General features: G+C 46.1%; 1 protein-coding gene across 5 annotated transcripts; it reads left to right on the top strand.

Annotated features, from left to right (window-relative positions):
* The first annotated feature begins 11,992 nt into the window (after window positions 1–11,992).
* MAP4K3 (mitogen-activated protein kinase kinase kinase kinase 3) lies at window positions 11,993–106,593 on the top strand. Of its 5 annotated transcripts, none has more exons than XM_064146222.1 (34): window positions 11,993–12,220; window positions 23,110–23,167; window positions 29,694–29,784; window positions 38,885–38,949; window positions 41,554–41,609; window positions 45,269–45,316; window positions 46,763–46,805; window positions 47,962–48,034; window positions 50,180–50,311; window positions 51,219–51,281; window positions 51,366–51,447; window positions 51,547–51,657; window positions 55,499–55,574; window positions 56,606–56,664; window positions 59,164–59,226; window positions 69,670–69,728; window positions 70,685–70,723; window positions 71,009–71,062; window positions 77,713–77,755; window positions 79,386–79,548; window positions 81,054–81,166; window positions 82,285–82,326; window positions 84,734–84,818; window positions 86,538–86,617; window positions 91,896–91,956; window positions 92,043–92,160; window positions 94,781–94,839; window positions 96,470–96,573; window positions 97,895–98,066; window positions 99,497–99,565; window positions 99,663–99,755; window positions 101,853–101,923; window positions 103,439–103,494; window positions 105,138–106,593. In XM_064146222.1, the coding sequence occupies exons 1-34, from the start codon at window positions 12,104–12,106 to the stop codon at window positions 105,223–105,225; spliced, it is 2,706 nt and encodes a 901-aa protein (XP_064002292.1). In that variant the 5' UTR covers window positions 11,993–12,103; the 3' UTR covers window positions 105,226–106,593. The 5 variants fall into 5 exon arrangements, with proteins under 5 accessions (XP_064002292.1, XP_064002293.1, XP_064002294.1 ...); XM_064146223.1 differs by having other exon boundaries at window positions 92,049–92,160; XM_064146224.1 differs by lacking the exon at window positions 59,164–59,226.
* The last annotated feature ends 2,020 nt before the right edge of the window (window positions 106,594–108,613 follow it).

A 108,613-nucleotide genomic window follows, 5' to 3' on the forward strand; every position in this document is an offset into this window, starting at 1 on the left:
GCTTGCTTACAACTATCAGACTTGAAAGTGATGCATTTTGATTCTATGAGGAGCTGGGACAGGCCTTTTCTTCAGAAACTCTACCTTCTTGGTGGGAATATCCCTGTTTTTGCAGGGAGCTGGATCCAAGAGGAGCACCCTCTGTACATGTGCTGAGCTTTCATTTGCCCATAACAGGTGGCAAGCTTTTTGTAGCGGTTTGGGTGTTCCCCACACACACCCCCCTTTTGGAAATCACCCAGACTAGACTCAGCCAGCTCTGGAAATTGAATGAAGCTTATTATTTACAGCTTAGCTCAATATACATGAAAGCAGATATTTACAGTACATACAGTTACATACAGAAATATGCAAGCTAAAAGGTAATACAGAAACACAACTCCCCTCCCAGAAACCTGAGTCCCCAGGAGGGGCTCCCAACCGCCCTTCCATCTCCTCCCACCTCTCTACCTTACCCCAGACATTGCCTTGTGCCCCAAGGAAGAATGGAGGGTTGGCCAGGGGGGTTAGGAAGCAGGTGGATTAATCAGAGAGATGGAGGGTGAGGTTAGAGAGAAAAATGCAGCCCAGAGCTCAGGCTGTGCCTGAACTGCCTTATCTATGCTTATACTCTTGTTCTTATACATCTCAGCAAGCCTATGAGCGAAGTAGATATCACCATTGTTTCTCTTTCACAGCCTGTGATCTAATTCTTCTCACCAAAACATTCTAGCTAGCTTCAAACTAGCACACTGTTATCCAGAGCTTTCAGCACATCAGTCTGTAACTTCTGTCTGCCTTAAATGGCCTCACACTACAAACCAAACAGTTAACACTCAGAGATGAAACCTGACGCTGGATGTACACCATATGCACTTACAGAGCATCTTCACTGTCTTCTGCATCAAATATCAGTCTCTTACAATGCAAACGTTTGGGATGTCAGTAAATGCAGAGCTTGGATCTGACCTATTTGTTCCCAGTACTGCAGAAATGAGAAAAACTACTTGCAATCACCTTGCCAGCAGCATGGCAGCATGTGGAGGACTGCTTGTCTGCATTTGGAATGTGACAGCACTTGTGATGCTGTGCCTCAGACAGAGAGAGATTTACTATGACATGCAACCTGTTAGTACACCTCCCTGTCTTCCAGTGTTAAGCTGTCATCAAAGTGGGAAGGAGCTGTCACAAACCTTCTTTGCCTCTTTTGGCCACATCTCAGTGTGATTGACATTGCCCCTGTCCTGTGTTAAAGTTGCTCAGGCACTGATTTAGAAGAATAACCTGACAGTCACTCTACTCCTGGCTCCTTAAGGACAGGCTGGCTGCCAAATTCTCTCACCTGTGCTTTGGCGCAGCAGCCATCTCCCTGCAAGTTCTGTGCTTGCTCTGTGCTCACTCTCTCTAACCCCTCTCTGAAGGGTGACCATGAGAGGCTTTTTCCTCTTTTCCTGAGGCTAACAACCCTGCTCCCCACAAGTCAGCATTTCCACAGCTTATTCATAGATTCATAGAATGGTTTGGGCTGGAAGGGACCTTAAGGATCATCTAGTTCCAACCCCCTGCCATGGGCAGAGACACCTTCCACTAGCCCAGGTTGCTCAAGGCTTCATCTAACCTGGCCTTGGACGCCTCCAGGGAGGAAGCAGCAATAACCTTCCTGTTCCAGTGTCTCACCACCCTCACTCTAAAGAATTTCTTCCTAATCTCTACTCTAAATCTGCCCTCCTGCAGCTTCGGCCCATCCCCTCTCATCCTGTCACTACAAGTCCTTGTAAAAAGTCCCTCCTCAGCTCTTCTGTAGTCCCTTCAGGTACTGGAAAGCTGCTTAAACGTCTCCTCAGAGCCTTTTCCTCTCCATGCTGAACAGCCCCAACTCTCCCATCCTGTCCTTATAGGGGAAGTCCTCAGCCCTCTGATCATCTCGGTGGCCTACTCTGGACCTGCTCCAACAGTTCCATGTCCCTCTTATGCCGTGGGTACCAGAACTGGATACAGTACTCCAGGTGGGGTCTCAGGAGAGCAGAATAGAAGGGAAGAATCATCTCCCTCGTCCTGCTGGTCATAGAATCCTTATCTTTGTTCTCTAGATTGTCTCTCTCTTAGGGCCACATTTCTTTGAAGTTCAACACTAAATCTGGTCCAAAACTCCAGTGGGGGCTTAGGTATGCTTAGGTAAAGCTGGTGAAGGTAGTGCAGGCTGTGTTTTTGTTTGCACACCCTGGTACAGTATTTGGTTTTTACACAGGGTGTTTGACTCATGCTTCTGACTGTTTGCAACTTCCTGATCCAGCTCCTTACTCTATGCTTTCCTAGCAATATTAGTACTCTTAATTACTCTCCTCTAGATTAACTTTTGTAACTTTTGTTGCCCAGAGTCCCTCTCAGTTTTCCTGGCATTGCTATGAATTCCAAGCCTGTATTGTAACATGTCCCCAGACCTTCTCCTCCAGTCAGGACCTGATGATTTAATCTGTTCCAGCGTTTGTGCTAATAATTCATAGAATGGCTTAAGTTGGAAGGGACCTCAAAGATTGTCTACTCCAGCCCTTCCCTACCACAAGCAGTGACACCTCTCAACTAGACCAGGTGGCCTGGCCTTGAACACCCCCAGCAAGGAGGCAGCCACAACCTCCCTGGGCAACCTATTCCAGAGTTTCACCACCCTCATACTGAAGAATGTCTGAATCTCAGGAAGTCTAACCCTGCTCTTCCTCAGCTTCAATCCATTCCCCCTTGTCCTGTCTCTGGACACTTTCCTCTGCAGCCTTCCTGTAGGATCTCTTCAGGTATTGGAAGGCAGCTCTAAGGTCCCTCCAGAGTCTTCACTTCTCCAGGATGAACACCCCTATCTCCCTCAGCCTATCCTCATTGCAGAGGCGCTCCAGCTCTTGGATCATCCTTGTGGCCCTCTTCTGGACTCACTCCAGCAGTTCTGTATCCTTTTTCTGCTGGGGACAGCAGAACTGGGCACAGTACTTGAGGTGGGGTCTCACAAGAGCAGAGTAACTACTTATGGTCCCAAACTGATGGCAGACTGCCAGTCATTCAGCTGGAAAGGTGCTCTAGTGATTTCTAAAGATCCAGGTTCAAACTCAGCCATGTTACTTTAGCTTCTCTATGAAGTCACAAGAAGAATCATTGAAAGCCTCTCTTGTCCCTAGGTAGAAAAGTCAGAGGGAGAGGAAATGGTCTCAAGTTGCACCAGGGAAGGTTTATGTTGGATATTAGAAGAAAATTCTTGCCTGGAAGGGTTGTCAAACTCTGGAACAGGCTCCCCAGGGAGGTAGTTGAATTCCCATCTCTGAAGGTATTTAAAATGGGACAGAGATGTGGTGCTGAGGGACATGGTTGATAGAGTTAGAGAATGGTTGAACTTGATGTTCTGAAATGTCTTTTCCAACCCCAAACAAGGCAATTCTATGATTCTGAACTTTCCCTCACTCTTCTAGACTCTTCCAGCTGCTCCTGGACTAGCACTAAATAGTTCCCAGAAAAGCTAGCTGCTGATTTCTCTTGCTCATTTTGGAGGAGCACCTGAAGGTCTGGCTTAAGCACACCCAAGACTGCTGGCAAACGAAGCATGCAAGGCAGGGGTTAATGAAGAACTCTGGACAGTCCTCAGTGTCAACACTGAAGGGCAGAGCAATGAACCCCCATGCTGCTGGCTGGATGGACCTTTTCTGTTCTGCACCACTTGGTTGCTCAGCTCAGAAGTCCAACTGCACTTCTCCTTGGCGGCCACACGATGTACTCATCACACCACTGGCAGCTGGGCAGGCTGCGGCAACGGCACGCCCAGAGGTAGTGGTTCTGGGAGTTACCTGCCCCCGCACACAATGAATTCACCCAGACTAAACCCAGCCAGCTGGAAGTTAAGGAAGAAGTTTTGTATTCACAACTTAGCACAATATACAAGTAGAAATATCCACAATATATTGCAAACCTACGTACAGAAATCATAGAATCATAGAACCATAGAATCAACCAGGTTGGAAGAGACCTCCAAGCTCATCCAGTCCAACCTAGCACCCAGCCCTATCCAATCAACCAGACCATGGCACTAAGTGCCTCATCCAGGCTTTTCTTGAACACCTCCAGGGATGGTGACTCCACCACCTCCCTGGGCAGCCCATTCCAATGCCAATCACTCTCTCTGGGAAGAACTTCCTCTTAACATCCAGCCTATACTTTCCCCAGCACAGCTTGAGACTTGATCAGCTCTGCACAAGAATGCATCCTCTGGGACATCAGAGCACTCTCAAGATCAGTGTCTTTACAAGGTAAAAGTGTCTGTACAAGGTAAAAGTAATACAGAAACACAATACCACTCCCAGCAATCAGAGTGCCCAGGAGGGGCTCCCAACCACCCTTCCACCTTCTTTCCACCCCTCTCCCTTATCCCAGAGTCTGCCTTACATGTGAAATGAGTTGGAAAAATCAGCAGGGGGGGTTAGAAGCAAAATGATTAGTTGGGTTATGTGCAGGGTTGTAAAGGGTTAACCTTCCTGGATCTTGAACCTGACCCCAGGTGGTCCTGACCCCTCCCTGGGGGTGGGCCTGAACACTACCAGGTGTGGTGGTTATCCCACTCCCACTTCCTGTCTAAGATCCATCTAAAAGCAGGGGAACTGCCTGTTTCCTGCTCTCTCACCCTGCTTCCTGCCTGACAGCATTACTATCCTGTTTCCTGGTACTCTGTTTTGCCACGTGGCCATGACCCACGAGGTGGACAAAACCATTGCCATCAAATCAGGTTGTATTCACATATTTTGTATCTTGTTTTCCCTTTTGTAACTTCCCTACCTCATATGCCTTTTATTTATTGTTAAACTTTTCTCCTTTTGACTTCCAAATCAAAGTGAGACTGTTTATTTGGGTCTGTTTACCTTTTCCTCTCTACATATAATTCTCTGTCTTTGGAAAAATGGGGAGGGGAGAGAGAAAGGCATCCCATAAATTGTTATTTGTTAACTATATTTGAGTCTCTGGGAAATTTAAATTAGAACTGTGACAAGGGTCAAGTATCACAGTATCACCAAGGTTGGAAGAGACCTCACAGATCATCAAGTCCAACCCTTTACCACATTGCTCAAGGCCAGACCATGGCACCAAGTGCCACATCCAATCCTGCCTTGAACAGCCCCAGGGACGGCGACTCCACCACCTCCCCAGGCAGCCCATTCCAGTAGCCAATGACTATCTCAGTGAAGTACTTTCTCCTCACCTCAAGCCTAAAGTAGAAGCAGTTAACACTGCAGAAGCCAGGGAGGGACATCCACTGCCTCATCTATGTTTGTGTCCTTGTTTCATACATTTCATCAAGCCTATTAGTGAAGTAGACATCACCATTGTTTTCTTTTCACAGCCTATAACCTATTTTTTCTCATTAAAATATTGCAGTTTAGCCTCAAACCAGCACAAAAGGCAAGTGTTTCCAGTTGCTCCCAAAGCGTCATCTCCTTACCCCTACCCAGGCCCTCTGAAACACCCACACAGCTGCAGATCAGGGCTGGCTGATGTGGAGAGATGAATGGGATGGAGTCAGAGTGGTCAGATGGCTTCACCTTTCCCCTTGGATGAAGGTAACACTTTGCTGTGAGATAATTAACATTCATAGGTTGGGTTGAAAGGCACCTTAAAGATCACCTACTTCTCTATGATAATCTTCCTTCATATTTTCATCCTCTTCTTATGCCCCAATCTTGAGTCTTTCCTTCAAAAAAGGCCTTCCTACACCTTCTGCAAATGCATAGCTTCACAGAATGGTTTGGGTTGGAAGAGACTTTGAAGATCATCTAGTTCCAACTCCCCTACCATGGGCAAGGAAACCTTCCACTATACCAGATTGCTCAAGGCCTTATCCACCCTGGCCTTGAACACCTCCAGGAAGGAAGCATCCACAACCTCCCTGGGCAACTTGTTCCAGTGTCTCATCACCCTGCCTGTAAAGAATATCTTCCTAATCTCCAGTTTAAATCTGCCATCCTCAAGCTTAAAGCCATCACCCTAAATTGCACCAACACAGGATATGCAGTGTAGCTTTGGTTACTAGATACATGCTTGCAAAAGAAGGGTATCACTTTTTCAGTGTTATCAGAAGGAGCAAGTGAAAGCTATCCTGAGGAACATCTAACACCAAATTTCTTGGTCTCCGTGGCTGAAAACTACAGTTAATTTGCATTACATCAGGTAATCAATTTCCTCACACTGGTTCCTGTTGGTACACCTGCTTGTCTTGCAAACAGCATCTGTGGCCTTGGGAAAGGCAAGTGTAAATGTTCCTTGAGCTGTCCCATGGGACAACAATGTGCCCTTGTGGCCAAGAAGGCAAGTGGTATCCTGGGGTGCATCAATAAGAGAGTGGCCAGCAGGTCAGGGGAGGTTCTCCTTCTCTCCTCTGCCATGGTGAGACCACGTCTGGAATATTGTGTCCAGTTCTGGGCTCTCCAGTTCAAGATGCACAGAGAGGTACTGGAGAGTGCCTAATGGAAGGCTAAGAGGATACTGAAGGGAGTGGAACATCTGTCTTATGAGGAAAGGCTGAGAGACCTGGGGCTGTTAAGTTGGAGAAAGAGAAAACTGAGAGGATTTCATAATAATGTTTATAAAAATCTGAGGGGTGGGTGTCAAGAAGGGGCCAGGCTCATTTTGTGGTGTCCTGTGAAAGGACAAGATGCAAGGGATACAAACTGGAACACCAGGAAGTTCCACCTCAAAATGTGGAAAAACTTCTTTACTATGAGTGTGCTGGACCCTTGGGGCAGGCTGCCCAGAGAGGTTGCGGAGTCTCCTCTGGAGACTTTTGAGACCCATCTGAACTCATTCCTGTGTGCCAACAGTGTGCCCAGGTGGCCAAGAGAGCCAGTGGCATCCTGGCCTGCATCAGGAATGGTGTGGTCAGCAGGAGCAGGGAGGTCATTCTGCCCCTGTACTCTGCACTGGTTAGACCACACCTTGAGTACTGCGTTCAGTTCTGGGCCCCCCAGTTTAGGAGGGACATTGAGATGCTTGAGCGTGTCCAGAGAAGGGCGACGAGGCTGGGGAGAGGCCTTGAGCACAGCCCTACGAGGAGAGGCTGAGGGAGCTGGGATTGGTTAGCCTGGAGAAGAGGAGGCTCAGGGGTGACCTTATTGCTGTCTACAACTACCTGAGGGGTGGTTGTGGCCAGGAGGAGGTTGCTCTCTTCTCTCAGGTGGCCAGCACCAGAACGAGAGGACACAGCCTCAGGCTGTGCCAGGGGAGATTTAGGCTTGAGGTGAGGAGAAAGTTCTTCACTGAGAGAGTCATTGGACACTGGAATGGGCTGCCCGGGGAGGTGGTGGAGTCGCCGTCCCTGGGGCTGTTCAAGGCAGGATTGGACGTGGCACTTGGTGCCATGGTCTGGCCTTGAGCTCTGTGGTAAAGGGATGGACTTGATGATCTGTGAGGTCTCTTCCAACCTTGGTGATACTGTGATACTGTGTGACCTGCCCTAGGCAATCCTGCATTGGCAGGGGCATTGACTTGATCTTCAGAGGTCCCTTCCAACCCCTACCATTCTGTGATTCCAATGCTTCAAGAACCTGCTGAAATGTCCACAGTTCTCACCTTCTGCTGACACAGAGATCAGTGGTTAAATCTGCTGAGGATGATAAATCTGCTGATGCTGAGACAGAATTTAAGCAACCATATAATGAACTCCTGAATGAAATAAGTTTTATTTTTCCTTTTCTATTAAAAAAACCCAAAACATTCTAGAGGGAAGATAATTCTCCTTTGTTTACACTTCTTCAAGAAGAGAAGTGACCACCTTGCACCAACATGCTGCTACTCCTCTGGTAGCAATACTCAAAAGCATTTAAATACTCCCAGACATTAATTTGCTTAGGGAGGTGGTAGTAGGTAGCTAACAAGAATCTTGGCTTCAGGATTTGAGGTATGCTGTCAGCCTCCTTGGTGCCCCTTTCTGTGACTCAAGTAAGTGTTCTTTCACCTTTTCTTTATCTGCATGCAGCTGTAGAATGATGCCTGTTGGTCACAAAGGTCTGTAAAGGTCCCATGTGGAGAATGAACACTGTGTCAACATTAACTTCCTAAGGCAGTGCTCAGATGTGAAGACAGTGAGCTATAGGAGCCAAGTAAGGCTCTTGATGACTTCTTGTCAGATTTAAAATACTCAGTGGCAACTGTCTCAATGTGTTGCCCAATGGCTGCAAAGTTTCAGATCATTTGTCACAGCCTTTTTTCCTCCTCCTTGAAAGTGAGGCAGCAAGCAAACGTGACTTTCATCAATGCACTCACAGATAACAAAGATCTTCTTTGTCCTTGGAGAATAATGGTTACCATGAATGTATCCAAGGAGCATTTGTCCTAGCTACCCTGCGAGGAGGAATGCGGGTCAAGCCCTGGTGCCGAGCTGCACTGTGGTCATGGCTAGCAGCCAGGAGCAGCTTATCACAGCCCCACACTGGCACACTGCGTTATTCGTTGTTGCTCAGCCAGAAGCTGCACTTTAGAAGCATCAGCTCTCTGCGTCTGCCTCTCCCTGCAAATCTGGCCAGGCAGCAGGCAGGCAGATGGACCATCTCTGCCTCATGCTGCACAAACGCCTGCAGTCTTTGGGATGGTATCTGTAACAGAATGCCAAGGAAACAATGTTTCCTTCAGCTCTTAGCTTCTCTCTGCACTTGCTTACTCTGTCACAGAATCATAGAGTCATCGAATCATAGAATTAGTTGGGGTTGGAAGAGATCACAAGGATCATTCAGTTCCAACTCCTCTGCCATGGGCAGGGACACCTCACACTAGATCAGGCTGTTGAGAGCCTCATGCAGCCTGGCTTTAAACATCTCCAGGGATGGGGCTTTGATACTGCCCTGGGCAACCTGTTCCAGAGTCTCACCACCCTCATGGTGAAGAACTTCTTTCTAACATCCAGTCTGAATCTACCCATTGCCAGCTTTGTTCTGTTCCCCCCAGCCCTATCACTACCTGACAGCCTAAAAAGTCCCTCCCCAGCTTTCTTGTCAGCCTCTTTAAGAGACCATAAGGTCACAATATGGTCACCTCGGAGCCTTCTCTCCAAACTGAACAGCCCCAACTCCCTCAGCCTCTCCTCCTAGGAGAGGTTCCAGTTCTCAGTGCTCTCCCTGCCACCATCCAGCTCTTCCTTTTCCTCCACATTTTTCACTAGGACTGCCAACAGGACAACTTGTTCCTTTAATTCAAAAGCTCTTTTTTTCTATTGAAAGTAGACAAACTAAGCTCTCAGAGCTCCTAATGTAGCTGTTGAACTCATGGTGAAGTCTCTTCACTTACCTGATCTAGTTAAGGATACCCCCATTTACTCCAGAGAGGGTTGGACTAGACCTTTGGAGGTCCTTTCCAACCCAGATCATTCTATGATTCTATGACCTGAGCTCCTGAATGAGTGCAAAATTCTGGCAAACAGGTAAAAATACTTGGGGAAAAAAAAAAGGAAGTCTCTGGACCTACAGGCTGAAGTTATACAAATGACTCCAGAATTCTGCCATTAGATGTCAGTGTCAGCCTGCCTAACAAACCTGCTAAGGAAACTATTTCTCCTTTAAAAACCTTTGGGCTCTTTCCCTTTCCAATTATTCAATAAATATAGGCACTGACTGGAGCTTGGTGGTGATTTCTTCAGCATGTCTGAGGAGTGAAGTAGAGCTGCCAACTCACATGATTTAAGAAAGAACTGCAGCTCATCCTCCTTTCCCCTGCTGAGATATTCTGACATTGTAGTCACTTGGAGAGACCTTGGAGGAGCTTTCCAGTACCTGAAGGGAGCTCCAGGAGAGCTGAGAAGGGATTTCTGACATGGGCTTGGAGTGACAGGGTGAGGGACAGTGGCTTTGAGCTGGAAGAGGACAGATTTAGAATGGAAATTAGGAAGACATTCTTTAGAGTGAGGGTAGTGAGACACTGGAACAGGTTGCCCAGGGACTTTGTGACTGTCCCCTTCTTGGAGGTGTTCAAGGCCAGGTTGGATGAGGCTTTGAGCAGTCTGGGGTAGTGGGGGGTGTCCCTGCCCAAAGCAGCGGGGGTTGGAACAGGATGACCTTTAAGGTCCTTTCTATCAATTCTGTTCTGTGGGATCAAATCCTTGGGAATCCACCTGAGGACTCTGAGTGAGCTGGCAGAGGCACACACTAAGCCACTTTCCCTCACCTTTCAGCAGCTGTGGATGACTGGGGAGGTGCCAGAAGACTGAAAGTTAGCCAACATGATACCCATCTGTAAGAAGGGAAGGAAGGAGGGTCTGGGAAACTACAGACCTGTCAGTTTGGTGCGGGGGAAGCTGATGGAGCAGATCATCCAGAGTACATGCAACACATATAGGACAACCAGACAATCAGGCCCAGACAGCATGGGTGCATGAAGGGCAGGTCCTGCTCTATGAACCAGATCTCCTTCTACAACATGGCCACCTGCTTAGTGGATGAGGGAAAGGTTGTACATGTTGTTCGCCTGGACTTTGGGAGAATGCTTTCCACAGCATTCTCCTGGAGAAACTGGCTGCTTATAGCTTCCGGGGCGGACACTTGGCTAAGAACTATCTGGCTGGCCAGGCCCAAAGACTAGTGGTGGATGGAGTTAAATCCAGCTGGCAGTATCATTGATGAAGACTGACATCAAGCTATTGACCATCCAATTCCTCACCCATTGAACAGTTGTGGCCATTCGAGCTGACTTTCTAGCTCAGACATAGGGGAGAGGTGAACATTCCAGGGAAAGGCCACATAATGGCAAGAATGGATAAGTTAATATCATTTTGTTGGAACATCAAGAACTTTATGTCTAGAAGCACAGCTCATTCTTTCCCCTTGCTATCTTGCCCTGCCTGCTGTCTTGCCCTGCCTGCTGTCTTGCCCTGCTGCTGCTTTTGCTGCTTTGCTGTCGCTTGACCCCTTCCCCATCTTCCTTAAGGCTATTATATTTTTTTCCTCTATTAGTTTATTTCTCTTTATAAAACTGTTGCACTTAAACTGTAAGAAATACAATTTCATCTTTCCCTGACTTAAAAAAAAACACCTGTATTGTGGTGAGTTTATTCTACCGGGGGAGGGATCCACCCTAAGCTGGGACGTTAATTTTGGTGTCCAAGGTGGGGGCCCACGACTCTGAGACTCATGTTCTACCGGCTGAGCTATCCACCCTAACCCGGGACAGCAGTCCACCCATCAAATCCACATCTCTCCAGCCTAGACTACAAAGGATGTTATAGGACACTGTGCCAAAGGCCTTACAGAAGTCCAGGGAGATGACATTTGTTGGTCCTCCCTTGTCTACTGAGATAGTTACACCATCTTAGAAAGCCACTAGGAGAGAGGACAATCTAAGGCAAAGCAGTGAGAATGAGAATCCAAATTTTCCTTGGCAAAAATGCATGGAAATAGACCCACAAGGCCCAAAGTGAGGAATTCGATGGCAAGAAAAAAACACAAATTAACAAAATCGGGTAACCACAGACCTACAAAGGCAGGCACCGGTGAAAAGTGTGGGTGTGGAGCGAGGCGCTGCGCCGGGTGAGGGAGAGCTGGGGCGACCTGGCACCCTCATGCCACTTGTCCCAGAGCGGGAAGGAAGGGATCGGGACAGAGGGGGCTGGAGCCGGAGAGGAGGACGGGGCGGGGGAAAGGAGGAGAGAGCGGAGAAAGCAGGACGGGCCGGGAGGGAGCGGACCGCAGGCGGAGAGCGCAGGAGCGGGCGGGGCCGGGCGGGGCAGGGCAGCGCCGTGGCTGGGCGGGGCGGGGCAGGGCAGCGCCGTGGCTGGGCGGGGCGGGGCAGCGCCGTGGCTGGGCGGGGCAGGGCAGGGCAGCGCCGTGGCTGGGCGGGGCGGGGCAGGGCAGCGCCGTGGCTGGGCGGGGCGGGGCAGCGCCGTGGCTGGGCGCGCACAGGCAGGGCGGAGCCGCCGCTGGCCCCGCCCCGCGCAGGCACAAGGAGCGCGGGGGGGCGGTGTGGGCTCGGTGTCCCTTGCGCCTGCGCGCTGCGGCGAGGCGGCGCCATGTTGCCGGAGCGGGCCGGGGGGCGGTGGTGAGCCTTCCGGTGGCGAGTTCCGCACCCTCTCTTCCTCCGGTCCAGGGGGTCGCAGCCGAGCGGGGTCTTCCCCCCCGGCACCATGAGCGGCGGCGGAGGTGGCGGTGGGCGGGTATGCGACCTGTCTCGGCGCAACCCTCAGGAGGACTTCGAGCTCATCCAGCGCATCGGCAGCGGCACCTACGGCGACGTTTACAAGGTAGATGCGGCACCGCGGGCCGCCGGGGGGCTTCTTGTCTCTCCGCGCCTCCCGTGGAGATGGGTTCCGTTGCCAAGCAACTGGGTCGGCCCTTCCCCAAAAATAATACGGGGGGCTGCCGTGGCCGAGCGACGTTCGCCTTCCCTTCCCGGCCCTGAGGGGGGCTTCCCGCTATTGGGGGCAGTGAGATCGTCGTTTCCTCGCTCCCCGCTTCAGGAGGGGTCTGCCTCATCGCACCGGCCGCAAGCTTCGTGGGAACGGGGGTGCGCCCGGCCTGAACGCCCCCAGCTGCCCTCTGCAGAGGCCCAGCCTTGTTGCGCTGTCCCTGCTGCTGGCCTGGTCGACCCGTTCTAGGAGACGACCCCCGGAGCCCAGCGAGGCGCTTGTAGGGGCCGGTCCCTGCGCTGCCCGGGCTGGTGGTGCGGGGCTGCGGCACACTCCCGTCTTCCTGCGGCCCGGGCACCAGTTCCTACCGCTGCTGTGTGCCGGCTTCGGGTGTGCGCTTCACGGGCGGAGCCTGAGGGTCAGCTCCCCTCCAGAGCGGGCGCAGGAAGCACACGCTTGCTCGTTCTTAGCCAGCACAAATGTCACTTCAAATTGTGTGCCTGAAGGCGAGCAGGCTGTCGCTCCCGGCGTTGTCTCGGATGGGGGTGTCTGATTTGGGCTTCTGCCGCTGCGAAACGTGAGGCAGACTCGACGGAGAGCAAACCAGGAAGTCAGGGAGGGTGTCATTAGTATCAGAGGCTTTCATGATCTTGTCCTAACTTCAGAAGGGTAGAATAAGCAGAGCTAACGCAACAGCAGTCAAACAATGTTGGCTTTTATGGCTTCATAGCGTGCCTTGACTTTTTTGTCTGCTCTGCAGCATATGCTGTTACTTCTGTGTCCCCTTGGACTCTCACCTGGTGGGCTGTCGCTCAGGCGGGATGACACCGGTTGTTAGCAGCTCCTGTTTGGTGGTAGAGCAGAGGAAAGAATTGAGGTCTGTTGGAAGCAGGGCGGCGAAGCTGGTGAGAGGCCTGGAACGCAGCCCTGTGAGAAGAGGTTAAGGGAGATGGGGTTGTTTAGCATGGAAGAGAGGAGGCTCGGGGCTGATCTCATTGCTGTCCACAACTACCTGAAGGGAGGCTGTAGCCAGCTGGGGTTGGTCTCTTCTCCTGGCAACCAGCAAGACAACAAGGGGGGACAGTCTCAAGTTGTGCTGAGGGAGGTCTAGGCTGGATGTTAGGAGGAAGTTCTTCCCAGAGAGAGTGATTGGCATTGGAATGGGCTGCCCAGGGAGGTGGTGGAGTCGCCGTCCCTGGAAGTGTTAAAAAAAAGCCTGGATGAGGCACTTAGTGCCATGGTCTAGTTGATTGTCCAGGACTGGGTACTAGGTTGGACTGGATGATCTTGGAGGTCTCTTCCAACCTGGTTGATCCTATGATTCTTCTGGTCTGGTTTTGTCATCCCAGGCTGAGCCTGTGAGTTTTAAGAGAATGCATATTGTTAGGAAGGACTGTAGGGAAGCAGTTAGAGCTATTCCAGTTTGAGATATACAAAACTGGGGCTGATGCTGCTTTTGATGCCAAGTGAATGAGTGCAGAATGAAGTCTTATTTGAGTTGGGGTGGCTTTGGTTTAATCCCAGCTCACCAAAATGTTATGAAAATTTCAGGACCTAAATCCTCTTGTTATTGAGCTCTTAGTGGGCTAACTCCTGCTTTATTAATTGTTTAATTGGAGAGGGCTTTGTGTTCTTTTCCCCACCTCACTAGCTTTCTTTAAGTGTTTGTGTGCTATGCTGATGATTTAACTGTCTAGGTCTACTTGGCTTGTATTCTGCTTTCTGTTTTTTTCTGCAGAAGGTTACCTTGATGTGCTCAGCTCTATTACTGTTGAAGTTTTCTAACTGGTGTACTGACCCTATGCTATCCTATCAATCAGATTTATTCAGTGCTGTGTATGTGATTTGGTGGATGTCAATTAGCCAACTCATCTGCGTTTCTGGTTTAATTTGAAGGACATTATCTCCAGCTACAGAGTGAATATTTAAATTTGTAATACCTGTTAAGTTTCACTGGATTTGTCAAGGCTTTCTTGATGATTATTTTACTTGGAGGAGCTTTCAGTTTGGTGCTGAGTAGCTAGCTGCTTGGCATTGCCTGTGACATTTTTGTTGTTGTTGATTGAGGCAGAGAAATTCTCTCCGAGTGTATATTTGTTTAAAATCTGCTTGTGACAGCTGAGTAAGAAGATGATATATCAGGAGAGGGATACATTAGGCTTGTATAAAATCATTCCCTCTAAATAAGAGAGGTAAGTGCTTTCTGGTTAGATTGTGGACAGTGTAGGGAAGATGAGAAGTGATTTTCTTCTGAATTTATTATTGCCTTGTGCATTTTGAGGCAAAGTCTAAGTGGAGGATGAAAGTAGCCTAAAAATAATAATGTGAGTTGGTTACTCCTGGTGTGACAAAGACGAAGTAATAAAGTCCTAAGTGTTATCCCCACATAAACTTACTGTGGCTTTATCTTAAATTTGTGAGGGGGTTCATGAAGCTTTTTTAATTTACTCTGCCCTGTTACCTGCAGGTGAATTTTGTGCTTGATGAAATAGCTGTGAGTTTGAAATGAGCTGTGTGAGAAAGGCGCTCATCAGTGGTAGAACTTCAGCAGAGTGCATTGCATCTTTGAACTCTTTATAAATTATGTTTTACCCCCTTAGCAGGGAAAACCATGTAGGGAGGTGTTTCTTCTGTCACTAGGTAGGGATTATTGGCTTAATAAAATGGCAATCTTGTTATGCTGGCATTCTTGCTAAGTGCTGACCTTTCTGTAACCTGCTTTTCTGGCAGAGTGTGGTGAGTTGAAAGTAGAGCAGACTGGCATCTACTTCCTTGCTCCTTGAACTGAGATACAGCAGGACACACAGATTAAATGTTTGGGTTTTTTTTAAGATCAATTATGTATATATTAAAAAGAGGCAGAGATTCTACTCTGAAGATTTTTGTGTTTGAAATTAAGAGCCTGTGGTGTGGATTAACTATGAAAACATGAAGAGAAAGAGAACATGAATCAGACTGAAATGCTCTTGCTGCTGTGAGTCTTGCAGTTTAGCTGGTACCTGCAAGTGGGCTGTTGTGCTGTAAATAGGGATTTTTGTCTTCAAACAGTATTTTATAATCTGCTTTTTCACCCAAGTTCAGCTTTCAGATAGGCCTTGGAGAAGATGATAATGAATGCATCACAGCAAAGGTAATAGGTAACTTGTTCATTCCATTAGACCTCTATCAGATATGCACAGTCAACAATAACCAGCACCAGTGCAAGTTTCTTGTAGGAGATGAAATGTTACTTGGATTGTTTAGTTCTTAATATATCCTGAGGACATGAACACTTAAAGGAGATAATGTTTGGGTTCTTAACTTTTTTTTTTTCAGTGGTGTTGCCATGTTAGGTAACTTTAATATTACAAAGCTTTTATTAGAAGCTTAACTAAAACATAGGACTTAATCTGTTCCCTTGTCCTGAGATGTCCTCTCTGAAGTCTGCTGTAGGTAATGGTGAAACTGAGTTACTGCTTTGTTGGGTGGTTGATCTGTAACAAAACTAGCAGGTGATCTGCTGGTACTAGTTTTGTTTTTTTTTGAAGCTGAGTATCCTTGAGAGTCACGTTTTCATTTGCATGGTTTTATTTTCTATGTCTTGGTAAGCTGTTGCGTTATGTAAAGTCTAGTTTAAAGGCTGAAGGCAACATTGCTTTTCTGATTGCAGTTGTGTGGCAGGAAAATTCTTAATTGTCATCTCTGTTTCTATTCAGTTTTCTCACTCAAAGAGAGTGAGAAACAGGTTCCATATAGAGAACAGACTCCATACACTCTGAATCAAGCTCATATACAAGGAATTTTTGTATTTTGTGTTTCACTGTTGCAAAGAATTTGTGTAGGGTGTTAAGCAAATTGTAAAAGAGGAGTGAAGAAATAGTTGCTGTCCTGTCCTCAGCAGCTTCAGGAAACATTCCTAGAGTTAAAGGAGGTGGTTCCTTAATTTAGTTTGCTCTCCATCTCTCATTTAGAAAGACTTTTCTGTCTTTTGATATGAAATTGCTATTCTAATCATCTCCAGTCCCAGGCTCTCTGGAATTTATGCCCTTCTTCTGGAGTTTGGGTTAAAAGTGCTGCACACATAATTCTGACAGGCCACGTTAATAATGCTGCTGTCATTTTCTTGTGTGTCTTCATCCTAATATGTTTGGGTTTAGTGGTAACTGCACAAAGATCAGAAGAATATTCTAAGGCTGTTGGAGGCACCTTTCTTTTGTTCATACAATTGATTTATATCACAGCATACCTTGGAGGTGTGTGTGTGAAAATTCATTATTTAATGAAGGGCAAAATTTATTTGTCATCTCACACCTAGTGTGAGTTGACCCTTCCAAAGACTTTCAGCATCTTATTAAAACTTGACAGGCCCTCTGTTTGCTTTAATCTTCATTGAAATATAAGTAGTTGTAGTAATTAGCAAGATGACTGTTCCTGCAAAGCTCTCCACTATACCACATCTGCCTTACTTCAGTTATTTTTGTCATTTATGGCTTCAGCCAGTTAACAAATGAAGGCACAGAACTTCACAGAGTGAGTTTTGCTTGAGGTCTCACTTTTAAAAAAGACATATGTTGTGCTTCCCAGCCCTTTGGTGTGGGAGCAGGTATTAGAATCATAGGATCAGACAGGGTTGGAAGGGATAACAAGGATCACCTAGTTCCAGCTCCCCTGACATTGGCAGGGACACCCTACCCTAGGTAAGGCTGCCCACAGCCTCATCCAGCCTGGCCTCAACCACCTCCTTGGGCAACACATTGCAGGGTCTCACCACTCTCACGGTGAAGAACTTCCTCCTCACATCCAGTCTAAATCTCCCCAGCTCCAGCTTTGCTCCATTCCCCATGTTTTGTGACTACCTGATGTCCTTAAAAGTCCCTCCCCAGCTTTTTTGTAGGCCTCCCTTCATATACTGAAGGACCACAATAAGGTCACCTTGGAGCCTCCTCTTCTCCATACTGTTGGTGTGGGGACTCCAGACTGTGTGGTGTTGGTGAGGGGAGTCATTTATCTACTAGCTCCACTGCTTCATGCTGAATCTCTCATGTTCTTTTGATATCTCTGGAGGATGCCTGGTGATTTCCTACATTCTGTTGTCAGCTCTGTTTCAGAGTGCCTGATGTCCAGTAGCATTCCTATGAAGAGAATCTGTCCAGGACAGGTGAACTTGAGCTTCTATGAACTCCCATTTCGCAGAGTGATATATGCAAGTCTCTTTTCTCTACATCTGTGCTCTTGCTTTTCTTTCCCAGGGTGGTCCATTAAGTCATCAATTTATCTACAGTTGTGCTGCATCTGGAATATTGAAACTTGTCTTTCAGCAGGGTGCGTTTTCCTAGGCATTTTAGTCTTCCTTTTGTCTTGATTGAAGCTAAGGCTGTTGGTGCTCCTTTTTACTTTGCTGGGAATAAATTACTGTCTATGCTTTGAACGCTCTCTATTTCAGCTTTTACTCTGTTTTGAAGTTTATCAAGCAGGCAGAGAGGTGTGGCTATTTTGCCATCCTATTTTTACTATGCTAAGTACCACTGAACTTGGTTTGTGTGATTCTGGTTTCTTTAACCAACAATCCTCAACTTGCTTAAAAAAAAAATTAGTCTTAGTTTCACATCTTTTTTTTTGTTTAACATCACCTTTATCAAAACTATGCCTTCTAAAATTGCAGCTATTGGGTTCTGATATCATGTTTCCTACCAGAATATGGGACCTAGTTGTTTTTAGCATATTTCTTAGTCATTCAATTTCTGTTAATTGAAGGGTGGGCTGAACTAATGGCTGAGATGGGGTATTCCCTGTCCTGCCCCTGCCTCTCTTGCTGCTTGCTTCCCATTAGTTCTGATGCTCAGTGTGATGCCAGTGTGGTTAGCTAATCCAGCAGAAAACTAACCTGGAAAGAGAGGTAAATGGGTTTCTACTGGCTGGGAGAATGGAGCTAGTTCTTGGGGAAGTTGTATAGATTTGAGAGAAGCAGAAAGGGAGGCCTGTAGGGCTGGAAGCAAGGGGGATACATTTTCCTGAAGAGTGAAGCTAATGCAGGTCAGGAAGCCTGTCTGTGCCCTGGAACCTGTTATTCCATGAACTGTCAACTTGGTTAGAAATTGCTTGTCTACATCTTTATCAGCATGTCAAAATCAGAATCTGTCTTAGACTGTGGATTTTTTCCTAGTATTTCTTTACGATGAGAGTGCTGGAGCCCTGGAACAGATTGTTTGGAGAGGTTGTGGAGTCTCCTTCTGTGGAGACTTTCAAAACCTGCCTGGATGCATTCCTGTGTGAACTACCCTAGGGGATCCTGCTTTGGCAGGGGAGTTGAACTCGGTGACTTCTGGAAGACCTTTCCTACCTCTAACATTCTGTGATTCTGTGATATGCTTTGTATTACCAGTGTCCTTTTGAAGGACAAGTATAAACTTGGCAAGAGACTTCTTTTTCCTCCTTAGACCTTGCATTTTATGTCTTTACTAGTTCTGCTGCACAAAGCTCTCCTCTTTGTGAATCTGCTGTTGTGACATATATAAGGAGCAGTGCTCAATAGTAGCCTTCTTCCTACTTTCTTGCTTTTCTTTCCATACACACACTATGCACATCTTTTGCTGGACTAATGTTTCCCAAGTAGGGGTTCTCTGAACGTTGCCTCACCCTATTGCTCTTTTCGTCTCTATTTCACGGTATCAAGGGCTTTGCAATTGTGAGGCATTTTGGTTAGTGATTTTTTTTTTTTTGTCTCATACAGTAAGAACAAAACCTGTATTTTTCTAGCTTTTACATCTAGTGGGCGGCAGTTTTTTATGTGACATTTTGATCTGTTGTCACAGAGACACTTATAATTATTTCCTCTTTAATTAGGTAGTGCCTCTCCATCCTGACTTAGCAGCTGGATTGTTTTTGAACTCCTCCTCAGACAGGGCAGTCTAGATACATGGAAAAGCATCAATCTTTTTGCTGCTGGTACACTGAGGATTGTGATTTCTTCAAGGGAGCAGTCTTGCTCAGTCTCTCATTCACATCAACTTAAGGAAGGAATTGCTTCAAAACTGATGATTTCAAAGGTATTTAATGAGATCTTCTAGTCCAACCTGTCAGAGGTGCCTAGCATTCATCCTTGGCAAGGAACCTTTGTATCACTACAGTCAGGATTATATTTTTAATGTTTATCAATACCCAGATTAACAAATTTGTGTTTTCACTTGTATTGACACTTTCAGTGCTAGTAGCCCAAGTGAAATAGGATGCAAAGTGATGACTTATTCAGGTTGTTGACTTCAAGTCATGTTTTTTTAAGCCACAATTTATGCCCTAAAGCAGTTGGTAGCCTGCTGTACATGAAGACATTGGTCACCTGCATGAAATCAAGGTCTGTTTCTCCTTTCTGGATGTTATGAGCCAAGACATACTGCTCCAGATAATGCCCAACTGGCCAAAGAGTCCCAGTACTAATGGTGTTGAGGATAGGAAGCAGTGCCTAAGCTGAAGGTGAAAAGACAGGACATTGTGCTTTGCTGCCCACTTCTCCAACACCCTGTTCTTGAAAGAAGAAATCCTATTGCGCTGGGAGGGAGCCAAATCATCCATAAGGTGTGGAGAGTGCAGATTTGGCAAAGCTGCCTGCTTCTTGGACTCTCATCCTTTGGCTGAGATTTTGCATGTCCTTCTCCAGATGCATCTGTAGATGCTTCTAGAGATTTTTGTGATACTTTTTTGGCACCACCATCACATAAGACTTTGCAATGAGTATCCTCCTATGTTTTAATCTGTTCTGAAATTGTCACTGTCTTCTACCCACCTTCTTTCTTGCCTTTAGTTGCCCAGGCACTCTGCAGACCATAGTAACCTATGGAGTCATAGAGGAAAAAAAAAATCCCGACAGCTGGACATGGTATTGTTAAATAAAAATGTAAAGTATTGCCAAACATTTTCTGCTGGGCTCAGCTTGTCCATCCCAGGTGCACTCAGGATACATGATTGCAGGATTTCCTGACTTGTATCCACTGCAGCTGTCTCGTTGATTGCCTTACGTATACGAGTTGCCCCAAACCAGGACTGTAAGCCTTAACAAGACTCTCAGATCATCTCTGGTCTTTGTTAAAGCTTCTGTAATTTTTCCTGTTGATTTTGGAGATTAAAAAGTGCTGACACTTGATTTCACAAACATCTTGCATCTGTGTTTGGTGGGGTTTTTCTGCTGTGAAGAGAATTCATTGGGAAAAGAAATATGGAACAAAAATCCTGGCTCATGCTTCAGTGGTGCCACTTTCTTGTGATGTCTTCATTCCCTGGTAGAGATAAAAGGAACTCCTATTTCAGCTGTTCTTAATGTCTTTAGCATAACATATGCCTCCATATACAGTGATGAGTGGAGAGACCCTGCTGCCGTCTCTGGGGTGGGCAAATAATGACTTGCTGGGAAGGCTGTCAGAAAAAGAGTGAACTTTTTTTTGAGTCTGTCAAGTTTGGATGACTCTTTGACTTTTATAGGGTCTCCACTGGTTCCAAGATCTAACCATGATCATCTGCCTGCAAATTATCTGCAAATGCCAGTACTGCCAGCATTGCAAAAGAGCACTGCCACACCATGGAACATAGGAGGTTTGAAATCAGCTGTGCTAGTAATGACCTGGCTAGATCTCCAGATGCAGGAATGACCTGGGTAGACCTCCAGACATGGGAATATGCACTGCATTTGTTTCCAGGCTGTGTTGCCAGCTGTTTTTTGTAGTCTTGGGGTTGTTGTTTTTTTTTTTGCTTTCTTGTGGTTCCACAACCATCTCTCAAGCTGCTATGTTAAGAATCATACTTTTACAGTATTTGGTGAGCCTCACAGCCAATGAATAAAAAGTATGAGCCCTTGAGCTCCTAAAGTGACTTAAATGAGACCATTAGTGGCTTAGAAGGTGGGCAATTATCTACATCTTTCAGTTCTGTAATTCTGTGGGATTTTTCTTTATGTGAAAGTGGATGAAGGAAAAAGCCAAAGCCGAACTGGTTTCTCTGTAGAGGGTAGAGTGGGCACAGCATCCAGTGCCGCAGTGGTCCAGCACAGTGCAGCTCCAGGTGCCAAGGAGAGACTCCAGCTGAGCATCCTTCAAAATCTGGGAAGCAGCTTTGCTGCCTTCTTTCTAAACCTGGGTTCAGAGGCAAGCATGCAAGCATCGTGAAAACACAGGGCAGATGACTTTGCAGTTTCAGTTAGTTGTCAAATGCAGCAGTTCTGGAGGAGAACTCATTATTACCATAGTTTATATTGCTGCTTAATGGTTTTAAAAGAGTTCAGCTTTCTTGGCTGTCCAGTAGGACATAGGCTTTAGCATGGCAGAGCCCCATACAAAATGCAGTTACGTTGCTGGGGAATTTCTGCTAAGTTAGCCGCAGAGCTGCTGTGGGTAGGAACAGAATGCTTGCAAAATCCTTTGTTCTTGGCTTGTTTTTTTCACACCTTTGCAGCAAGGTGAGGGGATGCTGATGCTGGTGGACAGTAAGGCCCAAGGGGTGCATAGTGACGAGCAGGAAACCTTCTGTAGTGCTGATGGGAGTCTTGGAAGCTGCCAGGTGTTCTGCAGGGTACAACATGCTCTTGGAGCCCTGCTTGTCTGCTGCTAGATCCCTGCCTGTTGGAACTGCTTTGCAGGCAGGACCTCTGTAGGAGATTTGTTTATGGGTTTCTAATATGCAAGTGCAGCCTAGTCGAGGACTTGTGTAATTTCAGACAGTTATGTGGCAGCCTGAAGTTTCCTAAGCATCATTAAAGCTTTAGATCTCAGTACAGATTAGCTGCCTGTTGGGTTTTGTTGTTTTTTCATTTGTTTGTTTTCTGAGAAAGCTTGCTTTGTTGTTAGAGAATAAATTCAGAACAAGCTATTTGGTTGGAAGGGTGCACGTATGTGTAGCAGAGGAGAGCGTGCTGACTCCAGAGGTCTTGGTATTTGGCTCGCTGGCATTAAGTGCAGACATGGATTCGTAGGTTTGTGGAATGGTTCAGTTTGGAAGGGACCTTCAAGATCATACAGTTTCAACCCCCTGCTGTGAGCAGGGACGCCTTCTACTAGCCCAGGTTGCTCAAGGCCTCATCCAACCTGGCCTTGAATATCTCCAGGGTGGGGGCATCCAGAACCTTCCTGTTCCAAAGTCTCAACACCCTCCCTGGAAAAGATTTCTTCCTAATCATCAGTATAAATCTGCCCTCCTCAGCGTTCAGTCCATTCCCTCTCATCCTATCACGACAAACCCTTGTAAAAGGGCCCTCCCTAGCTTTCTTGTAGGTCTCCTTCAGGTACTGGAAGGCTACTTTGAGGTCTCCTGAAGCCTTCTCCAAACTGAACAGCCCCAACTCTTCCAGCCTGTCTCCATAAGGGGAGCTTTTCCAGCCCTCTGGTCGTGTGTGCAGCCTCCTGGACCCGCTCCAACAGTTCCATGTCCCTGTTATGCTGGGGGCACCAGACCTGGACTGTTATCCTTAATAAGTGGTTTGGCTATAACAGAACTCTATTAATGATGCTTATGTCATGAAAATGTATGCTGTAAACCCAATTAAAAAACAAATTCATGGTGTACTTGGAAAAAAAAAAAGAGAATCCTAACCTTATATGGGACTTAAATTTACAAGATGATTTGATTTTAGTGGTTCTTCCTGAGATTGTTTTTGTTTCAAAAAGCCACAAACCCACAAGTGGTTTCAGTTTTAGACCACTGTGCATCTCGGTTGCTCTTTGACTCTGTGTTTGTGTCTCTGTGTTGTCAGAGTGTAGAGCTGAGGTTGCAGAGCTGCTCGCTGTGTTCTGCTCTCTAAATTTTTTATTTTCTATTTTTTGTAGGCTCGAAATGTCAACACAAGTGAGCTAGCAGCAATAAAAGTAATAAAACTAGAACCAGGTAAGTGTTCCTTGATTGCAACGGGCCACTGAAACAAAGCTGCTTTTTAGATGTAAGATACAATTGTACAGAATGAGCTGAGTCTTCTTACTGAAAGAAGGGATAATGGTTGCCTCTTAGTGTAAGGACAAAATACACAGTTGTGAAAAATGAGCATGACAAGTGAGAAGAAAGAGGTAAAAACGTAACTGGGGAACAGTTAAAGGAAAGCTGATTCAAATTTGAATGAGAGTTGTGGGGGATTTGTGTTGAAAACACAGTATTTAACTCATTCACAAACCTGCACAGAACAGTCCTTCCCCAGCCTTCCTGTAGGTCCCCTTCAGATACTGAAATGTAGCTCTAAGGTTTCTCCAGCCTGAACAGACCCAGGTCTCCCAGCCTGTTGTCATAGGAGAGGCTCTCCAGGCTTTTGAACATCCCTGTGGTCCTTCTTTGGACCCATTCTAGTAGATCTGTGTCTTTCTTGTGTTGTGGGTCCCAGAGCTGGACATAGGTGAGGTCTCAGCAGAGCAGAGGGGCAGGATCCCCTCTTTCCATCTCTGGCCATGCTGCTTTGGATGCAGCCCAGGCTGCCCTTGGCCTTCTGGGCTGCCAGTGCCCATTGCTGGCTCCTGCCCAGCTTCTCACGCACCAGCACCCCCAAGCCCTTCCCTGCAGGGCTGCTTTCTGTCACTTCATCCCCAAACCTCTATTTACAATGAGCTCATTCCAGTCCAGGTGCGGGACCTTATTCTTGGCCTTCTTGAATGTCTTATGTTCACCTGGGCACACTTCTTCAGCTTGTCCAGATCCCTTTGCATGACATTGTGTCCCCCTGGTCTGTTGACTGCACCACCCAGCTTGGTGTCATCTGCAGACTTGCTGAGGGTGCCTCAGACGAAGATACTGAACAGCGCTGGTGGCAGCGGACCCCTGAGGTGCACTGCTTGTCACTCATCTCCACATGGACCTAAAGCCATTGATTCTACTCACTTCATGTGATCATCCAGCCAATTGCTCATCCACCAAGCTGTCCACTCATTAAATCCATATCCCTCCAGCTTAGAGAGAAGGATGTTGTGGGGATCTGTCAGAGACCTTGCACAAGTCCAGATAGATGACTTCTGTTGCCCCTCCTTTGTCCACTGAGGTAGTCACTACTTTGTAGAAAGCCACTAGGTTGGTGAGGTGGGACTTGCCCTTGCTGAATCCATGCTGGCTGTCTTAAATTACCTGCCTGTCCTCCATAGGCCTTAGCAGAGCTTCTAGGCAGAGTTGTTTCATCATCTTCTCAGACACAGAGGTGAGGCTGACAAGGGGTCTACCCTTTCTGATAATCAGTAGCTCCTGGGGTCTACCCTTTCTAATAATGGATGGAAACCATTCTTCCAGGCATCAGGGGCTTGAGCTGACTGCCAGGACTTGTCAAATATCATTATAAAGCATGCACTTAACATACAGTCCTGCCTTCAGTTTTTGGCATGTAGTTCCAAAAGCGTGTGCTGACCGCACTTACTTTGATTCGTGCTGAAAGATGTGGTCTCAGATTGCATTGTTTAGTTCTGCTGTGTTGGCTTTTTATGACACTTCCTATTGCTGGAGTATTTGGCCTTGCATGATAGGGGTTCCCATTGCAGCTAAGACCAGCAGCTGTGCCTTGTCTCTCTGTGGAACTGTAAAGATATACCAGTGAAGGACACTGCTGTAATGTGGAAAGAAACACAGGATTCAGCATGCTTGGATGCTGTCAGCCCCTAAAATAATGCAACTTTTTACTTAGCTGACTGTCACAGATTGCATCAGGTTGGAAGGGACCCTCCTAGGGTATCTTGTCCAACCCATCTGCACTCAGCAGGGACAGCTCCAGCTAGACCAGGCTGCATAGGGACACAGCAAGGCTGAGCTTGAATGTGTCCAGGAATGGGACCTCAAACACAGCCATCTGTGACCTGTTCCAGTGTGTCACCACTCTCCTTATGCAGAACTTCTTCCTGATGTTCAACCTAACTCTGCCTACTCCACTTTCAAACCACTACCCTCATCCTATCATTCCAAGCCCTTCTGAACAGTCCTTCCCCAGCCTTCCTGTAGGCCCCTTTCACATATTGAAATGCTGTTCCTAAGGTCACCCCAGAGCCTCTTCTCCGAGCTGAAAAGCCCCAGCTCTCCCAGTCTGTCCTGGTAGGAGAGTTCTCCAGCCCTCTGATCATCTTTGTGGCCACCTCTGGACCTGCTCCATCAAGTCCATGTCTTGTTTTGATGGCCCCAAAGCTGGACACATCACTGCAGCTGGGGTCTCATGAGAGCAGAAGGGTAGAATCATCTCTTCAAAAATATGATGTGACTTGATTAAAAAATATCATGTATGGGTTGTGCTGAGTAGGACTTGGAGAGCCATGCTGTATAGGAACTGTGGACAGAGTTTAGGGGTGTGCTGCAGCTTTTTATACTTGTCCTCATGGTGTGCTGGTGTTATGCAGCTAAATATTTTTGGCAGTCCTTGGATACCTGAGTGGTGCACAGCAAATGTGCCCTAGTTACCATCTGCTCAGTGAGCCAGTTTCTCTCTGTGGCTGTCATTTCCAGTTGTGGTGATGACTTGGTTCAGAGGTTCAGGTGGGCACTGTCTATATTCAACACCACAGCTGCAGACTTGCTTTGCAGATTTGGCAGTTTGGGGGAGAGTGTGAGGACTAAGGGTTGATGATGTTTAGGCACTTGTTCTAAAACTTAAGCTGCTGTAGCATTTTGGAAGCAATGAAAACACTGATCAAATCATAGAATGCCTCAGGCTGGAAGAAATCTCTGAGATCATCCACTCCAAACCTCTTGCCAAGAGCGGAGATGCCGCTCAACTAGACTTGATTGCCCAAGGCCTCATCCAATCTGCTCCTTCAGGGAGCAGGCATCCACAGCCTTCTTGGTCAACCCACTCCGGGGGCTCACCACCCTCACAGTGAAGAACTTCTTCCTTAGATCCAGTGTAACACTTGTGTCCCTTGTCCTATCTCTAGACACCTTTAGGAACTGTACCCTTCAGGTACAGTACTAGAAGCTCTAATGTTCCCACAGAGTCTTCTCCAGGCTGAACACCTCCAGCTCCTTCAGCCTGTCCTCGTGGCAGAGTTGCTCCAGCCCTTGGATCATCTTTGTGGCCTCCTCTGGATTCACTCCAGGAGGTCTGTGCCCTCCTCCTGCTGGGGGCACCAGGACTGGAGGCAGGATTGGAGGTGGGGTCTGAGCAGACCAGAGCCTAGGGGCAGAATCCCCTCTCTTGCCCTGCTGCCCACACTCCTTTGGCTATAGCCCAGGGCATGACTTGCCTTCTGGGCTGCATGAACACTGCCAGCTCATGTTGAGCTTCTCATCAGTCAACACCTCCAAGTCTTTTTCTTCAGAGCTGCTCTCAACCCACTCAGCACTCAGCCTGGATTTGTGTCTGGGGCTGGAATTGTCCTTTCATGGAGATACCTGTCCATTATCTGATCATCATTTCTTTATTGCTCTTCAGCATTTGCACGTTTAAAGCTCTAGCCAGGATACAGCAAGCCATCAGCAGCACACCATGGATAGCAGGCAGTCTGTTGTGATGTTAATTTGTAGCTTGTGGTTTGAAATGTGCTATCAGTTAAAACACACATGAATATCAGGTTTCTGGTTAAAAACAATCATATATATATAGGTCACCACTATGCTGATGAATGAGGAGAAACTTCAAATACATTTCCTTGGATAGTAGCCAATTCTGTTGGAATTTGTTGTGTTACCTTTTAAGTTTGTTAATAGGCCTGTTTAAGAAATGATTTTGCATTGCAACAGTTGCTTACTATGAGCTTAGTTTCTGTATTTTTAACTTCTTACACAACAGGCTTCTGTTTTTAAAGCTTTTTTCAATTACAGGTTCATAGAATGGTTTAGGTTGGAAGGGACCTCAAAGCTCATCCAGTTCCAACCCCCTGTCATGGGCAGGGACACCTCCCACCAGGCCAGGTTGCCCAAGACCCCATCCAACCTGGCCTTGAACACCTCCAGGGAGGGGGTAGCCACAAGGTCCCTAGGCAACCTGTTGCAGTGTCTCACCACCCTCATGGTCAAGAATTTCTTCCTGATTTTCAGTCTCAATCTGCCCTCCTCAAGCTTCAATCCATTCCCCCTTATCCTATCGCTACAAGCCCTTGTAAAAAGTCCCTCCCCTCTTGCGCTGAAATGTGCTACACAGTGCCCTAAAAGGAGTTTTATGTACTTTGAATGTTCAACTTGCCTATAGCTTCTCTTAAATGGTTTGTTAGGTTAAATGGTTGTTTTAAACCTTCAGGCCTGTTTGCCTATAAAGGCCTAGAGGTTAGTAAGAATGGCAGTCTAGTAACAAATCAAGCTTCAGAGGAACTGCTTTGGAAATAACATACCAGGCTAGCTATAATTTGCCCTTACAGTTTAGGACATTTTAGAGGAGCCTCAATGTAAGGTAATGAACTGCAAAAGAGCACCTGCCATGTGTTTCTTTGAAAATCTAAAGGTTGTCAATCTGCTTGATTCTTTGATTCTATCAGCTCCCTCTTGTCATCATTCTCTTCCCTTTGATATCTTTCTCACCTTCCCTCTTAAGCACAGAAGCTCTGCAGAACACTCCCAAACCAAAAATGTCTCTCTTGAGTTTTCAGTTTCTTCTATGATTCTCTTCATATACACAGCTGATAGGAATCTTTTACAGCATGTCCAGTTTTGGGTGCTCCAATTCAAGGGAGAAGGGGATCTGCTGGAGAGACTCCAACAGAGGGCCATGGGGATGATGAAGGGACTGGAGCATATCTGCTGTGAAGAAAGACTGAGAGACTTGCAGTCTGAGGTTCAGACAGTTCAGTCCTGAGAATAAAAGGCTGAGAGGGGTTCTGATCAATGTCTATACATATCTGAGGGGTAGGTGTCAGGATGAAGGTGCCAGGCTCTTTCTGGTGGTGTCCAGTGATAGGGCAAGGAACAGGTACAAGCTGGGACATAGGAGGTTCCACCTCAGTGCTGTCTAGAAAGGCCAGTGCCATCCTAGGGTGCATTAGAAGGACTGTGGTTAGTAGGTCCAGAGAGGTTTTCAGCCCCTTCTACTCTGCCCTGCTGAGGCTGCATCTGGAATATTTTGTCGAGCTGTGGGCCCCTTGGTTCAAGAAGGGCCTCAGGAATCTGCTTGAAAGTGTCTAGCACAGAGCCACAAAAGTGATGAAAGGAGTAGAACATCTCTTACGAGGAGAGCCTGAGGGAGCTGGGGCTCTTGAGCTTGGAGAAGAGGAGCCTGAGAGGTGACCTCATCAATGTTTATAAATATGTGAAGGCTGAGTGTCCAGAGGCTGGAGCCAGGCTCTGCTGGGTGATGCCCAGTGCCAGGACAAGGGGCAGTGGATGGAAGCTGAGGCATAGGAAGTTCCATGGAAACACAAAGAGGCTTTTTTTCCTTGTGAGGGTGACAGAGCACTGGAGCAGGCTGCCCAGGGGGGCTATGGAGTCTTCCTCTCTGGAGATATTCAAAACCTGCCTGGATGCATTCCTGTGTGACCTGCCCTGGATAATCCTCCTCTGGCAGGGGGCTTGAACTGGATAATTTCTAGAGGTTCTTTCAGACCCCTAACATTCTGTAATTCTGTAACACAAGGAGACACTTCTTTCCTGTGAGGGAGCTGGAGCTCTGAAGCAGGTTGCCCAGGGAGGTTGTGAAGTCTCCTTCTCTGGAGACTTTGAAAGCTCATTTGGATGCATTTCTTTGTGGCCTATCTTAGGTGATCCTGCTTTGACAGAGAGGTTGGACTTGGTCTCTGGAGGTCCCTTCCATCCTCTAACATTCTGTGATTCTGTGAAAGATGGGGACAGCCAAGATAGGCAGTAGTCTTGGAGAACTGCCACAGGAGCATGTATTAGGCAGAGTCCATAAATATTTATGGTTTCTGAGCTCAGTGAAAACTTGAAGCAGCAAACTATTGACTGCTTTGTTTTTTTTTCCTCAGGATGGTGATCTAATGGATTTTGGGCATATGGCCAAAACCAGCAAGGTTTTATCATGGTTTTGAGAACCTGGGCTATTGAGAAGGCAGGTGTAAACAGTAGGATTTTGGGGAAAAGAAAGATTTCAGAAAGAGCTGTGGTCAGTACTGTAAGAGATATCAGATAGCAGATGGGAGGTCCATCTGACTGGGAGTGAGACATTCTTCATCATGAAGATGGTGAGACACTGGAACAGGTTGCCTGGGGAAGTGGTGGAAGCCTTGTCCCTGGAAGTTTTTAAGGCCAGGGTGGATGTGTCTCTGGGCAATCTGATCTAGTGGAAAGTGTCCCTCCCTGTGAGGGGGAGGGGGAGGTAGATGTCAGGTGCCTTCCAACCCTGACAATTCTGTGATTTTGAAGAATAAAGTTACTTACTGCTGAGGCCTTGCTAATAAATATTGATTCACAGCTGTGAAACTGGCAAATGAGTAGGTTTAATTACTCTAAACATCAATTTAATAAATGAGATGTGAGTGTGAACCAGGCCAATGAAAACATTCATTCTTCTGCTTTTCAGGAGAAGATTTTGCTGTTGTGCAGCAGGAAATCATTATGATGAAAGACTGTAAACATCCGAACATTGTTGCTTATTTTGGCAGCTATCTCAGGTACAGTTTGTTTCTTTTACTCACTTAAAAATGGCTCTCTCTCCCTTTGTCAAGGACAAATCTATAAGATGACTTAGACAAAACATTATTTACCAAGTAAGTATAATGTGTTTTTTCACTTGTCTGTTACTATTTTCACCACTTGTGTGTGATGTTATCCATTTGTTTTAAACTCTGTCCTGTTTACTACATTGTCACTCTAGAGATAAAGTGTCTCAAAGCAAAATCTTTCAGTGGCTGTGTAGTCATGTGCCCTTGGAAATGAGCTGTTGATTAAAAGCTTGGAAGTGCATACATAAATGGGGAATTAATCAGCATGTATGGAGAAAGAATCTGTGTATATGGTTTCTTTGAAATCTCTTCCAGTAAAATGTCTCTTGAAACCTTTGGGAAGTGTAAATATTGCATAATGCAGGCAGAGCTTTCAGAAGTGTTCTGACTTTGATGGTGTTGGCATGTAAAACTATCTGATAGGTTGGAATTTAATGTTGTGTGGAAATAAGGAGTGGAAAAAAAAAGAAGTGGTAGTGCTGTATGAAACCTTAGAGATCATTCCATAGAGAAGTACCTAACAGCATAAATTGTGCAGTGTTTCAGAAGCCTGCTGGTGATCTGTGGCTTGGGTTTGTTTTGGAGTCTAAAAATTATTTGATATTTTAGCTTTGTTTTTTTTCATCTTTGCTTTTTGTCGAGTTGCAGAATTGTTTGGGCCACATAAAGTAGAATTTGTAAATCATTCTGTCTCTGGAGGGGACCTTAGAGCTGCCTTCCAGTACCAGGGAACCTACAGGAAGGCTGCAGAGGCACTTTGCCTAAGGGTGTCTAGAGACAGGCCAAGGAGAAATGGTTTGAAGCTGAGGCAGAGCAGGGTTAAACTAGAGCTGAGGAAGAAATTATTCAGTACAAAGATGGTGAGACTCTGGAACAGGCTGCCCAGGGAGGTTGTGGATGCCTCCTCCCTGAAGGTGTTCAAGGCTAAGTTGGATGAGGCCTTGGGCAACCAAGTGTTGTTGAAAGGCATCCTTGCCCATGGCAGAGGGATTGGAGTAGATGAACTCTGAAATCCCTTCCAAGAAGACACGTTCTATGACATAATCAATGAATTACTCTTCAGTGTAAGTCATTTTGTGAGGTGTCAGTTGTACTTGTTACAAGTAGGTAGGTGTTAAACGCAGTAAACTCAGACTTAAGGCAAACTGAGAAAATCAATGGCTGTTTGTAGATTCATAGATTTATAGAATGGTTTGGAAGAGACCTGCAAGATCATTCAGTTCCAACCCCCCTGCCATGGGCAGGGGCACCTCCCATCAGCCCAGGTTACTCAAGGCCTCATCCAGCCTGGCCTTGAATACCTGCAAGGAGGGAGCACCAGGTCCCTGGGCAACTTGTTCCAGTGCCTCAGCACCCTCACTGTCGAGAATTTTTTCCTAATCTCCAGTCTGAATCTGCCCTCCTGAAGCTTCAATACATTGCCCCTCCTCCTGTCACTGGAAGCCCTTGTCAAATGTCCCTTCCTGGCTTTCTCATAAGCCCCCTTCAGGTACTGGCAGACTGCTCGAAGGTCTCCTCAGTGCCTTCTCTTCTCCAGGCTGAACAGCTTCAACTATCTCTGCCTGTCTCTGCATAAAAAATTCTCCAGTTGTCTGATCACTTTTGTGGCCTCCTCTGGACCTGATCCAGCTACTCTTATGTTAAATTTTTAATATATCCTGACGACTTTTTTATGAGACAGCAATTGCTTTATTTTGAAGGATTATACCTTTAACTGGTGAATTTTCTGAACCTAGTGTTGTCATAAGTTATGCCATGCCATGCAAAGCTTTTAAAGGACTCTGAACAAAGTCATGATGGCAGAGGCTTCTTGTTTCCTTCACTTGCTGGTGTATTTTCTGTCTGCATGGGCACAGCAAAAATGAGATATGGTGTTGTAGAGGTTTCTAGACCCTATTTGTGATGGGAAGATGTTGAGTTATTCATGTGTAGTAGACTTCAGCAACTCCCTCTGAAATTGTGCATATCCAGTGCTCTATATTTTTACTGTGAGCTGCAGCTATGCTTTCAGTAATGAGGCCAAGTGCTGTTGGCTTTGGAGTGGGAAGATGTAGGTGAGTATTGTCATGTGAAAAAGTGTCAGTTCATTAAAACCTTTCAGAAAAAAAAAGACCATCTTCAAAAGAGAAGTAAATGACAGAATTTGGCTCTTGCTTTTGTTGTGCATTTTCCTTTTCCAAATCTTTTTAATTTGACCAGGTTATCTTCTGAAGTAATACTGCATTCCTTTTACTTCCATTCTAGATCAGCCAGAGCTTAGGAAATCCCAGTTTTTTTTTTGGCCAGCAGAGTCTGTTTTGGTGTATGTTTGACATACGTGTGTTTTCAGATGGTGTTAGGTGATAGGTTGGACTTGATGATCTCAAAGGTCTTTTCCAGCCTGCTTGATTCTGTGAATCTGTGTTTGCAGCTCTACAGAAGACCTAACACATGCTCCCCTGCTTGCTTAGCTGTCCTCGAGCATTCCTTGTTTTTTCTGGGGCGAGCTGGGACAGGATGTTGAAATGGCAACTGTGAAGCACTCAGTGACTTTGCTAGAGCAAGCTGATTGGACAAGTTGGGTGTGCCAGACTTTGGAGATAGTGTTGAGGAAGAGAGAAAGTGCTGGCACTAAGTGTTAGAGGAGCAGGAAAGCTCTTGTGCAGAAGCTCAGCTGAATGTTGTCCTGAGGTGTTTCTTCTCCTTACCTCTTGTATTTAGTGCTCTGGATGCTCACTGAAACCGTGTTTTATCGCTCATGAGATTCATTGTGTCTTCCTCTGTGTGAGTTAGCTTTCATCTAATGAGTCAAAATGTTCTATCATGACAGATGTGATTCTGCCTTTTGAATTAGGTTCTTTTTCTGGTGGTTTCAAAGGTCTGTGGTAGAAAAAAACTGGCATAGTAGTACTTCACATAGTTTGGTGTGGAGCATGAGGGAAGTGTCCCAGATATATTTACAGGATAAGATCACTTGGAGGTGCTCTGAAAGTATGAGAGTGGGGAGGAAAGCAAGCCTGTGGCTGGCCCACCAGATGAGCAGTCTCTGCACACTCCTCTGAGCAAGGACAAGAGTGTGTGCTTGTGTACTCCTTATATTGTTATATGTACATGTACAAGAAGGGCTCAAAGCCTGAAGACAGAGTAAAGCAGCCATGCTGTTCTGGCATCCCATACACTGAAGGGGAGTTGTCTTGGCAGCCTGAGCGTTACGGTTTTAGTGACACTGGGGTCTGTGAGCTGCATTACACACAAAGTGGTGCAGGTGTACATACAGGTGGAGCATATGGCTGTGTACAGAGTTGGTATTCCAAGCCAGGAGTGCCTCCACTTCAGTTTTGAATGTTTAAGGTTAATTTGAAGGGTAACCTGAACTGTGGGTAACCTCCATTCTGTGCAACACTGTTAGGGTTTGTCTGGTGCATAATACTGCTGCGTACCTCGAGGTCATGTTAAATCTTCTTTGAGAATTTGTGCAGTTACTCCTTTGTTTGACAGCAGCCTACAGCTGGTCAGGTGATGAAGTTGGTGAGGGATCCTGTGATCTGTTCAAAGCAATGTTTGGAGGCTCTGAGTTGAGAGTGACTAAGTTACTGAAATGGATACTGCATATTCTGGAAGTTATCTGGCTGTGGACCGTGTATTGTCCCACTTTCTTCTTGCACCTCCTTAATCTTAGGTTCATAGAATGCATTAGTTGGAAGGCACCTCTAGAGATCACCTACTCCAAGTACCCCACATTAAGCAGGGACATCCCCAACTAAGATAATGTTGCTCAGAGCCCTGTCAAGCCTGACCTTGAGTATCTTCAGGGATAGGATCTCCACCATCTCCCCGGGCAACCTGTTGCAGTGTTCCACCAACCTCATTGCTCAGAACTGGTCCCTAATATTCAATCTAAATCTGCTCTTCTCTACTATCAAACCATTGCCCCTTATCCTAGTGCTGCATGTCCCTGTGAAGAGTCCCTTCCCAGCTTTTTTGTGGGCTTCCTTCAGATCTGAAAGGCTATTATAAGGTCTCCCCAAAGCCTTCTCTAGGCTGAACAAACTCAACTATTTCAGCTGGGGGAGACAGGACAAGAATGTGCAAGCCTGATGCCTCATGTACCTGGAGAGAAAAGCTTCATCAGTGGGTTCCCCTTGACCAGGCAGTCTGTAGTAGATGCCAATCGCAAAGTTCCATTTGTTGCCTTGGTCTCTAATCCCCACCCACAAGCTTTTGACTTGCTCCCGGCTGTTGTCTAGGGACATCTCTTCACACTGTATCCACTTGTTAACATAGAGGCCAACACCTTCTCTCTCCTTCCTCTCCTCTCCCTTCTTAACAGCTGTAGCCATTGATAGATGCACTCCAGTCACAGGATTTGTTCCAGCAAGTGTCAGTGATGGGCTCTGTATTGTAGCATACTCCTTTTCAGATGCCCTCCACTGCACATGATGCCTTCATACATGTCTGCAGTGCTGGGAAAGAAGTGGTGTTGGCATTTCTTAATGTGTGACATGAAGTCTGGTGTGCTCCATGAACCTGAGACTAAGTGTTTAAAGATGTTTTCAGAAGAAAGAAGTGAGCAATAGCAGAAGGGAGGGCTTGGAGCTCTGCAGTGCTGTTAGTCCCCCTGAGCAGGTTTTCTCACATACAAACTTTTGACCAGAATGTGAGGGTCCCATTTGTGTTTATTTCTGGAGGTGAGATGATTTACATTGTAGGAGCACTGACAAATGCATCCAGTTTTCTTACAGTTGCTTTTCACTGGCCACAGTGGGAATGCATTGCTTAATGTAAGCAATGGTGTGGCTAGTAGGTCAAAAGAGGTTCTCCTGCCCCTCTACTCTGCACTGCTGAGGAGGGAGTAGTGTCCAGTTCTGGGCACCCCAGTTCAAGAGGGACACAGAACTGCCTGAGAGTGTCCAGCACAGAGCCACAAAGATGATTAAGGGAATGGAACATCTCTCTTACGAGGAGAGCCTGAGTGAGATGGGGCTTGAAGCTTGGAGAAGAGGAGACAGAGGTGACCTCATCAATGTTCATAAATATGTAAAGGTGAGTGTCAGGAGGCTGGAGCCAGGCTCTGCTGGGTGATGCCCAGTGACAGGACAAGGGGCACTGGGTGGAAGCTGAGGCATAGGAATTTTCATGTAAACATGAGGAGGAATTTTTTCCCTATGAGGGTGACAGGACACTGGAACAGGCTGCCTGGGGGGCTGTGGAGTCTCCCTCTGTGGAGATATTCAAAAGCCACCTGGATGTGTTTCTGTGTGAACTGGTATAAGTGATCCTCCTCTGGAAGGAAGGTTGGACTAGGTGATCTTTCATGGTACCTTCCAGCCCCTGACATTGTATGATTCTACGATAACTAATAAAAAGCATTATAAGATTTCATGTCAAAACAGGCTGTGAACAAACCCTGTTGTTGCATTCAGCTTTCTTTGAAGTGTTTACATTTAAATGGTACTTCTTATGATGCTCAGTACAGGCTGAAGGTGCCTTTGCTTGAAGTAAAGTCTGTTCCCCTCATTGTTTCAGGATACCAAAATATGATTTTGGAGAGTCATAATTAAATGTTGGCAAGCATAGTATGTATTTTCATAGAATCCCAGAATAGCTCAGCTTGGAAGGGACCTCAAAAATCATCTACTCCAACTCTTCTGCCATGGACAGGAACACCTTGTTTGCCCAAGGCCTCATCCAATCAAACACCTTTAAGGAGGAGGCATCCACAGCCTTCCTGGGCAGCCTGTTCCAGAATCTCACCACCCTGATACTGCAGGACTTCTTCCTTGGATCCAATCTAGCCCTACTGTCCCTCAGCTTCAATCCAGTCCCTCTTGTCCTGTCTTTGAACACTCTTGGGAAAAGTCCCTCTGCAGCCTTCCTGAAGGATCCCTTCAGGTACTGGAAGGCAGCTCTAAAGTTCCCTCAGAGTCTTCTCCAGGATGAACACCCCCAGCTTCCCTCAGCCTATCTTCATAGCAGAGGTGCTCCAGCCCTTCAGTTATCCTTGTGGCCCTCTGGACTCTCTCCAACAGCTTTGTGTCCTTGTGTTGGGGACAGCAGAACCAGAGGCAGTACTGGAGGTGGAGTCTCAGCAGATTCAAGGGATAGAATCCCCTCTCTTGCCCTGTTGCCCACACTCCCCTGGATGCAGTCCAGGATACTGCACTTTGAGCTCTTGCACCTTTTCCTTTTCTTTGCTGTAGTGCTTCTCTTGTTTGAGCAGTGAAATGACTGGGCCTCTCATTGTCTGCCCTTCTGTGTTTCAAGTCCCCTTCAATGTGAAGAGCAAGCAGCAGAACACCATTGTCCTGTAATTGGCAGTTACCAGTGCATTGCTCCCCACTCGGTCCCCCTTTTCTTCTGTGTACTTGGAGATTTTTCAGACAGCCAGGCTCGTGCTTTGCTCTTATCCAAGGTATTAAGTTGCAGACATTGAGTGGTGCTGTTGATCCTGTCTCTGCTTGTTTGCTGTGCCTGCTGTGTGCTCTGCAGACAGACAACTATGTACTCTGTTCCTGGTGATTAGGTGGAGCTTCACATGTCTCTGAGCACTTAGGCACAGTAAAAGGCTAAGAGAGCACATTAGAAGTACAGTTTCCTCTCTTGATGCTCTTGTGTTTCTTCCTTTTCTGTGGGGCTTTCCTGCACTGGGAAATTAATGCCCAGTAAGGGAAGGTGTGAACTTGCTCACCTCATGTCACCCAGGAGAAGGGATGGCCCCAGGAAGTCTTGATAGCAGCCTTCCAGTACCTGAAGAGGGGTTGCAAGAAGGCTGCAGGGGGACTGGTTCCAAAGGCCTGCAGTCACAGGATGAGGGGCAATGGTTTGAAATTAGAAAAAAGCATATTTAGATTGGATGTGAAGAACAAGTTCTGCACTAGGAGGCTGCTGGAGCACTGCAACAGATTGCCCAGGGAGGTAATTAAGGCCCAGGCCTGGGAGAGATTCAAGGTGAGGCTCGATAGGACTTTGAGCAAACTGATCTAGTGGAGGATGTCCCTGCTGCATAGAGGGGGACTTGGGCTGGATGAACTTTGGAGGTCCCTTCCAATATAAACCATTCCATGATTCTGTGTCTCTTACTTTATGGCTGCTGTCCCAAAGCAGCTGGAATTGTCATGACTCTTTCCCAGTTCGTTGCTGTTGGCGTCAGACAGGATGCAGCCACATGGGAAAGAGTGGCTTTCACAAGCTCAGTGCTCACAAAAGTGTCCCTGTCCAAGTCTTCTATCACTGTGGGAAGCAAGCAAGGGGCTCACAGATGTCTTTCTTCAGTGCTTCTTGATCTTCTTTCTCCTTTCTGCCATTGCTGGTTGTTTTCTTTCTCAGGTGGTTACACTGCTTCTGTGTCTGACTTTGATCAGCTGTTTTAGTGGAAAGCCTACATATTAGTTCAAGCAAAGCTTTAATTGACCTCCAGAAATGTATGGAATGAATGCCAGGGACTTGCATTGCTTAAATTCTCTGTAATGCCTGAACAACACTTTTCCCATCACTAGAGGAAGCAGCTGGGGTATAGCTTTGAGGACCATGGACATAAAAGGGGAGGAGATTCAAGAGATAGATTTTCTCCTTGGAACAGCAGCTATTTTAACTGAGAAATGGTGAAGACTTGCAATTCAGAGGATAAGCTCAGCACTGACACCATTGCCTTGCAAACACTTGTATGAATGCTGGCGTAGCCTACAGGAGTGTCCCAACTATTCTGATAGAGCAAGAACAACTGCAAAGCAGAGGTCATGGGCAAGCTGCAGAACGATTATCAGTCTGCCCTTTGGTTGTTCTGTGTCCCAAACTGCCTTTAGAGTGTTTCTATGCCATTTTTCTTTTCCTGTTTTGTCATCCAGCAATGACCAGGCAGGTCCAAAATGCTTTTCTGCAGTCATTCCTGGTACACTTGTCTTACATGGTGAAAATTAATCAGTGAGAATAGAATTGAGTGTCCATAATAGAAGATACCTTTGAATCCTTCAGCTTGTTGTCTTTTCTTGAAAAGCACTTTTTATGGAGCTGTAGTCAGTTGGACTGAATTGATTCCTTCAGAAAGAGGGACCTAAGGAACTTCCCTTTGACCCCTACCACAAAAAGGTAGTCTTGAGGGAAAAGACTACATCTGAGAAGGCAATTACACAGAATCACAGAATTGTCAGGGTTGGAAGAGACCTCAAGGACCATCCAGTCCCAATCCCCCTGCCATGGGCAGGGACACCTCAGATCAGGTTGCTCAGAGCCACGTCCAGCTCGGCCTTAAAAGCCTCCAGGGATGAGACTTTCACCACCTCCCTGGGCAACCTGTTCCAGCCTCTCACCACCTTCATGCTGAAGAACTTCTTCCTAACATCCAGTCTGAATCAACCTCCTTCTAGCTTGGATCCATCCCCCCCAGTCCTGTCACTACCTGACACCATTAATGTCCCTCCTCAGCTTTATTGTAACCTCCATCAGATACTGAAAGGCCACAGTAAGGTCTCCTCAGAGCCTTCTCCTCTCCAGTCTGAACAGCCCCAACTCTCTCAGCCTGTCCCCAGAGGAGAGGAGCTCCAGCCCTCTGATCATTCTCATGGCCCTTCTCTGGACATCCTACAGCTACACCATGGACTCTTCTGTACTTTGCTTTGCCTGAAGCATTAGGAGTTTGACTCCTTTTATTTTGAAAGAAATTGAGGGCTTTTTTATTTGTGTTTGGGGTATTTGGGTGCCTTTTTTTTTTGCGGTGCAAAAGCAGAGGAGAAGTGAAAGTGAAGAAGCAATAAGAACCCACATCTGTTTTCCCTCTTTTCTCCATGAAAATATATTTCATTTTTATAAGGAGGCCTTGAAGAAAAATCAATGTGTACATTTTGCTAATGCTGTTTCTGTTACTCCAAGAAAACCTGGAATATCTTTGGTCTTTACTATTTTGACAGTGGAGTAATGACATAAAGATGAAATCATGTTCATTGTTGGACTTGTACTTTTTTGTAACACAGAGCTCATTGTGCTGGACTTTTGAATGTTTGCATCCTCTGACTTACCCTTTGTAGGTGCTGTGTTCAGACTTGACAGCTAATTAATGGGTTTGTTCATTTTCCAGGCGAGACAAGCTATGGATTTGCATGGAGTTCTGTGGAGGTGGCTCTCTACAGGATATTTATCATGGTATGTCAAGAGTAATCACTTCAAGTAAAGCTTATTCTCAGAAAGGGAGATGACTTCAGTGTTTTGGAGAGAGCAAGAATACTAAATTAATTACCAATAATAATCCACTGAAGGTCAATTTTAGCTGATGTATTTACATAATTGGTTAGATTTGGGGTTGGTTTTGTTAAACAGAATTAGATACAGTGAGTTTTTTTTTACAAGAAGTGATTTCCTTCCTTCCTTCAGTAGCTCTTATCCCATCAGTATTTTTCCAGAGGCTATCAAATTAGACAATGTTGCATTGTAAAAATAAAGCTCACCCTCACGTGCTGTCTCACTTCATAGCCTTTTTGCTTCAGAGCTTCTGAACCTGAGTAGAATCTATAACACTGCCTGTAGTTCAGTAGATAAGTGGATTGATTTTTCACGAATGCTCTTGGCCTTGTTGTGTCTGTAGCCTTAGTGCCATGGGAGTGGGTTTTGTCTTTGTCTTTTTGGTGCTGGGTGCATGGTGTGAAAAGCAGAGATGGTCTTTCTGTGTGCTTTAGGCTGAAGTACAATGAGTGGCCAAAGAAACAAGGGGCATGTGTGAATCTGTTGCCTAAAGAGAGGATTGTTCAGTTAAGTGGTTGCTGGTTTTCAAGAGACAAAATCAGCTTTGAGGGATTTTATTGGCCTGGAATGGAGACTTGCATAGGATAGGAGTATGCCATAAATGAGTAAGAGAATCATAAAATGAGTTGGGTGGGAAGGAACCTCCAAAGGCATCCAGTCCAACTCCTCTGCACTCAGCAGGGACATCCTTCACTAAAGCAGTTTGCTCAGAGCCCTGTCAAGCCTCACCTTGAATGTGATAAATATATAGAATCATATGTTTGATCCGATCAATTCGTGGCAAGAGGTCACAGACAAGGAGGAAGGGGGGGGGGTTTGAATGTAACTGCATTCCTGCTTGCACCACCATCTCAATAAGCTTAAAGATAAGAGTAATTAGATTGACAAAGGAGGGAGGCATGTGGAAGAGATAGTCTTTTGCATATTGAAATGGAAATGCATTCCTCCTGGTGCCACCTTTCCTGTATGAGCAAATAGAAGAACCAGGACTTTGAAGTTCATGAGGAAGACACTTAAGCAAGACCCCTTACTTCATCAAACATTACCAGAGGGACCACCGGATAAAAGGAGGCCTGTGTGGAAGAGACATCTCACATTCCTAAGAACTGATAAAGAAAACCCAACCTTTTCTTAGAACTTAGTAAATATGTAATAGAATAGGGTATAAAAAGAGAAAGCTGAAGGCAAAGGGTGTGCGTTGGGGTAGATAAGAGTCTCTCCTCGCACCCAGGCCTGTACATTGCTTGATTCCTGCAACTTTATATTAAAGCCTTAACTTGCATGAACACCAGTTTGTGCCTGTTATTTATGACATTGAATATCTCCTGGGCTGGGGCCTCAACTACCTCCCTGGGCTACCTGTTGCAGTGTTCCAGCAGTCGCCTGGTGCAGAACTTATTCCTCACATCCAATGGCTTTGTGTTTTGCAGGCAGGAAATCCATCAGTGTTGTACACTGGGAAGATTTTGCATGTTAGGATCTTCACATCCTTCTCTTTAGTCTGGGCACCATTAAAACAAGACACCAATTCACAAGTTCACACCACATACACAGTGTTGTCCTTTGAGCATGGCCTTGTTGATCCTTTACATCTCTGCTAGTGCTGATAGTGTCTAATGTTTTTGTTTGCTGTGTAGAACACCTGTAGAGCAGGAAATGAGCTTGTGCCACAGAACTGCCTGGCTAGATGTCACACAAGGGCTGTTTCCTGTTGCAGCTGATTTTTTTGGCTTCTCTGCCAGCAGTTAAAGTAGAAGGCTCTTCTGTGATCTTGTTTATGTTTTAAAGGGCCTCGCTCCAGATAGGCATCTGTAATCTTTAAAGCCATTTAAATAAATGCCTCAAACATACATGCCTGGATGCTCCTGTATTTAGCTTTATGTGGATTTGGATGGATCTAAACCTGTTTTGAAGATCCTTGCTGCATGACACTAATGTGGTTGTGGGTTTTGTAGGAGCTTTGCAGTTAGGTGCTTAAACCTCTTCACTTTTAACTCCCTGTTCCTTCAGCTTCCTTGGAGAACCCCATCCAACCTGACTCTTAGTTCTCATTGCAAAACCTGAGAGGCTTGCAGGGGGAACTGCATTTCCTGATCTTCAAACCCTGGCAGGATCGAAGTCTAGTGACTGGGGACAACTCACAGGCTGTTCTATGCTTACTCTGTGGTTTATGTGTTGATTCAGAATGCACTGATTTTCCTTTAAGAGATTTGAGTGAAGTGGGACCCTGGGTGGAGAGGAAAAGTCCTCCTTCCCTTGAGAAGCTGCTGAGCTTGCTCAGAGGAAGAGTTTGAGAAGGTACATGATGTAGCAGGCCCTGATGGAAGGAAGGAATTTGGAAGGATGAAGGGAAGGCAGGAGAAGGAAGGATGGAATGAGGCAGGGCAGTAGAGGGAGCAGGGCGGATAGCAGTGCGGGAGAGGGAGGAGGATGAAGGGAGACAGGGCAGGAGAGGGAAAACTTAGGACTTGATTTTTATAACTTATTTTTCCCTCCCTTCCATTTCAGTGACTGGACCACTGTCAGAACAGCAAATTGCTTATGTTAGCAGAGAAACGTTACAGGTAGTATGTTCTCAGATTCTCCTGGTTAACTTTGAGTGTGCAAGGTCACTAACAGGTCTGATGCCATGGTGTGATGTTTGGATGGTGTAGTGTTTTTCTTAGACCTTGGATGTGTTATAACCTAGAACTTCTATGTGTAATTGTATAACCTCAAATTATCCATCTGAAGCAAACTGGCCTTTTTTTGCTGTTTATTTTATCTTTACACTGGGGAAGCAGCATATGTATTGATCTCTGTTTGTGGAGTTATTTTAACTTTGAAGGGAAATTTTAAAGACTCTGGTTTTTCTATCTGACAGCTGATCTGTACCAACAAGAACAAATCAAAATTGCCAGTGTGTTTGATGTGGTCAGGTTAAGGCCTACCAGCATGCTCTCATGGCTGTGCTAGCTTTCATTTTCCTTGCCTGAATTATTCAGTGCCCCAGTAAAACTTAGGCAGAAATGGCAGTTTTGGTGGATGTCTTGCTTCCATATGAGAGAGCAGATCATGGCTTCCAGTGAATGCAAATCCGTTGAATGCCATCTACTGAGAGCTGCTGCTTCTCAAATGCTCTTTCAGAGTACTTCTGTCCCTGAGCCAGCTCCTTTGTATGCATTATGCTGTGCCAGGGATTGCTGCTTTCTGACTTAGAGGACATGGCTTTTTTTTCCCCTCTATGTAGTGGAGTTGTATCTGTGAGCCTTTTGGTATTTGAATCTTTTAAACCCTTTTGTTCTTATAGAATCACAGAATAGTTTGGTTTGGAAGGGACCTTTAAAAGGTCATCTAGTCCAACACACCCTGCAATAAGCAAGGACGTAAAGATGAAACGTAAACAGGTTACTCAGAGCCTTGTCCAACCTGACCCTGAATGTTTCCAGGCATAGAGTATCTACAGCCTCTCTGGGAAAGCTGCCTTAGTGTTTCATCTCCCTCATTGTAACAGGTAACTTCCTCAGCTGTGGTCTAAGTGTAGAGGCTTAAAACCTCTAGCTCTTGTCCTGCTGTTGCCAGCCTTGCTAAAAAGGTCTGTCCCCATCTTTTTTATGAACCCCTTTTAAGGATCAAAGGCCTCAATAAGAGCTCCCCACAGCCTTCTCTTCTCAAGGCTGAAGAGCTCCAACTCTCTCAGCCTTTCCTCATAGGAGAGGTGTTCCATCACTGATCATTTTTATGGTCTTCCTCTGGACCTGCTCTGTGTCATTCTTGTGCTGAGGACTTCATTGCTGAGCACAAGTACTCCAGGTGGGGTCTTGCCAGAGCAGAGTGGCAGAATTGCCTCCCTTGACCTGCTGGCCACTCTTGATGCAGTTCTGGACACAACTGACTTTCTGGACTGCATTGCTGGCGTATGCCCAGCTTTTCTTTTACCAGTATCCACAAGTCCTCCTTGGCTGGGCTGCCCTCAATCCCTTCATCTTCCAGCCTGTATTGATACTGGGAGTTGTGCTGATCCAGGTGTAGAACCTTGCCCTTAGTGTTGTTGAATCCCATGAGGTTCACGTGGGCCCACTTCTTGAGCTTGCCCCATGTTCCTCTGGCTGGCATCCCATCCCTCAGTTGTCAACTACCCTGGTGTCATATGCAGATTTGCCAAGGCTGCACTTGAGCCTGCTGTGTCACTGGTGAAGATATCAAACAGTCTTAGTCCCCATACAGACTGCTTAGGGACTCCACTTGCCAGTGACCTCCATCTGGATGTCAGGCCATTGACTCTTGGGATATGTCCATGTATTTAAGACCATCCATGAAAATCCTGGTAACTGAAAACAATTCAAACTTGTTTTTGCAATCAACTCTGTGGTGCCTTGCAAAAAAAGTTGTGTCTTGACATGGTGGATATCTCTTGTGAAAATGCAGCCTTATGAAGGTGTGTGACTGCAGAGCAAGGAAGATGCCTACATGTTGTTAGACCTCTGGAAGAGAATCTTGGAGCTAAGCCTCAAGTGTCAAAAGTGACACTGACCCACCCCACTGTCACACAAGGATTTGGTTTTATAGAATTCATACAGAATTTAAAGCTTCTGAGTCATTTTCACAGAGTCACAGAAACATTCAGTTTGGAAAAGCCCCTCAGGATCCAACCCATATCCCTACTCTACAAGGTGCACCCTAAACCATAGCCCCAAGCACCACATCCAAACGACCTTTAAACACATCCAGGGTTGGTAACTCCACCACCTCCCTGGGCAGCTCATTCTCATGTCTGAACACACTTGTTGGGGAAAAAAAATCCTGATGTCCAATCTGAACCTCCCCAGTTGCAGCTTGAGGCAATTTCTCTTGTCCTGTCACTAATTACTTGTGAGCAGCAGCTTCTCCACAACCTCCTTTCAGGTAGCTGTAGACAGCCTCTGTTTCACACTAACCATCCCCAGCTCCTTCAGTTGCTCCTCATCAGGTTTACTCTCCGGGCCTTTTCCTAACTCTGTTGCCCTCCTCTGCACTGGCTCCAGCACTTGCATATCCCTCTTGTAATGAGTTGCCCAAAACTGAACACAACACTCGAGGTGTGAGCTGAGTCCAAGGGGACAGTCACCTCCCTGCTCCGGCTGGACACAGCATTTCTGATCCCAGCTGGAATACCATCTGCTTTCTCGGCCACCTGAGCACACTGCTGGTTCATAATGAGTTGCTTGGCAGTTAGGACCCAACAAACCACACTGCCCCAACCCTGTAGCGCTGCTTTGAGTCCTAAGATGCTTTGGTACTGTCAGTGAGACTCAGACAGATTGCTTAATGCTTCCGTAGACATCCTGCCTACGACTCAAGAGTGCTATCTGTTAGCATGGTGCTAGACTGAATTAAGCACACGATGATGTGATAAGTGTAGTAGGTATCCAGTGGTCCAGCTGCTCAAGAGAACAATGTTGGGCAATTTAACAGTAATAACTTGGTCTAAAAAGGTGACACTTATCAAGGAAAACTCAGGCAGGGAATGCACTCCTTACAGTAGACATCAGGTTGAAAGGGACCCTCAGGGGACACCTTCTCCAACCCCACTGCACTTAGCAAGGGCACCTCCAGCGAGAGCAGGCTGCAGAGGGACACAGCATGGCTGAGCTTCAATGTCTGCAGGGACAGGGCCTCAAGCACAGCCCTGGGCAACCTGTGTCAGTGTCTCACCACTCTCCTTGTGCACAACTTCCTCCTGAGCTCCAACCTAACTCTGCCGTGCTCCACTTTCAAACCATCACCCTCATCCTATCGCCACGGGCTCTTCTAAACAGTCCCTCCCCAGCCTTCCTGTAGATCCCCTTCAGACATGGAAATGCAGCTGTGAGGTTTTCCCAGAGCTGCCTTCTCTCCAGGCTGAACAGCCCCCAAGTCTTTCAGCCTGTCTTCATAGGAGAGGTGCTCCAGCCCTTCTCTGGACCCTCTTCATCAGGTCTATGTTAAGCTTTGTTGGGGGCCTCATAGCCAGCCTGCACACAGCAGTGCAGGTGAGGTCTCAGCAGCACAGAACAGAGTGGTGATATTCTTCCCATCTGTCTTGTGGTTTAGCTATTCCCTTCCTGTGGATTGAATTTGCAAACCCAGTTCAGCTACACTGGAATATGAGAATGTTCTGTAGTCATTGACTCATTGGGCTGATGGAAATGGCTGCAAATTAAGTGAGCAATGTGTGTAAAATGAAAAATAATGGAGTAAATTACTATCTGAATATTTTATGCAGGGCCTATATTATCTTCACAGTAAAGGAAAGATGCACAGAGATATCAAGGTAAGTAAAAACTGAAGCGAATTTAGATGTATTTATAGTAGACTCCATCACCTCTGATGAATCTTTACTGTTATCTGTCAATTTAGGGGATAAAATGCTTACATAGAACTATGGAAATCATCTGCAGAGCTTCTTGGCTTGGATCCTCTTTCCCTCAGGAGCTAACTTAGGGAGTGTCTGTCCTGCTACACTTGAAAAGCAGAGAAGGTCAAGAGCCTGTTAACTGTAACACTACTTACACAGCTTCATGTATAAGGCTCATTAACTGTAGCTGTGCAGTGTTTGCCCAAGCAGGCTTGGTTTTACTGCAGGCCTCACTTCCTGCTCTCTGGATAGTCACAGTGTGGAGAAACAGAACTTTTGGAGGTCGACCTGTGCTGCCTTTCCATCTAGTTTATGGATTGACATTTGGAGCTGAGTTTAGTCAGCTCCAACCTTCACTCAGCTCAGCCTGTACCTAGGTATATGCTGACATTTGGAGCTGAGTTCAGTCAAGCTCCAGCCTTCACTCAGCTCAGCCTGTACCTAGGTATATGCTGACATTTGGAGCTGAGTTCAGTCAAGCTCCAGCCTTCACTCAGCTCAGCCTGTACCTAGGTATATGCTGACATTTGGAGCTGAGTTCAGTCAAGCTCCAGCCTTCACTCAGCTCAGCCTGTACCTAGGTATATGCTGACATTTGGAGCTGAGTTTAGTCAAGCTTCAGCCTTCACTCAGCTCAGCCTGTACCTAGGTATATGCTGACATTTGGAGCTGAGTTCAGTCAAGCTCCAGCCTTCAGGCTGAGTTGAATGAAGGTTGGAGATGATTAAACTCAGCTCAGGAGATCAGATTTTATCTTAGCCTATTTATATTGTGATTTTTCTAGTGCCAACTACTGCTTGGGGTTAGGTATGATTGTTGAAATGAGGTGTGTGGTCCATCTAGATACACAAATGCAAATTCTTCAAGTCCAGCATGAGCAAATCTCTGCTGCATGGGGGTAGAAATAGTTTTGCTAAATACTTGCTAAATATAAACTGGTGCTTAAGACTGTCATTATCATGGCTCTCAAACAAGACAACAGCAATTCCTACATATGAAAAGGAAATCCAATTCCTGCTGCTTTGACCTTTAGAGTTTTTATGTAATAAAATAAATGCCCAGGAAGTGCATTTTGAGAGAGGTTTTGTATCCAGTGGAAACTTTGTAATACCATAGGCTAAAGGGTAGCAAGCTAAAAATGAATGGGAAACCCTGTTAAGTCTGAATTTCTTTAGAGAGCAGACTAGCAGCTTGCTGATTATGAGCAGGACCTTGATAAGGCTGCAGATTCCTTGAACGCACAACCCTCGGTTTGTCTTTGCTCCCCCTTAATTTGCAGGAAGATCTCAGCTAATGTTGTTTATAAAGTCTGGTGTTTGAGGAAGCTTTGTTTTAATTCAAGTGTGCTGACTTCTTTTTAAGGGAGCAAACATTCTTTTAACGGATAATGGACATGTAAAACTAGGTGAGTTCATACACTTCGGTGTTCAAAACAGGTTTTTATGTGCTCTAAGTCTTCTGTATTTTGTTTAGTGATGTTCATGTATGAAACTGATGAATATCAGAATTCTTTTTCTCATGCCTGTGTAGTTTCTGACTGCTTCATAACATCATAGAACGGTCTGGGTTGGAAGAAACCTCTAAAGGTCATCCAGTCTAAACCCCTCTGCAATCATCAGGGACATACTCAACTAAATCAGGTTGCCCAGCCCCCTGTTGAGCCTCACCTTGAATATCTCCAGGGTTTGGGCCCCAACCACCTCCCTGGGCAACTTATTCCAATGTTCCACTACCTTCATGGTAAAGAACCTGTTCCTAATATCCAAACCATCCAATTGATGTCTAGAGGAGTAATGTTGAAGCACTGAGTTAAGACTTTCTGGTGGTGTAAAGGAGAGAGAGAAATCAAATCACAGCTTTTCGTGATTTTATTTTTAAATGGAGTGTACCACCCAGAGTGTTTCAGGTGAAACATACCTTGAAAAGTTACCTGAAAGAATCAACTTAAAACACTGCAGGGAAGTGCTAGGACTGTAGAAAGAAGCTCTTTACCATGAGGGTGGTGAGACACTGGAACAGGTTGCCTAGGGAGGTGGTGGAAACCTCATCCCTGGAGGTGTTTTAAGGCCAGGCTTGATGTGCCTCTGGGCAACCTGATCTAGTGTGATGTGTCCCTGCTTATGGCAGTAGGATTGGAGCTAGATGATCCTTAAGGTCCCTTCCAACCCTGACAATTCTGTGCCTTGTGTGCTAGCCTGCTCTTTCCTGTGTTGAAGAGGAGAAAAGCATATTTGCCTACAGCCTGCTGAGAGAAGCTGCCCCACAGTACCTGAAATACCAGGCTGGGTGAGGTCTTGAGCAACCTGGTCTATTGGAAGGCTGGGAGAGGTTGTAACTAGATGATCTTTAAGGCCCCTTCCAAGCCAACCCATTCTAAGAATCTATGAATACACCAAGTTCCCATTATTTGCTTTTGGAATTTATTTTCTTGTTAAATATTTCTGGCATGTTTAAGATAAACTCTTAGAAACCAAACTTGTGTTCTTTAGCAATTAATTACATCAAAAGAGTTACTGACTGTCATTTTTATTTTTCCCTTGTTGTTGTTTTTGTTTTAACAGCTGACTTTGGGGTATCTGCACAGATAACTGCTACAATTGCCAAAAGGAAGTCATTCATTGGCACCCCATATTGGTAACTGTGTTTTATATGCCCACTGATGTAATAATAACCTATATAATACTGTCAATAATGTGATAATGTCTAGGATATTGTGATAAAAGCATGTTGTGTCACTCTCCAGACAATCACTGAAGGCTGTGTTAGGCTGTCTGCTGATCATACCTGTATCACTTATACTAAATGCTGAATTAGCTGAGGGGAGGAGAAAATGCCCTAATGCTCTGAAAAAGGGAAAGACTCTCTGCTGGTGACACTGGTGATCTCAATTTACTCAAAGCTTTAAAGCTACCAGCAACTTTGCTTGGGTTTGACTCTGTTTTTTAAATACCTTTTCCCTCCCTGATTTTCTCCCTCTACTTTTTCTGTATCTCCCTATTTGAGTTTCATTTGTTTTGTCTCCAGAATATTTTTTTGCCACTGAAATGCTTCCTTTGAGCCTTTTTCTTTTTCTCTTCTTTGCCTAAACTGAAATGTGCATTTCTATTCTATCTGCTCTGCAGCTTTACTCTTCACTCACCGAGCTAGCTTTTTATCTTTTCTAAAGGTCAGCATTTTATTTTCACCTGTTTAAGCTGAAAGTTGTTGTTCCCTTTTTGCACTGAAGTAAAGGACACACATTCTTCATTGTAAGAATAGCACCATGGCCATATGCTTCTCGTGAAGATACTCCAAATTCTATTGTCTGACAGCATAGTAGGTAGAAGGTAAAAGCTGGATATCATGAAACCCCTGACATGTTCACCTATTCAGTCTTGAAATAGCCAAGCACAGCATTTTTAGCATTCTTCTGCAGCACATGTCACTCCAAGGCATGGATTTGCTTCCCTTTCAAAGTAACACAAACACTTATCAGTCACCCTTGTGTAGTTGGTTTATGTCTCTCTTTGGTCCTGGTCTCCATTATTGTGTAACTTCCAAATTGTGGCATAACCTTCAACTATAACTTTGAAAGCATTGCATAGGTTAAATGTATCAGTTTTTCTTCTCAGATTTGAGAGAAGCAAGGAAGCAAAATTACTGAGGTCGTGGAGAAGAAAATATAGTTGGAAATAGGCAGTGTGAAGGTTTCAGTGAGCAGCTGAGGCCATGGTGCTTGGATAGAAGTGAAGGGCAAAACTGCTGCGAAGCAGTAACTGTTGTGCTTCTCCAAAGCTAACCCCTCTTCCCCCTCTACTTGGGTAACTTCCTCCTTTTTGCTTGAGAGTGAATGGGGATTTTTATCAACACTTGAATGTATTTATGGAAATACAGATTAACAATCCAAAAGGCACATAATTTATACCACCACACCTGCTGATGTTTTCAGACCTACAGATAAGGATTTCTGTGTTTAAGTAGCGCATCATTTGCAGTACCTTCTGCTGCTTTACTGGAGCACTCCACCAGGGACCTTTCTCTTTTGAGTCACATCTCCAGTTTCACTGCTGCTTCTCAGGTGATCTGGATTAATAAAGTTCAAATCTAAAAAATATCACCGCCTTTGCCATCTGATAGGACTGTGTAGGGCAATCAAAACAAAGTTTACTTTGCCCTTTCAAAAACAGCTGAGTCATTTCCTTCAGGTATAACTATTTGTGCATCACTTATGCTTTTAAGTTTTACCACTTGAGGAGGTAAAACTGCTTTGTTAACTTCAGTGACCTCATTTCTGACACTGCAGTGAGGCAGACTTTGCAAACAAGGAGTGCTCTGTGCAGAGGTGACAGCGTCTCATGGTTTCAGGATACAAGAGGGCTGACGTTGTGTAAATCATCTTCCTTGTTAGAATTCTTGTCAAAGTCAGTTGCTTTCTGGGGCAGTGTCTGAATCTGAATAGTATTTGGAGTCTGCTGTAGTTGAATAATTGTAACTTGGGCTCGTTGGCTGTTGAGTGGCAGTTTTGTGTGACTGGAAAAAAAGTGTGAGTCCTATTGGCTTCATCCACAGTGAGAAATAGGTGGCTGGGGAAACTGCCTTTTGGTTACTTCAAGATGATTGAGGAGAGCTTTGTTGTGTATAACTTCTTACACACACGTATCAATATGCAGTTGTGTAAATGTTTATTCTGTGAGCTTATAGACTTTGTGCTTCAGGGTAAAGAGCAGTAAACTGTTGCATGCAGGAAAATGTTTGATTTGTGGTGAAAAGCTTAATATAAAACTGTATTTTACCCTTTAGGATGGCTCCTGAAGTTGCTGCAGTAGAAAGAAAAGGTGGCTATAACCAACTGTGTGATCTGTGGGCAGTTGGGATAACTGCTATCGAGCTTGCTGAACTTCAGCCTCCAATGTTTGACCTACACCCAATGAGGTTAGTAAGGGGTTAAAGCTGAGTGTGGAAATAGAGTTTTTTAAAGAATCGGTTTGGAGCCGAGGCTGTGTCTGCTTGAGGTGTTGGCAGGGGCTGTAAATGTTGTGACTGTGCACTGACAGAAATCCTAACAGCATTTTGTGCTGTGTGAATGTGTCATTTTCTGGGAGCATCTCTTCAGCTCGTGGTCTTCTTCCTACTGATTAAAGAATCACAGAATGTTAGGAATTGGAAGGCACCTCAAAAGGTCCAACCACCATGCCAGACCTAGACTAGGTCACATAAGAATGCATCCAGACAGGCTTTGAATGTCTCCAGAGCAGGAGGCTCCACAACCTCTCTGAGTAGCTTGTTCCAGGGCTCTATCACCCTCACAGTGAAAAAAGTTTTCCTTAATATTTCCATGACACCTCCTCTGCTCCACCTTGCCCCCAGTGCCCCTTGTCCTGTCATTGGACATCCCTGAGCAAAGCCTGGCTCTGTCCTCCCAACACTGCCCTGCACGTTTTTAGCAACACGAATGAAGGCAGCCCTCAGACTCTGCTGCTCCAAGCTCAACAGCCTCAGCTCCCTCAGCCTGGCCTCAGCATCATTGTGGCTCTGTGTTGCACTCTTTCAGGCAGTTCCCTGAGGTCCTTCTTGAACTGAGGGGCCCAGAACTGGACACAACATTCTAGAATTGGCCTCACCAGGACAGTGGAGAGGCAAAAGAGAAGACAGTGGAGGAGCAAAAGAGAACTTCTCTCAACCTACTAACCATCCCCACTTCTAATCCACCCCAGGATGCCCTTAGCCATTTTGGCCCCAAGGGCACATAGTCCATGAGTGTGTTAGTGCATAATGCTTTGAACAATTCATCTCTGTGTGTTGCAATGTAAACCTCAGAAATCCTCTTGGCTTTTTTCAGAGCACTTTTCCTGATGACAAAAAGCAACTTCCAGCCTCCTAAATTAAAGGACAAAATGAAATGGTAAGCACTTTCTTCTGTCGGTAGCTAGTGGCAATGTGTTCCACTGGCCAATTGGTTCTATTGTTTCACCACTTTGTTTTACAGGTCTAATAGTTTCCATCATTTTGTGAAAATGGCACTTACAAAAAATCCTAAGAAAAGGCCTACAGCTGAAAAGTTATTACAGGTATCAATTTCTCTCTGGGACTTGAGTTATGAAATTAGAAGAAGCTTAATAGAAGTGGTTGGAATGTTAATGTGTGTGTTTTTTCCATCTGCCTTTCAGCATCCCTTTGTAACCCAGCCATTAAGTCGAAGTCTTGCAATTGAGCTTTTGGATAAAATGAATAACCCTGATCATTCCACCTACCATGATTTTGATGATGATGACCCTGAGGTAGGAATTTGTTTTCATCCTAGAATCAGATTAAGTTTTCATTTGCTAACAGAACTTAATGGAGGGCCCCAAAGATGGTCCAAGGGCTGCCCAGAAGGCAGTTGTGTGCTGAGCTGCAGCAAGAGAGGGGATTCTGCTCTGTTGAGACTTCATCTCAAATCCTGACTCAAATTTTGGTGTCCCCAGCATAAGAAGGACATGGAACTATTGGAGTGAGTTCAGAGGAGGACCACAAGGATGATCCATGGGCAGGAGCAGCTCTGCTATGAAAACAGGCTGAGGGAGCTGGGTGTGTTCAGCCTGGAGAAGAGAAGACTCCATAGAATCAGCCAGTTTGAAAGAGATCTCCAAGATCATCCAGTCCAACCTGTCACCCAGTCCTATCCAATCAACTAGACCATGGTACTAAGTGTCCCATCCAGGCTTTTCTTCAACACCTCCAGAGACAGTGCCTCCACCACCTCCCTGGGCAGCCCATTCCAATGCCAATCACTCTCTCTGTGAAGAACTTCCTCCTAACATCCAGCCTAGACCTCCCCTGGCACAACTTGAGACTGTCCCCCCTTATTTTGTTGCTGTTTGCCTGGGAGAAGATACCAACCCCACCTGGCCACAACCACCCTTCAGGTAGTTGTTGACAGCAATGAGGTCTCCCCTGAGCCTCCTCTTCTCCAGGCTAAACGACCCCAGCTCCCTCGTCCTCTCCTCATAGGATTTGTGTTCCAGGCCCCTCACCAGCTTTGTGACCTTTCTCTGGACATGTTCCAGCTCCTCAACATCTCTCTTGGATTGAGGAGCTCAGAACTGGACAATTTTGTCCAAGGCAGAGCTTTGCATTTTCTGCTCTTAACAGGTGGGCTATACCCAGCATGATCATGTAAGAGCCTAAACAGTGTGAGGCTGAAATGTTTTATAAATAAACTAGAGAGTTGTTGTACTGCATCCTCTCTTTGTACTTAACTGGGTGTGAGTGAAAGCTTTCCAAATGTTTACTAATTGATTCCCCAATTGATGATCATTTCTTTTATGGAGAAGAAAAAAGTTTCTTTCAGTATTACTACTCCTGATTCATTAATTGTGTTCCTATGCTTCAACTTTGTTATAGATAAAGTAGTCTAAAAATGCCTCAAAAGGAAATAACTTTGTAAGAAACAACTACTGTAAGATATTAATTGTCAATTTTTACAAGTGATGAGTTTTTACCTTCTGAAACATCAGAGAAGTTGTCATACACCAAGTGTGTCTTCCTTAGATGCTGAAATGAATAAGTATGGACAGGACCCCCAGTGACATGGATCTCTCTTGTAGTGAAGGGTACAATCTCTACATATTTCCTAAGTAACAGAATCATAGAATGGCTTAGGTTGGAAGGGACCTCAGAGATCAGCTACTCCAACTCCCCCTGACATGGGCAAGGACACTGTTCAACTAGACTTGGTCTCATCCAACCTGGCCTTGAACACCTACAGGGAGAAGGCATCCACAGCCTCCCTGGGCAACTTATTCCAGAGTCTCATCACCTCCATACCGAAGAACTTCTCCCTCAGCTCCAGTCTAACCCTGCTCTCCCTCAGCTTCAAACCATTTCCTCTTGTCCTGTCTCCAGACACCCTTAGGAAAAATCCCTCTTCAGCCTTCCTGTAGGCCTCCTTCAGATACTGGAAGGCAGCACTGACGTGCCCCTGGAGCCTTCTCTTCTCCAGGCTGAACACCTCCAGCTCCCTCAGCCTGTCCTCACAGCAGAGGTGTTCCAGCCCTTGAATCATCTTTGTGGCCTCCTCTATAGTGGATTATGCAGTGCATCTTGAGCAAAGTCTGTGTTTGAGATGAAGAATCCAGCACAGGCAGAGCAGTTGTTGGCCTTGTGGTCTTACCTGTGCTAAATGAAAGAGAATAAGGGCAGTGCATGTCTGTCTTATACGCAGGTGAATTTGCTCCAATGCCTGCCTGCTCACAGAGGCAGCTGGAAATGTTCATCCCAACTTGTGGATTGACCACTCCTATACTTGTGTGCATCCATCAAAACTTGAAGAAAGTAAACAGCATAGAATCACAGAATGGTTTGGGTTGGAAGGGAACTCCGAAGGTAATCCACCCCCCCTGCACTCAGCAGAGACATCCTCCACTAGATCAGGTCACTCAGAGCTTTGTTGAGCCTGACCTTCAATATCTCTGGGGATGGAGCCCCAGCCACCTCCCTGGGCAACCTGTTGCAGTGTTCCAGCACCCTCATGGTGCAGAGCTTGTTCTTCACATCGAGTATAATTCTGCTGTTCTCTAATTCCAAACCAGGGATGTGATGATAGATTAAAAGTTCACAAATAGGAAAGTGCTTAGCACACCACTCCTCCTGGGGATGAGGTTACTTTGAAAATCTGTACCATGATTAAAATTATGCCTGAATGGTATTTGTGACAGGAATTTCTCCTACATTCCTTTATCCTCAACCACTCCATTGTAAAGAACTTTTTCTTGACATCCAGTGGTTGAGCACTGGAACTGTTTGCCCAGAGTGGTGGTTGAGGCCCCATCCCTGGAAATATTCAAGGTGAGGCCTGGCCAGAGCTCTGGGTGACCTGATCTAGCTGAGGATATCACTGCTGACTGCAGGGAAGTTAGATTAGGTGACCTGTAGAAGTCTTTTCTAACCTGAGTGATTCTCTGTTTCCTTTGTCCTCTCACACAGCTCTCATATCAGCTCTTTGTGTTAGGCTGTTGTCAGTGTAGGTCTTTCAGGGTGACTTAAGGACTTTGTCCTCATAACTGAGGGAAGTGGGTTTGGCAGCTTCCAGTAATTCTCTGAACTTGGAGAAGGAGGAATGAGGACCAGCTCTGCATGTTGTGCAGCACAGAGAGCTGTGGCAGGGTGCAAGGAGCTCACCCAGCACGGCTGCAAAGGCAGAAGTACCTCCTACCCCCGCTGCAGTTGGGCTCCTGCTGCTGCATTCTGCATAGAACAGCCATCGTGTGGGAGTGGGCAATACCTCTTCAGAACAACATTGTTAATTAGCAACCTTTCAGCACTTCAAGTGCTGAAGCAGGAAAGCAGATCACACCTTGAAAGACATCCTGAGCTATAGGAAATGAGTTTTAAAGCTCCATAGAATGCACAATAGACAAGGCAGAATTTAGGGAGGAGAGGGTTTGCTTGAGTTACAAGCCATGAACAACTCCCACAACAATATGTGGGAGAAAATACCCAGAATCTGCAAGGCTCTGCAGTTTCAAGAGAGACCAAAGTGAACATAAATGGGAGGTGAAACACTGTGTTGGATCCTCAACATGAGCCAGCAGTGGTCACTGGCAGCCCAAAAGGCAGCTATGTGCTGGGCTGCATCCAAAGCAGGGAGCACTGCAGGACAGAGAGGGGATTCTGCCTCTTTGCTCTGCTGAGGCCACACCTGCAGTGCTGCCTCCAGTTCTGGTCTTCCCTTGCCCTCCCTCCCCCAGCACAAGAAGAACTTGGAACTGCAAAGGAAGCCACAAAGATGATAAGAGGGCTAGAGAACCTCTGCTGTGGGGACAGACTGAGAGAGTTTGGTCTGTTCTGGTCTGTTCAGCCTGGAGAAGAGAAGGCTCCAGGCAGTCCTTGGATCAACCTTCCAGTACCTGGAGGGAGCTACAAGAAAGCCAGGGAGGGACTTTGTATGAGGACTTGCGATAGGACGAGAGGAAATGGATTGAAGCTTGAGGAGGGCAGACTTAGACTGGAGACTTGGAAGAAATTCCTACTAGATGACCTTTGGAGGTCCTTTCCAACCCAAGCCATTCCATAATTCTACAACCTTGTGTTTCAAGTACTATGCTTTTGTTACTGAGATGTTTTATTTTTCTCTTCCAGCCTCTTGTGGTGCCTCATAGAATTCATTCAACAAGCAGAAATGTGCGAGAAGAAAAGACACGCTCTGAAATAAACTGTAAGCACGAGCACTGTGCCACCAGGAAGTGTTCCTGCCATAACCACTGACATTCCTTTATCTCTAGTATTTTGGGTACCTTAACATATATAGAAAGACTACATAGAGATGTATACACATATATATATAGACATATACAACATATATAGAAATCACTTTTAGTGGTCAGTAAGAAAACAAACCTATGCTGTTTCCTTTCTAAATATAGGTTCTAGGTCACTGTGCAAAATGTAAAGTATTTGAGCACACCTTTTGTCAGCTTTTCATCAAGTCTCACTGTTGTTTCATCTCCATTGAACAGGACACAACCTGAGCTCTTCTGAGAGGTGGTTGATACAGCTTCCTATACCGCTGCAGCAAAGATATGCTGAGTGAGACCAGATTGTGCTGGCAGAGGAAGATTTTGCTTCCTTAATTTAGTTTGGGGTTTGAATTGAAACTGGCATTTAGAAAAGGAGAAAGGAGGAGATTGATTGCTGGCCATTAAAAGCATACTCCATCCTCCAAATTGTAATCATTCTTTTGCTTGAATTAACTCAAGCTGATTTGTCTTTCCTTAACCTAAAATTGAGGAGAGGAGTGTCTGGCAAAAAGCTGTCTTAGAAGATGTGATCAGCTTTCTCCAAAGTTCATTCAGGGAGCCCTCTGCAGTGCTGCTAAATCTCACAGAAGAACAGACCCAAGAGTGGATTCACAAACTTGGTGTGGTTTTTTTTTTCCTGTAAATTACAGCTTTGTTGCTCTTCTAAAGAGAACATTTCACTCTCCACTTTGCTGAATGGTTTTCCTGATCTTTCTAATAACCCAGTTGGGCAAATGGTGATTGTGCTGCCTTTCTGGTGGAAGAGTTTTCTGTGCACATTGGTTTCTAGCAGGCATAAGTTTGATACATCCACGTGTCAGAAGTTTCCATCAGTGGAGATGTAATACAGTCACTAAACTTGATTCTTCTCTTTCTGTTAGCACTTGGAGCTAAATTTTATTTGATTACAATCTAGCTCAAATTCTTGTTTTCTTTCTGTCTTCTTCAGTTGGTCAAGTCAAATTTGATCCACCCTTGAGGAAAGAGACAGAGCCACATCATGAATTTGTGAGTAATGAGCATTATGGGCTGTACTCTGCACATTGTTCCTTGCAAATATATATGCAGGAGGAGAAATCCAGGATGTGTCTCCTTAGCACTGCTAAATTTGGTAGTGAGTTGTCTGACAAGTTGAAAATGCTGGTTCTAAATTTTTTGGTACTTTCAGACTTGGGCAACAAGACCCTTTATTTGTGGGCTCTGCTTGTGTGATGGATGTGCTAGCTCTTCATCTTCTGTGTTGCCTCTATCCTTTATATCTCATTGCCAAGTATATCACTCCCTTTAGGTATTGTTTAATTGTAGAATGCCTATGGGCACTCAAATGTTTCTCTGCCTTGTGCTTGCATTGGCACTGATGGGTAATGGGAAGAGGTGTGATGCCTTTTGAGAAATGGAATGTTTGTGTGATTGTTATTTTCCCACTCAACCAACCTTTCCATGGTCATGCATCACACCTGAGCCACGCTGAGCCTGGCACTTGCTGTGTTCTGCAAAGATGTATTTCCAGCACTGCCTTCCCATGGGCCTGTCAGTACATGAGGTATGAGAACTCAGGCAGTGAGGGAAAAGGCATCTGTGCTGTCTGACACTTGGGATTGCAGAAGCTTCCTCTTCTCTATGGAGACTGCTGCTTTCCCATTTGTGCACTTGGACGGTTTCTTCACATGCCTGGATGAAGATGCTCCTTTGCTTCCTCACTGCACACTTCTGCATTCTTGTTTTTTCCTCCTAAGATAGGTGTTAAGGCAGAGAAGTTAGCTTAATACATAGGCCAGCCTAGTGGCTTTGCTCTGAGTTGGTTTTGGGAAGGGTGTGTACCTAGGAAATGTACTTTCTCTGTGCTAGTCTACAAAACGTGAGTGAGGTTTTGTAGTTGTGCTGAAACCTCCTTCCTAATGCCTTATCCTTCGGTCAGCTGGCTCTGGGTGTCTGAGGTTATGTGGAATCTTGTTTCTCCTCAGCCCCTGGCTGGATAAGCAGCCTGCAGTTTCTGGTGCCTGTTTGAGGCAGAGAGGAGCTTAGCAAATCACAGAGAAGAGCTCAGCAAATCACACACGGGGCTTAAAAGTTATTTCAGATATGTTATTTAGACATAACTGCAGAACAGCATCATTTAGCAGTGGGCTTTAAATATGGCAATGAAGTCAGTGTTCAGTGTTTCTGCCATAAACTCAGCACTTATCTCAAAAGGATTTTTGAATTGGTTCTCGGGTTTCCTAGCTTTATTTCCTTGTAGTTCAAATTGTAATTGTTTTGCTCCTTGTGAATTACTTCTTTTTATACATGCAGAATCACAACTGCAAAAAAGATGGCAGTGGAAAAGCTGAAGTTTTAGAGATGCTTTTTCCTTTTCTTCTTTGGTTTGTCTGTCACTGACTCTACAAACCAGCTGAGAGACAGGTTGGTAGGGCAGAGAAGTGTTTTCACTGTGTATGAGGAACCAGAGTTGCTAAATGGAGGAGAGAGATTTTCTGTAGGGGTTAAAGCAAAACTTTTTGAAGCACTTAATTGGTGGGTGTGGGAAAGGAGGAACTGAGCCTTTTCCTACCTTGTGCTTTAGCCATTGCACTTTGGAATTTCAGAAGCTCTGGCTGTTCCAAGAAGGATTTGAACTGTCCATATTAATTCTGCTGCTAAGGAAATCTTGTAGTGTTGTGTATTCCTGTCAGAGTTTGAATGTGTGAAACCTATCCGGAGAACCTGCCTCATCTCCCTGTCTATAGGGAATATCTACAACTACTTGTTTGGATCTTTCTGAAGAGGGAGATCAACTGCTGTGCTGCCTCTAGCAGAATGAAGCCTGCAGACCTGATAATGCCCTTTCCAGATAAAACAGATCTGTGATCTTTAAAACTGTGTTGGGTCTAGGGACCAAAGGAAAACCATGTTTTGTCATTGAATATAGAGCCACTGGCATGTCAAATGCAGGTGAGATCTATCCAGAGTCAGTTGCTCTAGCAAAGAGCCTTAGCACAAGGCAGTCTGTGTAGCAGTTTCCATTCTGGGAAAGAAAGCTTCTTAAATGGAAGCAGCAACAAGAGATGCTTCTCACTTCCTTCAGCAATGACAGTGTGGGTCCCTTTTCACTAAAGCAGCTCTTCTGGCCTTTCTGCTTTTGTCTCACGAGAGCATGCCTGAGCTTGCTGCATATTTACTTGTGGGTGTGAGTGCACAAGCCAAAAGGACTGGACCCACTGCAGCATGATGAGTGCACCGAGGTGCTGAACTGGTGCATACTTGCCTGTCACTGAGGCAGTTTGTCACTCATTTCTACAGCTGAGATGCTGAACAATGATTCATTATTTTGGTGTGATTCAGCAGTGTTTGGTAATGTGATGATACTCTTAGCTCTGTTTTACCCCCATGACCAAAACTGTCTTAAGCTGGTCTGAGTTTCAACTAACACCTTTATATTTTTAGCAAGCATATTTCCATTTATGTATCCCTGGCTTTTTAGTCACAATGTAAATAACCTGAGTTTCTTGATCTCTGTCCAATGAACAGCCTGACAGTAGCGATTTTTTGGACAATTCAGAAGAAATATACTACACTGCAAGATCTAACCTGGTATTTTTCATCTTCCACCTTTCTTTGTCAGTGTTAACTTAGTTTTCCTTTTATCAAACCTCGTGTTTTGTCCTACTGTTGTAGTGGTGTTCTCCTCTGTGTCAAAGCTGCTCAGTGTGAGGATTAGTCTGTATTTGTATTTCTGTGATGGAGGAAGGAGTTATATCAATGCTGAATTGAAAAGATTTAACCCCTACTCCTGTTTGTTTGAATTACTTCTTTAGAAAGGGCTCAGTCTTTTATGCACTGATTATAACTTCTTCAACCACCTTACAGTGCCTAACTTGGTCATTATTTCTTTTTTTTTTTTGGTGGGGTGATTAAAAATAGATATATTGGTTTTGTCTGGTAACTCCTTTAAGTAGCCCAATGAAAGACTATACCATGATTTAAGTGTAAGTCTTGGAATTCTCCAGATGGTAATTGTGTTACAAAACAGATTTTCACTTAATGCAAATAACAGCAAGTGGGGTCCTAAATGTTTTCAGTGGCATTTGGCATTGTTTGTAGTCTGATCCCTTTTCCAAGTTTTACTGCACTGCTAAAAAATGTGGCTGTTAGCATTGCAGCATAGAAATGACTCTAGAAAAGTGAGTTGTCTTCTTTCTCTGCTGTTCAGGTACTATGTAGTTAGTAATGCAATGCTTTTAAATCTTGAGATATCTTCAGATTCTTAGATTTAGAGAACGGTTTGGATTGGAAGGGACCTTAATCATCTAGTTCCAACCCCCCTGCCATGGGCAGGGATGCCTTGCACTGGGCCAGGTTGCTCAAGGCCTCATCCAACCTGGCTTTCCCGTTGGGAAAAAAATAATGAAGCAACATAACCATTGAGTCCCTGCAGAAGAGCATCATTCTCCTGACTGCCTTCGGTTTGTGAGATGTTTAACAGAAGCACAACGAAGGGAAAATGAAAAACCAGGGTGCCTAAGAGTGTCTGGGTTTGGATTTTGTGCTGCTTTGTGTTGTGGATTTTCTTGGCTCATTTTGACATCATTTGGCTTAGTGTAACTTGAATCTGCCAGTAGCATAGTTACTGAGAGCTTAGACTGTGTTGCACATTCTTGGAAGGAACTCTAGGTGACCCTGCTCTGGCAGCGGGTTAGACTTGATCTTTTGAGGTCCCTTCCAATTCCTCTAACATTCTGTGATTCTGTGTGATCCTGTGATTGCTTGATTAGAAACAAGCTTCACAAACTCTGCTGAGATCAGCTCAGGTTTCTGTGGGGTGCTGTGGGAGCACCTCTGCCCTGTGCAGTAACTCTGGGTCTGGCAGTGTGGTTTTGGTTTTTCAGTTTGGTTTGCTTTCAGTTTCATCTTTTTGGTTTGAGATCTGGTTTTTAGCAGGTTGATGTTTGAATCTGTTATTTGAAATCTGTCTTTTTCAGGTTACTTGAAGTGTTATTGCATATCTTGCTGGGCTAGTATCCATGGGTCTAAGAGACAAATGAGGACATATCCCCTAAGTGGACTTTCCCATCCTTCTTTTGCCCCATGCTGTTCAGTGCAGTCTTCAGAAATGATGTCTGTGATAAAGCTCATCAGTGTTGTCACAACCATGAGAGGGTTTTTAAAGTCAGTTGACAGCATTTCCTGAGTTTCTCTGCTTTCTTCACGTCCTCCTGTGCTCACTGTAAATCAGAGTTCTGATTTGCTGGTAGTGCTTCACCCATTTGTGAGATTTTCCTGGTAAGATCTAACCCTTCTGGAAATGAGAGAAAATATTTAGTAGCTGGTTCATTCTTCTGTTGTGGACCAGGACATGCTGATTAGACTTTCCTTCTTGGTCTCATTTCTTCCCCCCCTCCCTCCTCTTGCTCAAACAGAACTGACTTCAGATATGTTCAGTCAGAAGTGGTACGTGAATTTTTCAGATGCCAACAGGAGGCAAAAATCTTCTAATGCTGGGCTCCTTCCCTGCTGTTCTACTGCTGACATAAAATAAGTTACAGTTCCACAGAGCTATGTCTCTCTTAAGGTCCTAAAACAATAATATTAGAAACTCAGGCATATTTTGAGCAGCATGAGTCATAAAAGGGACACAGGAGAGGTTGAAAGCCAATCTGGGAAGTGAATGAGAGTATTTTTACCTATGACCTAGCATTTTTTCACAGCTTGAACTTCTCTGCTATGAAGAGAGAGAGCTCTGGGGCTGTTTAGTCTGGAAAAGAGAAGGCTGAGAGGAGATCTGATCAGTGGCTATCAATACCTGAGGGGTGGGTGTCAGGATGAAGGTGCCAGGCTCTTTGGTGATGCCCATTGGTGGGACAAGGTACAACAGGTCGATTCTGGAACCCAGGACGTTCCACCTCAAGATGAGGAGAAAGGAGAAAGTTGTTTGATGTGAGGGTGCTGGAGGCCTGGATCAAACTGCCCAGAGAGGTTGTGGAGTCTCCCTTCTCTGCAGGCATTCCAACCCCACCTGGATGTGTTGCTGTGTGACCTGCCCTGGGTGATGCTGCTTTGGCAGGGCACTTGGAGGTCCCTTCCAACCACTGGCATTCCATGATTCTCTGAACTTGATGGAGCATAAAGCACATAACCTTTTAAAAAGAATTGACATCCACAATGTGATTACCTTAAATATCATTCCTCTCCTTTTCCTCTTCACTCTTCCTCCACCTCTGTGCTCCTGGAGCAGCCACCTGCATCTGCTAGAAGAGTGGAGGAATGCAGTGCAGATCTTGTTTGCAGGGAAGCTTCAATGTTCAAAGCCCAGCGTCCCTTCTTGCAAATGCTAGAAGGATAAGGACATGATAGTACTTCTCTGTGAGCTTCTACAAATATACCCCTTGGATTTAGATCTAAATAACAGGAACACAGGCTGAGAGAGCTGGGGCTGTTCAGCCAGAAGAGATGACTCTGGGGGGACCTTAGAGCTGCTTTTCAATACCTGAAAGAAGCCTACAGGAAGGCTGTAGAGGGACTTTTCCTGAGAGTGTCTAGAGATAGACCAAGGGGGAATGGTTTGAAGCTGAGAGAGAGCACAGTTAGACTGCATCTGAGGAAGATGCTCTTCAGTATGAGTATGGTGAGACTCTGGGATAGGTTGCCCAGTGAAGTTGTGTCTGCCTCTTCCCTGGAGGTGTTCATGGACAGGTTGGATGAGGCCCTGGGCAGCTAAGCCTAGTTGAGAGGAATCCCTGCCCATGGCGGGGTGGGGGGTGGAGTAGCTGAGCTCTGAGATCCCTTCCAGCCTAAGTCACTCTGTTTTCCTTTAAGTACAAGGCTTTTCACTTTTTACAGGTAGATCTTACTTACTTTTTCCCTTCCCTCATTGGAGATTTGGGTGCACATGGGAAGTTCCCAGTCCACTACAGGAGAGCTGAACATTGTGCTTGCAGTGAGCTCCATAAATATTTTACATCGAAGTAGTGTTCTCTAAAATCATGTAAGCCTTTGTTCTAGAGCAGTTTTTAAGTCTTATGCTGTTGATCCCAGGAAAAGCACCTGAAAATCCAATGGCTAACTGAATGTTTGAATCTCAGCTGCAAAGAAGCCTTCCAAAAGTCCATCTGGATTTGATCTTAAGGGACTTTTCCATCCTAAATGTTTCTGTGACACCATGATAGGTACTGATATGTGGTGGGAGGGGATTCTGTCCCTTTGCTAAGCTCTGCTGAGACTCCACCTGCACTGCTGGGGCCAGCTCTGGAGTCCTCAGCACAGGAGAGGCACGGACCTGTTGGAGTGGAGCTAGCGGAGGCCACAGTAATGATGGGAGGGCTGGAAGCCCTCTGCTGTGAGGCCAGGCTGAGATAGTTGGAGTTGTTCAGCCTGGAGGAGAGAAGGCTCCAGGGAGACCTTCTGGTGGCCTTTCAGTGCTTAAAGGGGCTGACCAGAAGGCTGGGGACAGAGATTTTCTCAGGGCCTGTTGTGACAGGGCAAAGGGTGGTGGGTTTAAACTAAAAGATTCAGACTGGACAGAAGGAAGAAGTTTCTGACACTGAGGGTGGTGAGACTGTGTCCCAGATCATCCAGAGAGTGGGTAAATGCCCCAGCTCTGAAACCATTCCAGGTCAGCTTGCTTGGGGATCTGAGTAGCCCGCTCTAGTTGCAGATTTCCCTGCTGACTGCAGGGTTTTGGACTAGATGACCTTCAAAGGTCCCTTCCAACCCAAACCAGTCTGTGAGTCATGCAGAAGTCGTGAGCATCTCTGAGTTGGCATAGTAGGACCCAATTTCTGTCAGCTGCAGTGTTTTTGCTGGAGTAAAGCGTCCCTTCCTCAGTAGTTTCAAGCATGTGACTTGCTGAGGAAAAGCAGGCAACTTGCTTCAGCTTATTTTTTCCCCAGCACTAATTTCCCCATTTGAGTTCCTCTTGTGGCATTGCAGATAGTTCTGCCCATGTGGAGGATGGAGGTACATAGAGTAGAGAAGCCTGGAGGCAGGGGCTGTTAAACCCAGCTTCTGTAGAGCTACTGCTCCATGTGTAACTGCAGCCAGCTCTCACAGGTGCTGTGGTGTGCCTGTGAGTGATGGGGTCTGTCCAGAGTTTGGCTTTTGGTCCCCAGAAGCCCCACTCCTGAGAAGCAGAGCTTACTGTTCTGACTGAAAGCAAAAGGCTGTGCTGAGCAAATAAAAGGATTTTCATTCAGATTGTCCTGATTTGCCATGCTAGGTTGTGCCAAAAGTTCACAGATGCACAGATTGCATTGGCTGGAAGGGACCCTCAAAGGGCACTCAGCAGGGACACCTCCAACTAGAGCAGGCTGCCCAGGGACACAGCAAGGCTGGACAGGGGGACTGAATTGAAGCTTAAGAATGGCAAATTTAGACTGAAAATGAGGACAAAATTTTTGACAGTGAGGGCATTGAGACACTGGAACAGGGATGTTGTCCCATCCCTGGAGATGTTCAAGACCAGGTTGGATGAGGTCTTGAGCAATCTAGGCTAGTGGGAGATGTCCCTGCCTGTGGCAGGGGTTTGGACCCTTCCAACTCAAATCATTCTATGAATCTTGAATATCTCCAGGATCAGGGCCTCAAACACCTCCCTGGGCAGCCAGTGTCTTACCACTCTCCTTGTGCAGAACTTCCTCCTGATGTCCAGCCTACTTTCCTGCTCCACTTTCAAACCATTGCCACTTGTCCTATCACACCAAGCCCTTCTAAACAGTCCTTCCCCACCTGTAGGTCACTTTGCAGATATTGAATACAGCTCTGAGGTCTCCCCAGGACCTTCTCTTCTTTAGGCTGAACAGCTCCAAGTCTTTCAGCCTGTCCCCACAAGGGAAGTTCTTCAGCCCTCTGATCATCTTCACTTTTTAGAAGCTCTCAAGCTCTCAGTATGTTGGAAGGGACCACAAGGATCATCTAGTTACAACCCCCCTGACGTGGGCAGGGACACCTCGCACTAGATCAGACTGTCTAGAACCTCGTCCAGCCTGGCCTTAAGTACCTCTAGGGATGAGGCTTCCACCAGCTCTCTGGGCATTTCCACAGTATTGGATTACTTCACATTTTGAGTGAAACCCAGCAGTTCTTAAAGGGCTTAGAAGAACACTAAACAAGCTGTTGAAAGCAAAACATAGATCTATCCAACTGGAATCATAGTCCGATAAATACCGATAGGCAGCATGATAAGAAGTGGAATCAAAACTAAGCTTTTGTCCTTTCAAAGCACTTCAACATAAGGAATTCTGGCAGGTGTCACTTTCCATCAAGACAATTCCAGTAAGGCTTGAGAAAAGTGGTGACAGATGAAATCTCCTTATCTTTTGTGGGAGTCTGCCTGTTTTAGTGATATTCCTCTTGCTGCTATAGAGTCACGCAGGATGTAAATGAAACCACCCAACTTGTTTGGGCTGTGTTCAGTGCAAGATCTTAATTTCCCACTTTTGATCAATATGACTGTCCAGCATGTAGACAAAATGCTCACTTCAGAGCGTGGAAGATTTTATTGTGCTGATCTGGGCTTATTTTTCTCAACAGCCTCCCAGTCTTTGTTCTGGCATCCTCTTACACAGACTCACACAACCTGTTTGACCTCCTTGTTCATGAGTCTGGTGACATCTTATGTTTTCCAGTCTGGTTATTTTCTGCTCTTCAGCCTGAGTCTCTGTGCTTAAAGTGTTTTGAGATTGCATAGGAACAATAGAAGAATTCACACTAAAAAAAGTTAAATCTGTGTTTGGGATTGATTGGAGTGTAGTGGTGGTGAGGGCTGAAGAACCTCTCCTATGGGGATAGGTTGAGGGAGATAGGGCTGTTCAGCCTGGAGAAAAGAAGGCTCCAGGGAGACCTTAGAGCAGCCTAAGAGTACCTGAAAGGGGCTACAAGAAAAACAAGAAGGGACTTTACACAAGGGCTTGTAGTGACAGGATGAGAGGGAATAGATTGAAGTTTGAGAAGGGCAGATTGAGACTGGAGATGAGGAAGAAATTCATGGCAATGAGGGTAAGGAGACACTGGCACAGATTGCCCATGGAGGCTGTGGCTGCCCCCTTACTGGAGGTGTTCAAGGCTGGGTTGGATGAGGCCTTGAGCAAGCTGGACTGGTGGGAAGTGTCCCTGGCTGTGGTGGGTGAGGTTGGAATTAGATGATCTTTAAGCTGCCTTCCAAACCATTCTGTGAAGCTATGAAATTGGAGGCTTAGGAGGGCCTTTTTTGAGGGAGAGACTCAAGACTGGGGTATAAGAAGGTGAAACTATGAAGAAGGAAGTTGAGCATAGTGAAAGAGATCAAAGTTACCCACGACTGAGGCCTAACCCTTTCCACCTGCCACCTTGCAGACCCCAAGACGCATTACTGGAGAGGAGCAAACTTTCCTGCCCACTCATTCAGCCACTTGAGAGCCCTTCTCTGAGGCCACATTTCTAGCTGCACTAACAAATATCCAATGGGAAAGTTGGGTGGCCCCTGCGAGAGAGATCCATAGAAGTGGATGGGATTTAGTGGTTTAGATGCAGCATAAAATTGGTGCAAGGACTGAAAAGTCATCTCTGCATGGTTCAGGAAATGCCAGCACTGGGCTGGCCTTTGCAATCTTTATTGAACCCTATGATCTATGCATTCTTTTCCATGGAATAATTATCAGTTACAGAGTGGTGTTTTTTTTTCCCCACAATCTTGCACTTGTTTGGGGAAAATATGGCAAGTCACTGAAGCAATCAAATGCTCCTGACAGCTGTGGTAGAAACACCCATGTGGAAACTACTACTTAGCTTTATGGAGCAGAAGTGAGGGTACAGTAAACAACCTGGGACTCCTCGCCAAGGAGAGAACAATATACACAGCTTTGTGTTAAAGCCATTACCCTTCAGGCTACAGCAGAAAGCTGCACTGGCTTCTGTTTCATCATCTTGGAGCAGATCTAGTGGGAGACTTTTTTCCCCTCTGGTTTTAAAAGAATGAGCTTTTGAGGAATGAGTCCTGCGAGTCGTCTTCGTCCACTTCGACCTTACTGCTCTCACAGCTTGAATATTTGGGTGTCTTGGTGAAGGATGATGTGCTTCTTTTAAAGGCTGCAGCTGAAGCAGGCCTGCTTTTCACAGAAGATGGTGAGGACCTTTAAAATGTCTCCTGGAAAGGAGCGGTGTAGCTCCACGTATCACAAATTTAGGTGATAACTCATTGCTTCTGGTGAATTTATGCCCAGATGAGCAAATATGTGCTCGTTTTTTTCCTGTCGTCATCCACCTGAAGAAAAAAACCACTGTGGAATTATAGTATTGTAAAATACTGGGGAGGGAAGGGACCTCCAGAGATCCAACCTCTCTGCAAAGCAGGATCACCTAGTGCAGGTCACAGAGGAAACTGTCCAGGTGGGTTTTAGAATCACAGAATCAACCAGGTTGGAAGAGATCTCCAAGATCAGCCAGTCCAACCTAGCACCCAGTCAGCTAGACCATGGCACTAAGTGCCCCATCCAGTCTTCTCTTGAACACCTCCAGGGACGGCGACTCCACCAGCTCCCTGGGCAGCCCATTCCAATGCCAATCACTCTCTCTGGGAAGAACTTCCTCCTAACATCCAGCCTATACTTCCCCCAGCACAACTTGAGACTGTGTCCCCTTGTTCTATTGCTGGTTGCCTGGCAGAAGAGACCAACCCCACCTAGCTACAACCTCCCTTCAGGTATCTGCAGACAGCAATGAGCTCTGCCCTGAGCCTCCTCTTCTGCAGGCTGCACAACCCCAGCTCCCTCAGCCTCTCCTCATAGGGTTTGTGTTCCAGGCCATTCACCAGCTTTGTCACCCTTCTCTGGACATCTTATTTTTGAAGACATCTGGAGAAGGAAACTCTACAACCTCTCTGGGCAGCCTGCCCCAGTGCTCCAGCACCCTCACTGTAAAGAAGTTTCTTCTTATGTTGAGAGAACTGTGATTGAGTTTACATCCATTGCTCCTCATCCTATCACTGGGCATCACTAAGAGCCTGGCTCCATTCTCCTGACAGCCACCCTTCAGATATCTGTAGACATTGATGAAGTCCTCTCTCAGCCTTCTCTTCTTCAGCCCAAGGTCACAGAATCACAGAAACATCCATGTTGTAGAAGCCCCTCAGGATCACCAAGTCTAATTTATAACCCTACTCTACAAGATTCATCTTGCACCATGTCCAAATGACTCTTAAACACATCCAGGGTGGGTGACTCAACCACCTCCCTGGGCAGCTCATTCTAGTCTCTGACCTCTCTCTCTATGAAAAACTATTTGCTAATGTCCAGTCTAAACCTCCCCAGCCTCAGCTTGAGGCCATTCCCCCTTGTTCTGTCTCCAGTTACCTGTGACAAGAGACCAGCAGCAGCCTCTTCCCTTCAGGTAGCTGTAGACAGCCATGAGGTCTGACCTCAGCCTCCTCTGTTTCACACTAACCATCCCCAGCTCCTTCAGTCACTCTTCATCAGATTTATTCTCTAGGCCCTTCACAGCTTCCTTGCCCTCCTCTGGACCCGCTCCAGCACCTCCATATCTCTCCTGTGTTGTGGTGCCCCAAACTGAACACAACACTCAAGGTGTGGCCTCAGCAGATCAGATTCCAAGAGTACAAGCAGCTCCCTGCTCCTGCTGGATACAGCATTTTTAATCTCAGACAGGATGCCATTGGCCTTCTTGGCCACCTGGGCACACTGCTGGTTCATGTTCAGCTACCTGTCTTTTACCACCCTCTTTCTACTGGCTGCTTTTCAGCCACACTGCCCCAAGCCTGTAGCACTGCTTGGGTTTGTTGTGGCCCAAGTGCAGGACCTGGCATTTGGCCTTGTTGAAACTCATCCCATTAATGTTGGCCCATTGATCTAGCCTATCCAAGTCCCTCTGAAGAGCCTCTCTGCCCTCGTTGAAATCAGCACTGCCACCTAACTTGGTGTCATCTGCAAACTTACTGCTGACACCCTCTATGCCTGAGTCAAGGTCGTCAGTGAAGAAATTAAAAAGAAGTGGTGCCAACACAGATCCCTGAGGAACACCTCAGTCTTCCCTTGTAAGAAAGGTGCTTCAGTCCCTTTTTCATCCTCACAGCCTCCACTGAACTCTCCAGCAGTTCCCTGCCCCTCTTGAACTGGTGAGGCCAGAACTGTGCAGAGTATTCCAGGTGTGGTCTAACTAGGGCTGAGTAGACAGGATGGAGAGTCTCCCTCGACCTGCTGGACCACGCATTCTTCTTAATGCCCCCAAGTATACTCTTGGTCTTCTTGGCTACCAAAGCACATCATGGCAATGTCCTCCTGGCAGATGTGGTGGTGCTTCAGTATGGCCTCTGGTAGTCCCATTAAAACATTACATTTGTATGTATGGCATCAGGCATTTATGGAGCAGTGTTGGAGGCTTGCTGCCACTTCTAGGTAGCTCCATAATTGATGGGTCCTTGACTTGGCTGTTCTTTTTGATACAAAAGGTAGTGGTAAAGTACTCATGAGAGCATAAATAGTTACCCTTCAAACATTTACTGCCATAAAACCACTCTGGCTGTCTTCACTCTGCTTATTTCTTTCACTTCTTCGTATGCTAAAGTCTTTCCAGGCTCCCAGCTAGAATTATTGCACATCTGCACATACCAGTGAGGGCTGGCTGGGTTCTCCGTGGTAGATCACAAAGTGGTTTTGTTGTGGGTTGTTCTGTTTCTTCAGTTTTGCTTTTTGTTTGTTTGGTTTTGTTTGCTTTGCTTGGTTTTGGTTTGTTTCTTCCATTGTATTATTTTTGTTGGTTGATTGTTTTGTTTCCTCTTCTGCTGCCCACTTTATTTGAGCAGAAAATCTTTGTGCCCAAGGAAGGGGCTAAGGTCAGAGTTTTAAAAGGAATTGGAGACAAAGGAAACTGGCAGAGAGTTGATTTTTGGGTCTGATGAGGCTGAGAGTGGTGTTAGGGGCCTGGAAGGTCAGAGGAATGAACTCCTTTGGTAGCTCAGGTGTGACAGGGGGATAACTGCAGCATGAAACAGGGTATGTGTTTGATGCTTACTTGTTTTCCTCTTAAAGATTTCTTCTTTCATGTTTGTAGGACCTACAGCTAGAATATGGTCACGGTCCTCAGTGCGGCTACTTGTTGGGTACAAATAAGTAAGCAACAGCATTTTCTACCTTTAATTCATTCAAGACTGCTTTAATATAGAAACAAAAAAGAAGTGTGTTAGATGCATTAGCTGAACCAGATGTAGTAAAGATATGTCAGGTTGGTTTCTACTGGTTACAGTTCCCTGTCTCTCTTGAGCAGGGTGGGGGCAGAACTGGACAGCACTTCCCAGTACTTGTGGTTCTCTTGACCACATTGTCTCCATGATCTACTTGTTAAGAGAATATTCTGTGTGATAGGTTCTACAGAGCACCATTTCACCTCACTAAGAGACTGGCAGTGCTGGTCTTTGACATGTTTTATGCCCTTCTTCATGTTATAGGAACACTGAATTCTGAGAATTACAGGAACATCCCTGACTCAGCAAAGTGCTTTGACTTCACATTTATATGTTTAATCATTTTGTTGTATTAATCCAGTGAAACAGTTTTCCATGCAATCCTTCCTTCCTGCTCAGTTAAATGTATGCAGAATGGGGCATGCCTGGCTTGGCTTTGCTAAATTAAATCAGAGGTGAAAAAATGCAGAAAATCTTAAATTCTGTTCAGTCAGATTGATTATTTATTAACTAATGATGATTATTTTCTTGGCTACTGGATTTGTTTTTTTTTCTCTTTGCTATTTTCCTGGATCACCTTAAGACAATCCTTGTTTTATGGTACAAGGATCAAAGACCACTGCACTTAATAGCAATAAATCAATGAAGGCATTTGAAAGTGTGGTGTGTAAAATACAACAATAATAATAATAATGCTGATAATAATGCAATAAAAATAGAGCTGTGTTCATTTGTATGTGGGTGTTTGAGAACTGTTCTGCAAGCCAGCTGAAATTACATGCTTTGAGTTATTCACTGATAGAATCATAGCAGCCTTTGCCCTGCCTTTTTGGTAATTTATGTGCCACAATCAAACTCTATTCTTGTTCTTATTTAATGCTGAAGGAGTCTCTTAAAATCAGTTGAAGAAGAACTGCATCAGAGGTAATTCTGATTATTTTTTTCCCCCACCCCTTCTTGTGTGTTTCAAAGTCCACTGGTGTGTTGATTCCCTTCTGTCTGTCGCAACTAGATTTTGTTTGCTCCTGTGGTTGCTGAGAGCATATGGGAGAGGCTTAGTGATGGTTTTAAAGAATAAGAGTGATAAAGCTAAAAGAGACTGAAACTCTGTGAAAGAGGGTGGTAGCCCTTGAGCTCAGCATTTTTCACAACAACCAAGGTGATTTTAATAAAACTCACTTAACCTTAGCACTTTTTTCCTTTTCCTAGGGGACATGTGGCACATCTAGAAGATGATGATGATGCAGATGATGATGCTAAACAGTAAGTGCTTTTCTGTTGTGACAATAAAGAAATCTCTCTAGAAACTAGTTCTTAAATAGATGAAAATGAAGAAAAAAGCAAGTTGAATCATGTTCTGTCACTAAAGCTCAGAACTCTTGTTCTTTTTAAAGAGAAGCATTTGATGTTGGTCCTAGATTACAAAGTCACAGAATCAATCAGGTTGGAAAAGACCTTCAAGATCACCAAGTCCAACCTATTACCTAACATTATCTAACCAACTAAACCATGGCACAAAGTGCCACATCCAGCCTCCTCTTAAACATCTCCAGGAACGGTGACTTCACCTCCCTGGGCAGCCCATTCCAATGCCAGTCACTCTTCCTGTGAAGAAGTTCTTCCTAAGATCCAGCCTAAACCTGCCCTGGCACAGCTTGAGTCTGTCCTCTTGTCCTGTCCCTGGTTGCCTAAGGGAAGAGACCAACCCCACCTGGCTACAACCTCATTGCTCTAATTGTACACAGCAATGAGGTCTGCCCTGAGCCTCCTCTTCTGCAGGCTGCACACCCCCAGCTCCCTCAGCCTCTCCTCACAGGGCTGTGCTCCAGGCCCCTCCCCAGCCTTGCTGCCCTTCTCTGGACACTTTCCAGCACCTCAACATCTTTCTTAAATTGAGGGGCCCAGAACTGGACACAGTACTGAAGGTGTGGCCTAACCAGTGCTGAGTACAGGGGCAGAAGGACTGCCCTGGTCCTGCTGGCCACACTGTTCCTGATCCAGGCCACGATGCCACTGGTCTTCTTGGCTACCTGGGCACACTGCTGCCTTTTGTTCAGCTGGCCAGTGTGTCCCCGTAGCCAGGAAGTCACCAAAAGTTTTCTTGTTCTGCTCATAAACTTGTGATAAAGGGAAAGGAATCTTGTTGTCACTTGCTGCATCCACTTCTGTCTTCTATTATTAAACAAAATCTTGGCATAGTTAGATGGAGACAGTAATTCATGTGATCCTAGTCCTGGTGTCCTGAATTCTGTACAATTGATGACTGTGTGTTAAAGCTCATCAAAAATACATAAAATACTTAATCATTGTCTTCTCTAGATAATGGAGTTTGTTCTCAGCTGGGAGGATGCTCAGTTTTGGAACAGAGCTGGCTCCTTTCTTGGAGAAGAGGTTATGTGACTGCAAAGGCACGATCAGTACATGTGTTAAATCAGTTATGGTTGTATTAAATTCACAGGTTGCATGGGATGGAAGGGACCCTCAAAGGGCATCTATTCCAAACTCCCTGCACTCAGCAGGGACACCTCCAGCTAGAGCAGGCTGCACAGGGACACAGCAAGGCTGAGCTTGAATGTCTCCAGGGATGGAGCCTCAAGCACAGCCCTGGGCAGCCTGTACCAGTGTCTCCTTGTGCGGAACTTCCTCCTGATGTCCAATCTAACTCTGCCCTGCTCCACTTCCAAACCATTGCCCTCCATGCCCTTCTAGACAGTCCCTCCCCAGCCTTCCTGTAGATCCCCTTCAGATATTAAAATGCAGCTCTAAGATCTCCTCAGAGCCTTCTCTTCTCCAGGCTGAACAGCCTCAGTTCTTTCAGCCTGTCCCCACAGCAGAGGTTCTCCAGCCCTCTGATCATCTTTGTGACCTTCCTCTGGACCTGCTGCAGTGTGTCCATGGATCTCTCTGGTGCTGGAGCACCAGAACCACTGATATAAGTATTCTTGACCTGATTTTATGGACAGATGAGAACTGTCCAGATTAGAGTTTCCATCTCTGGAAGTCTTTAAGGCCGGCCTGGATGTGGCTCTGAGCAACCAGATCTAGTGTAAGATGTCCCTGCCCATGACAGGGAGGTTGGAACTGGATGATCTTTGAGGGTTCTTCCAGCCCTGACAATTCTGTGATTCTATGAAACATTTTGAATGTACAGCCAGTGTGTGGAGATTTATACTCCTGAATTAATTTGATGTGAAAACCAAGATCAAGGATTCCATTCTTGTTTGCTTTCTGTTAAGGGTCCATTTAAACAGTTGCTTCATACCAGAGACCTGTAAAGCAAACATTATCTGTGGCTGACATCTGTCTCTTACAGAGAGACAAATCTGCTTTTATCTTTTCATTCCTTTCTTCCCGAGTTATTTTACTGCTGTTCTTCTCAAAGGCAGTGAGCTTTACCAGTGTGCTGAGCAGAAGGGACAGCCCCCTTCAGGAAGGGTAAAGCTGCTGATAGGATCTGATGTGACTAGGTGAGAGGTACTTGTGTTGTTTAATGATCAACTTCTCCAAGCACAAGTGTTTGCTGTTTGGCAGAAGTGATACTTAGAGAAGAAAAAAGATTTTCAGACAGTTTTTTAACTGACTTTATTCCATTGCTAATTGCATAACAGATGTTTCATATGCCATTGTTCAGCAGTTGTTCAAAGGCAGGATTGATTCTGCACTACATCAATGATAGGAAGCTCCTATGTCTTGGGGAGGAAGAGGCTGATAATGCTACTAGTGATTTACTCCCCTGCATTTGGAGCAAGCTGAGAACCTGCATTGCTAACAGCTGCATAGACCTTGATAATGGTAACTCTCAGACTTCCTCCTCTGCAGAGTGCAACAGTCCTCTAGAGATCCATACTGCCAGCTCCACTCCAAAAGCCTTCAGTGAAGATGCACAGATTGCATCAGGTTGGAAGGGACTCTCAAAGGTCATCTTGTCCAAGTCCCTGCACTCAGCAAGGACACCTCCAACTAGAGCAGGCTGTACAAGGTTACATCAAGTCTGATCTTGAATGTTTCTAGGGACAGAGCCTCAAGCACAGCCCTGGGCAGCCTGTGCCAGTATTTTACCACTCTCATTGTAAAACTTCCTCCTTGTCTCCAAACTTCTTAATGCCCAAGCTGCTGCAAGCCAGCTCAGCTTACTTCTTCCATCCATACTACCCCCTGGATGTTCTTTGTGTACAGTTCTCTGTCCATTTTTGCTTAATGTTTCTCCTCTTCCCCTCCACTTCTTCCTCTGTTTGCAGCCACTATCATCAACCTTAGTAATGTTTCAGGTCTTGGAACCTTTTGATCTCTCCTGTCTTGGAGTGCTTGCACTTACTTCTTTATCTAGTACTTGGACATCTTTGCTCCTTGCACAAACTCCATCAGACCTTCCAAACAACACTGGCTTTAGCTGCTTCTGTTCCTGTCATGTTCCTGTGAGTTTTCCTTGTCAGGCTAAGCAGGAAAGAACCTTCTGGAGAGATACTAATTTGTCTGACTCCCAAGAACAGTCACCAGTGGTGTTCCAAAATAGTCTGAGTGTTTTTTGCTTCTCTCTTATTTCATCTTACATACTCTTGCCCTACAGGGGGCCTGTAAGCACAGGAGTAAGCCTTGAATGCCTCAGCCTTGGAACAGACAGCTTGTGCCTCTGTGCCTTTCCACTTGGTGTCTGCTTGAATGTAGAGCTCTGCTGCAATATTTTATTTCATCATCTTAGTCTTGGATGTCTCTCTGAGGAGCTCAGCGAGGATCCAAGGCTTCTGTTTGGTGTATGATGTGTGGGGTGGAGCTGCAGCTGAAGAGCACGTGTGACATCAGCTACTTCTCCACTCAGATCTACAACAAAAACAATGAGGCAGTTGTTTGCCTTCTAGTCCAAACTGATGCCATGGCTTTGAGTCTGGAGCTGCTTAATTCATAGCAGCAGAGAATCCTCCAGGGAACACTATAAAACGACCTCTTTTCATTTTATGCTTTTCCTTGTTTTGGTATTTCTTTCTGTCTTGTGCAGCAAAACTGATGGAGCTCAAACTTCTGACTTGTGGAGGCTGGGGAGGTAGAAATTATTTGGGCTCAGCCCTGCATGAGCAGCAATGACGAACTACACGTAAACCACTGCTGAAAGCAGGGCACAGAGTGCTGTGTACAAACATCTGTCAGGTTTATGATGAATCACTGGCTGCTTTGTTTGATTTGTGTGGAGTTTTATTATCATTTGGATGCCAAATAACACTGTGCTGACTGTCTGAGATACAGAGAAGAATAGGAAAGAAAATATAAATGGAGTTTGGACACACGTGAGTGAGAACTTGAGCTTGGTCCTGTGTTAGGAAGAGAAAATAATTTCTACAGCCACAGCAAAGAGGAACCCATTCTCAGAAGTCCCCTTTCAGCTTCTCTGAAGTATGTTCATAGAATGGCTCAGGTTGGAAGGCATCTCAGTGATCATCTACTCCAACCCCCTGCCATGGGCAGGGATGCCTCTCAGCTAGATTTGTTTGCCCAAGGCCTCATCTAACCCGGGCTTAAGCACCTCCAGGGAAGAGGCAACCACAACCACTCTGGGCAGCCTATTCCAGAGCCTCAGTACTCTCATGATGAAGAACTTCTTCCTCAGCTCCAGTCTAACCCTGCTTTCCCTCAGCTTCATACCATTCCCCTTTGTCCTGTCACCCTTAAGGCAAGTCCATCTGCTGCCTTCCTGTAGGCTCCCTTCAGATATTGGAAGGCAGCTCTAAGGTCCCCCTCGAGTCTTCTCCAGGCTGAACACCCTCAGCTCCCTCAGCCTGTCCTTAGAGATAATGCAACTGATGAGATGCCAGAACAAGATAATCTCCTGAAAGTAATCATAGAATCATTTAGGTTTGAAAGACCTTCAAGATCAACAGAATCCAACTGCTCCTGCTTTACCAAATCCACCACTGAGCCGTATCCACAAGCGTCACATCCGTGTGACACTGAAACATGGTCAGGGCTGGTGACTCCCCCACCTCCCTGGGCAGCCTGTTCCAATGCCTGACAACACTTTCCCTGAAAAACTGTGTTGCTGATGTCCAGCCTAAACCTCCCCTGGTGCAGTTTGAAGCCATTTCCTCTCGTTCTGTGACTTATTACTTGCCCACTTCACAACAAGCCTCCTTTCTGGGAACTATAGAGAGGGAGAAGGTCTCACCTCAGCCTCCTCCTCTCCAGACTACCAACCCCAGATGTTTCAGCTATTCTTCACAAGACTTATTCTCTAGGGCCTTCAGCAGCTTCTTTACATGAAGTAAAGCTGACAAATTGCTGACCTGTAGATAAGCAGTTTCCTACTGCTTGGGTATTTTCCCCTGACCATTGAAGATCATATTACAGTTAGAAAAATGTGGTCCAAGACTGTCAAATTCCACAGCTGTCTTCCTGATTTAATGAAACACAGAATTTCTCTGCCAAAAGATTAGGAAATGGGAGAGTGTAAGAGATTTTTCAAAATGTAAAAAAAAAGTTTTGTTTGCTTGTTTTGGTTTTTCTTTTCTGGATGCAACATACTCTCTTAAAACACACAATCAGAGATAAAATGGCTTCCTGATGCCTCAGCTTGTTTCTTTCACTGTTGAGCCAAGCTCTTGAGTTGTTTGCTTGCCCAGAATTCCTGTGGACAAAAGAAACTGGTGGAAGGAGGAAAATCCCAAGCAAACAACCCAAGGCAGCAATCTGGCTGCCCATTGCAGGTGGATTTTACTTTGCAAGGTAAAGCTGTTCTGAAGGAGTCAGGTCCATTTTCCAAGGAATGGCCTTCATCAGTTTTCTTGTGTGTGCCTTTTGCCCTGTGTCCCTACAGATGGCTCTTTAGAAAAGCTCATTGATAGCCTCAGTCTCTCTGCCTCAACAGAGTAAATATCAGGCCTGCTGTCATCTCCCTGCTTTTGTTCTGTATAAACATGTGCATCTTATTCATAGATTCACTGAATGGTTCAGGTTAGAAGGGACCTTCAAGATCATCTAGTCCCAACCCCCTGCCATGGGTAGGGACACCTTGCACTGGGCCAGATTGCTCGAGGCCTCATCCAGCCTGGCCTTGAACACTCCCAGGAAGGAAACATCCATAACTTCCCTGTTCCAGTGTCTCCCCACCCTCACTCTAAAAAATTTCTTCCTCATCTCCAGTCTCAATCTGCCCTCCTCAAGCTTCAATCCATTCCCTCTCATCCTGTCACTACATGCCCTTGTGAAAAGTCCCTTCCTGGTTTTCTTGTAGCCTCCTTTGGGTACTGTCAGTCTGCTCTAAGGTGTCCCTGCAGCTATGTCTTCAGGCTGAACTGAATCACAGAAACATTCTGGTTGGAAAAGCCCCTCAGGATCACTAAGTCCAACCCATATCCCTACTCTACAAGGTGCACCCTAAACCATAGCCCCAAGCACCATATCCAGATGACTTTTAAACACATCCAGGGTTGGTGATTCCCCTGCCTCCCTGGGCAGCACATTCCAATGCCTGAATACTCTTGCTGGGAATTTTTTTTCCTAATATCCAGTCTAAACCTCCTCAGTCACAGCTTGAGGCCATTCCCTCTTGTTCTATTGCTGTTTACTTGTGAGAAGAGATCACCACCAATTCTTTCAGCTTGTCCCTATAAGGGAGGTTCTCCAGTCCCCTGATCATTTTCATGGCCTCCTCTGGACTCGTTCCAGCAACTCCATGTCCCTCTTATGCTGTATCCTCAACAAATAAGTTTGTGTCACTTGGTGCTCTCCAGGGAGGATCTGTGATATTTGAGTTTTTGGGTAGTGGTGTGCACAGCAGTAACAAAATGTTGAAGAGGTGTTCATGATGGGCTTAATAGTGGTATTGACAGGTTAGTGGTGCTGATTTGTGTGACATTTATCCTGAATCTTCTTGGACAGTGCAACACAGGCTTTGAGGCTAATAACCTGTTTTCTTTTCTTTGTAGTGTTACTATGAAACCTAAAGTGCCACCTCCTTTACCTCCAAAGGTAAGTGAAGAGCATTTCACTACCCAAAATAAGAGGACACTTAAATCGCCAAATGCAGAAGTGTCTAAATGACTGTAATGATGTCTCCCTCACTTGTGCCATGCCTTGAAGTTATAAGTCAAGGGAATATTCAGGGGATTGACCAATGTACTTGTAGCCTTTGACTGAAAATCTGCACTGTAAAGTATTGACATTGGAACACTGCAACAGGTTGCCCAGAGAAGTGGTTGAGGCCCTGCATATATTCAAGGTGAGGCTGGCCAGGGCTCTGAGCTCCTGAGCTACTTGAGGATGTCCCTGCAGAATGCAGAAAGGGTTGGGCTGGATAACCTTTGGAGGTCTCTTCCAACTCAGACCATTCTGTGATTCTGTGACAGTGTGCAAGTGCTGTTTGTGGATAGTTGCCCTTCTGCTACATCAGAAGGAATAAACAAGATACTCAAAAAACCTAGTGCCACAAGTAGTTTTTAATAAAGAGATGCCAACTAAAGCATCTGCCTGCTAACTTTTGGTCTGTGAATGCTGTTCTTTAGAAGTGTTCTTGGATCAGATTAGATTTTTGTTTGCTGCCACTTGAAGAGTGAATGAATCTATTCACACTGAAGTTATCCTAATAGGAGCAAAAAGAAGGATGTACATTTTTCTGTCTGGCTGTCAGTTCTCCAAGCACAAAATCCCAGAAGGTTTGGAAGGGACCTCTGGAGATCATCCAGCTTAACCACCCTGCCAAAGCAGTGTGAGCCAGGGCAAGTTACATCTTTGGGTGCATTAAGAAGAGTGTTACCAGCAGGTCTATAGGGAGGTTCTTCTCTCGCTCTGCTCTGCCCTGTAGAAACCATACCTGGAACACTGTGTCCAGTTTTGGGCTTCCCAGTTCAAGAGAGACAGGGACCTGCTGCACAGTCCATCAGAGAGCTAGAAGGATAATTTGGGTACTTGAACATCTCTTCCATGAAGAAAGGCTGAGAGCCCTGGGGCTGTTTAGTCTGGAGAGGAGAAGGGAAGGTTGAGAGGGGATCTGATCAATGTCTATCAATATCTGAGGAGTGGGGGTCAGGATGAAGGTGCTAGGCTCTGTTTGGTGGTGCCCAGTGACAGGACAAGGAACAGCAGGTCCAAGCTGGAACCCAGGAGTCTGCACCTCAAGATGAGAAGGAAGTTCTTTGGTGTGAGAGTGCTGGAGACCTGGATCAGGCTGCCCAGAGAAGGTGTGGAGTCTCCTTCTCTGGAGCCTTTCCAACCCTACTTGGATGTGTTGCTGTGTGACCTACCCTTGGTGATGCTGCTCTGGCAGGTGGGGTTGGACTGACTGGTCTCTGGAGGTCATTTCCAACCCCTACCATTCTGTGAATAGAGAGTGACATTTCAACAGGCCTAGCAATTGTTTATGCATGACTTGAACATGATGATTTTGAACACATCCTTTGTTTATAACAAGGTTTTCCTTCTTACTGTGCACTTCCTTCGTGTTGGTGTTTTGTAAGAAGTTTGCTTGTCAGAACATGTTGCTTTATCAGTTTGCTTGTGAAAATTCCATATTGCACACGTGGTTTCTTCCTCATTTAGAAGTACCATGGATGCTTTGAATCCCTTTTTTATTATGCTTTCATTATTACTATGTCTTTTCCAGCCTAAATCCATCTTCATCCCCCAAGAACCTCATTCTTCTGAAAATGATAATCAAGGGACAATCAAAAGATGCCCAACGTCAGAGAGCCCAGCAAAATCTGCATCTCAGGTTCCACCAAGACCACCACCTCCTCGGTTACCTCCACAGAAACCTAACTCTTTAGGTACTAAGAGTGACACCAAAAAGTACACAAATATTTCTAGAACAATCTCACGTAATTTTATTTCTACATCTTCACTCTCCTGGTTTAAGCTGACTGGTCCCAATAGAAGGGCCAAAGGACAGGGGATGGAGCTACCTTGCACTCATGGAAGTATTCCATGGCACCTTCCCTGATGGGCAAGAAACAGAAATGTTATCAAAGCCAAAATGCACAAAGAAATGCTTAAGCTCGTGAGAGGGTTGAGTGGACCTTGTAGTAAAGTCACTGCCATGATGCCTGTGTACATTTCTGTAGCCCCCAACACAAGAAGGACATGGAACTGTTGAAGCGAGTCCAAGGGAGGCCATGAAGATGCTCAGAGTGCTGCAGCAGCTCCACTATGAGAACAGGCTACAAGAGTTTGGGCTCTGCAGCCTAGAGAAGAGAAGGCTTCCAGGAGACCTTGTGATAGCCTTCCAGTATCTGAAGGGGGCCACAGGAGGGCTGAGGAGGGACTATTGACAAGGTCTTGTAATGCCAGGATGAGAAGGAATGGGTTTAACCTGGCAGAGGGGAGATTTGAACTAGGTGTTCTGAAGAAGTTCTTTGTAGTGAGAGTGGTGAGACACTGGTACAGGTTGCCCAGGGAGGCTGTGGATGCTCCTTCCCTAGAGGTGTTCCAAGCTGGGTTAGGCAAGGCCTTGAGTGACCTGTTCTAATGGGAGGTGTCCATACCTATGGCAGGGGATTGGAAGTGGATGATCTTTTGAGGTCCCTTCCAACTGAAACCATTCTATGATTCTATTCCTGTTGATGCCACTGGTGACAATTGGTTTTCTAAGCAACGGGCTGATAATGTTGTATATCAGGATTGTCACAGGGAATGCAGAAGTTTCCCTGTATGTATGTTTCAAATTCTGGCCCTGTGTGTCAGTTGTTGCTATTTTATATGTCAAGGGCAGAGTTTTGCTTTCAAAGATTGCTCTTACCAGTGATGAACTGGGGCAGGTAGCGCAGCAGGTAATGGTTTACTGTTGCTCAGCCTGTTCCTTTTATGCTATTGTTGGAGTCTGATGCTTTGAAAATTGGCCTGGCCTGGCTTGTTTTAAGCAAGCTAAAAGTCTGATTCTCAACTGATGTCTTTGCTAGGTCTTTTGATAGCTAGAAGTGTAACTAGCAGGACAAGGGAGGTGATTTTTTTCCCCCTCTGCTCTGCTGACACCTTACCTGGAGTACTACATCCAGTTCTGGTCCCCCTGCATAAGAAGAGTGTGGAGCAGGTCCAGAGGAGGCCACAAAGCTGAATAGAGAACTTCACCTTTGGGGACAGGCTGAGAGAGCTGGGACTGTTCATTCTGGAGAAGAGAAGGCTTCAGGGAGACCTTAGAGCAGCTTTCCAGTAGCTGTAGGGGGCTACAAGAAAACTGGGAAGGGACTTTTTACTAAGGCTCTGTTAGGAGAGTTGGACTCAGTGATCTTTCAAGGTCCTTTCTAACCCCTAACACTCTGTGATTCTGTGGTTCTAGGTAATGGAGTCACTACTTCTGTGCAATTAAACGGTGAAAGAGAGGGATCACCTCATCAGCAGAGTGAAGCCAGAGACACTAACTTCTCAAGGAGAGAAAAGAAGGAAATGCTGGTAGGTAGTGAAACTTGGAGGTGTTAAAGTTCTCCCAAGTCTATTACACGTGCCAAGAGCGTGAGCATACTCTTGGGTCCAGAAATTATGCTGGGTGACATCTTGTTTGCTTTGAACCAAAGCAGTTTGGCTAGATTGTCTGCTTGTGACCCAGACTGAAGCTGAGGTTTGAGCTGCTCTTTAATTTTCCTTAGAAACAAAGATAATCACAGATATGCAAGATTTACTTGCTTGTGTTCACATACTTGAGGGACATGTCATGAGAGGAGATCCTTTGAGAGTGATGTAATGCCTTGTCCTGAGCAATGACCGGTTAAGCAGATGAGGAAATGAAGGAATGTGCTGCCACCTCATGGCTTGCTGGAGGATTTTCCTGGCCCTGGGAAAGGAGCTGAATCGGGACTGTTCCTTCTCTTATCCCACATGGATGTCTGCAGCTTTTTGGTGTTCAGAGAAAAAAAAAAAGACTGAGAAATTGTGTCCAGTCCTGGGGTCTCCTGTTCATGAGGGACAGAGGGAGAGTTCAGCAGGGACCTCAAGCACAATTAAGGGACTGGAGCATCTCTCTTAAGAGGAAAGGCTGAGAGACCTGAGGCTGTTAAGTCTGGAGAAGTCTGAGAGGGGTCTACAAATATCTGCAGAATGGCTGTCAGGGAAGTGGAGCCAGGCTCTGCTCAGGGATACCCAGTGACAGGATGAGGAGCAATGGACATAAACTCAAGCACAGGATATTCCACCTCAACATGAGGAGAAACTCTGAGGGTGCTGGAGCCTTGGAGCAGGCTGCCCAGAGAGGTTGTGGAGTCTCCGCCTCCAGACTCCTGGATGCCCCCTCCCTGGAGGCGTTTGAGGCCATGTCTAGTGGAAGTGTCCCTGTCCGTGGCAGGGGGATTGGGATTAGATGATCTTTAAGGTCCCTTCCATCCTAACCCATTCTATGTATCTATGAATCTACTTTCTCATTATGCTCAGTATCTTAACAAGTGCTTTTAACAGCATTCTGAAATGATTTTGGTAGCCTTGTGTTTTGCTTGTGCTGTAGTGCCAGGAGAGAATGGGCATCTTCATGCATGTGTGCCCAAGTGAGTGGAAACTTACTTTTCATTTCTGTTTTTCAGAAACCAGTTAGCAATGGCCTTCCTCCCACACCTAAAGTACACGTGAGTATTGCTGAGTTGTACAAACCCATGCTGGAAGCAGGGCATGTATGTTTGCTTGCTGACACTGAGAGAGGACATGTCTGGATGGCTTGTAGTGTTCTGTTTGAAAATTAGAAGAGTCAAGTATGGCAAGCCACAGCTGTGGTGTTTGAGGAGACTTCCTTGATTTGTGCTTTGGGCATCATCTGGTATGTTCTCTCATGAGTGCCTTTCAGTGCCCTGCATTCTTGCCTCGGCAGGGCAGAAGAGATGGGGAGGAGAACATCTCTGGGCCTCCTAACCACCTTGCTTCTAATCTACCCCAGGATGCCATTTGCCTTCTTGGCTGCTGTCCCAGGTTAGGGCAGATCCCTCCCCCGCTAGAATAAACTCACTGCAACATGGAGTGTTGCAAAGTCAGGGGAAAAAATGAAATTGTGTTTCTTACAGTTTAAATGTAACAGTATAAGCAGCATAAACTACTACAGAAATATAATAACCTTAAGGAAGATGGGGAAGGGGTCAAGCATCAGCGAAGCAGCAAAAGCAGCAGCAGCCAAAACAGTGGTGGCGAGATGGCAGCAGGTGCAGCAGAAGCAGCAAGGGGAAGGTCTAAGCTGTGTTTCCAGAGATAAAGCTCTTCATGCTCCAATGAAATGATGCTAACTTATCCATTGATGCCATTATATGGCCTATCCCTAGAATGTTCACCTCTCCACTCTGAGCTTCTGCTTCTAAGTTTCTCTGTTCCAAGTATTTTTATGGCTGTGCTAGAAATCTAGCTCAAACACTCACAGCTACAAGGGCACATTGCTGGCTCGTGATGATGCTGCAGTCCACCAGGACCCTTTTCCCTACACTGCTCTGCAGCAGGTCAGCCCCTAACCCATGCTGGTCCCTGGGATTGTTCTTTCCCATGTGCAAGACTCCACGCTTGGCCCTTGTTGGGTTTCATTCAGTTTCTCCCCATCCAGCTCTCCAGCCTGCCCAGGTCTGGCTGAATGGCAGCATGGCCTGAGGGGGAATCAGCTCCTTTCCCAAGCTGCAGAGATAGAGTCTCTTGCACTACACAAGACACTTAATAGCAAACTGAGTTGGTCAGGGTTGTGCTGAACAAGGATTGAGATCTTCTACCCAAAATTTCTCTTTGAGATGCAATCAATAGTGAAAGTGAGTTACATTTGAAGCAAATAATAGAGAACCTGAGACAAGAGTTTTGATCCTGGCTTGAGTTTTATTTTCAATGTGTGAAATAGGGCAAGAGTAAGGTATTCAACATCTTCATCAATGCCATTGATGAGGGGACAGACAGAGCTGATACAGCTGAAGACTGTGTGGCCATTCAGTGAGACTTGGACAGACTGAGAGCTGGGCACAGAGGAACGAGATGAGGTTCAACAAGGACAAGTGCAGAGTCCTGCATCTGGGGAGGATTAATAAAGTGCACCAGTACAGGTTAGGAGGTGATCTGCTGGAGAGCAGCCCTGTACAGAGGGACCTGGGAGTGCTGGGGGATAACATCCATGGCACAGCAATGTGCCCTGGTGGCCAAGACGGTCAATGGGATCCTGGAGTGCATTAAGAAGAGTGTGTCCAGCAGATCAAGGGAGGTTCTTCTACCACTGTGCTCTGCCCTGTGAGACCTCATCTTGAATACTGCCTTCGGTTTTGGGCTCCCCAGATTGAGAGACAGGGTGGAGTGGGTCCCGCAGAGGGCTATGAGGATGATTAGGGGACTGGAGTACTGACTGATGAGGAGAGGCTGAAGGACCTGGGGCTGCTTAGTCTGGAGAAGACTGAGAGGGAATTTAATGTTTATAAATACCTGAGGGTTGGAGGTCAGGAGCAGAGGGACAGGCTCTGCTCACTTGCTCCCTGGGATAGGACAAGGAGCAATAGATAGAGACTGCAGCACACAACACAAGGGGAAACTTCTTGACTGTAAGGGTCCTAGAGCACTGGAACAGGCTCCCTAGAGAGGTTGTGGAGTCTCCTTCTCTGGAGACTATCAAGGCCTGTCTGGATGTGTTCCTGTGTGACCTGAGCTAGATTGTATGGTCCTGCTGTGGCAAGGGAGTTGGTCTGGATGATCTCTTTGGGGTCCTTCCAACCCCTGACATCCTGTGAGCTTATGATCCTGTGATGAGACTTTGTAAAGTCATGGAATTCAGGAACCTTTTTGCTGTTTGTCACCCCTCTATTATGAGCTTAGTCTGAATTTGGGGCCTAAGTCTGGTTTAATTGTTCAGAAAGATCTTATGCAAGAAGGAGAAATCACCTGAAAAATATCCCTTTGTCAAATTGTTGTCTGGATGAGATTGTTTTCTACATAGCAAATGAAATGCACCTGAACCTTTTGTCACTGCTTTAAGCAAAGATGTCACCTTTTAACTTCTCACAGGTCTGTTTTTTGGTTTTATTCCTACAGATGGGTGCTTGCTTTTCAAAGGTTTTCAATGGCTGCCCATTAAAAATCCATTGTGCAACATCCTGGATAAATCCAGATACAAGAGGTAAACTATTAGATATGTTTTACCCATTTGCTGCTGTCCTTGGATGAGCAAAACTATTGCTTTTAAAACAGGCATCTTGTGAAATGGCTTTATTGATATCAGCAAAAGCTCTCCTATCATGCCCATGCTGTCTGAAGTTTGATGCTGAGGGGCTTTAACTATGTTAAGATATATGGGGCACAGTTACAGCTTTGATTAAAAGGAGTAAATTACATATCACAGATTCACAGATGGCATTGGGTTGGAAGGGATCCTCAAAGGTCAGCCCCCACCAGGGACACCTCTAACTAGATCAGACTGAAATAATTTATGTGTATATATATATATGTATGTTTTTTGCTTTTGATTCAAAACTACTCCAAACTTTTAAAACATTTTTCACATTTCAGCTTCCTTCCCCCAACATTTTTTCTCTATGTTTTTTATTCTTAATGTTGCTCTGAGGACAGGCTGAGAGGGAGTTGGGGGTGTTCAGCCTGGAGAAGAGAAGACACCAGGGGGAACCTTAGAGCTGCCTTCCAGTACCTGAAGGGATCCTACAGGAAGGCTGCAGAGGGACTTCTGAGAGTATCTAGAGACAGGTCAAGTGGGAATGGTTTGAAGCCAAGGCAAAGCAGGGTTAAACTGGAGCTGAGGAAGAAGTTCTTCAGGATGAAGGTGGTGAGGTGCTGGACCAGGCTGCCCAGAGAGGTTGTGGATGTCACCTCCCTGGGAGTATATAGGGCCAGGCTGGATGAGGCCTTGATCAACCAAATCTGGTTGAGAGGTGTCCCTGCCCATGACAGGATGGGGTTGGAGTAGATGATCTCTGAGGTCCCTTCAACCTGAGCCATTTTAGGATTTTAGTCCAAGAGATACCAATCTTTTTTTTTTTTCAAACTGTCTTTTGGAGGTCATAGTTGAGATTGGTTTCTCTGTCATTGACTTGATTTGTTTGTGTTGCTTAGGGTTTTCTGTCGGTGTTTATTTTGGTTTGGAGTTTGGGATTGGTTTGGAGTGGGTTTAAGGTTTGTGTTTGGGGTTGGAGTTTGGAGTTTTGTTGGGTTTCTTTTTTTCTCTCCCTAAATCACTCTTGTTCTGCAGGTTTCTCCAGTCCATTTTTGCATACATTTTTAGTGCTGGCATACAGCATGGTGAAAGGGCCAATTGGTAACATTGCACTTGCATTGCCTGCAATTTCACCTTTTGATTACAGGCTGTACAGACATGCTGCGGAGCCAGGAAGCAAGAAAAGGCTAAGATTTTGTAGAAACTGAAGTGATGGAAGTCAGTCTTTTGCAGCTGACATCTTCTCAGTGAAGTGTTTAACTTGTTTGCAGGTCTAAATGCAATGCAAGGTATTAATTATGCTCAAAACCTGAGGCACCTCCAAAGTACTAAGCAGATTTTCCAGTCAATACTGCTCTTGAAGTACTCTGAATGGAGGCTGTGGACATGCCACAAAGCAGTTGGAAATATCCAAATAGGGTAATCTATAAATGAGGAAATAATTTGTGGGAATTCTTGCTTGTGCTTCTGTCACCATTGAGTTTTATTCCAATTAAAAGAGAGGAAAAAAAGAGTCTGATCTTTCCTCATGTCTTCAAGCAGCCCCAGTTAAGCTTCAACAAGGTGAATTTTCTGTGCTTTTAAACCCTGGGGTGTCTGTATTGGTAAAGAGCTCCATAGCCTGATAAAACAGCTCCCTGAAATCAGGGTTTCCTTTGCCTGTGGTTGCAGATCAGTACTTGATATTTGGTGCAGAAGAAGGTATTTATACACTGAACCTCAACGAGCTTCATGAGACATCAATGGAGCAGGTACGTTTCTGGTTGGATGTTTCGGGGGGGAAAAAACCAAAAGATCTTTGTCACTTCTTTTAGCCATTCAGATTACTTCACAGATTGCATCAGGTTGGAAGTGACCCTCAAAGAGCATCTTATCCAAACCCCCTGCACTCAGCAGGGACACCTCCAACAGGCTGCACGGGCACACAGCAAGGCTGACTTTCGGTGTCTCCAAGCACGGGGCCTCAGCCACAGCTCTGGGCAGCCTGTTCCAGCATTTCACCACTGTCATTGTGCAGAACTTCCTCCTGATGACCAACCAAACTGCCCTGCTCCACTTTCAAACCATTGCCCTTGGCTTATCACTCCAAGCCCTTCTAAACAGTCCCTCCCCAGCCTGCCTTTAGGCCCTCTTCAAATATTGAAATGCAACTGTAAGGTCTCCTTGGAGCCTTCTCGTCTCCAGGCTGCACAGCCCCAATTCTTTCCACCTGTCCTCAAAGGAGAGGTGCTCCAGTCCTCTGATCATATTGGTGACCCTTCCTTCTAGACCCACTCCAGCAGGTTCACTGTATAATCCTTGTAAGAATTCTTTGCTGTGGTTACACAGACACTAGCTACACTGAAAATTATCTTAGATGCTTATAGTTGAGGAGATCTTTCAGTCATGTTTCAGTGTGTGTAGGCTGAGCCATGTTTAAGTAGGATATTTGCTTCTATCAGTGTGTTGAACTTCACTACAGTGCAGTTAACTGATTGTTAAATAGTGTGGAATTTCCCTGACTTGTTTTGGGTGCAAGTTTCTATTTTCTTTAAAGCTTTGTTATGAGGTGGCTTCATGAGATAGAACAATTTGGGTTGGAAGGGACCTTTAAAGCTCATCCAGTTCCAACCCCCTAATATAGACAGGGACACCTCCCGCCAGCCCAGGTCGCTCAAGGCCTTGTCCAACCTGACCTTGAACACCTCCTGAGAGGAGGCAGCCACAGCCTCCCTGGGCAAGCTGTGTCTCACACTCTCACTGTCAAGAATTTCTTCCTAACCTTCAGTCTAAATCTACCCTGCTCTAATTTCAAACCATTGCCCCTTGTCCTGTCGCTACAGACCCTTATAAAAAGTACCTTTTCAAAACATCAGATGAAAAGCTTGTGAATGATAAATACCATTTCCAAAGGCCACCTTATCAAAGAGAGGCTGCCCTGTACCAGCTCTAGACTGCCTGGTCTGTGCAGAGAAGACAGTACCCCCACAGCGAGGCTATTTCCAGGTGTTGAACTGCTTTGCTAATCCAGAAAGTGTCCATCCAACTGCCTACAAATGTCCTGGGACACTTGTGAGGGAATTTAATTCAGACTAGGCTGGAATGTCTACATCAGGAGCAGTTTCAAATGTGCTTATCAGAGTCACAGAATGGTCTGGGTTGGAAGGGACCTCCAAAGGTCATCTCGTCCAACCCCTTCTGCAGTCAGCAGGGACATCTTCCACTAGATCAGGTTGCTCAGAGACCTGTCCAGCCTCACCTTGAATATCTCCAGGGATAGGACCACTACGCTCATGGTAAAGAACTATGTTTCACCTAAAGCAAAGTCAGGAATTTCTTGATATGCTCAGTTCTTTTAGTCTTAAAAGCAGCTTTGCTGATGAGACTCAGCTTACTGAATCCCAGTTAAAACTCTGGTTTTGCAGAATCTTCTGAACAGGAGATAATGGGGAAGGGGAAATGTCCATTGCAGGCTTTTCTGTATGGTGTCTTCTCCAGCCCTTCTGTTAATCTCTAAGAGACTTATGTTCTTTCCTGCCTTCTCCCTTACTTAGGGAGCAATGCATCTGCCAGCAAGATGGAGGAATTTGCAAGGACAGCCTTCACACTGTAAGCTGGAGGCACTGGTGTTTGTCCATCTCCCAGGGTCCAGATGTTGTAGCTATGTCTGTTGTGTTGAGAAGAAGGCCTAGCTAGCTTGCACTGAGCTCCATGTCACCTATAGTCACACTGGTGCTTGAGTGAGGTGGTTTAAACTTAGCCCAGGTGCCTCTCTGCTGCTGCACTGCAGTTGTAAAACCCACCCTGAGAAGTGTCACTAATACAATAACTCTTGTAGGCCAGGCAGCCCAAGGAAGCTTTTGCTCTCTTGGTCACCTGGGCACATTGCTGGCTCATCTTCAGCTACTGTCTACCAGTACCCCCAGGTCCCTTTCTTCCTGGCTGCATTCCAGCCACTCTGTCCCTGGCCTGTAGCACTGTTGTGGCCAAAGTGGCCCTGCACTTGGCCTTGTTAAATCTCATCTCCTTGGCCTCTGCCCACCCATCCAGCCTGTCCAGGTCCCTCTGCAGGGCTCTCCTACCTTCCAACAGACCCACACCGGCTCCTAGCTTGGTGTCATCTGCAAACTTACTGATGCTGGACTCAATCCCCTCGTCCAGATCATCAGTAAAGATGTTGAACAGGACTGGGCCCAGCACTGATCCTTGGGGAACACCACCAGTGACAGCTGCCAACTGGATGTGGCACCATTCACCACCACTCTCTGGACCTGGCCTTCCAGACAGTTCTCAACCCAGCACAGAGTGAATCTGTCCAAGCCATGAGCTGCCAGCTTTGCCAGGAGCTTGTTGTGGCAGATGATGTCAAAGGCTTTGCTGAAGTCCAGGTAGACTACATCCACAGCCTTCCACACATTCACCAGGCAGGTAACCTGATCATAAAAGGAGATCAGGTTGGTGAGGCAGGACCTGCCCTTCCTAAATCCATGCTGCCTGGGCCTGATCCCTTGGCCACCCTGTAGGTGCTTTGTGATGGCTCTCAAGACAACCTGTTCCATCACCTTGCCTGGCACTGAGGTCAGGCTGACAGGTCTGTAGTTTTCTGGCTCCTCCTTCCGGCCCTTCTTGTGGGTGGGCATCACATTGGCCAGCTATGGGCATCACATTGGCCATCCTTGATTCTCTAAGCACCACGTCCTGGAGTGCCTTGCCTTGTGAGCTCTTAGGGCTGTGTTTTGATAAGCACTTAGGGTTGGTTGTGAAAACAGGCAGTTGTGTGGGACAGGAGGAACGAGTGGCAGGTCAAGCAAACCTCACATTGAAGCTGTTGCTGTTCTTCACAGAGTCACAGAAGCACTGCAGTTGGCAAAGCCCCTCAAGATCACCAGGTCCAACCCACATTCCCGCTCTGCAAGATGCTCCCTAAACCATATCCTCAAGCACCACATTCAAATGGATTTTAAACACATGCAGGGTTGGTGAATCCACCACCTCCCTGGGCAGCTCATTCCAATGCCTGGCCACTCTGTCTGGGAAAAAAAAATTTCCTAATGTCCAGTCTGAACCTTCCCAGTTGCATCTTGAGGCCATTCCCTCTTTATAAAATCGTAGAATCAGTCAGGGTTGGAAGAGACCACAAGGATCATCTAGTTCCACCCCCACTGCTATAGACAGGGACATATCACACTAGATCAGGCTGTCTAGAGCCTGGCATTAAACACCTTCAGGGATGAGGCTTTACCACCTCCCTGGGCAACCTGTACCAAGGCCTCACCACCCTCATGCTGAAGGACTTCTTCCTAACATCCAGTCTGAATCTACCCATTTCTAGCTTTGTTCCATTCCCCTCAGTCCTATCACTACCTGACAGCTTAAAATGTCCCTCCCCAGCTTTCTTGTTGGCCCCCTCAAGGTACTGCAAGGTCACAATAAGGTCACATTGGAGCCTTCTTGTCTCCAGACTGAAGAGCCCCAACTCCCTCAGTCTCTCCTCACAGCAGAGCAGCCCCAGCCCTCTGATCATCCTCATGGCCTTTCTTTGGACACCTTCCAGCACCTCTATATCCCTTTTGTAACAGGGACTCCAGACCTGTGAGACCAAGAGCAACCTCTCCACAGCCTCCTTTCAGGTAGCTGTAGACAGCCATGAGGTCTTTCCTAATCCTCTGATCCTCCCGAGTCACAACATCCTTACACAGCTACAGCAGCTCAGGCAAACTTGCACATTAAATAGGGATACATCCAGGCTGGTAGCCTATTGCCACAGATTTTCCTTACAGTGTCTGTAGGCTTGGAGAAGGCTTCAGGAGGAGAAGTGCACCCTCTGTGCTAACCATTCATGGCGTTATTCTATGAGAACAGGCTTTTAACAGCATTTCCAAGTCCTGTGCTTGACTTCATTGTTTACTCTCAAGGTCTGAGGCAGGAGCAGAAGTAGCATCCGTGGCATTTTTCGCTGCATTCCACTTTGCTAATGGACAAAGCAGAAATAACAGAGGTCTCCAGAAATAAGCACAGCTTGAAGAGGAATCTCTTGCTCTTCAGCAGGAAAAGCTCTCAATTCATTTACAGCTGGCTTCAAATTCTGTTAATAAACCAGCAGTGAAGGTTTAGAGCTTTTGGTTGGGTTTTGTGTTGTGGGGTTGCTTTATGAGCAAAAGAAATGTCCTTCTGAGTGGTCTGTCCAGCCCAGTAGTGTATTTCCTGAAGTGGGAAGTGCTGATGAGCTTGACCACTGCCACCTGTTTGTTCTCCTTACAATCCACTACAGCCACTGAGTAAGGGATTTTGAAGGATCCCTGTTTGCTTCTCACATCTACGTAGGGATCTGTGGAGATCAGCCTAATTCCCTTGTTTATGCTGTTGATACTTCCCACTTCCATCACTTCTTGTGGCAACAAGCTCCACCATGTGAGAGGGGGGGAAAAAACCCACCTTTTTTGGGGGTAATCATTCTTTTTCATTATTTCTTAAAAGGGTGTCCTGATTTCATTCTCACCTTCCTTGTAATTGTGGGGTTTGACAAGGAATTCTGCCTTGACCATTGCCATATCACTGAAGTGAAATGTGTAGTCACTTACAGATGGAGAGTCCCTTCAAGTGCCAGTTTTAATTGTTTCAAAACCTCTAGGTTATCCCAGACTTTAGAATGGTTTTTGTTGCCCATGCTCTGTTTGCTGAAGTTGATGTTGTTAAGCTTTTGTCCTGGGAAGGAGAAGGTTTCCTGGGTTTGAAAAAGTTTGGAAAAGAATTGATTGATCTTGAGGGCTAATCAGAGTGTACCTGAAGACATGAATATCAGATGTGCTATTTGTCTGAAAGCTAATGTGTATGTTAATCCAGTGTCTGTGGCTAAGGTTTACTCTGATTTAACTCCGGAATCCAGATAAACATTCCTTGGCTTAAGCTAATATCAGCTCCAAAAAGCAAGTCATGATTAGTTTTGTCCTGTCATCTACACAGATATTAATTGCTCAACTTAATATGCTCAGATTTTGTGTACATCCAACTGATTGCTTTTGTTTCTTTCTTTTTCCTTCCCCTCCCCAGCTGTTTCCTCGAAGGTGTACCTGGTTATATGTGATGAACAATTGCTTGTTGTCAATATCTGGTAAGTTGCTGTGCTGTCTTTGAGTGGCAGTGCTGGTCAGCCTTTGGTTTCCTAGTTGAAGTGTGGTTTTGTTTTCTAATTTCCAGGTAAAGCTTCCCAGCTTTATTCCCACAATCTCCCAGGACTCTTTGATTATGCAAGGCAAATGCAAAAGTTACCTGTTGCTATTCCAGCACATAAACTCCCTGACAGAATACTTCCCAGGTAAATATATGCCATCAGACACAGCAGCACATCTTCATCCTGGGAGTTCAGGATACGTTTGTGAAACTGCAGCACCAAATAAGGTGGAGCTCTGGTCACAGGTTCCCATCAGTAGTTTATATGGGCAGTAATCAGAGGGTAGAGCTCTGCATTTGCATGAGTCAGGATGCAGACAAATGGATTTTGGTACATCTTACCTCCTTGTCACGAAGCCTCTTTCTTTGTGGGCCTTGTCCTTGTCAGGTACAGCCTGACATGGGAAATCTTAGTTGTGCCTAACACTGAAGCTGTAGGGTCAGTGTTGTCCCTGTGGTATTTCAAGCAAGCAGTGATGGTGATCTTGCATTCCTTGTTCTGGGCAGGATCTTTCCATTCTGCTGGGGAATTAAAAGGAAAAAGTGAGGATATGTAAAGCTCTTACTGCAGAGGGAGTGGACTCATGGGTTATTTGGAAAGCTGGGAAGCATAGAAGCAGAATTCAGATTGGACATTCACTGCTGGCAGTCATTTTTCACAGGCCACTCTAGAAGATGATTTTGTCCTCAGATGCCTGCAGCACTCTGCATATGCAGTCCCTGCAGTTTCATTTCCTAATGAGCATATAGAGAATAGCAGCCTGGGTACAGTGCTGGCTTCCAAACAAGCCTGGGGAGCCCATTCAGATCCAAGTAACACTAATCTAGTTTGCTGAGCAAGCTTTGTTTGCTTGAAGTGCATAGTTGATCACTACTTCTTCACATAGAGCAGGCTTTCAGTTAGGAGATTGTAGTATTGATTCTCTGCTACCTTTTGGTTCTATTAACAGTCTATTAACATTTAATTCTTGTATTCAGGAAAGGCTTCTTGTTCAGTTATCTGCAAACATAATGGTGAAGCACCTATGTTCTTCCTATGGGCTCAGTTCTAGTTACCTAAGAGATCATTTGTGCTTTGAGTTGTTGTCTTGTGCCTTGCACCACTCTTCTGCTTCTCTCAAACTAACTTTTGCTGGATGCCTTTGGTTTAAGGACTGCATCAGCAGAGGTCTATTAACTATAATTATCATAAGGATCATGTGAAGAAAACCTTCAGACTACATGAAATAACACCTCACCTACGTTTCAGAGGGCTCAGGAATCTTCTTGTCCAGTCATCTCACTTGCCAAGAAAAACGTAGCACAGCCTGAATGTGCCAGGGACAGTCACTCAAAACCAGGAGAAACTCATCTAGATAACCCATTTTGCTGTTTTATCCCTTGCTGTAAGGAAGGCACCAAGCTAGGAACATTTAGCCAGACAGAAAGAGATTTGAAGTATGTAGAAAAGCATTTTTTTTCCCCTACCAGACCACAAAGTATATTCTCAGCAAGTTCATGGTTACCATGTACATGAGTGCTGCATGAAAAATGCAGATACACACTGAAAGCAAAGTTTTCAACTGAGAAAATGCAAAGCAAAACAGAATTCAAAGCAATTCCAATTATTTGTGAGATTCATCTGCAAAGTGTTCCAAGCTCGGTTTGTGATACTTGGAATGCAGACACTCAGTAGCAGAACATATAGCTGTGAACATTTCTAACTTCTTAACTTCTTTCCCTTGAGTGTCTTTGAGTAGTTCCTTTCAAACCTTCATGACTACTGTCAGACAGAATTTGTAGTACTTCACACAAATTCACACAGATTGCATTTTGTTGGAAGGGACCCTCAAAGGTCATCTTGTCCAACCCCCCTGCAGTGAGCAGGGGCACTTAGTTTTCATGCTGCTCACTCCTGCTGCGTTATCAGTCACTTCTGGACAGATCCATTTGAAATATGACTCAAGTATTTCCCTCCTTTGCAGCATCTACTGCTCTTCTTATTCCCACCTTTCCCAGAGATCAGATCAGTTAGTTTTACTGTCAAGGCTGCTGTCTGTGGCCAATCTTCATACTGTCTGTCATCCTCTAGTCTGTGTAGAAACAGCAATTCCCTCTACCAGCAAATAACAGCATCTGCCCTGGCTTATCAAATAATTTTTTCATGTAACTGATTTCATGATTTCTCAGGGAGCATCCCCTGCACATGAAAAAAGATCTTGCAAAGCTGCCTTCCAATCCTTCAGACCTCCTGAAACGCCTGCTGTGGTGCCTGTGAAGTTTTGTAATGTGGAAGCTGTTAGCTTGCAAGCCCTGTGGACCTGCAGGCTGCCCACTATGGCAGCATCTCCCATCCCCACTGGGTGTTTTGTCTTTGAACTATAACAGCCTTGGGACAGAAGGGGACTTATTTTGTCATTCTAGTCTCCAACACAGGACGCAGTTAGTTCCAGCATGACAAAGGACCAAGGGAGTGGCGAGAGTCTTCCTATAAATCCATACCACTGAATAGCAAGAGCTAAATAACAGCTGGAAGGTACTGAGGTTCCTGATTTTTTTTTTTAGCTACATTCATAGTGATGCATAACTGGGCAGCATCTCAGGGCTAAGAGAGGAACCACCATGGATGCTCTAGCCATGTCACTTTGGGAAGAAATACACAAACAAATGCATTCCTAATTTATCTGGGGGTGTCAGTGTAACTCTTTTCCCACCAACAACTCCCCCAAAACCAAATTCATTCATTTGCTTTAGTTGATGAATAATTCTGTCTTTGTATCTTGCAGGAAGTTTGCAGTGTCTACAAAAATTCCTGACACTAAATGGTGTCAGAAGTGTTGTGTTGGTAAGTAAAGAGCTGCAGAACAAGCAGCAGTGTGAATGGTGGCAGTATAAAGTTCACTGAGTCAGGTGTGGGATGTAAAGGGAGAAGACTTCTGTCATTGTTATAAAGCTGTGCATTTGCAGCCAGGGAGCAGGTTCAGGTTAGTCCTGATGTTTTAGGTCCTCATACTTAAAGACAATTCTCAAGCAATGCAGAGTAGCAGAATGTAGATCCAGTTTAAACCAGCCCTCATCTCTGTGCATGGAGTGACTTGAAAAAGCTTGAGGAGCCTGAATTCTTAGCACAGGTTCCAGCTGCCAACATAGTAATGCTGAATGAGAAGCAATGAGTGATTTCACTTCTGGAAGACAGTGGCATCAGTTCAGCCACTGTCCTTAGAGCAGCCTTCCAGTACCTGAAAGGGGCCTACAAGGAGGCTGGGAAGGGACTTCTTACAAGGTCTTGTGACAGGGGGAATGAATTGAAGCTTGAGGAGGGCAAATTTAGACTGGAAATGTGGAAGAAATTTTTGACAGTGAGGGTGGTGAGACACTGAAACAAGGATGCTGTGGATGCCCTCTCCCTGGAGATGTTCAAGACAAGGTTGGATGAGGCCTTGAGCAACCCGGCTTAGTGGAAGGTGTCTTTGCCTGTGGTAGGAGGGCTGGAACTGGATGATCTTTAAGGTTCCTTCCAACCTCAAGTTGTGCCAGGGTAGGTATAGGCTGGATATTAGGAAGAAGTTCTTCACAGAGAGAGTGATTTCCTATTAGAATGGGCTGCCCAGGGAGGTGGTGGAGGCACTGTCCCTGGGGGTCTTCAAGAAAAGACTGGATGAGGCACTTAGTGCCATGGTCTAGTTGATTGGATAGGGCAGGGTGCTAGGTTGGACTGGATGATCTTGGAGGTCTCTTCCAACCTGCTTGGTTCTATGATTCTATGATAACCCAAATCGTTCTATGAATCTCTGAAGCCTTTATAGTGTGTCCAGACTGACAGCTACTGAAATGTACAGGCTGCACTGTGTTGCCATGTTTTAATGGGGGCAGGCAGATTTTAACCCAAAAACCCAACATAACAGCCAAAAAACAATCAGAAAGCCAAACCAAAAGCAACCCAAGCACCAACCAACCAAAGTGAGGCTCAGCAGGGTTCTAGGCAAGCTGATCTAGTTGAGCATGTCCCTTCTGACTGCAGAGAGGATTGGTCTGGGTGACCTTCAGAGGTCCCTTACAACCCAAACCATTCTGTGGCTTAGGCAATCCAACCTGGTGCAGCGAGATACTTCCAATTAATATGTCATCAAATGCTTATTCTTTTCTTCAAAGACTCTCAAACAGTACATAAAAATCACCATCAGTAAGCCTTGAGTTGGAGAGGTGAAACATACTACAATGCTCCTGGGGGAGTTGTGTTTATTCTGGCTTATTGGGCACCAGCTTGGTGGAAGGGCAACCTGTTTTCCAGCATGCTCACTGTCACCATTTTCGTGGTGTGGGTACTGCCTTTTCAGCAGCTTCTTTGGATGAAAAACAGAGTGGTGGTGCTGAGGATTGTCCCAAAGTGTATAGCCTCTTGCTTAGCTGGGAATTGTGTGGAACTTGTGTTTGTTTAGCACACTGATATCCTTTACCTCTCCTTTTTTTGGCAGTGAGGAATCCCTACACGGGCCACAAGTACCTTTGTGGAGCACTACAGTCTAGCATTGTTTTGTTGGAATGGGTTGAACCAATGCAAAAATTTATGTTAATCAAGGTAATAATTTCTTGTTCAGTTCTATTTGTCTTCTAGCAACTTGTCAGAAAGAGATATCAGTCTTTTCTTGAGGCTTTGTACATGGCTTCTGTTAAATTACATTGAAAATGGCAATTTAAATGTGTAATATGTATTAATGACCCAAAATATGTATAGGCCTGTCCTTGTCTTTCTGGTGCACTTCAGTTGAACACCTAGAATGTTGTATCCAGTTCTGGGCTCCCCAGTTCAAGAGGGACAGGGATCTGCTGGAGAGTCCAAGGGAGGGCTACAAGGATGCTGAAGGGACTGGAGCACTGCCTGATGAGGAGAGGCTGAGAGCCCTGAGGCTGCTTAGCCTGGAGAAGAGAAGACTGAGAGGGGGTCTGAGCAATGTCTATCAATAGCTGAGGGCTGGGACTCAGGATGGGACAGGGACAGCCTCTGCTCAGTTGTGCCCTGGGATTGGACAGGGGGCAATGGATGGAAACTGCAGCACAGGAAACTCTATATCAATATGAGGAAGAACTTCTTGACCATAAGGGTCCCAGAGCCTGGCATAGGCTGCCCAGAGAGATTGTGAAGTCTCCTTCTGTGGAGCCTTTTCAGCCCTGTCTGGCTGTGTTGCTGTGAAACCTGTGGTAGATTCTGTGGTCCTGTTCTGGCAGGAGATTAGACTCAAAGCTCTCCAGTGGTCCCTTCCAAGCCCTAGCATCCTGTGAACAAAGCCCTTCTCTCCATGGGCATTGCCTTTTAGTTGCACAGTGAAAAAGCTCAGGCTGACAGGTTGAGACAGGACAGAGTGGCAGAATGAGGACATGAGTTAGCAGCAGGCTTGCTCCCATACCAGAGAGAAGGTGGCCACTTACTCTGTGCTATGTGACACTGGAGGTGTTAAGAAGTGCTTCTTGTCTCCCCAGCCGACACCACCTGAAGAGATGCAGCCAAGGTGGACTCGTGTTTGGAGAAGAGTAGCTGCTAGAGCTTGATCAGCCTGGGAAGCAAGGCTTAGAGCCAGGGAGAGCAATGCTGGGCTTAGCAGCGTTGGCACCTGCTGGCAGCTGCATGGGACAGGAGGTGGAAGACATCCTGTCTCATTTTAACTTAATCAGTATGAGGACTCTCTACATTTATTAACTATTTAATCTAGCAGTTACTGTTACCTGAAGTAGTAAATAAACAAGGTTACAAAATGTATGCCATAAAATGTACCATATGGTTTAGATAACTAAAATATGTGTGGTTTAAATATATATATGTGTGTGTGTGTGTGTGTAAAATATATGTGATTTAAATAACTAAAAGCTTTCCTTCTAATACCTATTTTTGTTTCTTAATACAGCACATAGATTTCCCTGTACCTTGCCCACTGAGGCTGTTTGAAATGCTGGTAGTCCCTGAACAGGAATTCCCCTTAGTTTGTGTTGGTGTCAGTAAAGGAAGAGACTTCAACCAGGTGGTGAATTTCGAGACTGTCAACCCAAATTCTACCTCTTCGTGGTTTACAGAAACAGGTTTGTGTGTTGCAATTGCATTCAGAAATGTTCCTCCCTCTTCCATGGTCACCAAAGCACTACAAAGGCAGTTTCTTCTGAGGACAATGAGGGTACACCACAAAGCACTGAAGAATTGCTTTGGTTGGAAGAAACTCCCAAAATCATCAAGTCCAACCAACCCAGCCCTGCCAAGTCCACCATCAAACCACATCCCCTAGATGAGACAGCCAGAATGGATGAGACCTTGGGCAGCCAAAACTAATTGAGAGGTGCCCCTACTCATGGCAGGATGGAGTTGGAGCAGATAATCTTTGAGGTCCCTTCCAACCTGAGCAGTTGTATGATTCCCACCTCACATAGTGCAGTTGCACAGGTGTCTGTCCTCCAGTCCTGTTGCATGCTTTCATCATGGCTGTATCCACTGGTGGTTAAGATGATGCATTCCAAGTGTACCTTCCAAGATGAGCAGCCAGCATGAGGTGGAAGGACTATCTCAAGGAGAACACTTCTGCCATCATCCTTGAGGAGTTTTGTGCTCCACAGCTGGACTGTAGATTTTTTTAGCTGCTTTTGAATTGTAGGTAGCATGCTCTAAGTTCTCATCCCTAAGAGATTTAGGGAGTTTCTCTTCTCTGGTGAACATCTGCCAGCAGTGCTGAATTAGCTAGAGCTGCTTTTTGTGTACTTTTGGTGTTCACAAACAAATGGACCAAAGCTGCTCTCCTCTTCTGAGTTGAGTTGTCCACTAATCATGGGTTAGAGCTCCCCATTTGCTGTGGACTGCTGCAGCTGTAACCCAAAAGAGAGGAAGGTAACTCCTCTTTGAAGAGACTAGAGAGAGAAGTAATCCCTTATTTTTGGAAGAGTCAGGGATGGAAAGACTCAAAATGGCAGCCAGAACAAAGCACTAATCTAAAAGTCCCTAGCAAGATTTGGAAGTAAGGAATAAATTCCACTTTTCTTTTCCATAAGAAAAATAGAAGGAATCAGCATTCAGCTTTAGTGTGAACAGGCTCAGCCTTTGTTTTTGTTTTGCAACAGCCAACAGAGAATGAAGGGAGAACAAGGCCAGGCTGGATGAGGCCTTGAGCAACCTGGTCTAGTGGAAGGCGTCCCTGTCTGTGCAGGTTTGGAAATAAATGATCTTTAAGATCCCTTCCAAACTAAACCATTCTATGAATCTGTTCTATAAACACTTCACTCTCGAGTTGGCTTTTGTGCCCTGGTGCAGGAAAGGTTGGATTAAGTCCATACTTTAATATTACAGCTTCAGTTTTCTTGTCACAGTCAGCATGGATGGTGGGCCTGCCTCTCTAAGGGAAGAGAATTGCCAGTGGTGAGATGATGCTTTCAAGCAGATCACAGCACGCTAACTTATGAAACTGTCAGAATCTCCTGGAGTTTCCTTTTAAACTTGATGCTAATCCACCTGTCACTTCTCTTTGCAGACACTACAGAGACCAGCGTTGTCCATGTAACACAGCTGGAGAGAGATACCATTCTGGTGTGCTTGGACTGTAAGTTTTAGTATCAGCTCAGTTTCTGTGCCTGTCCTCAAGCCAGGTCAGGTGTTGCAGATGAAGTCTTGGTTAACATGGCCTCTTTGTTGTCCAGGCTGCATAAAGATTGTCAATCTGCAAGGCAGGTTAAAATCCAGCCGCAAGCTCTCCTCGGAGCTGACGTTTGACTTTCAGATTGAGTCCATAGGTAAGTTGGGTTTCTTTACTGATAAGGAGAGTGGGTTGGGCAATCAGCAACCATAGGAAATTTAACAAGAGCAAGTGACTGATTCTGCACCTGCCCACACAGACAAACTGGGCATGAGAGGCTGCAAAGCAACCCAGCAGAAAGAGATCTGTGCCTTTGGGTCAATGGCAAGCTGGAGATGAGGCAACAGTTTGCTCTGGCAGCCTAAAGGGCCAGCCATGTCCCAAGGTACATCAAGCACAGCATTACTAGCTGGTCATGGGAGGTGACTGTCCCACTCTTCATTACATTGTTATGGCCTCACCTCGAGTACTTGTGCAGATTGGGGCACCTCAGTGAAAGGACATGAAAACATAAGAGTGTGTCCAGAGGAGGGCAAGCAAGATGGTGAAAGGTCTAGAGGGCAAGACTCATGAGGAGCAGCAAAGGTCACTTGGTTCAGCTTAGAAAAGAGAAGGCCAAGTGCTGAGCTCAGTGTAGTCTGCTGCTTCTGCAGCAGGACACCAGGGGGATGATGTCCCCCATTACCACTGGCAGCACACAAGGGAGCAGAATGAAGCTGCATCAGGAGAAGGTCAGACTGGAGTTAGGAAAAGGCTCTTCACTGAGTCAGACACTGGAAATGGCTCCTAAGGGAGGTGGTCCTGACATCAAGCCTGTCAGAGTTCAAGGAGTGTAGGTGACACTGTGTCTCATGGTTTTGTTTAGGATAGTCCTGTGAGGAGCAGGGAGTTGGACTGTGATCCTTCCATGTCCCTTCCAACTGGAGACATTCTATGATGAACTTGTTTGCTGTTACAGGAAGAGAGATGCCAAGGCTTTGGCATTTGAAACACTACCTCTTGCATCTCACCTTGTGTGAGAAGGCTCACTGGAAGATTCCTTAGGCTATTCAACGTGTTGCCTTAGAAGCAACTGCAGTGGAGTCTTCCCTGATAGGTTAAATGCCTTGGGAATGTGATAGAGACCTTCAGCCTTAACCTGTATCAACTTTGTGAATCGCTGCTGCCTCACTCATCCAGCATGTGTGCTCACAACAACTTCATAAAGCAGCTCATAGCCTGCATTGTGTCTCATCACGCTGTGTGGAAATTGAGTTTGCTTGGGAAGAATCTGAATGAGTGAGTTTGTGGAGCCCAAACACAGAGCATAATTGTTTTGACAGTTCTCTGGTGGTTACAGACCCGGGTTGCTTCACCTGCTTTTGAAGGAGAGATGAGGAAGGATGTGTGCAGAGGTGCTGGGTGGGAGCACCAGAAGAGGAGGAACGGTAGAAACAAAAACAATGAGTTGGAGGGAATTTACTTATGAGGAGAAGCTTTAGAGCTTCAGACACTGCAAACTTAATGTCCCACAGAGAAGAGGACAAAAAAAACATTGTCATGGAAAATACAACTTCTATGGCTCCCGTTGGTTAGGAGCGGGGAGGGCGGGGTGGGGGTGTGTAAATGGGCTTGAAGCTGCTCACCTCTGCACTTGCTGTGGTGTTCTGCTCCTCGCAAGCGAGTTGCCAGTGTTCTCCTGTGGCTTGACAGTGTTCTGCAGAGAGCTCTGCTCTCCTTCCTGCATACCTGCCCAGAGACAGGATGCTGGATGCAGGCGGGGCAGATCCTTCCTGGAAGGCCCTAGACCCATTTCTTTCCCACGATTCAAATGTGTCTGTCACAGCTTGTGCCAAAGGGGTGGGCTGGGAAGTGCAGGGATCTGTAAGGCTTTGCCGTGCTGTTGCAGAAGGACCATGGTGGCCAAGAGCTGCTGGGCAAGTGGAAAATGTCACTGCAGTATCCCTGGTGGTGTTCTGCTTAAATCCAGCTTTGTGTTTTCTGCTGCTCTTGGGCTAAGGAGGCATTTCCCAGACAAGAGAAGGGGTATGTTCAGGACTAGGCAAAAGGACAGGTTCAGAACTTTTTCTGGTGGAGTGGGAATGGTTTCAAAGCCCACTTGTGAAACAAAGAATACAGCAGTGCAGCTACCATGGAGGCAGAGTCAGCAGTTCCAGTGAGACATTGTGCAGGCTGTGTGGGTGAGCATGGCATAACAGAACATACAGGTGCTGGTTTCAGAAGAAAAGCTGATCCCAGTGTTCTTTGTCACCAGTCTGTCTACAAGACAGTGTGTTGGCCTTCTGGAAGCACGGCATGCAGGGAAGGAGTTTCCGTTCAAATGAGGTGAGTACTTTGTTTTGCTTCACACTCCAGCTTCTGACAAAAGCCAAGGACAAGTGCATGAGTGTAGAGTCCTGCATCTGGGGAGGAGCAGCACCAGGCACCAGTACAGACTGGAGGTCATCCTGCTGGAAAGGAGCCCCATGGAGAAAGACTCTGGAGTGCTGGTGGACAGCAGGTTCTGCATGGGACAGCAATGTGCCCTTGTGGCCAAGAGGGTCGAGGGCATCCTGGGGTGCAGCAAGAAAAGTGCTAGGGCTAGGGCTCTGCTGAGACCACATCTAGAGTACTGTGTCCAGTTTTGGGCTCCCCAGTTCAAGAGAGACAGGGAACTGCTGGATGGAGTCCAACAGAGGATGATTGAGGGACTTGAACATTTCTGCCCTGAAGAAAGGCTGAGAGCCCTGGAGCTGATCAGTCAATGTCTGTCAGTATCTGAGGGGTAGGTGTCTGGATGAAGGTGCTGGACTGTTTGGTGCTGTACAGGAACAAAGAACAACAGGTCCAAGCTGGAACACAGGAGGTTGCACCTCAACATGATGAAAAGGTCCTTCACTGTCAGAGTGCTGGAGCCCTGGAGCAGGCTGCCTAGAGAGGTTGTGGAGTCTTCTTCTCTGGAGACATTCAGAACCTGCCTGGATGTGTTCCTGTGTGACGTGCCCTGGGTGATTCCACTCTGGCAAGGGGGTTGGACTGGGTGATCTCTAGAGGTGCCTTCCAACCCCTGCCATTCTGTGATTCTGTTATGTTGTAGTCTGGAAGAGAGTAAATCATTCCAGTAGCTTCCTAGGTCAGTCTTGGAAGCTGGAGTCTCTCTAAGCTACAGCTGCTTAGCAAGGCTGTGCAAAAGCCCTTGCCAGGTGTAACACACAGAGCAGAGAGCAACAAGAGGCTGGGCCATTATGCCATGGAAAATACTCAAGCCTGATTGTGGAATCATCAGTCTTCCCTTCAGAAGAATGCTTTGAATGCCAGTGTCAGTGCCTTGCCTCTCACACTGGCTACCAAAACTTGACCTCTGCTGGTGGCTGCACTACTGCTGAGCCCTTTGTCACAACATCAGATGAGCTGCCTGTCGGTTTTAGTGTCTTCCACCTTCTCTTGGCCTGTGGATACTTGGAAGATTTTAGTGCCTGGCTTTCACAAGAGGTATTTCCTGTTCTCAGAAGAATGTCAGATTGCCAGCAGATGCTCTTCTAAAATGTGTGTTCTCCCTTTATTCAGCCAGTTTGATGTCAGGTTTAGACATAGCTGACTCCCTGGATGTGTTCCTCCGTAGCAGACTCACATGGACGTGTTCCTGTGTGACCTGCCCTAGGTGATCCCACTCTGGCAAGGAGGTTGGACTGGATGATCTCTGCAGGTCACTTCAAACCACTTACATTCTGTGGTTAATTCTCTAGCAGAGGGAAATCAGCAGCAAATTGGTATCATCAGTCAGTCACAGTCGGTTCTTTTTCCTGGGTTAAAACAAAGTTGTGCACTCTGTGTAAATTCTTGTCTTGTTTTTCTGTCTAGATCACACAAGAGATTTCTGATAACACCAGGATATTCAGGCTCCTGGGATCTGACAGGTAGGAAAAGAAACGACCATGGCATGCTAATACAAAGAGTAATGTGTTCCTCCTCCCCCGCAAGCATTCTTTGTGCTTGTTTCTGGTGATTCCTTTGTTCTTTCTGTAGCCATCTTACTCATTCCTTTCCACACGTGTCTGCCTCTCAGCCCTACCAGTTTCTCAGAAAAAAAGAGGAGTGATTTCTTGTAACTGTCTTTGTGAGTTTCTAGAAATACTCAGCCAAGCTCCTGTTTGGCTGCAGTCATAACCTCTGGCAGTGTCCTCCTGTCTGTGCCCTGATTCTTCTGCTTAGCTTGGAGAAATCTTTACTTCCAGATAGCTTGCTGTAGCAACTCAAGATCTACTTCTTGAGACAAATGACCTTGACGTGGCTCTGGGCAACCTGATCTAGCTGAGGATGTCCCTGCTTACTGCAGAGGGGTTGGACTAGGCGACCATTGGAGGTCCCTTCCAACCCAATCTATCATTCTGTGATGATTTTCTTTCCTTCCATATGCTCAGAGATGAGCTGTTCCATCACCCTTCCAGGATGACTGGTCTGTAGCCTCCTGGGTCCTCCTTCTTGCCCTTTTAGAACATCTGCCTAGCTACCAGCAGCTGCCTGGGGATTGAGGATGCTTGCATCTGGGAAAGAACACCATGGAGGGTTGGGGACTGACCTGTTGGAGAGCAGCTCTGGGGAAAAGGACCTGGGGGTCCTGGTGCAGAGGATACCCATGAGCCAAAAATGTGCCCTTGGGGCCAAGAAGGCAAATTACATCCTGGGGTGAATTAGAAGGTTTGTGGTTAGTAGGTTTGAAAGAGATTCTCCTCCTCCTCTCTTCTGCACTGGTGAGGCCACATCTGGAATATTGTGTTCAGTTCTGCACCCCTCAGTTTAAGAAGGACCTCAGGGAACTGCTTGAAAGAGTCCAGCCCAGAGCCCTCAAGCTACTGCAGGCAGTGAACATCCCCTGTGAGGCCAGGCTGAGGGAGCTGGGGCTGGCAGCTTGCAGCAGAGGAGCCTGAGGGCTGCCCTCATTGCTGTGCTAAAAATGTGCAGGGCAGTGTCGGGAGAATGCAGCCAGGCTCTGCTCAGGGCTGGCCAAGGGCAGCACAAGGGGCACTGGGGGCAAGCTGGAGCAAAGGAGGTGCCAGGGGAACAGGAGGGGAAACTTTCTCCCTGTAAGGGTGCTGGAGGTCTGGAGCAGGCTGCCCAGAGAGGTTGTGGAGTCTCCTTCTCTGGAGCCTTTCCAACCCCACCTGGATGTGTTCCTTTATGCCCTGTCGTGGGTGACCCTGCTCTGGCAAGGGCCTAGACTGGATCATTTTCCAAGGTCTCTTCCAACTCTTAACATTCTGCTATCCTGTAAAATTCCAGCTGGATTGAAGAGAGGGAAACATTGTTGTGAGAGTAGTTGAACACTGCAGTAGGAGCCCAGAGAGGCTATGGAGGATCCTTGGAGGACCTGGCCTGAGTAAGACCCTGAACTAGCTTTGAGGTTGGCCTTGCTTTGAGTGCCTTTTGAGCTAGAGGCAGCCAGGGGAAGAGCAGTGACCACCAGTGGGATGGCTGCTGGGAGAGAATCTTCACAGTTGCACCCAAGCATGTTTCTAAGTGAAGGCTTAACCTGTCTGTGGCTTTTTGCTTTCCCATTTAGGGTTGTCGTGCTGGAGAGCAGGCCAACAGATAACCCAACAGCCAACAGCAACCTCTACATCCTGGCAGGGCATGAGAACAGTTACTGAGGGGAGCATCTGGCCAGCAGCTCACTGGGACAGGAGCCCACTCCTGGCTGGGATGGTGAAAAAGCTGCAGTAACTCCCACTTGAGCTACTTTATAATGGATTGTGGCACGAGAGGAAGCCAAGAATCCTTTGTGGCATGGACACACGAGCACCAGGATCCCAGGGCAGAGCTTCATTGACTGTTATGTAATCTCTGTACATAGTGCTCTCAGTGAAGCTTCCCGCTGAAGCCCTCCACTGACTGTCGGTAAATAGCTGCCCTCCTGGTGAGTACAGGTGCCACCTGTACAGCTGGAAAAGCCACCTAGGAAGCAAGACAAAAAGCAGCTGGGGTACTATTTCAAGGACTTCCTCACGTGTTCACCATGAACTGGGATGCTAGCAACAAACACAGACCATTTAACACCATCCTTGTGTTTTCTGCTATGTGATTTACTAATGCAAAGGCATCTTAACGTTTTAGAGAGTGTAACAAGCAAGGCTGTGAGCAGACTGCCAGCCTTGTTTGACTTTTGATGCAGCACACTGGGTGTTCCTGTTTGCACAACGTCTTGAGATGTGATGTCTTTAGTCACAAAGGTAAGCTGTGACTGTGTGGATATCCCTTGGGCTTCAGAGCTCCTTTATTCGGTTGGTTTGGTTGTTTTGTTTTGTTTTGAGTTCATTTGGGTAGTTTTCCAGGTGAAACCAACCAGCTAAACACACCTGTGTTTTGATATTGAACCAGAACTCCTCACAGTTACTTCTGTATGCTTGAAAACAATCCTTGCTGGCTGGGTGTCAGTCCCAGACCAGTGGTACCTGGCTGTAACACTGCGGTAGGTGTTTGAATTGTTAGTGTAGACAGTGATAGCAATTTGCAGCGCTGTTCATCTGCCTAAACACTTCCACATCACAAAGAAAAGGAGCAGCATTCCACATGGTGGGAATGGCTCGGAGATGTTGCCATTTTGACTCTGGGGTTTTTTTCTGTTTCCTTTTGGCCTTATCATGATTTTCACACTTTTATTGTTTCCTTTCTGTCTTGATTTTTTTAGGATGTTAACACATGGCCAAAATAATTTAGTTACTACCTCATTCAAACAGTACAATGGTTACTACACATCACAGGAGCTTAGTTTTGATCAGAAGTATTTTTGGATGGCTGTTCTCCAATGAAGTGTGTAAAATGCCAAGGTTTAGCAAAATGCACACATTTGACTCTCTCTTTTTTTTTTGTATAGGTTCTTTATATTTTATTGTGATAATGCACACTAAAAACCAAACTACAGTGATTTATGGCCTGCATTATTGTTGTGATTGGTGATGCTTTTAAATATGGTCCCTGATGTATATAATGTAAAATAAACTCTCTCTTTTTTTTTTTAACAGGCTGTTGTACAGTTATAGATTAGCTCCTGCACTAATTTTCCACACCAGTCTGAAATGAGGCATACTGAGATGTGAACTCTGCTATTCAGTGTTGTGCCACACACAGAAGCTGGGCCTGTCTGAGTGCCTGAGTGGTCAGAGCACTGGGGTCAACCCAGTTTAGGCTGGCCCTTGAAGGCAGGCATTACTGAGAGATTCAGAGGAGAAGCTCACCATGGGCTGGCAGTGCCTTCATGCAGCCCAAAAGGCAGCCATGTGCTGAGCTGCATCCAGAGGAGTATGGGCAGCAGGGCAAGAGAGGGGATTCTGCCCCTTGACTCTGCTCTGCTCAGGCCTCACCTCCAATCCTGCCTCCAGTTCTGGTGTCCCCAGCAGCAGAAGGGCACAGAGCTGCTGGAGAGAGTTGCAAAGCAGGATGCCACAGGGATGACCCAAGGGCTGGGAGCAGCTCTGCTATGAGGACAGACTGAGGGAGCTGGGAGTGTTCAGCCTGAAGAAGAGAAGGCTCAGGGGGGCACCTTAGAGTTGCCTTCCTCCAGCTGGGCAGATTCTACAGGAAGGCTGCAGAGGACTTTTCCTAAGGGTGTGTGGAGACAGGCCAAGGGGGAATGGTTTGAAGCTGAGGGAGCACAGAGCAGAGCTGAGAAAGTTCTTCAGGGGGAGAGTGCTGAGATGCTGGAATAGGTTCTAGCCCCTAAACGTGCCTTGGAATACCTCCAGGGAGGGAGCATCCACAACCTCCCTGGGCAACCTGTGCCAGTGTCTCCCCATCCTCACTCTTACAGAATTTCTTCCTAATCTCAGGTCCAAATCTCGCCTCACAAGCTTCAGTCCACTCCCTCTCATTCTATCACTCCAAGGCCTTGTAAAACCTACTACTGTAAAGATCTGACATTGCAGATGTGGTGCTGAATTTAGCACCAGACTTGGTAGAGGTAGACAGTGGTTGGAGTTGGTGACGTTAAAGTCTTTCCCACCCAAAAGGTCCCTGTGATTCCGTGCCCACGCGTGCTGGTGTGTTGGCCATGAGCAGTGGAGCAGCAGCTGCTCAGCCAGCCCTGGAGCCAGCTGTGTCTTGCTCACTGCTTTGCAAGCAGAGCTGCACTCTGCCATGCTGCACTCGCGGTGTGCTGCCAGCATCCGCACCCTGCCGACAGCTGCTCGGCAGGAGCAGCCTGCAGGCACAGCCGCGCCAAGCCGCCTCTACCCGAGCAGTCCCTGCGGGTTCTTCACTCTCCTCCCGGCTGAGAAGCAGGTCCCGAGCCTCTCTTCCAGGCACCGGCGAAGGTTTGCGTCCGTTAATCCCCCTCCCCGTGCTCCCCGCGGCGCCGTCCCTCGGGCAGCAGCGCGTCGGAGGCCGCGCAGGGCTGCCAGCGCCTCCTGGCGCCACTTGGGCCGCAGGAGGGCGCCAGAGAGCCGTGGCTATGGTAAGAGTGTTGGGTGCGTGGAACGGCTTGGGCTGGAAGGGACCTCCAGCATCATGGAGTTCCAGCCCCGGCCGTGGGCAGGGACACTCCCGCTAGAGCAGGCTGCTGACGGCCTCGAGCTGCACCAGGGCAGGTTCGGGATGGACAAGAGGAAAAATGCTTCCCTGCAGCAGTGGTCAGGCCCTGGCACAGGCTGCCCAGGGAACTGCTGCAGTGCCCTTCCTGGGAGAGGCTTAGAGGTAGTGCTTGGCAGAGCAGGGTCATGGTTGCACCTGATGCTCTCAAGGCTCTGTTCCCACCTGTCTGATACTGTGATTCACTGGACAGAGCTGTTTGCCTTGGCCAGAGACTGCAGCACAAGAGCCTGAGCACAGTGCTGCACCACACTGCAGCTCCCTCTGGCCCAGCTCCCTGTGCCCACAGTGGCCAAGCACCAGTGTCTGAAGGAGGGCACAAGAGCAGCGCGAGTGTACTCCTAGCAGGCACTGGGACAGGCTAAGGGAGCTGGGGGGGGTTCAGCCTGGAGAAGAGAAGGCTCTGGGAGGACCTTGGAGCTGCCTGCCCCTAGCTGGAGGGATCATACAGGAAGG

The sequence above is a fragment of the Pogoniulus pusillus genome, chromosome 7 (assembly GCF_015220805.1).
Source record: "Pogoniulus pusillus isolate bPogPus1 chromosome 7, bPogPus1.pri, whole genome shotgun sequence".
In the NCBI taxonomy this organism is placed as follows: domain Eukaryota; kingdom Metazoa; phylum Chordata; class Aves; order Piciformes; family Lybiidae; genus Pogoniulus; species Pogoniulus pusillus.

Bases quoted from the DNA above. Each gene is read 5' to 3' on its own strand.
- MAP4K3 (XM_064146222.1), top strand. From the start codon at position 12,104: ATGAGCGGCGGCGGAGGTGGCGGTGGGCGGGTATGCGACCTGTCTCGG. The intron at 46,806-47,961 runs GTGAGTTCATAC...TTGTTTTAACAG, and splicing joins TAATGGACATGTAAAACTAG to CTGACTTTGGGGTATCTGCA. The intron at 48,035-50,179 runs GTAACTGTGTTT...TTTACCCTTTAG, and splicing joins TTCATTGGCACCCCATATTG to GATGGCTCCTGAAGTTGCTG.